Genomic DNA, 140,127 nt, shown 5'->3' with positions numbered 1-140,127 from the left:
TGGTAGTACTGATTTTTTCTTTGTCATTTCTTGCATCATGTATTTATTTTTTGACTAATTCACACTCTTTCTATTCAACTCACTTTCATTGTTTAACATTATTTTGAAACAATAATTAAAAATGTTATTCAAATATTTTTGTTTTTTCCCTCTTGTTTTTTACTGTATTAGACAATGTAGCTTTAGAAATTTCATATGCTAATTTTCTCTTGCTTTCCCTTTTTACTTTCTTCTATATCTAATATATAGAAGAAAGTATTGGATTCGTGCAAATTTTCGAATTTCGAAGGATTCGAACGTTTTGAGGTGTGCTGAGTCCATTTCGACTATTTTTGGAAAATGTCTGTCTGTCTGTGTATGTGTGTGTGTATGTGTGTCACGTCTGTGTGTGACCAGTTTTTTGTGGCCGCTCTACAGCAAAAACTACCGCATGAAATCGAACGAAATTTGGTACACATATGTGCCCCTATGTGAACTTGTGCCCATTGGTTTTTGGCGCGAATTCATTCAAGGGGGGTGGAGCAATGGGACGTTTTTTGAGTTACGCGTGATTGCTATTCCTCAGGAAGTAACTGGCGGAATCAAACAAAATTTGGTCCATATGTTGCCAGTAACAGGAACAGGTGCTGATTCAATTTTGGTGTCAATAACTCAAACGGTGGTTGAGCTATAGAACGTTTTTTGTCGTCAATTGTGACTGCTGTATCTCAAGAAATAATGAACGGAATGAAAGAAAAATTTATCGGCAAGTAGCACTTAGTGGGTATAAAAGCTGATTTTATTTTCGTGTCAACAGCTAAAAAGGGGGTAGCGCAATCGCCCGTTCTTTTTTTCCATTGTGAATGTCCTATCTCAAGAAGTAATGCTACGTTCTGGTTGAAATTTGGAATATATGTGAATCCATATGTAAACAGGCTTTGGTTCAATTTTGGCGCCAATCGCGCCAAGAGGTGCTGGTTTATTTTTATTATCATTATTTTTTTAGCGAATAAAAATAGCTTTATTAATGCAACAATAAGAAAGATAAATCGTAATAGATTGTCGTCTGCGTATTTCTCGTGATTTTAATTGTATGGAAATGATCGGAAATATTATCTCAATGATTTAAAATTTTTAACTGTTGCCATCTTATGTTTGTTAACAAAAAAAATATTTGTAATTAATTCAAGCAAGGCTTTTAAAATAACTTTCAATTTTCGCTCTTTGCTTTGCTTTTGCAATAATTCAGACATTGGGATGGTCGCCAAGTTTTGCATGTGTAATTTTTTTTTTTTGTTGGGAATATTGCTTCCTCGTCAAGCATGGGGAGGGATCAGAAAAAAAAAAGAAAAATATAGAAGAAAGTTTCGTGATGGCCACAACATACTAGTTTCAGTTAATTTTAATATTTCATGCTTTTTTATCAACCTCAAGTTCAACTATTTTTCTTTTTGAAGCCATTTTGAGTAATACTTATATCACAAAGAGCAACAAGCCGGACTCTCTTAGTTTATAAAGGCAGTTGAAAATGAAAATGTTCTATCCCTTGATCCCTTGCACCAGAAATAAGTAACTCTACTCATAGGCACAATTCCAGTATTGCCACAAAATATTGCAACTGGAAGAAAAGACTTAGCACTTTTCTACTTACACCTGTTTTCATTGAACAAAGTATAAAAGGCTGTATCTCAAATAGAACAAAAGAAAAACAGTTTTAAACACTATGTCATGCTTGAAAATGTTCGACCGGGAAATGTGGAGCAAGATAATTTTTTTGCGGAGCTACTGAGTTTAGCTATTTTTGGGGAGCAGTTGGCAACCCTACATCAAAGCATTAAAGTTATTCATAGAAAGCTATAAAAAAATAATAAAATTAAATAATTTGCTTAATTAAGTTTAAAAAATACCAAGTGGTCAACTTACAAAGGGTTTTTCACAATACTCCAAACCAAATTTGGTGTACATTAGTGGTCAAGATAGACAGGTGGTCAAGTTACAGAGGTTTCCTGTCATTGTATAAGATAGGACTAATTCCGTTCCTGACAAAAGCGGTCAACATAGGCAGATGGTCAACTTACAAGGGTGGTCAACTTTACAGGTTTTACTGTATATACATTAGATAGTAAACAAAACATTCCTTGTGCATTGTATAGACATTATGAAAAGGAAATAAAAATAGATTGCTATTTATTTGACAGAATACATTCCAAAAGTTTATTTGATTGAGATAGTGGACATTTAAAAGTGACACACAAGAATTCTAATGCAAAAGTATAAAATCAACAACTTAAAAGGATACACAAAGAACCAAGCCATGAAGAAAAGTCCAATGCCGAGGAGGACTAGTGTAAGATGAGGATACACTGCAGGGTTCACAGGACTCACATATCGGCTCATATGTTCTAACCCCATCTACAGAATATTTCAACTATGTATTAAAATTGAACAATGAAAAGATAAATTAGATACACGAATAAAAATATAAGTAATCAAAATCATTAGAAAAGTAAACTACTATATGGTTATTCTACAGAAATATGCCGAATATACTTTACTTAAACACTGATGCGTCAAAAACGCCAACACAATTTTTTTATTTTATTTTATTTATTTATTTATTTTTTTTTTTTTTTTTGAGAAATGAAGAGCTACAGAGCTTGAAAATATATTATATGATGTTTTGTCAAAATCCTAAACTATATGTGTTGAATCTTTCTCTCTTTTTGGGAGGGGGGGGGGGGATATAACATGAGCTGTAGAGAAAATATGATAAAATAAACGGACCACCTTCTTAAAAATACAAGTGAAATCTCGTTACAATGAATACCAATACAACAAAATACATTTTCAGCCCCAATTATATTATTACAATTTATGTAATTGCTACATTACTTGAACTCCATTACAATGAAATTCAAGTTATAACAAACATAATTTTTGGTCCCTTGAAGTTAGTTGTAACAATATATTTTCACTTTTAACACTTGCAATTTTCTCTAAACAGCCAATAATAGAGCTGATAGCTTATGGTACCTACAACGAAAAAAGAATGGTTGAAGAAAAAAAAATGAATAAATAAATAAAAATAAATAAAAGTCGGGCATTAACTTTAATTGATAAACATTGAGTACATCAAGGGATAATTAAGAAAATATTCAAGGAAACAGCGATTTTGATTTCAGATACTTACCTTTTTATGTATTCTAAACCTCCATCCCTTAAATCATGAAAAATTGGCTTAAATATTTTTTTTTTGAAGCTTTTATTTCTAAAAAATTTCGGAGGATTGTATTTATTAAGCGGCTTTCACAGGGGGGAGGGAGGTTTACAAATAACTGCCCACTCACTTTTCAGCGTTAAAAAAAAATCTATTGAAAATGATTTTTTATAGGATGCAATGTTTTGTTTCAATGTGAAACTGAAAATGCCAATAAATGGATTTTTATAATTTTTTTTTCCCATAAGAATTGGAACTTTCAAATGGAATGGGAAAGTCTACAGTGGCCATTCATTCTGATTTTTGATGCAATATATTACATTTTTAGATTTTAACTCAGTAATATTAAAAACCAGTATTATACAGCCTAATTTTATTTAAAAAAATCAGCTCCAGAGGCCAAGCCCCCTAACCCCGCACTTCTCCCCCCCCCCCCCTCCCCCCTTTTTCTGTGCACCAGCCACCTATGATTATACTCAGGGTTTGAAAATATCATGATATTTTTTCAAAAATATCATGATATTTTATTTTTGTATATATCCAATATTTTCAATTAACACTAACTAAAGACTTCAAAATAGTTATGCATTTTCAAATCACTTTTTTTTTCTTTATATTATAATTACAATATGTAGACTTAAAAATAAGGTTTCTTTAATTATTTATATCGAATATTTCATTTTACATTTCTACCAATTTTAATGAAGTTAACTTAGCATTAACTGTTTTACTCATTTTTCTTCTGTTAGCTACTTTTACTCATGCGATTCATCAGAAATAAATAATATGCATTAGTTCGTGAACAGTCATAAGACATTTACTTTTTTTCTGAGCAACGTTTAGAATTTAATTAGGCAATTTTAATATGATTTCAAATAGCTACATTACTAATAATCATTTGAATCTAAAACACAAGTAAAAAAGGAATATTTTAATACTTTGTTATACTATTGATGTATTAATACATAATAAAAATATCGTACATAACTTTTTAGTTATTTTTAATAATAAATGAACAATATTACTATGATTAATATACTTTTTATATTGAAAATAATTATCAAAATAAATATCGAAAATATCATATTTTCAAAATAAATATCAGATATCATGATATATATCGACTGATATATATCTGCGAACCAATTTTATTTAAAAAAAAATCAACTTTAGGGGCCAAGTCCCCTAACCCCACACTTTTTTTAATCCCCCACTTTTTTGGTGCACCAGCCGCCTATGTTTGTATTATCCATTCCTTACTTTCTCGTCATTAAAGGTTTCCCATAACTGCTTTTTTTTTTTTTTTTTTTTTGAACTTCAATTCTTTCGGGGATTTTCTTTGGCAAAAATTGTAACACTGAAGGGAAGGTCTCACCGACTGCGATGTAATTGTAACCAGATACAGAGCTTTAAGATAATGTTGAGAGAGAGAGAGTGATGTTTGTGGGTGTCAAAACAGGAAGCTATTGGGAATAACAAGTCAATCGAACTAAGCATGTATTAGGGGTTGTGGTGTGAGACGTACGGTCTCATGTTTCGGGGAGATATAGGCCTGAAAAGTTAATTTGAAACTAATTTTGCTGCTACAAAATCATGAAGATTTATGTCATGAACGTGATACAATAGTGTTCAAATTAGTATCGACGGTTTTTAGCTAAAAGGAATATATTTTACTCCCAATGTTATACCATATCCTAAATTAGTTATCTGTCAAAAGTTAAGTGATTTGTTTTCTGACACAAGCTTTTTTATTACAAATCGGCAAACCTAACAAACATGGGAGAAACGAATTTGAGTTTTCGTGAATCATACAAGGCAAAAATAGGATCACAATAATCTAAAAAATTAAATAAAAAATGAATTACATACTGCAAATTCTGCTGCCATGTTTGCAGAATGTTGATGACGATGCTTTCAAATAGCGGCAATGCCACACTTCAATTTTAAAATTATGTGCACGTCAAAAAAAAAAAAATTTCAAAGGAATCTTTATCTTTGAATATTTGATGATATATATTCAGAAAACGCAATTCCGAAAAAAAAATCAGTGGTAAAATAAATATTAGTTAGTGAAAGAAAAGCTTCTTAAATAATTTATTAAAAAATGTTGCTAGTCTGAAACGCAAAGACCAAGTTCACTGTGACCGACTAGTAAGTACCGAACCTTCCGACGCTTGTCCACGTTGTTGCTGGCTCACCGCTGTCCAATTTCTTATTTTTTCTGTATTAAGAAATTGATTAAGTCGGCCAGAAATCAATTCTATTATGGTAATATAAATTCTTTTTGAATTCTGTATTTTTTTTATTATGATTTCGTGAAAAGTTGTGTACTTTTTACCTTGCACGTGTCAACCCTAGTTAATCATCCTAATTATGAGAATCCATAATTTTGGGAATTTATTGATTGTTTTTTCTATAAATTAATGAATCTCCTGATAATTAAGTAGTAGCATGAAGTTTTTTTTTTCTTTCATAAACTGAGAGGGAAGTAAAAGAGTCAAATGGGTGCAGCGGGACGACACAATCGAAATGATGTCTTGACGGTATTTTATTGTGTGGTAAAATTGAAGAGTGAAAATAAATATTTATTCTTAATCGTATGCTTTCTAAGACTTTCTTATCAGGTTTTCCTACCTATAATCTGAATGTTGTGTGTGGAATCTCGGATAAGTATTTGAAAAGTTGTACTAAAACATGTTTCCTCAAAAAATATTAGCTTAGGAGGAAAAAAAAAAAGGTTTCCCCTTGTATAGCGTATTTTATTAGGTGGACGAAAAAATGAGCTCTTAAAATTTCTAAAACTGGAAAGGAAGGACAAGGACACGAACAGACCCTCAAGGCAGGGGCGATTGCCCCTCCCTTGAGTAAATCTGCACCTGCAATGTTTCAGAATTGAAGTGCTAAAGATGCAAGTACATGTCGTCTTTAATAATAGGAACGATTGAGGTTCGAAACTTTTCTAGAAGATCTTTGGTGATATCTTGAGGAAGAGAGGTTTGGTGGCCTTCTCTCAATTGTAGACCATTTTACATAGTGTTAAGAGAAGGGATAAGGTTTAAAAAAAACGCAATTTTAAACTACTTTCATGGAGTTAAGAAAAAGGGTTTTTGAAATATTCTCTTGGAATTATTCCAATATTGATGTTATAAAAACGTCAATTTTAATAGATCTGAGAACCTCTTTATCCCCCCCCCCTTTAGGCGATATATCACAAAAAAGAACAAAATGCCCGACTGCAAATTTTGACGAAAAAAGTTTTCAGTTTTGACGCATTTCTGTCTGGCTACATTTTTTATACAAATGAAGAAAAAGATAGTAGTCATCATAATTCTAACAAAACTTATTGGGAAGCAATTTGAAAGTTGTTAATTAGTGCTTTTCAAAATAGGGCGCAGATTCAGAGGGGGGGGATGTCGTGCCTACCCCATCATTAATTTTATGTAGTCGATACTAGGAGACTCCAAATGATTGAATACAAGACCCTTTAGGGCCGTTTCCATGGACACTTTCGACCCCGGAAAAAACCTGCTTTTCACCACAATCTGGTTATTTGTGGGGTATATGTGGATTTTTTCTCCTCCTGCTTGCTTCTGGAAGTAAAGTGGAATTTTATCCAGAATGCATTACGCGAAAATAGTTCTTCTACTAACCGCTAAGGATGCTGGGTAAAAATTGCTTTCTGTGGTACAATGGGAATCCTCTTTTTACTTGGAAATGGGGGAATTTTTCAATCTGTTTTTTGTGGAGCCAGAGTGGGGGTTTACCGGGTGGAAAAGTGTGTTGTGAACGCGGCTATTGTTACAAAAATTCGTTGCTGTACAGCGATAAAATTGATAATCATAAATGAGAATTTCAAATGACAAATCTCAGAAACAAACATGAAGATCATTCACTTCCCTTGCTCCAGTTGCGGTGTTTTCTCTTGCCAATAATAGATGACGGGACTAGAGTAAGAAGACATGGGATTTTCTCACGAGTAACTTGTAAAGCTGTTAAATATAAATTCATTTTTGGAATCCATTAATATTTTCATCAATGAATCTAAAATCATTGAAATAATTTAAATAGTTTTAGATGCATTGATGAGTTTTTTTTGAAGTATATGGCATTTATATGACGTTTTGTGACAGTAACATCATGCCGTTTCTGAAATATTTACACTAAAGAAAATAAGATAATTTTGAAAAAAGATGGGCTTCAAAACTGCAGCTGTGAATTACTCAAAAAGTAAAAAATCATTTTATAACATTGCTAATCAGGGTTGGTTGGATGGGATCCAATGTTTTTTTTTTTTTGTAAAAACCTATAATGTAGCCCATTTTTCAGGGATGAAAATCTTCCGCGATTTCCCGCTTTTGTATTTTTGTCATTTCCCGGACGCAGAGCATTTCGAGAAACAGCATGTTCCACGACTGATTGAAGTGTTTCTGGGGTCATGTTTAGAATGTGTTACACAATGCATGCCTTAAGCTCAGCGAAGTTTGCAATCGAAGCACTGAACACAACAGCTTACAGATAGCCCCATATCCGGAATCCCCACGGTTAAAAAAATGTGTATTCGTCAATGAGTCGGGCGCATGACAGGTGTTTTGTTTTGCATATTGATTTGCTGACAGTTGCAGCGCCATCTATTGCTAAAAAATCCAACTATTTATTTTTCTTTTGCCATACGTTTTCCCTCTTCTTCGATAATATTCCGTTGAAATTTGAAGTTATTCTGACAAGTGGTTTTATTTTTACAGCGTTTGAAAGTGGAACTTTAATTATAATCACCCTGTATATCAAAGTATTCGGATATATATCCAAGTATCAGATACTTTCGAAAGTATAATGATCTTTTCGAACCCTGATTAGGGGCCTCCACTCCTTCGTTGCCCCGGAGTATCCACACTTCCAAATCCGGCCCTGCTAATCATTGTCCCCATCTTTCTTTTTTGTTTTTCACTTTTCAAAGCAAAATTTAAAGTTTTACCAGTACAAATACAAAGTGAGTGACAAACTAACGCCTCCTATATACTAAATGCCTATCGCGTCTTCTCTTTTAACATAGAGCAATGCTGTCCAACTGCAAAGAGCCCACGGGCAAGAATTCCAGTCACTGATCACCTGGCAGGCCGCAGTTTGAAAAAGTTAAACAATAACCTCTTACCTCTTATACAATAACAATTAATAGTCGAATTATTATATTAGTTATAAAACAATGAAATAGAAGGATTGTAAAGCAATTTGCTTACATTTTAATGGGAAGTTCCGATCCGCCTTCTTACAAGGGCAGGAATGTCAACATCAATGTATGTTAATATCGATGTGGGCCGCACAATATGTGTTGGAGGCCAGTTGGACAGCCCTGACATAGAACAAAATGATCCCAGTAAGCATATTTTCGGTTTTCTATCTACCGCCAACTATTGTAGGTCGAAAGCATTAGAAATTAAAACGGAGAAAACAATTGGTTAACTTCTAAATTTGAATTTTAAAATTAACCAATTAACGATTTGATTTTAATTGTTTGGATCCATCGTCATAGCAACACCATCCATGTATTGCCGTCAGGTAGTAGCATTTGTGTACCGGCGGAGGATCACTTTTAAAGAGAATGTGATCAGGGGGCAATCCAGGATATTTTTCTCGCTACCTATTTTTGTGAAAGTTTTTTTTTTTTTTTTTATCAGCATTGTTTGTGTGAGGTATCCTAATTTTTGTAAAAGAAGCAGAACAAGTGAAAATTTAGTTTGAAAAGTGTAAATGTCATCTAGTATCATTTTTAACAGGTTTCGTTTTTTGGGGAGGTGGGGGGGAGCTAAAAACCTAAGAAGTACCAAAAATACCATCGTAATTTCAGCTTAATGGGCTATGTACTGTGTACGATATTGGAAATTATGAGAAAAACGGTTTCCCCAAAACATGTTAAAAGATTGCGATAATATTGCATAAATACACTTTGGCGAGAAACAGCTAAAAATTAGTTAAAATACCACAAAAAGGTTGCTATTTAAGCGATTGTTCATATAAACCTGCTTAGAATTTTATGTTATAAGTAAATTTTGTTTTAAACAGAGAAACAAATTTTATATTTTAAAATGCGAATTTTTGTGAAATTTTCGATCTTTTTGTGAAGCTACCTGCTTTTATTACTTGATTTTTGTGAAAGTACCTATTTCAAAACAAGATTTTTGTGAAGGTACCGAAAAATGGTAGCAAAATCAGCCTATATTGGGCCCTGGTGATAGGCATTTAGTATTTAGGAGGCTTTGGGTAAACTGATTAAAACTCAAAGCCAAAACTGACTAGTAGCATGATATTATGAAAAATCAAAGATGAAAAGTTTTGCTGGCGCAATCTATGTGACAAAATTAAACTTAATCCCTTTGCTTTACCCCATAAAAAATTAAATTATCCTGCCATCCTATTTAAGTATTAGAATTGTTCATTCTAAATTCTGACATTTTTTTTTTTTTGATAAGATTTCATTACACCTTTAATTAAAGAAATTATAATATATAAATTTTTATATTTTTAATCTTTCATTTTACAGTTTATGTTTAAAAAGAAAATCATCACCTTTTGATACCATCTAAAGATTTTTTGGCAAAATGTGCAATTACTAGGGGATTTACCCTGCCTTCGGATAAATACCCAAAAAAATATTTACCTTCCCACCCGACATCATTAATTGCGTGTATTAAAAGTAGTTCAAATAAATTTCATCATGAAGTACCAGGGAGCAAATGCAAATGAGCAAGGCAACAGAAAACAATATTTTTTTTTGTTAATGTGAAAACTGTTTCTATATTTGCCACTATATCACTTAAACAGCAATAAAATAAATAACATCATAGTCTTAATAACTTCTCAGTAAATTCTTCCAAGCATCCCTCATGCTTCTTTTTTTTATTTTGGATATGACTAACCTAGATTGTGATTTTGAAATCCTGAAGTTAATCATTGAATTGCTTATACTTGTCCCAATTATGACATTGAAAAGAAAGATTCTTTGGTTCACGATATGTTTCTTTCATAATTTCGTCAAGTCTTCCAATAAAAAATATTATAAACTGTAATACATATGTATGTATCAGTTTTACCAATTATTTCATATTTAGATTTAAAAAAAAAAATTCAAACTCACTATTTGCATTTTTTTTATAAAATACCTAGTTTTGGGGTATTTATCTAGGCCTTGGGTAAATACCCAAAAAATATTTACCTACCCACTGGGCATTTACCCGATCCACATCACTAGTCAAATTTAAATAAACCAATGTACTTTCTTAAGTCTTAATTGCATTGAAAAGAACATTTCGAAGATTTTAAATAAATATATTTTGCTTTTCACTTTAACTGATCAAACAGTCTAGCAGAAAACAGAATAGGATGAATAGCGTTTTTATCATCTTTTAAAACGTTTAGGCAACAAAAAATTGAAAAAAAAAAGTTGATTAAGCTAGCGTTTAGTAAAAAGGTTTAGATAATTTGAGGTTCTACTGTAGTTTTGCATAGTAAATTGAAATTTACTATGCAAAAAAGAATAATAGATTTTATCACCTAAGAAGAGACTTGACCTTAACTGTTAAATAATCATAGAAACTATGAAATCAGAAACACCATTCTTGGGTTTCATTGTCGTTTATACTTTTCTTCAGAAAATGTTGAATTTCAACTAGTTTTCCAGCTTTTTCCACCCCAAGACGATTTCTACGCTTAGTCCATATGCTTACACTACCATATGCTACAAATGCCCCACCTTTTCCCTGAAAAAAAAACCCCTTTCATTAAGTTTTAGTTGTTTTATTTAAAAAAAAAAACCTGGGTCCATGGGCTTTAAAAAAAAAAAAAAAAACCTGAGCTTTTGCCAACCCTGTCAGCATTACTTTTAAACTTATGTTTAAAGTTGGCGCAAAAACAATAGATAAAACCATACTTCACCAAAATTTAATTGCAAATGGAGTTGAGTTCTTCAATCAGATTTGCATACATTATCTTGATAACAACCTATCTCTGCATCCGAATGAATGTTTCGTTCTTAATTTTGACTAGTTTTCAGGAAAAATGCAAACGAAAAAACGGTTAAACATTTTTTTCCCTTTCGTTTTTGTGCAAACTTCAAAAATACGAGGGTCAGTCAGAAAGTTAGTTGCAAAAAAAAAAGGATTGAAATTTTACAATAACTTTATTGTTATCCTACAGTTCCATTCAAAATCACTTTTCAATGCAAACTCATTTCAACTCTGCAGATTATTTTCAACTGCCCAAAATAGTGTCGCAGACTGGCTAGAAAGCTTCTGCTACTGGGTCCTTAAGCGTATGCGAGTTTCTTTCATTGAATGCCTTGGTATTTGAAGTTTAAACTAGGGCCTATAAATTTGTCAAAACTTCATTGACACTCCTAAAGCAACAGTAAACTCCTAAGTAAAGCATTTGCCATTTCCTCTAAAAAAACACATATACTAATCACTGGGGGCCTGAGCTCCCCCAATTTTAAGCCAAATGTAGTTGGCGCAAGTGGCGATAACTGTTGAATTCAAAAACCACGAGCATTGAATAACCATGGATAATGTTTTCATTGCTTATTAAGGTGTTTTTTTACAGGCTACCTATAAAGATACAATGAAACCTGGAGTTGAAGAAAGTCAAAATTGGCTGAATCATCGAATTCGCATTACTCTTACAAGCTTAAATGTTAAAAGCTTAGAAAAAGGTGTGTAATGATTGTTTTTTAACATTATTTTTGCATGATTTAACTCTTGTTGACCTGTAATTTAGCATGCCATAAACATATTTTCTCCAATTTTTTTTTTAATAAAGTAGTCAACAGTGGATTGACAAATTCACTATAATTAAGATACAATGAAATATCCTTTTCAGTGGAACAATTTTTTCAGCCCCCTATTGAATTGCAGTTTTATTTCTTCAATACCATTAAAATAACTTTTATTGCAACGGATAAAATGTACAGTCCCTATGAGTTTGTTGTAATAGGGTTTCACTGTATAATTTATGGATGTAAGTTCAAGTGTTGGAAGAGTTAATCCTTCAATTTATTATGTGGTTACTATGGTTTAATCTTCAACTATTTTCTGGCAAAAAGTAAAGGCAGATTTTGACCCATTCCACATAGAATATTCATAGCTACCAACTTGTACGATTTAGCCATACATTGTAAGATTTGCGGAAGTTTTGTATGATTGTACGGTCTTATGGTAGATTTGTGCAATTTTTAGGCTTTTGGTTTTAATTTTACAATAAATTGTGAACAATTGAAGTTTCCTTTTACTTCCAACACTTTTGAGTGCAACCCCTAAAGGCGTGACCCAAACGACATTGAAAAGCGTAAAAATTATTTACTTATTTTTAAATTTATTTATTCATTTTTTTTTTGCATACTAAAGCACAGATCAAGTAAATGTAAGGATTTGAAAGTATTATGATACTTTAAATTTTAATACTTTGCTTTATAATGCTCAAAAAAGTAGAAATATAGCCATCACGTCATTGTAAGATTTTTTAAATTGGCATGTTGCCAGCTATGAATATTTAATTACTTAAAGAATTTTGGAGTATGTGAACAGGTTTTGAATTGTTGCTTTTGAGTGCTGGAAGTTGACAGAGCACATATGCCCTCATGAATTTATCAGGAATGGGATGTTTGATTTTGTATCATAAATAACTGAAAAAATATGTTTCCCATCAGCGGACATTCATATGAATGGTGAAGAAAATCAGAAATAATTTGTATGATTAAAAGAAAGAAGTTGTGCTGGACTTTTGAATTGTGGCTGTGCAAATGTTATGAAAACAATGGGGGAAGTGTATGTCCTTCCACGAGTAATGTCCCCCCCCCTAATACCATAAAGATCTCTCCCCCAAGAAAAGACAAATTGTTCATGAAAACATAAACAACTCCCCCTAAAAATATCTGCCTCAGTCTGCTTCCCTTAGGGTGGTTCCTAATGCAGTTGACGCTGGTTTGACCACCAACCTTAGTGACTGACCAAAAGTTAGCTCAAGTCTAAGGTGCAGGTTAAACAAAGTTTCCTCCGTAAAATTTTTCATGTGTATTTTCCTATCCAAATCAACCTTGCATGATGCAGTATAACCCTGATTTAACGACCATCAAGGAGCAGGGAAAAGTTATCATTAAACTGGGGAGCATAGACATTCAATGCAGTGAAATCCAAACCAGCGAAATGTCATTAAATTGAGGAAATCGTAAGTTCTGCAATAGCAAGTGTGTTATGTAACTTATTTTTTATTTAACAATTTTATTTTTCCTTTATTTCATCCCTAACAGTCTAGCTCTTACTAGTAAGGATCAGTTTCCTAGGACAACTGCTTTTGAAAGGGTCCTAATTCCAGGGGGAGGGGGAGTGAGGCAGTTTTGTGCTGTTTATTATTCTGCAAGATAGTACAAGTTTTTTGAATTAAAACATATTTGCCTCTTGTTTAGGTTTATCATTGAAATTCAAAATTCTTTTCTGTTTACTTCACTTTTAAAGAATCAATTTTACTTGTAGCATGTTATCTATATTTCATTGAATATATGCGGATTTCATACCTTGTTTTATTAAGTACTAGTGGTACCCGCACGGCTTTGCCCGTAACAGAAAAATTAAAAGTTCTTTTGGTTCGCCTGTATATTTACAAATAATGTATGGTGAATTTTCTCGCCAATTGGCTTGTACCCATGTTATTGTTCCACGTTATGATAATTTCATATCTCGCCAATTGGCTCTTGCCTATGTTACGGTTCCACTTCATGATAATTTCGTATTTTACTCGTCCATCTTATGACAGTTTTGTACTTAAAATTGGAATAGAAAAAGAACCACATTGAATTTTCGAAAAATCGCTTTGAGGTGCACACCCCCCCGTGTTACAAACTAACTTTGTGCCTAACAGCGAAAATTTTGAGATGTAAAAGAGTAGGGTACACTATCCTCCAATCAGCGTGATTTTTTTTTTCAATTACATTTTTTTCTATATTAACTGGGGGTACCTCTAATTGGCACCTAACATTTGTCACTTGCCAGTAATATGTAAAAACTGTCATTGAAAGTGCTTTATTTCAGTGACATGTCTCTTTAAAGTGTTTGAACAAAAATTCTTAATTTGACAAGGTGCTCTATTTGTTTTTTTCAAGCAAGTTCTAATAAAATTAAATAATATAAAATTAATGAAAATAAGCAAAATGTGCTGCAAAATGTTTTTTTTTTCTGGTTATTTTAAATAATTTTATTGAGAAATGAAAACAATTATACTATTTAAAATTTCATCTTATCCAGGGTGGCGACAGATCAGGGAGATCAGGGAAAAGTCAGGGAACTTTATGAATCAGGGAAAAGTCAGGGAAATATCAGGGAATTTTGAAAAAATAACAAAAAATCAGGGAAAATTTATTTTATGAAGAAAAAAAAATTTTTTTTTTTGCTTTACAAAATTTTGTTCTCTAATTCCCTATGCATTTTCCGCCAATTATCTGTTCAAACAAAAAGCAAAATTAATGAGGTGCGATTATACACTGCCGCATATTTGTGCATCTTTTTTCCCCCACATCAAAGTACTGAATCTTACTTATTAACCACAGGATGACTTCCTAAGATTGCTTCTGTGTCTGTTAGGTTGTTTATTTTACCTAGCTTGAAATTTCCTTTTACACTTTCAATGCTATGTAAAATAAACAACCATACAGGCAAAGAGGAAACCCTCATTAATACCTTAGCTCCTTTGCCTTTATTCCATTGTCTCGAAGTAATTAGCGTACTGTAATCACAATTTCAAGAAGAAATCTTTAGTTTTTGAATTAATACTATAAAAGCTTAAAAGTTATTACTTCTTCGCGTTTTTAATTTAATTGCTAAAATTGTACTTTCAATTACAAAAAACTTTGCTTTTTGCCGTTATACTATTTGTTGTCGCCGCAAATTATAAAGGTTTTCTTTTCTTCAGACTGAAGTGATTCTTTAATTTTATAACCAAGTTGTATTCTTCTTTTATATATTTTGAAATTAACTAATTGCTTTTTTTTTCTTTTTTTTCTTGCATTTCAAAGTTGTTTGTTACAAAAGCAATCTAAGATTTTTCTTCGTTACGTACTGAAATCATTTGAAATAGAGTTAACTTGTGTACTTAAGTAAATATCTTTATTTTTTTATTGTTAAAATGCTGTATTCATTCATTAAAACCTATGTTCTTGATTAGAGAAAAGCTCCCTATGTATGGATGTCAAATGGTTTCATCTGTTTTGCATAAATATGTCAATTAGTTATATAAGAATACCTACATTACTTCTGTTCTTTCACTATTACTTGTTATTCTTGCAACAATTATTATACTGTTTGAAAACTTAGTTCAAAATAATTTCAATTACTTTTTAGTTCTATCAGAAATACACATATGTTTTTAAGAGTAATTTTAATAGTTTCTTAAAATTCTTATGCTAAGTGGTTTCTGGAAGTAAAGTATTTTTTTTTTATTTTCTATAATCTTTTCATGTAGAAAAATTAATATACTGTTTTGTAGGGGTTTTTTCCCAAAAAAATGGACTTGATATTATTTTTTAACCATTTTATTAAAAAAGTAGCATTTTTTAAAAACATATCTTTAGTTCAACAACTTTACACAACTTAAAACGTTTAAAATACTGCATTTTATACAAACATACAATGGATTTCAAGTAGAGTAAAGAAAGAAAACCATTATCATTGGTAACGTAAATCAGGGAAATTTGGTGAACTAAATCAGGGAAAAGTCTGGGAACTTTTTTTCACAGTTCCTGTCGCCACCCTGTTATCCCTATTGCTTTGGACACGAATGTGCTAAAACTTCTCAATTAAATTGTAGTGTCATGGGGATTTTTTATTTTTAAATTATTTTCATGCAACAAATTCAAAATTTTATATCTGAATTTTTGACGTAGTCGCCATATTTGGTCATTTGCGAGATTTAAGTACACAAGACTCTTAAAGTGACCAAGTTTTCAAAATCGGAATTAGATGTTTATTGCAGTGCAGACTATTGAAAATAATGCAAAATGGGCTTTTTTTTTTTTATTTCGGAAAATTCTTAATTTTTTTTCTTGAAAAAATGCAAAAATTTTTCCTTCAAAATATTATTTTATCCTGATTGGTTTAGATGCTAATGTGCTAAAAACTGTCTATTTCATCTAAATTTTAGTTTTTAAAGGATTATTAATTATTTATATTTTTAATGCAACAAATTCAAAAATCTATCATAAATTTTTCGCGTTGTTGCCGTGTTTGGTCATTTGCAACATGGAAGTAGACAAGACTATTATTAGCCTAAGTTTCCGAAAACAGAATTGGTTGTTTGTCTCAATGTAAACTATTAAAAATAACAAAAGGCACAAAGTTATGTTTTTTTTTTAATTTTTTTTTTTTTTTTTTTTTGACGGGGAAATTTTATCTGTGTTTGATCCTTATTGTATTGGAGGCTTTGTTATAAACTGAAACTATTTCATCTAAAATGAAAGTTCCTGCTGACTTCTCATTTATTTATTTATTTATTTTTAAATAAAGCAGAAACCTGTTTTAATTTGAATTTTCCATGTACAAAAAAAGTATTGAATAACTCTATTTTAGAATGTGCAAAGTCCTATTCATCTAATTTTTTAATGAAAGTTGGAAAAACAGCCCCCCCCCCCAGTTTGTGTTTCAAAACTTGGCGACAGTGGTGGCCACTAAGTTTCTGGAGTCTAGAGGCCACTGGCCACTTAGATTTCCGAGTCTTGACCTTTACTATGAAGTTGCTTTATTTCCAAGTATAAGAAGTAATCATGTTTTTTTTTTTTTAAATCTTCAATATGTTCTTATGCAATGCATTTTCAATACATGTAGGATATGTATGAAAGAATATTTTTAAAAAGGGTTGCAGTTTTATTAAATCAAAAAGTAATCTTGGTTTTTTTTTTTTTACTTTGCAATATGTACCTACGTAATGATGCTTTTTTAATGTAAAATAATTTTATTTTAAACTTGGTTGTAGTTTTGTTGAAAATATAACATGAAAATTTGAAAATTCAGAAACGCATTGTAATGGTGCTTAGAACTTATAGAAGCTTACGGTACAGAAGGAAGTTTTAGCACAGACCACGATTTGGAGCTCCTATTTTAACCCTCATTGCTCCTATTAGTGCTCCTATTTTTTTTATCTTGAGGTTGGCAGCTATGCAGTTGGCTCTTGAAAATGCAGCTGTTATGGCAACCATAAAGCAAGCAGAAGTGCACTTTCTTTTGATTGTGAAACATATTTACTAGTCTGAAAGGAAATAGTTTCCTGTGCAATTTTGTGATACAATTATGAGAGTTAGTTTTTCTGAAAGATATTGGATCGAGGAAAGCAAATTTGTATGTTGCCAACTTCGAGAAAGGTACAGGGGGGCGATTATAAACTGCAACTATGTTATTTTCAATATAAAAATTATATTAATCATAGTTATTGCTCAAATATTAATATTTAAACAAATGTTCTGAACAATATTTTAATGGTGTATTAATACACCATTCACAACAAAGTAATATAATATTCTTTTTTTACTTGTATTTTATATTCATAAGATTATGAGTGTTGTAACAATTTTAATTCACATTAAAAGTGCCTAATTAAATGTTAAACATTGGTCAGAAAAAAAAGAAAATGGCTTATGACTGTGCACTGACTAATGCATATGTTTTATTGCTGAATTTATATAACTGTAAAAGTAGCTTACAGAAGAAAAATGAGTAAACAGGTAAACTAAATTAAGTCGGGCAAAATTTAAATTGATAAAAAGGTAAAATGAAAAATTAGATAGCAATGGCGAAAGAAACCTTAGTTTTAAGTCTATATATTGTAATAATACAAAAAAAGAATGATTCGAGGATGTATTTACTGTTTTGAAGGTTAGTTTGTGCTGGTTGAAAATATCGGATATTTTAGATTTCAAACCCTGGCTGGAGGGGGGGGGGGGCAAATAATTTTCCGTTAAATTTTTGTGGTGCAATTACAGGAGTAAGTTTCTCCGAAAGGTATTGACGCTGGGAAAAGACTTTAGATGTTGCCAACTCCGAAAATGTTGCAGGGAGGGTGGCTATAACTGCTGGGAGGCAAGTGGTTTTCCTTTCAATTTTTGTGATGCAATTAAGGGAGTAAGTTTTTATAAAAAATATTGGCACAAGTAAAACAACTTAGGATGTTGCCAGCCCCAAAAATTTTGAAGGGGGTGGTAAGGGCTGGAGTGGTTGTAACTGCGCTGGAGGGCAATTGGATTTACATTCAATTTTTGTGATACAATTACGGGAGTTTTTCTGAAAGGTATTGGTATGAGGAAAATGAGGTCGGATGTTGCTGACCCCGAAATTGTTGCAAGGGGTGGGGGAGGGGACAAGTGGGTTTTTATTTTTAAGTTTTGTGATACAATTCTGAGCGTTACTTTAAGTATTGACATGAGGAAAACAAATTTGGATGTTGCCAACCCGAAAATAGTGCGGAGGGCAAGCCCCCCTGCCAGTATTTAGGTAATACAGTCAAATCTTGATAACTCGTAGTTTAAAACTCAAATATTCCTTTATCTAGAAGTTTTCATCAGGTCCTAAACTCTTGACACTGTTGTGGAAACTTCCCATCACTCAAACTACCAGTAACTTGAACGTTTTAGCCAGTCCCTTGGGACTTCGAGTTATTGAGAGTTGACTGCTGTATAACATATCTGTATACGCTGCAAATATATAGCTCTATATAACTGCAAATGTAAAACAGCTTGTTAGGCGACATTTGTTAGTTGACAACTAGTTTTCGAAGCTTAAAATGCTTAATTCCATTGATAACAATATCACAACATAAACATACGAATTAAATTGCATTTCGGAGCAGAGCTCCCTTTTCAATGTAAAAGATGTGAACATATGATGAAATAATGAATACCATTGATAAACAGTCCCTTGTACTCAAAACCATCATTTAGGCAATGTGAGGCCATAATGTTAGGCCCTTCCCTCTCCCCGATTTTGGAAAAATAATGCACATGCAGATTTTTTTAATTTTTCCCTTTTTACTTTCTTCTATATCTAATATATAGAAGAAAGTATTGGATTCGTGCAAATTTTCGAATTTCGAATTTTGACGGATTCGAACGTTTTGAGGTGTGCCGAGTTCATTTCGACTATTTTTGGAAAATGTCTGTCTGTCTGTGTGTGTGTGTGTGTGTATGTATGTATGTGTGTGTGTATGTATGTGTGTCACGTCTGTGTGTGACCAGTTTTTTGTGGCCGCTCTACAGCAAAAACTACCGCATGAAATCGAACGAAATTTGGTACACATATGTGCCCGTATGTGAACTTGTGCCCATTGGTTTTTGGCGCGAATTCCTCCAAGGGGGGTGGAGCAATGGGACGTTTTTTGAGTTACGCGTGCTAGCTATTCCTCAGGAAGTAACTGGCGGAATGAAACAAAATTTGGTCCATATGTTGCCATTAACAGGAACAGGTGCTGATTCAATTTTGGTGTCAATAACTCAAACGGGGGTTGAGCTATAGAACGTTTTTTTGTCGTCAATTGTGACTGCTGTATCTCAAGAAATAATGAACGGAATGAAAGAAAAATTTATCGGCAAGTAGCCCTTAGTGGGTATAAGAGCTGATTTTATTTTGGTGTCAACAGCTAAAAAGGGGGGTAGCGCAATCGCCCGTTCTTTTTTTCCATTGTGAGTACCCTATCTCAAGAAGTAATGCTACGTTCTGGTTGAAATTTGGAATATATGTGAATCCATACGTAAACAGGCTTTGGTTCAATTTTGACGCCAATCGCTCCAAGAGGTGTTGATTTTTTTTTTTTTTTTGCGAATAAAAAATAGCTTTATTAATACAACAATAAGAAAGATAAATCGTAATAGATTGTCGTCTGCGTATTTCTCGTGATTTTAATTGTATGGAAATGATCAGAAATATTATCTCAATGATTTAAAATTTTTAACTGTTGCCATCTTATGTTTGTTAACAAATAAAATATTTGTAATTAATTCAAGCAAGGCTTTTAAAATAACTTTCAATTTTCGCTCTTTGCTTTGCTTTTGCAATAATTCAGACATTGGGATAGTCGTCAAGTTTTTGCATGTGTAATTTTGTTTTTGTTGGGAATATTGCTTCCTCGTCAAGCATGGGGAGGGATCAGAAAAGAAAAAAAAGAAAAATATAGAAGAAAGTTTCGTGATGGCCACAACATACTAGTTTTTATATATATCTCTTCTCTCCCCCCCCCCCCCCAATCTATTGAATTTGTACCCTTTCCCCAGGCCCATCATTTAGGGGGTCAGTGGGCATGTACTCCCCTCCCCAACCTTTTGAAAAGTTTCTGCTTTTGCATAAATGTGGGCATGTTTTTTGTTATAAAATTTGCATTGAGAATACACCCTTACTTCCCGCTGAAAAATTCGGAAAGGGCCTGCCTTTACTCCCTGGAAAAAATTTGAAATAACTGGCCTGCTTAAAGTTACCAGTGGTGTAACGAAGGGAAGGAGGAAGCGAGTATCTTGTCTTGGCCACTATCATAGTATTCAGAAATTCTAACACTTTTAATGTAGAGAAGCAAACCTATTATCCTAGATCTCTTTAAAAATTATTTGTCGGTTTTCTGATTTGAAATTACCTATCGTTGCGCCACGGCAAGAAGCAGCGGCATCAACTCATATTTCAGTAGAGCACTTACAAAGCTCACACGAGGTAACTGACACAAAATTAATTTTACATGCTGCTGATGCAACTTTATAAGATGCCTCTTACTATTCATATTCACTGGCCAAATACAGATGTTTTTGTATTGATTCTTTGACGATACCCCTTAATGTGCTGCAGAACACTGTGCATTTGTAGGAAGAGGTAAAAGACAAATTGCTCTCAAACCAATCTGCAGTAGTTTACCTGACTTCCATGCACATACTTTTCGTAAATTGAGGCACCATGTTCCAGGCCACTCACAATTGAAACGTGAACCAAAAGCGACCCGCAAGTTGAGTATCAATGACCTATATAATTAACCGGACATTTGTAATTGCATAAGTTTCCATTAGGCGTGCTTTAAGATACTAAAAATTGTCGTGCATGCATAAATTATGAAGAAATTGCTGGTAAAGAGAAGCAAGTTGTTGTTCGATTGAATCCTGCCAGATTGGACAAGGGGGGGTCAAAAACAATGTGTACTTATAAGTAAAAATATTTGTTTCAATTTCAGAGGGTCCCCACTGACCCCCACAAATGTTGATCCTGGGTAAAGGGTACAAATTAAATTCTAACTCATTTTCCTCATGCCAACACCTTTCAGAAAAGTTGTTTGTTCCCCCTATGCTCTTCTATAACACTTTCTCCTTGTCTTCTAGTTTGCAATGATCTCATCAAGGGTGCTAAGGAAAAGGAATTAAAGGTTAAGGGACCAGTGCGTATGCCAACCAGAGTCTTACGCATCACTACCAGAAAATCACCCTGCGGAGAAGGTTCCAAGACTTGGGATCGATTCCAGATGAGAGTTCACAAGCGTATCATTGATTTACACAGCCCTTCTGAAATTGTCAAGCAAATCACATCCATCAGTATTGAACCTGGTGTGGAAGTTGAAGTCACCATTGCCGATGTCTAAATTTTAATGGACTGAAAAGCAAATAAAGTTCTTTCTTGCATAAAGTCTAATATTTGTTGGATTGTTTTTCAGGAATAATGGATTGCAGCTACCGTATATTACCTGCCTTGCTGCAGGGTTGATTTAAATCAGCTTGATTTGAATTAAGTGAGTTTTAAACACAATCATTAATTTAAATCAGTTGATTTTACTTTTTTTAATTAATTTTGCATTTTTAGAAAGTATTGCTCTAAATATAACTGCACTTCATTATAATATCTTAACTTCAACAGGCTAAACTACATAGATCCCTCTTTCTGTGTGTGTAACAGATTTTCACTCTATATCGCTTTTACTCTAAAATTACAAGTTAAAACAAAATAAAAATTTGGAGTTTTTCTTATACACCATGAATAATATAGTTCAGAAAAGTAATTGTTCAACATATTATTTTTTACTAAAAATGGACATGATAATGCAAACCTTATCTTTAAGCAAAGAATAAAACAAAATCACATCTTATTTAAGCATAATAACCAGGGTTCGAAAATATGGCATATTTTGATATATATCCAATATTTTCAATCAGCAAAAACTCAAGTCTTCAAAATAGCAAATGCATCCTCAAATCACTCTTTATTTACTTATATTATTATTTTTACAATATGTAGACTTAAAATTAACGTTTCTTTCATTATTTATATCTGATATTTCATTTTACATTTTTGTCAATTTTAAGAGTTAATTTAGCATTAGCTGTTTTACTCATATTTTTCTTCTGTTAGCTACTTTTACAGAGTTATATGATTCAGAAATAAAAATATATGCATCTGTCGCTGCACACTCATTAGACATTTACTTTTTTTACTGACCAACATGTAATATTTAATTCGGCACTTTTAATATAAATTAAAATTGCAACATTACTGATAATTGAATGATCATAAAATAAAAAAGAATACTTTGCTGCATTAATGATGTATTAATACTCATAAAAGTGTAGTACATAACTTTTTGTTTATTTTTGATAATAAATGTGCTATTACTATGAATATTAAATTATATTTATTCATAGTAACAGTACTATGAATAATTCATTTTTTATATTGAAGATACCGTGGTTGAAAATATCAAAATATTTTATTTTGATATAAATATCAAAATATATTTTGATAAAATATAAATATCAAAATATATTATATTTTGATATAAAATATCAAAATATTATATATATAAATTGCAACATTACTGATAATTGAATGATCATAAAATAAAAAAGAATACTTTGCTGCATTAATGATGTATTAATACTCATAAAAATGTAGTACATAACTTTTTGTTTATTTTTGATAATAAATGTGCTATTACTATGAATATTAAATTATATTTATTCATAGTAACAGTACTATGAATAATTCATTTTTTATATTGAAGATACCGTGGTTGAAAATATCAAAATATTATATTTTCAAAATAAATATCGGATATATATCGACGAACCCTGATTATAACGTATTTATGATTAAAATATTGTTGAATAGTACGAGATAATTTCAAAAGTAAGTTGAATAGATTCATCTTATTGTATGAAATATATTATGTTTATAAATGTAATGTAATTAATATCTACAAATTTTTGGACAGGTTAAAAAATTTTAAAAAACTCTGATTTAAATTTTAAAAAATCGACTTCTTTGATTTTTTTTTCAAAAAAAAATCACGAACCCTGCCACGCCGGGAATAAGAGAGGTTGACCAGCATGCCGGGACTCATGAAAAGTTGGAAATTTTCCGACATGACAAAATAATTTAGTGGTTCATTTGCTAAAAAAAAAAGTTTAGTTGAAAATTCTAATTTTTAAATGTGTTATTTACGCATGTCATTCCATTCATTTTCCAATAAAATGTTTGACTTGGAAAGCAATTGCAATGTATTTTTAATCCTTACTACTACATGGGTAGAATTTGATCTATATTTTTGCAACTGTATATGCAGTGGAATACGCTTAATTGCACCAGCCGCTCATTCAGACCAAATCTTAAAAGAACCAAGACAAATCTCATTCCTCAAGCCTAATATTATTCGCTTATTGGGTTCAAAAACCGTTTAATCAGACCAAAAAAGTTGAGAAAACAATTGGAAAAAATAAAAATTTCCCATGGGTATTTTATTAATCGGGGACCTTTTTAAATTGACAACATTTCTCTTAAAACGAAATACAAAAAATAAATCGATAGCTAAATAAAAGGAATAGTTAATGTTATTGCTAAAAAAAAATTTTGAAATAAGCTAAATAAACAACAAAATAGTTCAATAATTAGTGCAATACATTACAAGTATGTATGGAAATTATAATAAGTAACCTCAAACTTGGTTATGGGAAATCTTTATTTTGGCACCTTTTTTCAGTTCGTCATTTTTTGAAAAATTTCATAATAGGGGATTGCTTTCTAAAGGTCTTTTGGGAACACTTTTCCGACTCCCTCTTTCTCTTCCGTGTCTACCGTATCTTACATTTAATATTTATCAATTTCTCATCATCTAAAATGTGTATCTTTATTTGTGTTATTTAATTTAATTATCGACTGCACATTTCGTCAAAAGTTAGTGTAAACCCAAACACGCCGCCACAGCGCGTGTTAAACAAAGTTCGTACGCCCATAAAAAACCTTGAAAAGTTCTTGGGGGAAAAAAAGAGGTCATTTTCAAGTGCTTGAAAAAGTAAGAGAAATTTCTTTATTGCTTGAATTCTTTCAAAAATCATTGGATTGTGCTTGTAAGATGTTTTATTAGTGCAATTTTCTGAACATATATGTTAGATATGATTTATCGCGAAAAATTGCTTTCGTGTTTGAGGTTTCAATCCTTTCGCATCTTGTTAATATTTTGATGCTTTTTACAATCCAAAGTGATTTTGACACATGCTTACCTTAGCTTAGCTTATTTTTTATTAAATTTCAATAATTAACGAAGGAATTATTTTGGAAACCATGGCAAAATTGAACTTACTCGGACTTCGCGGAAAAATGCTTCTTGCGTTTGAAAATTTTAATCCTTTTGCATCTTGTAAGTATTTTTATGTTTTCCACTATTGGAAGTATTTTGACATATGCTACCTTAGTTTAGCTTATTTTTCGTTTAATTTCAATAATTAACAGAGGAAATATTTTGGAAACCATAACAACATTGAGCTCATTCGGACTTCGCAGAAAAATGCTTCTCGCGTTTGAAATTTCAATCCTTTTGCATCTTGTAAACATTTTGATGTTTTTGACAATTGGAAATTATATTGACATATGTTACTTTAGATTAACTTATTTTTCATTTAATTTCAATAATTAACGAAGGAATTATTTTGGAAACCATGGTAACATTGAATTTACTCGGACTTCGCGGAAAATTGCTTTTATTGTTTGAAATTTCAATCTTTTTGAATCATGTAAATATTAAAATATTTTGCCCAATCGAATGTTATTTTCCAATACGCCACCTTAGATTAGCAAGTTTTATGTTTAATTTAGTAGAAAATAAATTTATTTTATGGGAAACATGCCAACATTGAACTTGGTTCGTGAAAATTTGCTTCTCTGAGCTTTCAATCGTTTTGCATCTTATAAATATTTTTATATTTATGGCAATTAGAAGTTATTTTGACATGCTACATCAGATTAACTCGATTTAATTTTTATTTAAACAACTAAAAAATTAATAATTTTTGTGTTTAATTCAAGTTTATTTAGTTTTCCAAACTTTAATTCAAGTTTATTTAGTTTTCCAAACTTAATTTTGATTATTATTAGCTTATTTTCGGTTATTACTATTTTTGTGGGGGGGGGGGGATATTAAATTTAAACAATGAGCACACAACATTTTAAAGTAGCGTTTGTATATGAAACAAAGTTCAATTATGTAATTTTATGAAGTTGAATTTGTGTATATCATTTCATTGTCATGATACCTGCTAAAGGGAGGAATTTGTTTTTCCCCCTATAAAAGTTCAAAGCACTCATGGCCCTGCAATCATGGGAGTATTTTGTTTGATGTAAGCTTTATGATTCTTGAAAATATACTTTGAATATGAAAATTGTAAAACTAAGCCTCACGTGATCTGCTTCTCTTTGTGATTGAGCATTTCAGACATTTTTACAGGGATCAAAGTCGTCCTATATTTCCTATAAATCCTATATTTTTCAAAAATGGTCAAAAACCAACCTATATTTCCTATAAATCCTACATTTCCAAAAAAAATCCTATATTTTTGGTACCCCAGAGGAATTCTACACCTTATGCGTAACGAGTTATGTGACTTTTCATTGAAAGTTATGCCCAGCTTCATCAAAAAAGAATCTCTGAAAGGGAAAACTGGTGAAAGTTTACTTTAGTTAGCTCCAATAAAATATTTGAAATTTCATGTTGCCCCGATAGCTCCAAATGTACCACAAAAAAAAGTATCCTGCACTTGGTCTAAAATTTATAACTTTCTTCAAAAAGCTAATATTTTTCTATGTATTTTTAAAAAACGTAAGGTAAATTTTCAGAAATAAAGCTGAAAAATATAAACAATAAAGTAGGTAATTAGTATTATGTAGGAGATTTTGCTCTTATGCAATATTCAAGTCTCCTACATAGTACTCAAAAATATGGGGTTTTTCATGTTAAATTTTTCCTTTTAAATACATTATTTTTTTATTATTCATTTGCAAATATTGATTTAAATATGTGTTGTCTAATAATTTTTGAAAGTGATTTTTAATATAAATTTGTCTTAATTTTAAAAAAATAGAAAAAATCAATTTTTTGAAAAAAGGCCTCCTGTTGTGTACCTTAATATTTTTTAAAATTTTGACAAATATTTTTGTGGTACATATGGGCTACAAGAGCAATGTTTTATCAACATGAAATTTTGTTAAAATTATATGAAAATTTTTACAGCTGTTTTCACATAAAAGGAAAAATATAAGAGGGTATGCAATTTGAAAAAACAATTTTCGTTTTTTTTTTTTTTTTTTTTGGATACACCCTAATGTACATCAATGACGAAAATATTCCTATGTTGTAGATAACCCCGTCAATAAGTATTGGAATTTCATCTTTAACCTGAAGGATGAAAACCTGCACTAGTCTTATTTGACCAAACTTCTTAAGGCTGTTCTGAATTTCTCTCATGGCCAAACTTTCGAGGAAAGAGGTTTAACAAAAGATGTGGCTGGTGACAAACTGAATATGAGTTTAAACACAACTGTTGCTCTCAAAGTGATAAAAGACTCGTAAAACACTGGAAAATGTTCATGTCAATAAAAAAAATTGATCCAGTTGTGCAAAGCAACACACTTGAAATATAAGGAACAGGAAGAAAAAAAATCTGGAATAAATAAGAAGAAAGAAAAATACAAAACCTAAATCAGGAATGATGTAACAAAACATTGTTGAGATAAAGCATTTAAGGAAAGCATTAATTCAGCTCAGGCAATGATAGATAAGGGGAATACGAAATTAAAAATTAGGCCTCAAATTGTAAATGAATACTACATGACTGACATTGAGGCGGGGCAAGCTATAACAGATGCTATAATTGATCGATTTTGACTCATTTCTAATTTATTCAAACTTTTCTTTAAGAAAAAAATTTACTGAAGCTGAATAATATTCGATTTTCCTGGGAAAAATTATTCGATTAAGCGGGGATCTTTAACAATGTCTCTGTGGGCTGTACGGGAATCTTCGGTTCCAGGAGGTTTTATTCGTATAAGCAGAGTATTCGTGTATCTGTTCCACGATTAAGCGGGGCTGACAGTATATATACAGTAGCCCCTCGTTTTACGTGGGTTTATTTAACGCGGTTTAAGATTTGACACCTTTATTTTATTTTACGCGGATGAGTTTCGGTTTGACGCGGATGCGGCATTGCAAACAGAATTTTAAAATTTTCTCTTTCAAAATCCAAACTCCTAAAGATTTTAGATTATGCATAATCAACTGCATTTTGGCGTGCTAATCGAGCTTGGGCCACTGGATACATTTTATGCAATTGGTTCCTTAGCTCTTTCCAGAAGTAAAGTTATTAAACTCACGCAGTTCAGAACTCGTTGGAAAAAGAACTTTCAGGAGTGACAAAGGAGACCAAAACCAACGAGGATACCGACGTCGGTGACGCACAACCAAAAATGTTCACATTGAAAATTTTGAGCCACTCCTAGAAGTGATCTTTCTGATTTGTTAGCGAAGGAAGATTCTGTCATGGAAATGACGCCAGTGATCATGGATGTGTTCATGCTCTGCAAAGAATTAGAAAAAAATTCTTAATGACTGCCAAAAGACTATCATAACCAGCTCCTCTTTATAAACAGGACACGAAATTAATTTATGTTTTCTTTATACATGTTGTGCATAAAAGTCGATATAAGTACACATTAAACTTATTATACAATTAGTCATCACTAGAATGAAGTATTTTTTTATCTACGGAAACAAACTCTTATTTTAACACTAGTATTATGTCTCAATTTATGCGTTTTCGATTACGTGGAACTTAACCCCCGCGTAAAACGAAGGTCTACTGTATGTTTGATTTTTGGGGAAAGGGGGACATTCCCCCCAGTTTCCCTCCGCTTCTGCTGTTGCCTAATTGCTTTTCCTGGTGCCTTAGTTCACATGCTAAAAAACGGAAACATTTTCCTGTACTCTGTTTTCTGATCAGTTTTAGGCGCACTTGTTTTTTTCTTTTTTTGAAACGGGGGGGGGGGACAACATTTCCGCAGTTCCCCTCTTTGGATCCGCTTTTACAATTCTCTTCTCACCTTTTCTGGCGCCTTTCTTCAAGTTTTAAAAAACGAATTTTACTGTGTTCTGTTCTGAAAAATTTTAGGTACACTTTAAAGATTTTTTTTTTTCGGGGGGGGGGGGGGGACATTTCCCCAGGGATCCTCTCAGTAGATCCGCATCTGTATCGTAACCATCTGCTTTGAAACGTAAATCTGCAACATTTACTCATAAACACCCACTGGCCAATGAATTAGAAACCCAAGATCAATATTTTATTGGACCACCGTTTTGCACGGATAACTGCCTGATTCGTTTGGACATCTAATCCACAAGCTCCCTGAGTGCATTTACATCCAGAGAATATCGTGCATTGGCTATGCAGCTTTTTAGATCCTGTAAATGAGATGGAAGAGGAAACTGTTTTGTTGGATGCATCTTTCTACCATGTCCCACACATTTTCTATGGGGTTAAAATCCAGGCAAGGGTTGGAAGTTAGACTGGTACTAAGCGAACCAATTTTCAACACTTCTAGCACGATGTATAGTTGCTTTATCGTCCACGAAGTGTCCCTCCTCATCAGGATAAAAATGCAACATTGCAAGTTGCACTTAATTTGACAGTATATTTAGGTATCGCATTGACCCTTGAGGAACACCAGGGCACCACTTCCATGCCAGCAGAACATGCTCCGTATCGCGATACTCCTTCCAGACATCCTCATAGTTCACGCATTCAAATGCGAATCTCAAATGTTGCTAATTCATTGGCTAGTGAGTGTATAAAAAGCTATTGAGTGCTGAGGTGCAACTTTGTTTTTGTTCTTACAGTCCTTGCTTTTATACTAATTTCATTCTTCTGCATTAGATTTCATAAAAGCTGATATCCTCGGAATGATGGCTTCAACTAATATATTTAATTTTTAAATACTTCTCTTCTTGAGAAGTTTTTTTTTTCTTTTTTAAAGGGGCCGTCATCGGCTCATCACAAACTGACTAAAGCAGCATTCAGACTGCGTCCGTACGGTACGTGAGCTCCGCTTTTTTCTCCCCAAAATCAGTTTTTGATCGGCGTTGCCATGACAGCAAACCGTATTGTACGGGACAGGCCCGTGTCCAGATTTTTATAAAGGGAGGGGTTTTAATCTTGCCTGCGGGAGGGGGAATTGAATCCCCCACAACCTTTAATTTACGACAAATTGCCGATCCCAGTATGGCGTTTATACACCTGGAGGGGCTGCTGACCCCCCCCCCCTTTTTTTTTGAGGGATAGTTTTGGCTGCGCAGGTGACCAAAGTAATTCTTCATTTTACAGGTTCACTTTAATCAAACCTTGTTTGTTTCTTTTTAATTAAATCTGCTTACTACATCTGCGGTACATTGCAATAAATACTAAAATTTATCCACAAATTCTTTTATAATGTAAAATGTATTATGTTCTAAATAATTGAAATAATGCTTAATAAACTAAACAAGAAAGAGGTTATTGCAGATACAAATTACATTACCAAACACCATCACTAATGCGTTTTCATTGCTACAACATATGCTAAATTCATCATAACCTCCTTACAATAAGAAATATTAATGCTTTGCATTGATAGATCATTCAGCAGTTCTTCCACCTTAGTTTTTCCGAAATATTATTTCAGTTGAGAAAGCTTTAACAGTTGTAAATTGCAGAAAAACTTAAAAAAAGAGAGAAAGTTGAAAAAAAAAAAAAAAACGCTGAACACAAACTTCACATTAAGATTAATTTAAGTCAAAAAAAAAAAAAACATTTTCTTCATTTCACTTGTTATTTTTCGCCAATGGGAGGGGTTTAACCCTTAAAACCCTCCCCTTGGACACGGCTCTGGTACGGGACTCGTCGACGGGACGAGAAGTCAGATATCTGACGGCTCTGACTTCCGTAGAATTGAGAGTCCATTTCATTGATCTCCACGAGATGAGCTCCCTCTCTATTGGGTGAGAGTACTGACATGTGCTTTTCTCGCGTTCGTAAAGTATGAATGCTTCTCCCTTCCCGGAAAACGTGTGTCCGCTTTACGTGACGAACGTGATGTACGGACGCTGTCTGAACTGCTCTTAACTCTCAGTTCTCCTCGAAATGTTAAAAAGATTTTTCTACGAGAGGATAAGTTGAGTTTGAAGTAAACAGAAATTTCATGAACACAAAAATGGCTATAAATGCGGTGCTCTGGTTAGGTGCGAGGTATCCCCCCATAGACTAAATACTGTTCAAACCAAATATTTCTGATCAACCTCTTAATTCCGGGTTCTCGTTAAGTCGGGGCTAGATATAAAAAGACTTCGACTGTACATTTTACAGACGTAAACATTGAATTGTGGGAGGGAAATGGTCTAGATTCGATTTATTTGTAGTTATTTTGTACGTAATACTTATAGTATAACCTGGATTTAACGATTGTCAAGGGACCGGAAAAATTTATCGTTAAATCAAGGATATCGTCAAATCGAGGAGCATAGACATTTTTTAATACAGTCAAATCCGGACCAATGAAATGTTTCATTAAATTGAGGAAATCGTTAAATCGAAGAGCATAGACATTTTTTTCATACAGTCAAATCCGGACCAATGAAATGTTTCATTTAATCAAGGGTATCGTTCAATCGAGGACCATAGACATTTTTTAATACAGTCAAATCCGGAACAATGAAATGTATCATTAAATTGAGGAAATCGTTAAATCGATGTTGTACTGATGTGTGTTTTTCTAATTTGATTAACATTTAGTACGCAAAAAAAAAAAAAAAAAAAAAAAAAGAGCTCGCCGAACAAACAACTTGAATATTTTTATTTAAAAATCAGCCAAATATATTAAACAAATGCACAAAAATATATATACCACATTTACTTACACTTTTATACAAACTTAAAATACATATTAAAAGTTCAAAATTTTCAACAAAAATTTTTAACGCATTTTCATAAATTTCAAAAACTTAAAAACGTATAACATATACTTTACTTTTTACCACTCTTCAACGTTTTGCGTATAAAACTTTTCCAAAAAACAGAAGGAATGAATTCTACATTCGTTGAATATGAGATATTAATTACTATTCTATTTCTGCCTAAGGCTTTGCTGCCTAATTTCGTTAATATCTTTGCTGTCCTTCAAAAAAGCTTTAGGTATGTTGAAAAAGCTGCTTGTAAAATGTGCTCTAATTGTGATGGCGTTTGAAACTGTTGCCGATACCACGAAATGCAAATATGAAATCGTCAATTATGATGGTATGTGATGCATGCGGTAATATATTCTAGTGAGTAGGTAATTATTGTTTTTCACTGGACTATTATTTTCATACAGTACGAATCCAAAATGCTTGACAAAGAGTAAAATTCGTATTTCCTCATTGGTTTCGCTTTAGTAGATCATTTTTATGTAAGACGAAGAAAGTCAAACCTCAAACTTTAGAAGCTTATTTCAGCACCCGCATGGAATCATTCCGCTACGGATTGACGTCATAATCCTCCCTCAAACCGTCTTCGCATCGAAACTTTACAAACGCAGATTATTTGAGGGAGGAGTTTACATGAATTTAAAGGGATGCTACCGATTTGTTCTTGAATGAGGCCTATAGAAGCTTATTCCGGCACCCACACGGAATCATTCCGCTTCGGATCGACGTCATAACTCCTCCCACAAACAGTCTCACTTGCGTTAGTTCTGTGCGGAGACGGTTTGAGGGAGGAGTTATGACGTCGATCCGAAGCGAATCTCTACAGATTATTTCTGGAACAGGGCCTTTAGAGTCTTATAATTTGTACTGTCTTCAAACTTCAAGTTTATACCCTCCTATTGAGGATTTTTTAAATGGTTTGTGTATCCCCCCAGACCGTTACAAAAGTTAAGGAAAATCATAACTATGCACTATTTGAAAAATATATGAGGCAGTGAGAAGCAAAGGAATGAAAGTGGCAAAATTAAAAATTTGGAGATAACCAGTACACATGGTAAAGTAACCTTCCCTCTGTCTTGTGGTAAGAAATGGAACTAGTAGCCATGGTAGTTGCTGCTACACAGCATGATTTAGAAAAAAAAAAAAAATCAATGAAATACTACCTAAAATGTTATCTTTGAACGCGTTTTACACAAAATTTGAAAATGTCCACTTACATCCCTTTGCTTCTCACTGCCTCATATAAAACAATAATTAAGAGAGAAACTCGGATAATATAGATTTTCAGTATGGAAGACAATATCTGTTGACTTAAGGTTTTGAAGTTCTTGGAAAACAATTGTGTTATTTGTTTACGAACTTAAAGTGTTGGTAAATGATTTATTCATATGTAATGGAATTGAAAAAATGCTGAAGCTTTATGTAATGTTTCAAACTCACTCACTACAGTTTAGTTTCTATTGATGTGGCGAGTGAAAAATGTCGAGAATTGAAAATGGATAGTGTTCTTTCGTCTCGATGACTGTATGATGAACTTCTAGATCAGCTTGGAACAGTGATATCGGCAACCCGTGCATCTTGGCGGTGATTTTCTTCTGAATGAAAAGCTGATCTAGGTATACAGCTATGGCTAGTTATCGCTAGAGATCCTATATACGGAGAAATGGGACAGCAGCGCGCCGATCTCCGCCATGTTTAGTCCAAGTGTTGTCAGCTCGAAATGCTGTGCTGTGTGAATGTTTAGCTTTTCCCCACGGAATATAGGACATGAAATCTTTAAAGAACAGATTGATTGTTTTTTCTGCTCGTATTTTCATTAAACGGATTGAACGCCAAGTCTGGCAATCCTGTGCCAATCGTTTCGTATCGTCATAGCGTGTACAAAGATTTTTTTCTCTCAAAAATTTGTTCATAAAGATAGAAAGCAAACAGATATTTGTGATCTGCACATTTCATTTCATAATAGCATAACTAGCTTCCAGTTTTTTCTATACACTCTTCAGTGATATTTGGTGCAGATGCATTACGGTCTACGGGAAATGAGCATCTTTGGACATAAGATGGCCGCCGTTCCGAAGTTGTCCAACCTCTCCGTATTTAGGATCTCTAGTTATCGCGTAATATGAAGAAAACGTTGGGACTGGAAAGTCAGGAATTTCACGCTGAAATTGTGACAGCCTCCGTGACGTAGTCGACGTCGACGTATCTCACTTTGTGGACGGATGGTTTTCTGCATCGGACGTGGCCGTTGGCCTCTTCGTTTCGCGTGTGGGTTGACATCTCGACGGGTTGTTGGGATGATTTCTCTTTGGACTGGCGCCTTTTCCGTTGGTAGGATCCCAGGAAGAAGTTTAGGAAGAGTGCGAAGAAGATGACTGCTTGAACGACATTCAGGTAGAGCAAGGGCTTCGAGATTTCGCAGGATGGGAAGAATGTGAGTTGGACCATGAATGTGAACACAATGAAGAACTGCACCTGAAGAAGAGAAATGGGGCATTACAAGATCTGTAAAACTTCGGGAAGGTAGGGTAATGTGCCCAAATATGGTATAGTCTCCTAGTATGGAACTACCTTGTTATGTATGGAACTACTCTTGTTGGAACTTAAATATCTTGTAAAAGAGAAAGCGCAGCCAAGTAAAAAAATCCTCAAACAATAGTTTTCCGAATTTGCTCAACAGTGGGTAGTTGCGCACGCACCCAAAGTTTTGACCTTAGTATTTATTGTCTGCCATTTATGTTTTCATATGTTTTAAGTTTTTGTGGGTACACATTTGTTAGAATTTTTTTCCATAAAGGTAAGTGATTTTGAATTGTTTTAACACATCTGTTGTTTAAGTTTACTTATATTAATATTTGCCAACTATTGGTTTGGCATTTTCTAGGTAGCTACATCAATATGTTTTATGACTGTTGCCTTTTCAGTTATAATTCGTTTTGTAAAAGGGCACTGCGTAAGCGTGTACCGGTCTATCCTGTAGTATATGATGATACCTGAAATGAATTCGAACTCGTAACAATATGTTCCTCAGTTGGGCTAAAATTATTATTTTCTTTTAAAACTTAAGAAATTATTATTTTCTTAAACATTAAGTCTTCGGCCACTGCTTGCTGACTCTCGCCAGCCCCCGAAGCTTGCTTTGCAATCTTATTTGTTTCGCAAAGATTTAAATTGTCTATTAAAAAGAATCAGATTATAAAAAGGGTTATAGTCTAAGATCCCACTGGGCTTGACCTACCCTCATCGAGTTTCTTAAAATTGTTACCATACAGTGGCTCCCGAAAGTGTTCGTACACTTATGATTTTCACTGAAATACGCCCCTATCCATTGGTTAAAATTAATATTTTGGAATAGGTTTTTAATTATAAGATCTATGGTCAATTTTCACAACAAAACGACATGAAATTTTTTAATAACATAATAAAACTTGATTTTTAAGAAATAAATGATCAAAAAGTGCCAGAAATTTTATCTCACAAAAGTCTTCGTACACTTTGGAAAAATATCAAAAAATTAGCAAATAATCGAACTTTTTACTAAGTTATTATTTAGTAAAATATCATGCAGTATCAACAACAGCTTTTCAACGTCTGGGAATAGATTTGTTTTTTTTTTCTTTTTTTTTTTGTGCAATTTTTGAGTAAGTGTTCAACCGCACTTCGAGTCTTACTGTTTCTAGTTCACTTTTCGTTTCAATGCTGTACTTTCGTAATCTAGCCTCCAGATTTCTCAAAGTATCTTTCATTAAGTTTAAATCTGGCGATTGAGAAAATATTTCTAAGCGTAAGGACAATTTTTGAGGAATCAAACGCAAACGTTGAAAACCTTTGCTTCTTATAGTTGTTTACAAAAACCAAATTTTGATCTAATAGTCTAAAATTGTTTTTTTAAATATTAAAACGAACAGCATGATTCATTATTTCATTAAAAAATTCCAAACTACCAAGTCCTGATGCTGATATGCATCCATAGCTAGGTGCTAAGGGGCACCAATTGCAAAACGGCAGTTGTGTACGTTTGAAAAGTCGCTATCAAATTCGTGGTAACTAGTAATATATTTTCCTGTCCAGCTCCGACCTCAAATTGAGTTGAGCCTTAGGATGTTTCGCTAAAATAGAATCCCTTACATCGGTTGTTCTAATTTATTGAGAAAATTGGAACAAACTGTAGAGAAAAAAAAAAAACTATTTCGAATGTTAAAAGGTGTGCGAAAATTTTCATTCCTTTAACAGGCAATTTACGTGAATTTTTAGTTCAAAAAATGTATTACAAAAGAAAAAAAAAAAAAAAACTCATTCGAATTTAAAATAAAGAACTTCCGGGGCTCGAAGCAATTTTTTTTGCCAAATTTCAAAGCTGTAGGTGCTATGGGGTCACCTGGACGTAGACTCACCACAGACATCCGTTCACAATTTCTTTGTTATTACTTTTTTTAATATACAGAGAGAAAAAATATGTATCACGATCATGTAATAATTAGGAGTTGAAAAGAGTTTATAACTGAAACATAAATATGTTTTCAACTCAAATGATATGATGACGCCACGCCAAGGTAGTCTTAAGTCTTATGTGTTAACTAAAAATTATGTAATATGTTTAAGCATACCATTTGCAGTATCGTTAAATATTTCTTCCACCACAAATACTTCTGGAATGCAGGACCCAGGGCGGATAGTCCATAATACAAGTACATCCATATATGCACAAATGAATTCAGAAAAGCGAAAATGGAATTGTAGCCTCCTGCAAAAGAAGATAATGAGTTCAGAAAGGTTTTCAATCTACAATTGTATTTATTTCATGAAATGATGGTTTGAAATTCCAAGCAGGTTGCCGTCCAAAAGCTTTAAATGTCATGTACCTTCCACATTTCAATGAAATGTGAGGAAATTACAGCAAAATTGGTGAAGTTTAGGGCACAAACGGTATTACAGAAAACAAATTTTGCATTTTACTTGATTGTACTATGAACTTCTATTTTTTTGGCATTAGTCGACAAGTAGAGCTACATTTTATACAAACCTACTTTACAGTTAGCTTTTGGGGCAATTTTATTTTCTTCATGCTGACCAGGGTAAAAATAAGAATTTTTGATTTAACAAATAGGAATTGAAAACGCATTTTGAAACGCGTTTTTTGACGCATAAATTATTTACCCTCGTCCTCCCCGTCATCGACATTTTTACAAAAAGTCTTCTAATTTTAGCGAGCAATGGAAGGTTCTGTTAAAAGCGATAAGAATTTTGATAGCTTTGAATGTTGATGAAACTACATCGACTGTTTAAATGTCCATTTCTTGCTTTCATTGGCGAATATTTAAAACAATGTCTCCCAATTTAGGACCTCATGTTTCGTTAACGGGGAGACGAGGACAAATGATTTACGTGTCATAAAACATGTTCCACTATGCTCTTTCGATTACCTGTTATTAACACGCTTTTATTAGCTTCACCTGTATGTATGTATGTATGTATGTATCTTGTAACGGAATCTTGCAACTCAAATTTCGCCCACTTCCTGCGATCGGATTCTTTTGAAATTTGGCACGCGACCTCAGACCCGATGACAATGCAATATTCTATAATCAAATTAATTAATTAACTCTTTTAATTGTTAGTTTCCTCCAATTTTAATCAGTATTTTGGCATAAGTCCAACAATGTGAAAAAGGAAAAATTTAAAAAGATACATTAATAAATGCTCGCAAAAATTATTTAAAAATATCTACAAAAACCTTTAATTTTTCTGCATCAGACAAAATTTGTTCCAATGTTCCAAGGTAATTATAACATGAAATATAATTGTTTTTAACTAATTTCATGCCAAAATTTAGGTGAGCCTTCAATTGGAAATTCCTTGCTGATCAGACCATTGTTGAACAAAACTTTTATTCAAATGCATTTCAAATTTTCAAAGTAATATAAATATGATTTCCGCAAACATACATCGATGACTCACAGTAGCTTCCCATCGGGGTGCCCTTGTCTTAACTTTAAGATATTCCCTCGCACTCGATAAATAATTTCGTCGCCTGATAATTCTCCAACATAAGACTAAAAAACAGAAAAATAAAATAATAGTTTAAAAAACTAAAAAAACACGCTTTCGTATCAAAATGAACTAAAAAATGAAAAATAATGTTTGGATGATAGTAGTTGACCAATCACTTAATTTTTATGTAATACGTAAAAGCGTGGGGGGCTTCTTATCAGTTGTCTTGAATTTCTTCCATTTGTTGTCCAAACAAAAATTTAAATAGATAGCACCCCATGCTTTTTTGTATTACATTAAAATTAAGTGATTGGTCAACTACTATCATCCAAACATTATTTTTCATTTTTTAGTTCATTTTGATACGAAAGCGTGTTTTTTTAGTTTTTTAAACTATTATTTTATTTAGATTGTTTCCGCTATTGAATTATCGTATGGTTTCCTGGTGAGTAGCAAACACTTTCTAAATTTAAAACTAAGAGTGGGTCGCTGCAGTAAATGTGAAAATAATCTCGTAGGAAACATCATAAAATAACAAATCTATATACATAAATGGCTACTTCTGTATGTAAGGATGTCCGGGGTAAACTTCGAAATTACTGGACCGATTTTAACCATTTTTTCACCGCAGATAGCTACATTATCGGAAAGCAACTTAGGCTAATTTATTCCTAAAAAACTTAGGTATAACTTTGATATACCCCCCAAAAATTACGCGCCAAATCTGGCACTCTCTACGAACTTTTTAGGGTTGTTGTTTCTTATTTTTGTATATTTTTGTAATGCCAATTTATGTTTTTTCAGCTTTTAGGATTTTGCTGTTGCCTAATTTTGTAGTTTCTTGTGTTTTGTAACATTTTTAATACAAGTATTTTGCTTGGCGAGAAAAAAAAAGCCGCCAAATTTCCGATTTGGGGAGGTATATCAAAGTAGTTCCAAAACTTAAAGTTTAAAAAAGTTATGATGGAAAACGGTAAATTTCGTATGATTTCCTCATTAAATGATTAAATATAAAACTCATCGTTACGAAAATTCGTTGTCTTACAACAGCAATATTAATAGCAATCATAATGAAAGTTTTGAACTAAGGCTTCTCCAGAGCAAGCATGAATTTTAAGTCATTTAAATATTTGGAAACTCTACTTTTTGCTCACTGAATCATAGTAGAGAGCTTTGTGTGTGTGTGTGTGTGTGTGTGTACTATTTAATTAATTAAATAAAGCGCACATTTTTTTTAGTGATCTTTGTTTTAGTTCGTTCATATTTTGGAAATTCTTCCAAGTGAAAACTGAATACTCTTTAGTTTTTTATACTTATTGCTATTTTACTTTTATGGGTAAGGAAGAAGCTCGATTTTTAATCACGTCAAAGCGGTGTGTTTTGAGTTCTTCCAGTTAAAACAGAAGACGAATGAAAGTAGCGATTGTTTCTCACAACTATTACTGACCCAAGCAACGCTGGGTATTTTTGCAAGTAAATAAATAAATGTTCGAAATGGGAAATTACCTGCTCCATATTTAATTCCGAACCAAAGCGTTATAGGCACGAGGCTGTGATGGAAAACATGTAGACCGGAAATTTGAGAATCCTTTTTCCTTAGAATAAAAAATACCTGAAAAGAAAGAATGTTAGTCTAATTAGTCTAGAACAGAAAAGGACAAGCATTCATGACCATAAACACCGTAGCAACAAGAACTCTAGATATTTCATCATTTATATATCTTTACTAATAATAAAGCTGAAAGTCTCTCTGTCCGGAGGATGTCTGTAGGATGTCAGTGACGCGCATAGCGCCTAGACCGTTCGGCCGATTTTCATGAAATTTTGCACAAAGTTAGTATGTAGCATGAGGGTGTGCACCTCGAATCGATTTTTCGAAAATTCGATGTGGTTCTTTTTCTATTCCAATTTTAAGAAAAAAAAATATCATAAGATGGACGAGTAAATTACGGAATTATCATAACGTGGAACCGTAACATGGGCACAAGCCAATTGGCGAGATAAGAAATTATCATAACGTGGAACCGTAACATGGGTACAAGCCAATTGGTGAGAAAATTCACCACACATTATTTGTAAATGTACAGGCGAACCAAAAGACCTTTCAATTTTTCTATTACGGGCAAAGCCGTGCGGGTACCACTAGTTATACATATTAAACTACTGCTTTGATTCAAAGCGTGGATTCAGGAGGAGAGGAGTCATAGGGGTCAAGATCTCACCTTAACGTGACCAAAGAGAACCTGAAACTGCATTTTAGGTCATTAAATGCTTTCAACTCCCAGGCCCGTCATTTCTAACTTGGGGGGGGGGGGGGGTGCTTCCTTAATGACGAGTTTGGGGTGAGCCGCTGATTCCCCTTTTTATAAAATTTATGATCCCCTTTTCGATCCGTGTGTTCACATTTTCATAACTAGTGGTACCCGCACATCTTTGCCCGTAGTAGAAAATTAAAAGGTCATTTGGTTCGCCTGTATATTGACAAATAATGGATGATGAATTTCTCGCCAATTTGCTATGTTAAATGGCTCGCTCATGTTACGGTTCCACGTTAAGATGATTTCGTAATTTACTATTCTACATTGTGATAATTTGCTCGAGAAAATTTTCTTAAAATTGGAATAGAAAAAGAACAAAGTCGAATTTTCGAAAAATCGCTTCGAGGTGCACACTTTCATGCTACAAACTATGTGCCAAATTTCATGAAAATCGGCTGAACGGTCTAGGCGCTATGCGCGTCACAGACATCCACACAGACTTTCAGCTTTATTATTTGTAAAGAAAACGTTTTGTTTGCTATAGAAGTTAAAAAAGTTATGACATACTCCTTTAGGTAACTTGAGGATTAAACCAACATAACTTAAAACCGCATTTCATTTTGTTTTGAATTTCATATATTTTCAACCAAGGGTAATGTGCTGAATTTATGTATAACCTACTAGTGGGTTATCTATCCTGACAGACAGACAGAGAGAAATTCGGACAGAGAGATATTCAGCTTTATTACTAGTAAATATTACCCCCAAATCCAAAAAATTAACCCACACTCAGAACCAGATACAGTCCGTGATACAGCTCAAAAAATATCCCTAGAAATCAAGTTTTCGACGGTGGAAGAGCAAAACCAGAGCCGTACTATAACGGTTCTATGTTCGCTCATTATTAATTTTCTATACCACGTTACTAATATTTATGTCGAATTGCGAGGTTTATATGGAACTCGTTTATATTTTTGTATTAAAATTACATAACATTTTGAATATAAACCATGAGACTAACAATAAATTAAGCAATATGTTAACAAGCAGAAATAGGATTTCCATGCAAATTTTATGTAAGTACTAACCGTATCAGCAAATTCAATAAACTTCGTGATGTAAAAATACCAGCCAATTTCTGCCATCTGGAAAAACAAACAAACAAAAAAATCGTTTTAATACAATTGAAAAGGATTCTAAATTTATAACTAACTAGAAAACAGTAACATTCATATGAGAGAGGCAAGCTTGCAAAATAATTTCAAACTGAATCGACAGGAATTATTTTATTGCTAAGAAAAATAATAACTTTTTAATTCAGTAAAACTATGTTTGTTTAAAATATTGATATTTTTTTCCTGCTTTTTTTTGCATGGGAGAAAAACATGTACCCTAGCAGCATGAAGTGAACCCATTTATTCCGTAATGGGTCGTCTAATATTTTACTCGAAAATCACATAATAGCACAACATCCATCAATATCGATTAGTTTTATCAGTTGTTCCGTTCCCGGCAAAGACATTAATGTTTCCTTTATTGTTAAACTAATTCGGGATACAAATGAAAAATTCTTTTTGGGTGAATAAAGATACATCTTCACTTCCCATATATATCTTCACAATACTTGTTTTAATCCGGGGCTGTCTACCCGCCCGACTGATTAACAAAACAAGGGTAGGTTTTTTATATTTTTTATAAAAAACTCATGCAAAAACCATCACTTATTCTTTTTTTTTTTTTTTTGAGCAATCACGATTGCTCATTGTTCTTACTTGACTGTTTTGATGTGCTATCATTTTATTTTCCCGCCAGCACCTCTGCAGCATCACCGTCGACCGGCTCCTCACGATGCTGTTCCTATAGCGAAAACCGTCTGCAGGTTGCATCCATATGTTACACACACTCGCGTACATACACAACTACACACACACACACACACGCGAGCACACACAAATACATACACCTACATACACAAACACATACACACACACAAACACATACACTCAAACACATACACACTAAAACACATACATACACACACGCATACATACAGACACCTACACATACACACACACCTGCACACAACTACCCACACACTCATCCCTACACACAACTACCCACACACTCATGCCTGCACATAGACACAAACACATATGCCTACGCACACATACACATTCCCCACCACATACAAACACTCATACACACAACAACCCACACACTCATACCTGCACACAGACACAAACACACATGGCTACACACACATACCCCTACACACAAACACACATACCCCCACACACACGTTAACAGACATGCCTACATACACACACACTCGTGATTGTAAAAAACATAATTTGAATTCAAGAGGTCAAAATTCAAATTATTATTATTATTTTTTTTTTTTTTTGGTTTCTTAAAGAAAGAATGAAATAAACAAATTTGTTTATCAATCCTTTTACTGTTACTACTAATACTAGTTCCATACTCTTTTATATATCTTCCCTTAAAATATTCCACCCTTTTAAGCAAGTAACCTTAAATTAATTTTTAAAAAATCTGATGTGCACATCGCATTAGACTACTTACCTTTAACCTTAATCAAATAATCCATGTTTTTGAAAAAAAGGAAAAAAAAGTTTCGTGCACTCATGTACGCGCGTTAGAAGCGATATAGCCGTAGGAAGATAAAAGGCAGTAGCTGCATTTTTTTTTTTTTTTTTTTTGCATTTTTACCACTTGTTGTCATGAGATTTATTGTACATGCCTGCGTAAGTATACGTTAAGTGTTGGGTATTTTACCGTTATAAGTAAGTTAAGTTACCGTAATTATATCCCGCTCAGAACCCTTGGTTTTAACACTAATGCCAACCATAATACGTTGGTATACATCCATGTTGAGCCTCCATACTGCGCCAGTGAATAACTGTATAAACAATTTCTTAAGAAAAAAGCTAAAAGATCTAAGGTTCTTTTACTTTTCCCCTGAAAATTGTTGTTGGATTTGTTTCCTTGTTAAAAGTGATGATTCAAATTTTTACTCGTATTTCGGGATAAAAAAAAAATAAGACATTTCTTCAAGCAGTCTAACTGCATTGTTCTTCACAAAACCATACTCAGGTGTAGTCTTTAATATTTAACTTAGAAGTGTGACTTGCTTTTAAACGCACAAAGCAAATCTTCATTTTTTTGAGCAATCACGATTGCTTATTGTTCTCACTTGACTGTTTTGATGTCGTTTGATTCTATTTTCCCACCGCCACCCTCTGCAGCATCACCGTCGACCGGGTCCTCACGATGCTGTTCCTATAGCGAAAGCCGTCTCCAGGTTGCATCCGTGTCCTACACACACGCGCATACATACCCAACTACACACACACGCACGCACGCACACATACACACACATACACCTACACACTAATACACAAACACATACACACACACAAATACATACAGACACCTACACATGCACAAACACATACACACACTCATACAAATAACTACTCACACATTCATACCTGCACACAGACACAAACACATATGCCTACACACATACACATACCCCCCCCCCCACCGACATACACACACATTCATACACACAACTACTCACACACTTATGCCTGCACACAGACACAAACACACATGCCTACACACATACACATATCCCTACACACAACACACGTAACCCCCACACACAAACACACACGCCTACATACACACACTGGTGATTGCGAAAAACATAATTTAAATTCAAGATGTCAAAATTCAAATTAATTTTTTTTTTAAATTTCTTTTTTTTTCTGCCAGAAGGTTATTTCAATATTTTCAGACATTATTGGTGACCACTAGGTATAAATTCCCAAATACGTACAAAATCTTAAGTAAAAAAGCAAAAATGGACAAAAATATTTTTCGAAGAATTCAATTTTTGACCCGCGCAGTTGAAAATAAATAACATAAACTTACTTTAATTGCATCGGGGCTGTAGGAATAGTCAATAGGCTGACATCTCCAGCTGTATGTTGTAAACCAGCCCAATGCACCAAACTATTGAAAAGAAATACATGAGTTATGGGCAAAATTAGTTTTATGTACTTTATACAAAACAATGTTCTTTAGCTAATTTCATATTTTATCATGCTTTACGTTAAGAGTACTTTACAGTCAATGCCATTCAATTTACATTTCACTGGAAGAAGCTTGTCATTTTAAACTTAAAGCTGTCTTTTTAAACGAGATTAAATGGTTTAGCCCTCTGTATTAGAATTGAATACCAGTTAACACCTAGACATGACGCAACTGCGTCATGTCTCGGCATGACGGAACTGTAACTGGTTCCCAGTCACCCAGTCACCATTAATGACAACGGTGGATCTTCGACCAGCGAGGATCGAACCTGAGACCCTCCGGTCACAAGTCCGATGCCTTACCGATCAGGTCACCACGGCCCTTACCGAACATGTAACTGGTCATTGAAATTTTAAGGTGGTCTCCAACTCTTTTTTCGTAGGGTTCTCGATCTTACCAGGAAACCAAAAAATAGTGTTATAACGAAAAACATTTAAATAAGTAGCAATCAAATGAGCATAGTCAAAGTCAAACATGTTTCTGGACGCATTTAATTATTTGCCTCGTGCCCCCTTTACCGAAATATGTTGTTGTTGTTGTTACTAATGCCACTCGGGAACTCGAGCCCGAGTAGCAATGCGACTCGATTTAAGGCACAGAGGTACGGCTTCCGTTTTAATCGAGCGCCTATTGCTAGGTGGAAGTCCGATTTTGCTCAGACAACACGATAGATGGCAGCACCATCTACGGACAGATCGATAATTTAGAGCCAGGCCAGAAGCCGATTAATTTTCTGGTCTAGCACCCCCAGAGGTATCGTTTCACTTGGAGGACATTGTGACCACGAGCATATTTATCGTCACCCAGTCACCATTAATGACGACGGTGGATCTTCGACCGGCGAGGATCGATTCCGAAACCCTCCGGTCACAAGTCCGATGCCTTACCGATCAGGCCACCACGACCCTTACCGAAATATGATGCCTTAAAGTCTGGCGAAATTTTAAGAAATGTCGCCAAGTGTAACGTGCTTCAATGAGTAAATTTACACGATTTGCAGATGAATGTCCTGCCACATGCAGACAGTAAAATCTTGTGGTTGCTTCAAGTCTTGAAACTTGACAATTTTCTTAAAATTTCCGCAGACTTTAAGACCGTTTATCGCGATGTCGGAGACACGAAGGCAAGTAGTTTTTATAATTTTTGCGTTTAAAAAATGTTTTAATATGCTCTTTCGATTGCTGCCTATTTCAACTTCTTTTCATTATTAAACTGTGGATCCCTGGTTAGGTGGTGCACCCGCGTTCTTGGGGAATGGGTACTTCGGAAGTAATGGTTGACGCAGACAGTGACGTAGCCAAAGCAGGCGGGGAATAGGGGGTCATACCTCCATGAAGCAATAAAATTATATGTATTAATACATATGCAAGGGATTAAAATTGCGCTTTCCAGCCTTCAATTTCGAAAATTTTCATATAAATCTCCCCCCCATCATGAAAAATTTCTCGCTACGCCACTGGACGCAGACAATGTGCTCTTTAACATCACTAAAGCAGGAGTGCTCACACATATGACTTTTTTTTTTCGCTAAGTATTCCAAGTGATGGGAAGGAATTGATGAACTTACATTAATAAAAAGCCAGGCGCTAATGGCGACGAGAGCAAAGTTGTAGGCAGCCATGACGTATCGCAGATCATATGGTTTCTGATCCCTCATCCAGGCCGGTCCCGCGACCTTCACGAATCCTAAATACATGACGACTAACGTTATTCCTTTCATAGGATTGTCCATCATGGGCCATGACGCCACTCTGGGATCTGGAAAAGATAAAAAAAAATACATAACTAATATGTTCAGAAATGTTTCTGAAAGGGAGTATTCGAGAGAAGAGAATAAATTAAAAAAAAAAAAAAAATTGAATTTTGACATCTTGAATTCAAACAATGTTTTTCGCAATCACGAGTGTGTGTATGTTGGCATGTGTGTTTGTGTGCGGGGGTATGTGTGTAGGGGTATGTGTGTGTGTGTGTGTGTGTAGGCATATGTGTTTGTGTCTGTATGCTGGCATAAGTGTGTGGGTAATTGTGTGTATGAATATGTGTGTGCAGGCATATGTGTTTGTGTCTGTGTGCAGGCATGAATGTGTGGGTAGTTGTGTGTATGTGTGTGTGTATGTTTTTGTGTGTGTGTATGTGTAGGTGTCTGTATGTATGCGTGTGTTTATGTGTTTGTGTGTTTATGTGTTTGTGTGTTTATGTGTTTGTGTGTGTTTGTGTATGTGTGTGTAGGTGTATGTGTGTATATGTGTGTAGGTGTATGTATGTGTGTGTGTTGTGTGTATATGTTTGTGTGTGTGCAGTTGTGTATGTATGTGCTTGTGTGTAGGATATGGACGCAACCTGGAGACGGCTTTCGCTATAGGAGCAGCATCATGAGGAGCCGGTCGACGGTGGCGGTGGAAAAATAAAATGATAGGACGCCAAAAACAGTCAAATGAAAGCAATAAACAATCGTGAGTGCTCAATAAGCTGTAGACTGGCGAAAACGCGCAGTTATTAGTTAACGTAAAGCTAACAAATTACGCCCAGAATTTTATTTTAATGCAAATTATAACGGAGCAAAACTTAATTCACAATGCCATTTAAGCAAGTTCAATCTTCAGCAAAATATAAGATTATATTGATCCTTTGTTTTCACATGATCATTTTTGTCCTTCTCATTGTACACCAGTACTGCCCAACCTTTTTCCGCCCCAGAACCGCACTTTATATTAAAATCATTTCTGCGGGCCAAAACACCAATAAAATTTCAAAACATTTCATTTTTTTCTAAACAACATGGAAAAATGTGAAAAAGGAGAGAAAATTACGAACTTTTGATTGGTTGCTATCATTTCTTGATGCTTATTTTCTTAAATGCATCTGTTTTTAACCCCCGACACACAAAGGAAGGGGGTTATAAGTTTGACGTGTCTGTGTATCTGTGTGTCTGTCTGTGGCACTCTAGCACTTAAACGGATGGACCGATTTTGAAAAACATTTTTTTGTTCAAAAGGAGAGTTGATCGAGAGTGTTCTTAGCTAGGTTGCGTCTTTGGATGACATTAATTAACGAATATATTAATTGAAAACCTCTAAAAGGTTTTTCGTGCTTTTTGAAGCGAAAAGATATTTAAACTATTTAAAATTTAATACTTAAATAAAGAGATTTTTTTTTTTTTTTTTTGCGTCTGATAGATTGTGTTTGGAACTTCCATGTTACATAGAATTCGAATTATAATGTCTTTTTAAAGCAGATTTTAATAACGGCTGAGCCTTTATTCACGCGATTGATCACCGAATTCATTGTTGGCCGACAAAGAAATTAAACGCAATGATTTTCAAATTTTTATCTGTTGCCAGTTTCTATTTGTTCGCAAATAAAGTACTTGAAATTGATTTTTAATAGTATAAGGCTTTTAAAAGGATTTTCAATTTTTCCTCTGGATTCTACAGTTGCGACTCAGTCGGGTTGTTTTTTAATTTTTAGTTTTAGTTCCGAACCCGTATTTTGAATATTTGGCTCCAAATTTGTGACATTTTCACTAATTATGTTTTTCGATTTGTAACATTGAACAAAATAACGGGCCATACGAATCGCCTTGTAGGTTATGTATCACTGATACATACAAACCTTTTTTTTTTAGAGATATATATTTTAATTCGGATACTATTATTAACGAAAAATTAGTGGCTCTGTTTTAAGGGGGCGCAGGACCTGATTACTGAATAGGCCAACTAGGTCGTGGCCTAGGGCTCCCAATGTTTAGAAGCCCCCAAATGACTGAAATTACTTTAGTCCACGGCTAAAATTTTTAAAACCAATGTCTAAAATTATAAAATTTAAGTACAAGGAACTCCAAAAAAGTATTTCTCCCAGAGCCCTTTGATAGCTTAATCAGACCCTGATGGGGGGAGGGGGGACACTTTTCACCATTGTATTACTTTGTTTTATTGTAATAGCATACTAATGTGGGTTGAATCTATTCCATTACTGTTTTTTTCAGCACAATTATGCAACCTATGGTAAATTTTAAGTTTATAACCCCTTAACAACGTTAATAAGGCGTCTTCAAAACGGAGCTAAGTATTTTATATGAATTTTGGCCAGCAAGAATCAGAAACTAGGTCATGACTAATACTTGCAAAAATTAATATAAAACTAGCAGCGTTGCCCGGCTTTGAACGGTACACCTCGAAAATAATAGTTATGTCTAGTGACGGAGAGTAAACATTTTAAAACCTCCGATTGCAGGAAAAGCCTCAAAACAAAAACCAAAAATTTTTTTTGTTTACAATCGAGGGAAAAAAATGGCAAGAAATCTTTCATTTAACGATTTTCTTCACGCTACAACTACAAATTTTAATAAAAACATTTTTACGGAAAGTTGAGATGAAGCACTGAATAATAATTTGAATGGAGGAAAGCCTTCGACAAATAGGGATTTTATTTTGAAATCTAGGAGTCATAATTAATAGTTTTTAATTGATATCTCTGCTAATTATTATCGGAGGATTATGTTAAATAGCCAAACATGAAGACGGGAAGATTACGACTCCACCGATACCTGGTTCGATGGTCAGTTCACTGTCGTTCGGGAGAAGAAGCTTGGACATACATAGATACGCTCAGTTTTTCATTATATAAGAGATTATTATTAATCTTGAAATTGCTGACAGAATACGTTTTAGAATCATTATTTCATTTTATGCTTGTTCTGTAATTGCAACTTTTCTTTAGGATTAAAAGGATTTTTTACTGCTCATTTTTTCATTCTGTTACACGGAGTGGTCAACATATTTTCAAACCCATCATAAATTACTTAGGTACAAGTAATTGATACATTATTATGCGCAAATAAAGGGAAATCAATAAAAAAATATATAGTCATGAAAAATAGTTTTTAATTGATATCTCCGTTTATTATTATCGGAGGATTATGTTAAATAGCCAAACATGAAGACGGGAAGATTACGAATCTATCGATACCAGGTTCGATGGTCAGTTCACTGTCGTTCGGGAGAAGAAGCTTGAACATAAATAGATACATAGATACGCTCAGTTTTTAATTATATAAGAGATACTCAAAGGAAAGGTGTTCTCGGACACATTCAGAAGTGTTACACACAAAGAAAGAAAAGCGTTAGAGAAATCCAGCATTAATAATAACGAGCCTCATTAGCAATTCCATTTCATATAAAATGCTATAAAAACAATGGCCCAGATAACAAAGATTGTAAAAGAAGGTACTGTAAATTCCTCTTGTGGAAAGTTGCCCAGTATTTTCAGCAGCTGCCCTCGCTTGTGTTTTGTATGGTGGCACTAGGGTGGAGTTCGAAGCGCTTGACTTAGTGACATGAATTATTCCATCGAGCCGCGTTTTGGCAAGGGGCACAGCTGATGCATAATTTCGCGCAACGACTCGTCGCTGCATGAGCTTCATTTATCTAGATCTGCACGAGACATTGTAACTTTTGGTGGACCTATTCAGTAAAAAGAGCGTGAGTGGAATTTTATGCGAAAGAAAATGGATGACGTTCGTGCGGATATGTAATATTTAATATTCAGAATTTCATTCATTGTTTTTTTTTAAAATTAATTTTTATTTCTTTGTAAGAAGTACGGGGTGTATTGCAGTCACAGAAATTTTTTTTATTCAAAGTTCGGCACAAACTTCCATTTTATTCATCCCCCAGCCCAGTCAGAGCTTAGTTTTTACCAAAAAAAAGTGCAGGTGGCCTATATTCTACAGAATATAAATCCATACGTAATTGGCAGGAAATTAGTCATAATAATTCTAGCAGTTAAAAAGAAAAATTTTTTTGACTTCTCGCTGCTTCATATGTTTCAAACGTGCTCTTCACGTTTTTTTGAGCAATCACGATTGTTTATTGCTTTCATTTGACTGTTTTGATGCGCTATGATTTTATTTTCCCACCAGCACCCTCTGCAGCATCACCGTCGACCGGCTCCTAACGATGCTGCTCCTATTGCGAAAACCGTCTCCAGGCTGCGTCCATATCCTACACACACACACACGCATACACACATGCGCACACATACACAAACACATATACACACATACACCTACACACATACACAAACACACATACACAAACATATAAACACATACACCTAAACACACATACACAAACACACACACACACACAACTACCCACACATTCATGCCTGCACACAGACACAAACATACATGCCTACACACGCATACACATCCCTACACACAAACACACATACCCCCCCCCATACACACAAACACACATACCCCCCCATACACACAAACACACACGTCTACATACATACACACTCGTGATTGCGAAAACATAATTTGAATTCCAGATGTCAAAATTCAAATTAATTTTTAATTTTTTTTTCTTTTTTTTTGTGGCAAATTATTATAGTAATACCTACATTGGGGAGGTTCAAAAAAAAAAAAAAACGTTTTTTCCGCTAGAGTCCAGGACACCCCCTACTTTTTTTAGACTTACTAATAGCATTATGCTGTAAAAGTTTTAGCTTCACGTATACTCAAGTTTTAAGAGGCTGCTCAATGACCCCTTAATTTAACATTAGCCGTTGCACAGAAAATGTCACAAATTTAGAAACATTTAATTTCCCCAGCTGGTTTTTTTTTTGAGCATTCACGATTGCTTATTGCTTTCATTTGACTGTTTTAATGTCCTATGATTTTATTTTCCCGCCAGCACCATCTGCAGCACCACCGTCGACCGACCGCCTCACAATGCTGCTCCTCTAGCGAAAACCGTCTCCAGGTTGCGTCAATATCCTACACTTACACACAAACATACACGCACCTACACACACACACATCTACACGCACACGCATACATACAGGCACCTGCACATACACACACAAACACCTGCACATACACACACACCTACAGTCCTACACACAACCACCCACACACTCATGCCTGCACACAGACACAAACACACATGCCTACACACACATACACATGCACCCTACACACAAACACACATACCCCCCCTACACACACGTAAACAGACACGCCTACATACACACACATTCGTGATTAAGAAAAACATAATTTGAATTCAAGAGGTCAAAATTCAAACTATTATTATTATTTTTTTTTTTTTTGGAAATTATTATTTTATTGCAATGTAATATGCATATTTACTAGTATAGATTATAATATGTAGCAGTTTTTTCAGTTTAATGTATTTTTCTAATCCACCTCCCATACTAATGAAGTTTAAGTGAGAGGGTTGAGCATCCTCTTTCAGTTGCAATAGGAAGATAAAATTCTTCCAGTATATTGCTATCCACTAGTCTAAAAATATTGAGAGGTGTCCTGTTATCTAGGAGATTTTTTTTGAGCAATCACGATTGCTTATTGTTCTCACTTGACTGTTTTTGGCGTTCCTATGATTTTATTTCCCCACCAGCACCCTCTGCCAGCACCACCGTCGCGTCGACGGGCCTCACGATGCAGCTCCTCTTGCGAAAACCGTCTCCAGGTTGCGTCCATATCCTGCGCACAGACACAAACACACACTCCTACACACATACACATACACACACTCATGCCTGCATACAGACACAAACACATATGCCTACATACACATACACACACTCATGCCTGCACACAGACACAAACACATATGCCTAAATACACATACACACACTCATGCCTGCACACAGACATAAACACATATGCCTACATACACATACACACACTCATGCCTGCACACAGACATAAACACATATGCCTACATACACATACACACATTCATGCCTGCACACAGACACAAACACATATGCCTACATACACACACACACCACCGCCTACACACACACGCGCGTACACACACAGCACTGCATACACAACACGCACACCCACGCACCCACGCATATGCACCTACACAAACACACACACATGCGCCTACACAAACACACACGCGCATTCATACACACACACGCTCGTGATTGCGAAAAACATGATTTGAATTCAAGATGCCAAAAATTCAAATTAATTATTTTTTTACATGTATTTTTGAACCACCCTAATCTACATTTATATCGGTGAAATTAAGTTTTTCTGCGCACACGTAGCTAGTATCCTAGTAACTAAATGTGCGAAATAAATTAACTGCGTACAGTAAAAGTTGTCTACGACGATATTGTTGGGACCTAAAAAAACATTGTTGTAGACAGGTTATCGTCATAGACAGTTTGATTATTCATGCGGACATTTAGCTGGGACCAAGGGAAATATCGCTATAGACAGGTTTATTGTTATAGACAGTGTCGTTACACACAGGTTTCACTGTATTAAGAAAACCAAGTTTAGACATCGCAGTGTTGTTCGATCGCAGTGTAGTTTAATCTATTATTTTATTAAATGCCACCCACCCGGTATTTATTATTATTTTCGGTATTAACTGTCGATAACTTGATCCTGCTGAGCCTTTCACAGCTAACTTTATTCTTTCTTGTATCCACCGTAACACGTTACACACACACAGGTTTATTCTACCCAAACCCGGAATATGTATCTCATAATATGTAGCAAACTCCTGACAAAAACGAGCTGATGTGTGCATCACATGACTTCCTTTTACTCCAATTTAATGTCATTTCCCCATTACTGGCAATTTTAATGTGATTCAATAGTTTACTCTCTAAATATCACCAACAGTGGTCAAATTAAAACCAGATTAAAATAAAAAAAAATCGCCAAATTTGTCGCCAAGTTAGCGACAAAACTTGGCGACCAAAAGACTATCGATATATCGCCAAGTGTCCGCCAAATTAAAACACCACTTGAGTTTACATCGAAATTAACAATGATTTTCCCCCCAAAAAAGGGGCAAAAGACCCCTTTAGAAATAACCAAATGCAACCAAAAGGAAAGGTGGACAACTAGACCCCACTAGGAGTCTACGTACTAAATTTCAAATTTCTAAGACTTACCGTTCTCGAGTTATGTGACATACATCCGCACATACATATATACTCGTACATACACACGTCACGAGAAAATTCGTTGTAATTAAGTCGGGAGTCGTCATTATGCATATTTCGCGTGTCTATACTTTCTTAGGCACTTATCCACGTGTGATCGATTCAAAAACAAAACTCAATATTTATTCGGGGGTGAGTAAAATTGATTTTTGAGTGAAATTTTTTTCGCGAATACAATACTTCCTTTTTCGTAAAAGAAAGTAAGAAAGAAGGACCCATCTGGTCAAAACGTGTTTTAATCCAACTTTACTTTTCAAGAATGATATTTACAACAGCAGATGGAATTTTATTTACAAAACATTCAAAATGGAAAGGAATAAATTGAAAACATCCGAGCCCCATATTTCATTTATCTGCTCACCCAGATTCGTGTTTGGTACGTCAGAAATGTTCTTCGAACTTAGATAGGAAAAGTTCGAACTGTGTACGCGACCGATAGTAGAGCCTAGGTAAGAAATGTGGGGCTACTTCAAATACATGGTCATTTTCCTTTCCGAAAGACTTTGATGGCCTTGTAGAAAAGAAGATTGATTGATGGTTCTCTTGAGCATGTATCCGCGGATTGCTGCACGCTAGCATTAAAGTATCTTAAGGTGATGAAGAATAATAACTAATTTTATTTTCAAGATATTGAACATCATTACTTTAAACATAGTTTTTTCTTTTTCTTTATTTATTATTTTTTTTTGAGAAATATTTTGACGTTAATCGCTATAAGTTGTGAATGGAGTATTTTGTGATGACAGTTTTTCATCCAGAAGTGCAAAAAAGCTATTTTTTTCATTATGAGTGTGTACGTGTGTTCCGTGCATTTTCTCATGTTATTGAAAGCCGATTATGCGAAGCTCTATTCGCCGATTGAAAATATTCCTCCTGTCAGTGTACGTTGGGAGCAGTAACAGCAAAACGTGAGCGTGGAATGAAATTAATGGATCAAAAAGACCATTAGAAAGTTGAAAGATTTTTCAAACATTATAATATCTGCTCCTCCAATCTTAGCGAGGATAAGAAGTGAAGCATAATTGTACACAAGCAATACTTTTGAAATCTTCCTATCAGCTATGAAATCTGATAAAAACATATTTGATATGTTTAAGAAGCCGTTATGCATAAAGGAATATATTTCAACAATTTTAGTGTGTTCAGGAACATCCTTTAAGTTGCCAGTCTTTTGATGTAAAATAGTGGCATATCCAAGGTGATACACCCTCCTGAATGTATCACCTTGGATACGCCATTTGGTGATATATCCCCTTCCCTAACTCAGAAAACTTCCTTTTTTGACCGCAAATAAGGACTAGAACTGACCATATGCAAGCTTTTGGTTATCCGAATGTAGCCGGTCCCGACGGATTTGAAAAATCGACTTTTGAAAAATACTACAAATAGTAAAATGTAGTGAAGTTTTTTTATTATTATTATTGTTATTTTATTTATTTATTTTTTTTTACAAGGGTTGCGCTGTCAGAGCCGGAGTCGGTCATTTTTCTTGACTCCGCTGCCTTGATTTTGACTCTTTGAGGCACGGTTATTTCGTATGAGGCACCAATTTTTTTTTTTTTTTTTTTTTTTTTTTTTGTAAATTGTTAAAGCCAATGTGTCAGTGTCCTGCATAGAAATAAAAGATTTTAAAAAATGATAACCTCAAACGAAGTAACTTTTTGTAACACACTTACCCATCGTGTCTTATAGGGTTAAGTTATGTGTATTGAAAATTAATTTTTGAGCATTTATTTTGCTCATTAACTTCCTCATGGTGACTTCTACTATTATTTCCGATGCGCTACTGAAACAACTGATCTGAAAATCCACGAACAGCAACAATTAGAAAATAGCACTAGAGTTAGTATGTTATTAATTGTACTTAAGCGCAAACTTAAATTGGTTTCTTGTTTCAAGCACTCTATAAATAATGGAAGAGCACAGTCATAAAAATAATGAAAAATAGCTCACCACCACTGTCCAAGAAGTCTTGATACTTTTGTGTAAAATTGATCATTTTTGGAATTCCGGATTTGTGCGCATAGACTATCTGTTGGGAGGGAAAAAAACATTAATAGTGCATTTACATGATAAAACAGAGAAGGAAATTTGATTCAGTAAATATTTTCATAGATTTTTGCCACTTTGAAAAATAATCATGCACAAAAAGATAAACATGCATTCATGCATTTAATATAACTGCACTATCAGAACCATCGTATCACATAAGAAATGCTTCTTACTTTGAACGGGTCGTTATTGAAAGACTAACAAATCGCCAGTCAAGGTATGACTGGTGAAAATTGCTTCCACACTAGAACGAAGCAGTTTGATGATATTTTGATAGTTGAAATTTTAACTCTAACACCAGTGAATTAACCCTGAACTCCTGTAGATAGCGTTCATTATTGGCCACTTTTTGGTTTCTTCATTCCCCTGAAATGACACAGTCTTACCAGTAAGACAGTTAAGTTACCGGATCCAGTTCAGTCCTGTCTCACAATGAAGCATTTCCCTGCAAGTCAAACATTACCAAAAAAATATTATCAAGTGATCATGCCGTGGCGCGAGTTTCATTGTTGATGTCGTCATCGTTACTCGATCATTCGCTAATATATATATATGAGGATGACACGCAGACGGGAAGGGGGTGGAGGTGGGGGTCATAAGCATAATATTTAGGCCCAAAAAGGCGATCTGGGACTCTCTCCTAATAATATCCTGAAACTAAACTCTATAAAATAGTGTACAAGTTATCCTTGGTTGTGTTAAGGGGGTATGTTGTTATGACAAGTATGACACACTCCGAGGATCTGTGATTGCTCACTGGGGTGATCAGAAGATTCCATGTAGCCATTATGTCCAACTTACCAGGGTCTCGTGCTCTAGATTTTTATGCTATTTTTTTAAAACTGTTTAAAGCAGATATGTTTTATTTTCTCTTCCCAGGAAGGTTCCTTAATTTCACTAAAAACTGGCATGGTTAGTTTAAAGTCACGTTCTTTCGTATTTCTGTTACCCAACTTAGTTTTCTATGACGTCACTTCCGTTTCTTTTAATGATACACGGATGTAACGGGGCGGGTTGATCGGTAATGATCGACAACTACTTTAAATTAGCTCTCCGCAATAACTTGCTCAACTTTTCAACTTTAGAGCATTCCAAGCTGCCAAATGAATCGATAACAGCCCATTTTTCTAACTTAAGTATCCCAATAACGACTTTCTCAGTCATTTTCACTTCTGTTTATTTGCATGTTTTATGCAATAAATCTCTTTGGAGCCGATGCAATATCAGGAAAATCCATTGTGGTCGTTTTTCGCTATCCACTTAGCATTGCAAACAGGGTCCGACTTCTTTTTTTTGAAGACACTGGGCACAAACCTTTGTTTTGTGCACCCCCCTCTACTTCCCTCAAAATTTTAAGGTGCCTATTTTCCTACCATTAATATTCACACCTTGTTATAGTGTAACATGAAATTACTTTAATTTTTTAACTTAAGCTACAGATTTGATGCCCAGGAGCGACCCGAAGGGAGGTCAATGGGATCTGTTTAGCTAATTTTAACATTCATATCTTATTCGGTTAACTTTTAACTGATAATGCGTAAAATTTGCAGAAGGTATTGCAATATTACAATCATTTTTTATCTAGAATTTTACTGATGCCTATTGTCTCTTCTCATGAGATGTGGGGTTATATGCACGCATATTTTTCCCCTCATCATTGGGAAAATTCGGAGTTTCATTCGGTAAATTGAGAATTTACCTTCTCCCAAGAATTTAGGTTAGGGGGTTCCTTGTTGGTGTGCCTTAAACTTTGCTTCCCAGGGCCTTTGCCCCATGTACCCATGCCTTAAACTGGTCCTGTTTGCAAGTCTTGTAGTTGTATTTTCAAATGATTTACGATTGAAAGTGGCAAGCGAAACAGCTTCTGATTAACCTAATATATCATTTAGATTCTCAAGCATTTCGAATATCTTAGTGGGTGCAGCTATTGCTCACTGCAGGGCCGTATACAATTGCGGGGTTAGTGTCTTTGATTTCAACCCCCTCCTTCAAAGTTCGGTTTGACATTTACATGTTCGTTTATATTTAAAAATTTCCAAAAAATATTGTTCAAAGCTCAAATGTCTTTCATATGTATATTTATAGCATAAAACGCTTTCCTAATAGATAACCCGACGACTTGAACATTAGGACAAATAGCGCGAAGCTCTGCATGAAAGCTTTTAAAACCTCCCCGAAATTATTTTCTGGTTACGGCCCTGGCTCACTGAGTGGTGGTATCGATAGTGAGTTACAGAAAAGCAGTTACAATTTTTTTAAGTTTCAAAAAAAAAAAAAAAAGAATTGAAATAGAGTTTATTTTTCACAATTGACATTTTTTGAAAGAACTTCAATACTGGTGAAAGAAAGCTGTTGATACTTTTACATTTTTTGCTTTTAATCTCACTTTCATATTAATGATTCTTCCTAACTGAATTTTCAACGTAGGATATCCTTTAATGTCATTCGAAATAGCTTTTCTTTTTAAAAACATGCACTTTTAAGTGAAAAATCATCCCCATACAGCTTTTAACATAAATACGACTTGTAATATTTGTATTTGTCTGAGATAAAAACAAGCTTCATTAAGAATTGATTGAAGTTCTCTCATATTTTCTCGAGAATATTCCATTTAAACTGTGCAATCCAAATGCCACGCAAATTTTGAAGTAGACGTGTAATGTTGTTAATTGGTATTTTGCACGGAAATCAATAAAAATACTCATTGCTCTAGCTTCGTACTAAAACTAAGAAAAAAAAAATTATTCGCATTCCTATTTATTTTTGTGTGTTATGGCATCATTAATTCTTATGACAAATAACTAAGTCCACATAGCTAATTTCTTAAACGTTTTATTGATTATTCGTAAACACTCAATGTTCTTCGTTTTTCTCCACAGTTGGGCATTTGATGTTTGAATAGCAATTTGACAAGAAGTTCTGCCTTTTGCTTTTTTTTACTTGCATTTTACTTCAGTGTTTAAGTATAACTTTTCCATTTGCTTGCTTCTTCCCTACATTGAGCGAACAAAACCTTAGTCAACAGCTGGTATAAAGGGCGCCCATATGCAAATTTTTAAGAGGGGGGTGGGGGGATCAAAAAATTTCCCCATGGTTTAGAAGAATATTTTCCCTGTGGAAACCGATTTCAGGACAGATTAGACATATTGAAATTTTATATTTTTAATACCTTATTCATTAATGGCTGAAAAAGAAATTTTAAAACATTTTTGCAAAGAAAAAAGCATTAAATGCAAGGAGGTTCTCATTTTTAAGGGGAGGGGGGATCTTGAGCCCCCATTTGCCCCCCTATGCCCTTGGCTGGTGCATCATTGATCCTGAATGAGTAGATATCAAGGTTATTTTCTTCGAGTCTCCACCTTATAGTTATGGAGTAATTGTTACATAATTGGACTTTTATTTCCAGTCAAAAACTTTTTACAAGATTTTTATTAGTCTAGGTTGTTTAGATTTTGGATTTAAAGCGTTGTTCCAACAATGAAAAAAAATCCAACTAAAGAAATCAATAAAAAGAGACTTTTTCTTGCAAAATTATGAATGAAATTAAGTCTACCAACGAAGAAAAAGTGTGTTTTTTTTTTCGAAAACACATTTTATTGGAGTATGTGTATTTAATGCAGTGATCGACTTTCATGCACTTTTTTGGGAGACTCTTGGAGATAACAGAATTACGTAAAATATTTTTCATGTGCCTCATTGTAATTCCTTCGAGACTCCTATGTCGTAGAGGTTCCTAGCAGTTTCAACATGATAAATCCGTTACTAATTTAATGAACAATGCTGGATGGCAAAACTTTTGGCCAATTTGGCATGTTTCAAGTTAGGATAATTGACCCTTTTCCGTTGTAAGTACTACCATTGTAGGAATGGGGTCGTTTCCCAAACCATTTTTTAAATAATTTGTTTAAGTTCAATATTTAAAAAAAAATACTTTTATCGGTGCGTTTTCATTGTTTACGCTTCTACCGATGACATCACAAATGATGAAATGCCATTCAGTGTTGCCATTCACAGAGCAAAATATTTAATTCGTATAGTTACCCACGTGTATTGGCAACAACGATATTGTTGATAGCAAGCGTAGAGCACAATATTTAATTCGCTTCTTGAATTATCATAACGTGAAATCGCGGCAGACAGATGCGCAAAAAGTACATCATTTGTGACGTCATAAAGACCACGCCTTGTTTGAAAAATAGGACATTTAAAAAATTAATTAAAAAATAACTGTTGGGATAATAAAAGTATTTTCTGGGTCCATGTTTTTTTTTTTTTTTTTTTTTTTTTTGCTTATTTTATCAATTTCAGTGATAAAAATAGTACTTCTGACTGAAGGAAACAACCCCATTGATTAGAGGAGGGGGCGCCTCTCGAAATATTTGGGCTTTACTTTAAAAATATGCAAGTGCAATGCAAATTGGTTTCCAAGCACTTTTTCTTTTGTTGAGTCCCCCCAAACGACTGGGTGAGTTCCCTCAAAAATTTTTTTTTTCTAACTACAGCACTGAGTATTACAACAATCCTCTTCATGCTCTGGGCGACTTATTTAGTTTCTACTTCGGCGAAAACAGAGAAATATCGTTTACATCGCCATCGTGTTTGCTCCTTATGGGTTAATTATGCATTTTATTCCTTTTTAATGACTTGGTATTGGCGGATTATTTAACGACACGTTAAAAATGATTTTTTTTTTGTTAATCATCTCCAAAGTTATCACCAAAACCTAGGAGGGGGAATGCCCAATTGAGACGAAATAATTTCCCAGCGCTGACTCTCATAATATTTAATGAATTGCTTTTGATTACGTGGCGGATTATTTTATATTGTAATGGTTTAATGTAACTATTTGGCGGAATCGTTATCATTTTTTATGTCTTTTCATTAGAATGAAAGCAACGTAAATAAATCGAAAAGTCAGGAAAACATTTTTTGACCATTTGTGCTTTAAGTGCGTTGCTCTTTCACTTTAATATTTTTTTAGCACTGATTATTTCTTGCTCAATTTTCATTTAACATTTGGTCTTGTTTACCAATTTGTTTAGTTTAGAAACTGAACACTCAATCTTAAATTTTATCAATATTGGTTTTCCCAGCGTTTGATAAACAGATAAGAGCTTTTTTTTTTTTTAATAGTTTGGTGTTTCAGTTATTAGTTTGGCAAAAACGTTTGAAAGCGCCCAAATTCTTCCACGTTATAATAACTCTCTCACCTTGCGCCTAGCGCTACTTTTTTCCAGTACTTTCCCACTAAAGGTTCGTCAATTGGTTTGGCGACTTATTTAGTCTTTAACTTGGCGACAATAGAGATATTTCTTGAAGCGATTATCTACAAAATATGTATCGCAACATTAGAGTTTAGAAGTTCAAGTTGTTGAATGTCGTTAACTACGAAAGTTTTGTTGTTACCTATCCCCCTGGTGTAGGAAAGTCTAGGGGATATTTCGATAATTGGGAATCTGGCGCGGTCGTTTCATTTTTGGCATAAATAATTTTATTTTGGTAACCCTGCTGATTTAGAGTAACCCTATGTGCATAGATGTTTCCGATCTCTTTGTTTTGATATGCTAAGAAAGATACCTCTCGCGCAGGCGCTGGAGCCAAAAATTGACGCCAATGAAGAAAGATCGCCAGATTCCCAATTATCGAAATATCCCCAAAGTCGACACCAGGTTCAAAAGGTCCCGACGCGCTAGATCCTCTTAAATAAGATCCTGCTCATCGCACAGCTGCCTCCGTGAGGTGCGAAAACAAGCAAGAAGATGAGCAAGACTTGTAGAAAGGGAACAGGAACAAGAAGAGAAAATCTTCTCCCCGTTTAAAAACCTTAAACACGAAAGTTTTAATTGGGGTACGGGGGAGGGGGGGGGGTACCAAGGAACGTACCTAAACACAAAAGTACATTTGAGGCAGTGAGAAGCAAAAGGATGTAAGTGGACATTTTCAAGTTTTGAGTAAAACAAGTTTAAGATAACTTCCTATAGGTAGACTTTCATTTTTTTCCCTTAAATCATGCTGTACAGCAGCACCTATCAGGGCTACTAGTACTATCTCTTGCACCAAAACAGAGAAGGGGTTCACTTAACATTTGTGCTGGTTATCTAAAATTTTTTAATTTTTCCATTTATATCCCTTTGCGGTATAACTTTGATATACACCCCCAAAAATTACGCGCCAAATCTGGTATTTCCTACGGACTTTTTAGGGTTGCTGTTTCTTATTTTGGTGTTGCCAATTTAGGATTTTTCAGCTTTTAGGTTTTTGCTGTTGCCAAATTAAGTATTTTCTTGTATTTTGTACCATTTTTTGAGTTTTTTTAAAAGTTTTGTGGCAACAATTTTTGTGGCAACAAAGTTTTGTGTCAACAAAAACAAAAAAAGTCGCCAAATTTCCGATTTGGGGGGTATATCAAAGTAGTTCCCCCTTTGCTTCTCATTGCCCCATTTGTTCTTGCTTTAATTTTAAGAATAGGAAAGTAAATACTAAAAATCCAGAAAACGACATGGCCAAACTAACCCAAGTATTGACATTTGAGGTAGTGAGAAGCAAAGGGATGCAAGTGGCAAAATTAAAAATTTGGAGATAATCAGTACAAATGGTAGGGGAACCTCTCCTCTGCCTTGGGGCAAGCGACGGTACTAGTAGCCCTGGTAAGTACTGCTGTACAGCATGGTTTCGAAAAAAAAAAATTCAATGAAAGCCTACCTAGGATTTGATCTTTAAACGCGCTTTACTCGAAACTTAAAATAGTCCACTTGCATCTCTTTGCTTCTCACTGCCTCATATGAGGTAGTGAGAAGCAAAGGGATGCAAGTGGCAAAATTAAAAATTTGGAGATAACCAGTACAAATGGTAGGGGAACCTCTCCTCTGTCTTGGGGCAAGCGATGGTACTAGTAGCCCTGGTAGGTGCTGCTGTACAGCATGATTTATAAAAAAACTTCAACGAAAGTCTACATAGGATCTGATCTTTAAACGCGCTTTACTCGAAACTTAAAATAGTCCACTTGCATCCCTTTGCTTCTCACTTCCTCATTTGGCCAAACTTACCGAATTCTCAATTAAAGAAATATCCCCAAAGGCTTAATTTTAATTATAAATTTAAAATGGTTGAAATACGCTAAAAATATATTACCTCATGGTCGCTTATTTGGAGATTTATCACGATTGGGGATTACTTGAAATAGTAAAATGTTTTGAAACATATAGTTTTCACGTTGCTATCTTCCAGTTTTCGTAATCATTTAGCTTTTTGAAATTCAAGTTTGTTAGGAAACAAATCTTTGCTTTTCAACACGTGAGAAATTGCACATTGTATCAAATGATCTCGCAGTTGATATTATGACCATAAATAGCATTTTAAGGGGGAATGGGGTCGTTTCCAAAATTTTAAAAGTCTTTTTTCTGAAAGAGCATGCTTAAAAACGTAGGATCTGATCGTTTTTTAAATAATTTGACTAAGTTTAATATTTTTAAAAACTTATTTTAATCCGTGCGCTTTCATTGTTTACGCTAAGGCCCCTATATATACGAGCCGGCGCATCAGCTTGAGATCAGCCATTTTGGATCGGAGCGCGCGTGAGTGGTTGTCTTTTCTGGCGAGTAATCGCGTTTGGTGATTGTTCACTGCGAGCGATTATTAGTTGCACACACGTGAATTGTTTATTAAATAAAATATTATTTACAGCAAATTTGGCGATACACGAAACTTTGCTATGGTAACCCTATCTCCGCAACAATGAAAAATCCGATCCAAAATGGCTAAACTTAAGCTGATTTAAATAGCGGCTCTATTTCTTAGCACTCAAACGAGAAGTGACAACCATAGACTAATAATAAGAATAGACTGAACTATGGCAACCCTTTTGCTGCTCATAAACCAAACCATGTGACTGGTGGATATCCTAGCAACAGCGGGCGTTGATCGTAGCAGACGATCAACGCCCGCTATGATCGTCTGCTACGATCAACGCCCGCGAGAAATAAAATAGATAGAATTGATGGAACATGGAAGAATGATCTTTTATGGAGTCCGATTTGTAAATTTGTTCTTCTAAGTTGTAAATATTTTGTTAATATAGTGAGTTTTTCGTTCAGAGAGTATTGTGCATTTTCTTTAGTCAATTTCAATAACTCTCTAAGCAATTAAAGATGCAGGTGCCCAAAAAGAATCGGCAAACGGTAAGTTTTTTTTACCTACAATTTCAATTTAAGATACCGATTAGTACATTTTGGCGTTAACGCAAAACGTTTACGCCATTACGTTCACGCTAACGCTGACGTAGCAGTTCCAAATGAAATAAAAGTTACTGAAAACTGTGATCAAAAACTAATTACTAATGTAAAAATAATGCATAACTAAAAGTAAAACAGTTTAATCTCTGCACCTGGAAAAAAAATATAATGAAAACACATTACGTCTTAAAATACATGTCGAGTGCCAAACTATAGATAATGTTGCCATCTAGCAACCATGCTGTCAAAGTTTTCGCCAAGCTTCCCACCAGTCACATGGTTTATCCATGAACCAATTTTTTCATCAGCAAGTCTAGGAAAGCTCGGTCTACTCTTATTGTTAGTCTATGGTGACAACACATAATATAATTCAGCAACTAATTCACTCTACCTCGCGCAAAAAATGGATTAAAAATCAATTTTCACTTACATAAAATTTCTTTTAGCCGTTTTTCTGGTCAATCCATGCAATTCACGATTCCGAACGAAAATGGAGTAAATGTCTTAGAGGGTATTTTTTACGGACTTTCCAACCACACCTAGCTCGAAACACTGTAATGAATTTTTTGTGCTGATAAAGCGATTTATGAATTCAAGAGAAAATCAATTAAAACTGAATGTTTGACCCTACGAATAGCTCTCGTTAAAGTTATATGCTTAGCAAAAAAAAGGTGAAAAATGCGAATTTTATCTAGCAGCAAAAAATCCGTATGATGGAATGTTATAATTTAATGATTCTAAGCAATTATAACGGAAACGAACGACTGGTTAATTTTGTCTGATTTTTGTCAGTCAGTTGTTTAAGTTGATTCATAGTTTCGTAAAATGTTTTGAAATTAATTTTGCACAACGTGCCTGCCCATAAAGGACAAGTGGTTTTGTTTATTTCTAATAAGTTAACTTTTTGATAGTTCTTCAGGTCTTTTTTCCCGCCTTTTGGGCTGGTAACAATAAATTTGTATCATGTTCCTAAATGAATTTAAATAAAAACCTTACTCTTAAGCAGGGTTTTTCAACCGTTTTAAGTCAAGGGTCACAGAACAGACTTTTGGAGATGAGATGGGCCAAAATCAAACAATCCTTCAGTTCAGATGGTTAAGTTAGTGCCCCCCCCCTAATCCAATGACTTTTATTTTAACCACCCATACCGTTGGTGACACTTATACGTAACACTCCAGTATTTTTGGTTTGTAAAATTGCAACGGCGTGGAATTAAAAATCTTGTTCTGCCGTCTACTTGGGAGCTTCATTAATAGCTCATTGTGCCACATCTCTTTGCTTCGTTCGACAACAGCAAAAGTTGAATTTAGTGCTAAGATGGACAAAAATAAAAAAAAATGCTTACTTTTTTGCTTCTACACATCAAATTAATAATTGTATAAACATGTATTTGTAATTAATATTCAGAGCTAAATTGACTGCACTCAGCTGGAGCAAACACTCATAAACTAGTGTATGGTTGCCGAAAATAAGAAAAACTAATGGGGTCGTTCCCAATATTTTAAAAGTATTTTTTCTGAAAGAACATGCTTAAAAAGATAGGATCTAACCATTTTTTTTAAGTTTAATATTTAAAAAAAAAAAATACTTAAATCGGTGATCTTTCATTGTTTACATTTCTTGCCGATGACATCACAAATGATGAAATGCCATTCTGTGTTGCCATTCACCGAGTAAAATATTTAATTCGCATCTTAACTCACGTGTACTGGCAACGATATCGTTGATTGCAAGCGTAGAGCGAAATAATTAATTCGCTTCTTGATTATCATAACGTGGAATCGCGGTACAAAGATGCGCCAAAAAGCATCATTTTTGACGTTATCTAAACCACGCCTTGTTTGAAACATCAGACATTAAAAGAAAATTAATTACAAAAAATAACTTTTGGGAAAATGAAAGAATTTTTTGGGTCCATGTTTTTTACTTTCTTCTATATCTAATATATAGAAGAAAGTATTGGATTCGTGCAAATTTTCGAATTTCGAATTTTGACGGATTCGAACGTTTTGAGGTGTGCTGAGTCCATTTCGACCATTTTTGGAAAATGTCTGTCTGTCTGTGTGTGTGTGTGTATGTATGTATGTGTGTATGTATGTGTGTCACGTCTGTGTGTGACCAGTTTTTTGTGGCCGCTCTACAACAAAAACTACCGCATGAAATCGAACGAAATTTAGTACACATATGTGCCCCTATGTGAACTTGTGCCCATTAGTTTTTGGCATGAATTCCTCCAAGGGGGGTGGAGCAATGGGACGTTTTTCGAGTTACGCGTGCTTGCTATTCCTCAGGAAGTAACTGGCGGAATCAAACAAAATTTGGTCCATATGTTGGTATTAACAGGAACAGGTGCTGATTCAATTTTGGTGTCAATAACTCAAACGGGGGGTTGAGCTATAGAACGTTTTTTGTCGTCAATTGTGACTGCTGTATCTCAAGAAATAATGAACGGAATGCAAGAAAAATTTATCGGCAAGTAACCCTTAGTGGGAATAAGAACTGATTTTATTTTTGTGTCAACAGCTAAAAAGGGGGTAGCGCAATCACCCGTTCTTTTTTTCCATTTTGAGTACCCTATCTCAAGAAGTAATGCTACGTTCTGGTTGAAATTTGGAATATATGTGAATCCATATGTAAACAGGCTTTGGTTCGATTTTGACGCCGATCGCTCCAAGAGGTGTTGATTTTTTTTTTTTTTTTTGCGAATAAAAATATTTTTATTAATGCAACAATAAGAAAGATAAATCGTAATAGATTGTCGTCTGCGTATTTCTCGTGATTTTAATTGTATGGAAATGATAGGAAATATTATCTCAATGATTTAAAATTTTTAACAGTTGCCATCTTATGTTTGTTAATAAATAAAATATTTGTAATTAATTCAAGTTAAGCTTTTAAAGTAACTTTCAATTTTCGCTCTTTGTTTTGTTTTTACAATAATTCAGACATTGGGATGGTCGTCAAGTTTTTGTTATATATATAGATAAAGATTGAAAATACTTTGTTGTTGAGAATAATTTATATTTAGTACAGTGACATTTTATATATATTTACTATTTACATTTAGTAAAACCCGTGTAAGTTAACCTTTAGTGTCAACTTATGGACTGCCTGTTTTCAAAAATTTACAGCAGGAAAACGGTTAATGGTAAACAAAAAATAATTCCTGCCGAAAAATGCCCCCCCCCCCCCCCCCCGAAGTTGCAAATTTTAGTTCAAAAATTTTCCAGTGGGTGGCGCTGCAAATAGGGAGCACGTACATCATCGAAAAATAGAAAATTACATCATAATTTTTTGAAAAATGTTTTTTATGAACAAAATTGCACAACAATATTTTCAAAATTTCTACCGTCGGGTGCAATCATATGTCGCAAGCGGAGGAAAAAAATCGGTGAATTTTAATTCTTCATTCTTCATTTTTGACTTACAGGCTTTACTATCTGCAGTGCCATCTATTGAAAAAAAAATTAACTAAAATTTAGATCTCATAGAGAGAAAAATTATGGCACATCACATGATTTTTCTGCAAGAATTTAATTTTTATCATTGACCGTTTTCCTGCTAAGCAAATTTGAAAACAGTCAGTGTATCTCAGGACACCCTGTAAATTATCCAGGACAAATTCTGTACTTGACAATAGCGGTCAACTTGTAAGGATGGTCAACGTTGCAGGTTATATAGTCTGTAAAGTTGACTGCATTACAAAAAGCAGCTGTGAGAAAAATACGAGATTTTTTTATTCCTTTTTTCTTTCTTTCTTTTTTTTTTTTTAGCGAGAACAGAACTGTAAGTATGCCAAATAGTCGCTTTTTGTTTTGATTACATGTACAACGCTTAGTCGTTAATGTACAAATGCATAGCTCGTGCAAAAAGTTAAACCAAAATTATGTTTGTTACATTCTAACATATATCACAGTGTGTACTTCAGAAGCATCAGTCCAACATCACTGTAACTGAACTATTAATAATGAAGTTTCTACGCGAAACAGTTCTATGTAGTTTGTTACAACACATTGTTACTTTCTTCTATATCTAATATATAGAAGAAAGTATTGGATTCGTGCAAATTTTCGAATTTCGAATTTTGACGGATTCGTACGTTTTGAGGTGCGCTGAGTCCATTTCGACCATTTTTGGAAAATGTCTGTCTGTCTGTGTGTGTGTGTGTATGTATGTGTGTCACGTCTGTGTGTGACCAGTTTTTTGTGGACGCTCTACAACAAAAACTACCGCATGAAATCGAACGAAATTTTGTACACATATGTGCCCCTATGTGAACTTGTGCCCATTAGTTTTTGGCGCGAATTCCTCCAAGGGGGGTGGAGCAATGGGACGTTTTTCGAGTTACGCGTGCTTGCTATTCCTCAGGAAGTAACTGGCGGAATCAAACAAAATTTGGTCCATATGTTGGTATTAACAGGAACAGGTGCTGATTCAATTTTGGTGTCAATAACTCAAACGGGGGTTCAGCTATAGAACGTTTTTTGTCGTCAATTGTGACTGCTGTATCTCAAGAAATAATGAACGGAATGAAAGAAAAATTTATCGGCAAGTAGCCCTTAGTGGGTATAAGAACTGATTTTATTTTTGTGTCAACAGCTAAAAAGGGGGTAGCGCAATCACCCGTTCTTTTTTTCCATTTTGAGTGCCCTATCTCAAGAAATAATGCTACGTTCTGGTTGAAATTTGGAATATATGTGAATCCATATGTAAACAGGCTCTGTTTTAATTTTGACGCAGATTGCTCCAAGAGGTGTTGATTTTTTTTTTTTTTTTGCGAATAAAAATATTATTATAAATGCAACAATATGAAAGATAAATCGTAATAGATTGTCGTCTGCGTATTTCTCGTGATTTTAATTGTATGGAAATGATAGGAAATATTATCTCAATGATTTAAAATTTTAAACTGTTGCCATCTCATGTTTGTTAACAAATAAAATATTTGTAATTAATTCAAGCAAGGCTTTTAAAATAACTTTCAATTTTCGCTCTTTGCTTTGCTTTTGCAATAATTCAGACGTTGGGATGGTCGTCAAGTTTTTGCATGTGTAATTTTGTTTTTGTTAGGAATATTGCTTTTTCGTCAAGCATGGGGAGGGATCAGAAAAAGGAAAAATATAGAAGAAAGTTTCGTGATAGCCACAACATACTAGTTTTTTTTTGCTTATTCTGTCCATTTCAGTGACTAGAAGTACTACTTTTGACTGAAGGAAACAACCCCATTATTGAATCCATTTAAAAATGATTATTAGCCTGGTTCAAAATTGTCCAGTCATTTAGGGTCTCTTTGAGCCACGTCAGAAATGGCATGTAAAATAAACTGTTCAAACAAAAGTGGTGCCCCTTTAAACCAGAAGAATAAAATGTCTACATATTCAGTAAATTACCGCCCATTAGCCAGGGCTAAAGCAGAAATACATGAAATACACCGCCAGATCAGTCATTTCCAGCCGAGGACTGCAGTTTCGTGCTTTTTAGCACTCATCAGCCCGGCATAGGAAAATGACTGAGCTGGAAATGGAAAACCTCTTAAGGAAGCCAAGAGTGCCAAACAAACTGGTAGCTAATATAGAATTAGCACTGACCAGACCAGTGACCGAAGCAATGGTTCGGTTCAACTCGAAGATTGAAGTCAAGGCATGGTTATATACCATGAATTTCATTAAAATTTCTTTTTAAAATGCATTTTTTTTAATGCTCTACTGTATAGTTAGAAATTATTTGCTTAGAAAGTTGTGTCTTGATTAGAGATGTAAAATTTCCGAATTTGAAGTGGTGGAAAAAAACCGGTTTTTTACCGGTTTCTTTCGGGAAAAAATGGAAAATTTGATATTTTTATGAATAAAATTTGGGTTTCTTAATAGCTCTGTGTTTCTTGTAACATATAAAGTGTTAAGCATTAAAAAATATATGCTATCCACACATCTTCTTTTTCTGCTTGACAGAAATACACAAAGGTAAGATTAATTGGAAGAAAAAACCTTTTTGTTTTAGAACTGTGTAGAGGGACCATGACTTTCATGGTCAAACCCAGAAATAAGTCAAGTCGTCACTCAACCAATAATATTGGGTAATGTGCATCTAATCATAACAATTACATTTTCTATTTTAGATTGTCCTTGAAACTTCTGAAATTTTCGACTTTCAAACATGATTGATACATATATTTTTGGAAGAAAAATAATATAATGTTACTGTCTGAAAATGAAAGCTATTGAGTTTTGATTTTTTCCAATTCAGTCTAAGTCCAAATCAAAACTAAATTGGTTTTTCTTAAGCTGAACCAAAATTGAAGTGGAGTTTAAGTTTATTCATATGGCCGTGCTAAGCACAGTAGTAAAAGTAGTCTTACCAGCCCCTTTGAACAAATTTGAGTTATTATAACCGATTTGTTCTCTGTTTCGTATTTTACTTAATAAATAAAATGTTTTAGGGTCATTTGATCAAGAGCGATTATTTTGAAAAATTCTTTTAAACAAAAAAAAGACATCTGAATCAAATATATGGAAGAGCCACAGTTTGAAATACAATATCTCAGCTTGAGCCCAACTGCCAAGTCCCCTTTTTTGCTTAGCACGGCAGTATACAGGGTGCGGTAAAAAAAAAATATCCTACAAAAATTGTAACATCGAATGGAAGAAAGATAAATTCATTTTAATGAGTACCTAATTTATTTTTGCTTCTCACTTTATTAGGAAATAATTTACAATATATTACCTAGTTTATGTATTGTTTTTTGGTTTTCTTATGATTTTAATCGAAATACCTGCTATTTTAAATTGTTTAACCAAGTAGAACGACAGTTCGTTTGCTTGTTGTGCCTCGATTAACAGTATTTGAAACGGCATACCGTTTCAAGTGACTTGGAAATGATAGTCGATGTCCGGAAAGTGTACAAGAACGAACAGTGAACATTTCAGCTAATCGTCAGGTCATCCAAAAGTGAGTTCAATGAAATCCTCGGGTTTCTACGAGAGCAGTCGTTTGTGGGAATTTGTGACCGATAAGTGCGACTAAGGGAAAAAAATAGCTCAAACAGAAGTTTTGCAAATTCCAAAAATTCAGGCCTTCGTATGGCTCTAAAGCTGCCAGAAACGTTTGAAACGGGTCGCAAGTCCACGCTGGAAGATATACCTTTCACTGATTTACCGTTCAACCGATTCATATCCCTCAGTATCATAGGATTTGGTCTGTAGACACCATAGGCTCCCATAGAGGGGGGAAAGTGGGGGCTCAGCCCCCCTTTTGGAAATGAGAGCTTCCTCTTCCTTTTAATACTTTTTTCTCTGTAAAAATGTAAAAACTTTTTTCTCCAGTCATTAATGAATTAGTTATCAAAAATGCTAAATTTTATTAGCTCTTATCTGTACTAAAGTCGGTTTCCATGGGGAAAATATCCTGCTAAACCATGAGGAAAGTATCAGAGCGCCCCCCCCTTAAAATTTTGCATATGGGCGCCCTTAGTAGACACTCCAAGCACCTTAGAAAACGTTAGATATCGCCAAAATCCGAAGTCAGGCTTGGTCTGAGATGGAATCAGGACAAGCGATAAAAAATCCTAGTTTTTCGTGGATGAGGGCCGTAAAATGAATCAAAAAGTGAACCACAGGACATTTTAGAAGTTATTGTACTTCTGTGGGTCTAAGAGCATTGTAGAAACTGAACAATTTCCTTTAACTCCACACCGATTCATATGGCCAAAAAGACAAGAGTGGTGCAAAGCGCATTGTTTTTGACAATATATCATCTTTTGAGTGGACGATCTACTCGCTTGACCTCAATCCCATCATAAAATTGAATTCTCTTAACCAATTGCTTTATAGGGAATAAGATAGATATAAAGGACTTGCCGCCCTTGAATGAAAATTTCAATAAGCAGTTGCATCTCAGTATTACTGAAAAAGGCTGCTAGTTTGAAACCAATTAAATTTAATGATTGATAAAGGTCTTCTCATATTATTATTTTTTGTGTTTTGTTAGTTTATTTATTTTTAATAAAGTTTCTTGGAAAATTACTTGCCCGGGTTTTTTTTTTTTTTTTTTGCTGCACTCTGTACATTTGGTTCACAGTCAGCAGAAGCATAGTTTTGTGATTAAAGTTATGGTTGTTTGATTTATGAAGAAGGAAAATCAATTCTTCACTAAGGTTATTGGTTTAAGCTTTTTTGTGAAAAGTTTTAAGCATTTTTTGATCTATATGCAAATTACATTGTCATACAACAATTTGCATTAACGTTAGACAGTATTTTAACATAAAACGGGACGGGGGAGGAAATTGCATCAGAATTCAAGCGTGAGAAATTTCTAATCACTTTTTGCTGAAAATTTCAACTAAAACCCTGAAAAGTTGAAAAAAATTCTTTTTTTTTTCAATTTTTCCGAAGTGGAAATTTATTGCTTCGGAAAAAAAACGTTTTTTTTCCGTTTTTTTCGGAAATTTTCCGGTTTTTTTCCGACTGTTTTCATCTCTACCTGTGACAGTTCTGACTGTTTGCCACCAGACGGATACATCATTGTACATGCTTCTTCAAAGCAAGTATTTCCTTAGTGAGTACTTTTTTTAGCTGATATGATGTTTTGTTTCCTTATCAGTAGTTGCTTACTGGTGAGGGGAAATGTAACGTAATCACTAACATTTAAAGTTAAATTGCGATAGTTGAACTGATTAGACAATAATGTTGCTCAAGTGTTTCTCTACATGTATGAATTTTTTTTATCGTTTTCTTTTCTTTCTTTTCTTTTCTTTTCTTTATTTTTTTTTTTTTTTTTTTTGAGATTCTGTTACAAAAGTAGATTAAAAAAATTAAGATCAAGTTGAAAAGAAAGAAAGAGAGAATAATGAAATGTTTTTTTGCACAGTAATTAGTAACATTCGTATGAATTTCATTAAAATTTCTTTAAAAAAATATATTTTTTTAATGCTCTGCTTTATAAATAGAAATTATTTGCTTATAAAGTTGTCTCTTGGTGCGAAATGTGGCTGCTATGACACTATGTGAAGCCACCTGATGGCATAGGCATTTTTAAAATTTATTTCACATTTACTTTAAACTCATCCTTTTATTAGTTAAATGAAGTTTTTGTAACCAAATCGTTTAAATTTCTATTCCAAAAAAATAAAAATAAGGTGTAAACCTTATTAGTATTTTTGGAAGTAATTTATGTTTGATGTTTGGCTGAAGTTTTTATTTAATTTGATTTCGCTTCATGAATTTGTTAAATATGCTCAAAATTAAATTCTTAGAAATTTTATTCTTTTTACTTGTTTTTAAACTTTTATTGAACAATTATTCTCTAAATTCTAATCTTAATTAAGGACAGTAGTTTTAAACGTGTTGCTTCAATTGATAGAAGTAAGGCCCCTATATAGAAAGCGGCTCTAAATAGGAGATTACCAATCAAAGAATGAAGAAACAATGGTGAAAAACCATTTTTTTTTTTTTTTTTTTTGTCTTTCAAGTTTTTTGAATGCAAGCAAATGATTGAGATTTAAAACACAAAGAAAACGTCAAAAGAAACGGATGTTTGTTTTAAAGATCATTGTGCAACTCAACTTCACTCCTGTTCAAATATAAAAACCGCGGTACATCCCATGAGCTTATTGCGCTAAACAGATTGACAATGGCACTAACCAGAGGACTTTAGTGAATATTAAAAAGCAAATACGGAAGATGTTTTACACTTCAAACAAAGTATTTCAAGGATAACAGCGGGTATGTTTTCTTAACACAAAGGCTTTTGAACGTCAACTTCAGTATTTTTCAAGGTAGAATTTCGTTATTTACGTTTCGCCTTTGAGGTTTTTACCACTTTAAACTTGAGTATCTCTAAAGGCATTCAACATCTTTTGGGTTTCTCCAATGAATAAAGTTTTAAAAAGTTTAATGCTTTGAATAAGTTTTGGTTGGAAATCCGTGAACAATCTAAAGAAGTATTTCTTGATGTAATACAAAAATCTAATGATGCAGCAGCATATGAAGTCTTTGAAATGTGATGTAGAAAAATTGTGCCGAATTTCGCAATCATCGTTTGGCATCAGCAATTCATTTGAGAGGGATTAAGTATCATGAGGGTCAATCTCCACCCTGGTTTTGAGAACCATAATGTACCCTTTGCCCGCCCTGATCCCCCGGAAAAATTTGAAATGAGTTGTTTGTAATACAGTAGCCGGCCGCCACTTACATGAATCACGTTTCTTCTAAACACTTTAGATTACACTAGTGGTACCCGCACAGCTTTGCCCGTAATAGAAAAATTAAAAGGTCTTTTGGTTCGCCTGTATATTTACAAATATTGTGCGCTGAATTTTCTCGCCAATTGGCTTGTACCCATGTTACGGTTCCACGTTATGATAATTTCGTATCTCGCCAATTGGCTTGTGCCCATGTTACGGTTCCACGTTATGATAATTTCGTAATTTATTCGTCCATCTTATGATAATTTTGTTCTTAAAATTGGAATGGAAAAAGAACCGCATCGAATTTTTGAAAAATCGCTTCGATGTGCACACCCCCTCACATGCTACAAACTAACTTTGTGCCAAATTTCATGAAAGTCGGCTGAACGGTCTAGGTGCTATGCGCGTCACAGAGATTCTGACAGAGATCCGGATAGTACGACTTTCAGTTTTATTATTAGTAAAGATAAAGCGGCTGATTCAATAAAGCGGCTACTTCAATAAAGCTGGATTTTGCTGTTTTTTGACAATTGGATTCATTTAAGTGGTTGATTCACTTTACCGGCGTCAACTGTATTTAATTCACTCTCTTAGCACACCGCCTTGTTGTAAATGTTTTATTATAAGAGGGTATTTGGAAATTGATTGTATTACACTGTTCGGATTCCTTTACTGCCTTTAAATGAAACTCACATTATAATTGATTGTTTTATAGATTTAAACTTATTTGGCTGACACTTTTTTAAGATATCCAAACTCAAACACTGGTTTGTTGATCGCTATGATTATTATTAGCATTAGCGATTACGAGATAAAAATAAAAATATATTGTCCTCAATATATAATATGAGAACTTTATGAAAATTGAGCCATACTCAACATCTTACTTTTTTTTAGTTATAATTTCTATTTCTTATTTAATAATTTATTCTATTATATATTTGAGTTAAATATTCTGTAATATTTGTCAGCTTTAGTTTTTTGACTTCTTAATTTATATAAATTATTCTTATTGTTGTATTTTACTTACTTACTTATTTATTATGCCTTTTTTTACACATTCTAGAACTGTACTAAAAATTTTCTCTCAACCCTGCCATCAAGTATCGCAAAAAATCTCTCTTTCAGATCAACGCCTACAAAACAGATGTGAAACTTGTGCAAACAAACAAACTATATCCAGTCAAGCCATATGTTTAAAAGAAGAAGAAAATAAGAAAAAATGCTGTAAAGTGTAAAATCCTGAAATACCAAAATTGAAATTTGGATGACAGCTTTTGAAATTATAACAATTGAGTCAGTTTAGTAATAAAATAAACAAATATCTTAAGATATTTCAGCAGTTTTTTGAATTGCAATATCAAGATTTTCGCTAGGGGATGAGGGCCCAAAGCGGGTAGATTTTCGAACAACGCTCGAAAATTGCAGTTTTTGGATTTTTATTGCAACAATTTCGGTTTTATTTCCTAGCAAGGCTCTTGAACTTCAAAATAAAAAGTGTGATTTTTGTATTATTTTAAAACCAATATTTATTTATTATCAAACTTAAAAAATATGTGAAAAACCCGCTTTGCCCTAACAAGGAGTGCAAAGCGGGTAAGCTTAACTAATTGTGATTTGGTACATTTGCCAATCAAATATGAAGTTATAAATGATTAAAATAGTTAACTAGTTACCTGCCATTATAAAAAAAATTTATAAAAAAGTTGTACTTATCCAATTTAAAGTCAGCACATTTATTTGTAAAACATAAATAAATAAATGATTAAATTAATAGACAAATTAACTGGCATCCTAAAAAATAACTTTTTAAAATTATACTTATCCTATTGAAATAGAAAATCTAAGTCAGCACACGAGTCAAGAAATTATAAATAAATATATGATTAAATCCTATATCCGCTTTGCCTGACCCGCTTTGCCCACAGGCACGTTTTTCATTTCAATAACTATAAATGACTATCGTAGTTTGTAGGTAGATGGTGTCAGAATAACGTAATATTGTTGACAATTATAAAAAAAAAATGGTCTTCGACTAATCACAAGTTATAAAACTTCTTTTTTTTTACAAGAAATATATCTTTTTTTTTTTAAATTTTAAGCATGTTTGCGCCATGCCGCTTCACTGCTGCTTCGTGAAAGAAGGCCTACCCGGTTTAGGCGACCTACCCTCTTTGGGCCACCCTCCCCTATCTCATCCTTCATATTACAGAATTTCTAAAGTACTAAAACTATGCTTTACCTGTGAGAGAAATCCAACTTTGACTTTTCTTCCAGATAGGGGAAGTGTTTTGGTTACTATAGGTTACAAGACGCAGGTATTCATAACATATCACTTTATATATTTTTTTTCTGAAAGAAAAAAGAAAAAAAAATTACAGTGCTATTATTATTATGTTCAAAGCTTTTGTGTCGTAATTTTCATGTCTGACATAGTAAAAATAAAAATGATTTTCCTCATGCAAGACTTCTCTGTTACTTTGAACTATTTTATGTGTTGAAAAATAAATACATATTTCTCAGTAATAGCCACAAAGATGAAAGACTTTGTGCAATTGTATTATTTTTACATTAAGGAAATTATCTATTGACAAGGATTGTTATGCGTGCTAGTTGGAAAGAAAAAGAGTATCAAGAAAAGAAAACTAAACATTGTAATTTTTTTTTTTTTTTTGACATAAACTATTTACTGTAAAAGCATTTATTTTCACCAAAAAAAGGAGGTACCGGTCATTTCGCGAGCAGAGTGAACCTCGTATGATAAGAATCAGAAGTTCATGAAAAATATGAAGTTGAAATATTTCGAGAGACTTAAATTTTCGCGATTTCGACGGACACGCGAAAATCGCGAAAAGTAAAGCCTCACGAAAATAAGGGCTTTTACAGTGTTTATATTTTTATGTAAGAGAAATACTTTAATTCAGTGGACACTCAACCCTTTTTTACCTTAGGGCTGCGCCCATGTTAAGAAAAATCACGTGGTCCAGAACTCAGAACACATAAGTTTAAATTTATTTATTTATTTATTTTTTTTAGTCACAACATGGAAAAAGCGGAAAAAAATTAAAAATACAAACAATGAATTGTTGTTACCGAAGCTCCAAGCTTATTTTTTAATATGAAGTTTCCATATGTTTTTAGAAAACCAATTTCAAGCCGGAACATGAAAAAGGAAAGAAAATTGCAAACATGAATTATTGTTACCTATACTAGAAGCTTATTTTTTTAATAAGAAGTTTCCGTTTGTTTTTAGAAACCAATTTCTAACTGGAAGATGGAAAAAGTGAGAAAGGAAAGAAAATTACAACTATGAATTGTTCTTTCCTATAACACAAGCTAATTTTTTTTTATATGATGTTTCCATCTGTTTTTAGAAAGCAATTTCAGACTGGAACATGGTAAAAATGAAAAAGGAAGAAAAATTATAAACAATCAATTGTTGTTACCTATACTACAAGCTATTCTTTTTAATATGAAGTTTTCATCTGTTTTTAGAAACCGATTTCAGGCTATGGAACATGGAAAAAGTGAAAAAGGAAAGAAAACTACAAACAATGAATGGTTGTTACCTGCACTACAAGGTAAGGTTTTTTTTTTTTTTTTTTTGATATAAAGTTTCTATCTGTTTTAGAAACCAATTTCAAACTGAAACATGGAAAAAGTAGAAAAGGAATGAAAATTATTTAACGATGAATTATTGTTACCTATACTACATGCTTATTTTATTACATTAATATGAAGTTTCCATTTGTTTTTACTAACCAATTTTTGACTATTTGGCTCCAAATTTGCAGGAATTATTCTTAATGCCGAACGAAGATAATCAATTGTTTTAGAAGGTTCCAGGATGATTCTTCGGTCACATATGGGACAATTTGGACGAAATTTGAGTTATAAGTTCACATATACCGTATTACCCCGCATTATCCGGCATGCCGCAAACTTTGGGGGTCACCAGATTTTCAATAGCACTTGCCTGGTCCTTTCCGGCATGCCGGAAAAATCGAGGTTAGGAAAAATAAACGAATAAAATATATGTGCTTAGCTTAAGAAATAATATAAGTTCTGTACATATGTTATTAGTATTAATAAACAGTTTAATTTTGGGAAAATATGAACTAACAATGTCATTTATTTGTTATTTTAGCAAGAAAAATATTCAATAACGAATAATTTTATAAAAATTAAAATAAAAGTAAGTAAGCAAATATTTAAGCAGTAAGTTACCATACCTAAGCCAGTGCTAAAGAATTTACCATAGCTATTCAATAAATACAAATTAAACTTACCTCACTAAAAGGAGCCAAAAATAATTTGTTTGAAAAAATTATGAACGAATCATGCAGTAACAATGGTTTGCTCTCTGATTGGAACTGAATGTTGAAATTTACTTTTGTTTTGTTGCAAAATAAGCCTCGAATTATCCGGCATGCCGGATAATTCGAATTTTTCGGCATGCTGGTCAACCTCGCTTTTTTGCGTCATGCCGGATATTGCGGAGTAATACGGTATACACATTAACAAGGGCTGATAGTTAAAAATTTGTTGACGTAGGAAAAGCACTTGACTCGATTTGTTCAGCAATTTTTTTTTCTCATTTCTCTTTCAATTGCTATTTTTTAAAAAAGATGTTTACCTGTCTTGTGTGGAATACACTTTTGGACATCAGTTTTAGTTCATAATTCTGGCAATATGTCTTCAGAATCTGTTTTGCAAATTTATGTAATACATATACTCAAGCATGATTTTTGCTGTCGCGGGCCCCAAATTGGCCTGCGAGACAAAGTAGGTTGAATTTTCTTGTATAAGTAAGCATAACATGACTTCATTCGCTAACAAACAGCCATAGTCAAATACAGCAAAACCTGTGAAGTTGACCACCTGTCTAAGTTGACCACTTTTATTAGACACGGATTTAGCCATTACTATATAAATCAACCTCTGTAAGTTGACCACCTGTTTAAGTTGACAACTAAAGTAGTTCACCGCAAAAGGTCAACTTATACAGGTTTCACTGTATTTAATTTCCAATTACTCTCAGAAAGTGGTATTACTGTCCAACCACGGATTGTATGGAATTTTCAGACATTCAGATGAGACGAATCCATCTGAATGAGGGGGAAAAGTAAAAATTTGTTGTGCGTATTCCGCTCATTTGAATGAGACTCTGCTTCTGCAAAAGCTGACATCGCTAAAAATAATAGATTTGTCCATTTCCGGCTGTAAAACGGATGTTTGTCTTTCCATACAATCCGTGGTCAGACAGTAGGTACATGAAAAAAAATGCCTCATTTCAGCTAAAAGAAAGAAAATGATCTAAAATTGAAACATTGAAATTCTGCTTCCCCTTTACCCCAAACTAGCCTTGTCTATATACCAGAGAAGTCTGACTGCGTTAGGGAGGTTCCGGGTTCGGGCATGGATGTATAGTATTTTTTTAGTACTATTTCTCTCCTGTGCTTGTCCTTTCTTTGTGTGAATGTGTTGTTATGCTGTGAATCGTTGCCTTACCCTGTAAACGGGCCCTTATGGCGTGTGTGTACTGTAGTAGTCGGACTTCCGAACTTCACAAAATTACGGTACAATTGGAAGTGAAGCAGCGCTACTTCAAATTGCCAGCCTAGCTATCAATAGATAGCAACAACAGCAACGTAATACAAAAACTAGTTCAAGGTCTTTGAAGGTCATTGCCCACTAAAAACCAATAAAATCTGCCTTAAACCTTCTGCAAACGCTCGTAAACACAGAAGAATTACATGCAAAATGAAAAAAAGAAAAGAAAACACACTCCCCTGCTTTTCTTTAAATGATCGGTGGTGTCAGTTCGCTACAAGATTTCATGGCAACTTTTGCCCCCACCCAGCCTACTTAACAATTCATTTGGCTAAGTACCTAATCCATTTCCCTCAAGTGCCTCAAACATTACTTTTCCGCCAACAGACTTTTCCTCTCTCTCTCTTTTTTCTGGTACTCGCTTGCTTTTCCAATTATGTCAGCACATTTGTACAGCAGATAAGTCAAGACTTAACTTTTACGAAGCCTATAAGTCACTAACCTCATTCCCCCAACCTTCTCATTTCGGACCTTTAGAAATAATCAATATGCCGCAGTTCCTGACATCCGAATGATGGAAAACGAGCCAGTGAGGCGTCTGGTGAATTTATTCGCCCGAAGAAGAATGACATTAAAAAAATAAAAATAAAAAAAAGAGTGGCAAAAAACGTCAAAAGTACGTCAACCGTTTCCGCCGTCTGAGGCAGGTGTAGCAAGCATGTGAGGGAAAAAACACGTGCGTTTGCTTGATATTGATTTTTCAGTTGTCAAGCCGTATCAGAAGCACTTCTCTGGAACTGTGTTCTATCGATTTTGTAGCGGTGGAGGTCTTCACTGGGTTGTTACGCATAGAAATTCCATGTGTGACATCAATTTAGAGGCATTACCTACATTTTGCCGCCTCGATTTACATTATAAATCTGTGTTTAAAAAGGTCTGACTGAAGTTTCATTTGTATCCGATATCTTTGGTGCGATTCAATTCGAGCCCTTGTATCTTTAAAAAAATAATAATAATAATAATAATAATAAATAAAAAAATTAATTTGAAATTTGACATCTCGAATTCAAATTACGTTTTTCGCAATCACGAGTGTGTAGGCGTGTGTGTTTGTGTGTGTGGGGTGGGGGGTATGTGTGTGTAGGCATGTGTGCTTGTGTCTGTGTGCAGGCATAAGTGTGTGTGTAGTTGTGTGTGTGAATGTGTGTGTATGTATGTGGGGGGGGGGGGGTATGTGTATGTGTGTGTAGGCATATGTTTTCGTGTCTGTGTGCAGGCATGAATGTGTGGGTAGTTGTTTGTATGTGTGTGTGTATGTGTTTGTGTGCATGTGTAGGTGTCTGTATGTATTTGTGTGTGTGTGTGTTTGTGTATGTGTGTGTAGGTGTATGTGCGTGTATGTATTTGTGTGTATATGTGTGTGTGTAGTTGCGTATGTATGCGCGTGTGTGTAGGACATGGGTGCAACCTGGAGACGGCTTTCGCTATAGGAGCAGCATCGTGAGGAGCCTGGCGACGGTGATGGTGCGAATAAAATGATAGGACGCCAAAAACAGTCAAATGAAAGCAATAAGCAATCCTGATTGCTCAAAAAAACACCTGGTATCTTTCCTTCCATCACTTACATGACAACGACGAATGCTTTTTTACTTACTTGAAATGAAATTCCAATACTTCATTTTTGTTAAATGAAGTTCAATATTTTGAGCTTTTTAACCTCAAAATACGAAACTAGATCACAGAAACAGTTTAAACATCTCCGACACTTTTGAATTTTTTTCATCAATTTTAAAAATTTCCACCTACTGATCATGTATATATATTTTTTATTGATTCCCCTTTATTTGTGCATAATAATGTATCAATTACTTGTACCTAAGTAATTTATGATGGGTTTGAAAATATGTTGACCACTCTGTGTAACAGAATGAAAAAAATGAGCAGTAAAAAATCCTTTAATCCTAAAGAAAAGTTGCAATTACAAAACAAGCATAAAATGAAATAATGATTCTAAAACGTATTCTGTCAGCAATTTCAAGATTTAAAAAAAAAAAAAAATAATAATAATCATTGATACAATTGAAACAATTGATACAATTGAGTGAGAATTCAACAGTTCAAATTCTGTCAGGAAAAAAAAAAGAATTAAATTCACCTTGTTTGTCAACTGTAGGGTTCGAAGTGACGAGATCTAAGCACCGAACTTATGCTATTCAGACATTTTTTAAAAAATATTACCAGATTCAATGAGAAGTTGTTTATTTTATTTTTGAAATGGAAGTAACAGCGTGATATAGAAACATAGAATTAGTCGGGACATTGATAACAATTAAAAAATAAAAAAAAAATAAAGACGAAATTTTTAATTCTTACTCAAGTTGTGTTGTAACCATATGGGAGGCTACGGGAGATCACAGTTTTGGGTCACAGTGACCCAAAACTTCCGTATATGGCAAATTTTGTTTGATGATTCGGCAAAATTATTATGATTTGGAAAAATCTGGAGTAATGTTTGACTAAATTTTCATAATTCGGCGAAATTTGAAGTTCCATTTGGCAAAATTATCATCATTCTGCGAAAATTGGAGTTCTCTTCGGTAAATTGAGAAATTTCGCCCTCCCAAAAATTAAAGTTCGGGGAACCTCTTGCTGTAACTTTATGTAAAATGAATAAAAACTGATAATTTTTATCGTTATTGCATTTTAGTAGTCATGAATCATATTGTAAAAATATATATAACTACTAAATGGTACTAAATTGTATGAAAAATGGAGAATAATATCGAATACAATAAAGACGTACCAAAAGGCATTATTATCTCCTGGTTTATTATTCATTTAAAGACACCATATGTTAAAATACTGACTGAGCTCAGAAAAATTAATGACTATACATGACATTGCACATTATCTTTTATCAAATTGACACATCGCTGAGAAAATTATAAACATCCTTGGAAAATCGAAATATAAATGGACTTATGGATCATAAATTTTGATCCAGTGAATGCGAATTGATTTTCTCTGGTGGAAACACTATGATGGTCCCTTTAAAAAAAAAAAAAAAAACGTATTAGGCGGATCAAGCAATCAGACAAAGTTCACTTTCCGTGATCGTTGTTTTGTTGACATTACAGCCCTCGTTCGAGGGAATTCCAAAAGATTGAGCACTGTTTTCAACGATGGAACACTATTCAATACATTTGCACAAATCTGGAAATCATTTCATTTTTTGAAGCAGATAGGTGCCAGGCATTCACCACTTTTCCTCTCGAAAGCATCGGGCAATCCGCCGGTGCCAATAATTCAATTTCCTCTCATCACCACCACCACCTTTTGGACATCATGCAAACCAGGGTTGGCCGAATTGGACCCAATTGGGTTGGACCCAATGGGTTTTTTTGAAAAAAAAACATTTAAAAAAAACCCATTATTTAGCCCACTTTTGGGTTTTTTAAAATTTTCTGAGAAGTTTTTAAAAAAAATTAATTTAAATACTTTCATAATTTAAATTTCCTTTTTATTTGTTCTTCATCACAGACAATGAACACAAAAAATGAATTTTGAACTTTAATAGTACTTCTTAACACTTAACAGCATTAAAAAAATACTTCAAAGATTTTAAATAAATATATTTAACTTTTTTCTTTAACTGGTCAATAAATAACTCAAATTATCTTGACTGAGTCCTGTCTCGTCTGATTTTCTCAATATTTATAGATTGTACAGAGGAAACTACTCTAGTTAAAAGGCTTTCAGGTAAATTATTTTCTGCAAACCAACACGTCACAAATCTCGAATAAACACAAGGTATATTTTTAGAAATTAACATATTTTTCAAACGGTCAACAGAAAACAGAACAGGATGTACAGTATTTTCATTATCTTCGAAAAAGTTTAATATTTCTTACTCTGTACACAGAAGTAGAAAAACAGGCAACATTCAATTCAAAGAAATGTCTTGATTAAGCTGGAATTCAGTAAAAACTGATTTAAACTACTAGAGGTTCTACAGTAGTTTTGCATAACAAAATGATATACAATAAAGTAAAATTCAAAAAAAAAAAAAAAAAAAAAAAATGTAGTAATTAAAAACGAACAATATATTTTATCACTCTGAAGTAACTTTGCCTTAACTGTTGGTAATAATGAAAACTAAAAAAAATCTGAAACTTCACCATTCTTGGGTTTTGTAGTCTTTTATACTTTTCTTCTGAATATGCTGAATTTTAACTAGTTTTCCAGCTTTTTTTACCCGAAGACAATTTTTGCACTTTGTCTATACACTTACGCTACAATATGCTACAACACCCACATAATACCCACATTTTCCCTAAAAAAAGACAAAAAACCCACATTTCTTTTAAAAACCCAACTTTAGTTGGTTTTTTTGGGTTTTATTTGAAAAAACACAAAAAACCCTGGGTCCATGGGCTTTTTTAAAAAAACCCGGGTTTTTGCCAACCCTGAGCAAACACACACAGCAGACCAAAACACAGGAGACCACTTTTGGACAGATGAATTTTTTCAGATCACGCACGTAGCATTTTTTTAGGGGTCAGTATTTATGCCAAAAAAATTTTGAATTAAATGCCCCCATGCCGTTTTCGGTAGGGGTGCCGAGGGACGAATAAAAAAAAAAAAGTTCCCTCAGCGACGGTTATCCATGGAAGAGAGATATTCGTTAGTTCAAACTTTTGTGCAATTTATGGCGAAACAGGCGACCTTGACAGATATTTACCGAAGACATTTGCATCAAGAATGAATGAACGTTAAATAATAACTCTCAGAAAAATCCCAGTAAATCTCCCAAAGAATCCTACTCGCCTGTTACAAAGAAACGGTTAATCAATAAGTTATTAGCATTGCGTTGAAAAAATATAGCAAATAAATATATTAGAAAACCACAAAGAAAGAATAATGTGACGGATCTTTTCGTTGCACATACATTACCTCCCAATGATTTGAAAGTGGGATACTCAATATTCTCCTACTTGTTCTGAAGCAAAATGCTGTTAAACTCTTTATAAATTACTTATGTACAAACAATTCGTACTTGATTACACAATAGATATTAAATAGAGAATCAATTAAAAAATATATAATTAATTATTAGAAATTTTTAAAATTCATTTTAAAAAAATCCAAAATCTCGGATATGATTTGCATCATTTTCCCGAGAATGATTCACTTCTACTTATCTCGACATAATTCTTTTTCATTGGTAATTGTTTTTATAAGGATCTTCAATGTCTCGAACGTCTTCAAGTGAAAAATCTTTCGAAAAGAGTTGATATTTTGAATCTGCTGTCATTCTGTTCGTCAAACGACTGCAATAGGAGTTATTATGAGCCACCATTATTAAGTATGGATGTTAATTTATAAAAAAAAAAACCTAGTGACACCCGCACGGCTTTGCCCGTAGTAGAAAATTAAAAGGTCTTTTGGTTCGCCTTTTATTTACAAATAATGTATGAAGAATTTCTTGCCAATTGGCTTTTCCATGTTACGGTTTCACGTTATGATAACTTGGTAATTTACTCGTCATCTTGTCATCTTATGATAATTTTGCTGGGGAAAATGTTTTTAAAATTGGAATAGAAAAAGAACAAAATCGAATTTTCGAAAAATCGCTTCGAGGTGCACACCCCCATGTTACAAACTAATTTTGTGCCAAATTTCATGAAAATCACGGTCTAGGCGCTATGCGCGTCACACAGATCCAGACATCCTGACAGAGAGAGATCCAGACAGACTTTCAGTTTTATTATTAGTAAAGACTACACAATCGAACCACACGACGAAATTATAAAATATCGCTTCAAACATGTTGAAAATGTTACAGAAATCGCAATGTATCTTTAGAGGAAGTATTCTAGTAGAGAGTAATCTTCTATAACCACGAGTAAAGTTCTACGAAGACCTGTCCCTTTCTTCATTGTCACAAGATAGGTCACGTTTGCCACCACTGGTCACTAAATATCACTGACAACTTGAACAGTATTAAACTTTAATGCTCATTCGATCTTTGTTTAATGGTTTCATTTGCATAAGCACGACGCATTTTACAATGCTCCTCAGCATTTTTGGTGGTCAGCAAGGGCAATATATGCAAAATTTTAAGGGGGGGGGGGCTCAGATATATTTCCATGGTTTAGCGGAATGTTTTCCCCATAGAAACCGATTTCGTACAGATTAGAGTTATTAAAATTTGTCGTTTTTAATAACTTATTCATTAATTGTTGGAGAAAGAAATGTTTTTACATTTTTGCAAAGAAAAAAGTACTAAAAGCAAGGAAGTTTTAATTTCAAAGGGGGGGGGGCTTGAGCCCCCACTTGCCCCCCCCCCATATGGGCGCCCTTGGTGGTCAGCGATAGAGTCAAATTAGCAGAAAATAGAGAGGGAAGTAAACGCGATAGGTCAGCAAATCAAGACTTCCACAATAGAGCCGTTTCCATGGACACTTTCGACCCCGGTAAAAAACTTGCTTTTCACCACATTCCGGTTATTTGCAGGGTACATGTGGATTTTTCTCCTCCTGCATCCTTCTGTAGTCAAAGCGGAGTTTTTACCCAGAATGCATCACGCGAAACAAATTCGTCTTTTTTCTGGGTGTAGCCGCCAAGGATGCTGGGGAAAAAAAAACTGATTTCTCTGGCTAATGAGCTCCTTATCGGAGAGAGCTTGGACCTAGTCTTCCATTGACATTTATTTCTTTTTGACAACAACCAACGGCGCTTCACGAAAAAAGGTTGTTTCATCAGCGTATGATAGTAGCAACCTTCACTTCTTTTGTGCTTTCGACCGATTTCGAAGTGGACTCGCCCAAGGACAGACGCCAACAATTCGGAGGCGAACCAGATTCGTTATATTCGAAATATATAAAACACTGACGATTGTTTTAAGGAATATCTAACCCTTCTATCTGTCTCTTTTTGCTTCAAAGCGCAAAAGCTCGTGTTCATAGCCAAAGACTTTTTTTTTCATCTCGAAATTCTTTACTTTATGCACATGAAGTTGAAGATTAGCATGTAATAATCAAAATAAAGGAGTTTTTTTTTTTTTTTTTCATCACAGTCAAACCATATTATCATGAAAACCACTTTACGTTTTCCTTCCCGTTTTATGCTTTAATTCACAGCAATATTCCATACACGACTCCAAAATGCAGTAGAACGTGTTTATGGCTAGCTCCATCCATCCTAATGGCTGGTCAGTTTATGAGATGATCGTAAAATACTTTGATTAGACAGTAAAGCCAATTTCGTTCGTGTTGGTTAAACAAAACCCAGGAAATGCAAGAAAACTTTCACTCGATCAGTGCTGACAGTTAAAGTTCTGAATACCAATATCATACGAGGCCGTTTTCTCAGATATCAGAACACCCCCCCCCCCCCCCGCCAAAGGTGAAATTAACGACGAGTAGTTATAAAATCTCTTGTTTATACTGCGAAAAAATAAAACTTATTGAAATTAGCAGAATAGTAATTTTTATTTTCAACCTCAGCGAAGTAAAACGGGGGAGTTATAAGGTAACGTGTGCATATATATATATATATATATATATATATATATATATATATATATATATATATATATATATATATATATATATATATATATATATATATATATATATATATATCTTCGTGTCTGTTTATGGCATTGTAGCTTCGAATGAACTTGAATGAACCGATTTCTTTTTTTACTTTTTTTTATTTGCTTGAAAGTTGATTTGATTGAGGGAATTCTTAGCCAGTTGCCACCTGTATGCTCAATAAGGTCCACATGACATATGGTGCCCACAAATCCCATTAATGTGGCTCGTTATTATTGTTTATAAAGTGACTTGAAACGAGAGTGATTTTCTTTTAGCTGTGATTAACTTCAGTAGAGGTTTAATAAAATTTTTAAAATAATATGAAATTAGTTCCTGTCTTTACTAATAATGAAGCTGAAAGTCTCTCTGGATGTCTGGATCTCTGTGACGCGCATAGCATCTAGACCGTTCTGCCGATTTTCATGAAATTTGGCACAAAGTTAGTTTGTAGCATGAGGGTGTGCACCTCGAAGCGATTTTTTGAAAATTCGATTTTGTTTTTTTTGCTATTCCAATTTTAAGAACATTTTCCCGAGCAAAATTATCATAAGATGGACGAGTAAATTACCAAGTTATCATAACGTGGAACCGTAACATGGGCAAGCCAATTGGCGAGAAATTCACCTTACATTTTTTGTAAATATAAAGGCGAACCAAAAGACCTTTTAATTTTTCTACTACGGGCAAAGCCGTGCGGGTACCGCTAGTAAATAATAAAAACAGAGGATGAGTGACAAACTACACTGAAGTATATTCAGTAAGTTACCGCCCTATAGCCAGGGCTAAGGCAGAAATACATGAAATACACCGCCAGCTCAGTCAATTCCAGCCGAGGTCAGTGCTAATTCTATATTAGCTACCAGTTTGTTTGGCACTCTTGGCTTCCTTAAGAGGTTTTCCCCCTCCAGCTTAGTTAGTCCTATGCCGGGCTGATGAGTGCTAATAAGCACGAAACTGCAGTCCTCGGCTGGAATTGACTGAGCTGGCGGTGTATTTCATGTACACTGAAGTAGTTTAAAACTTTTGTTGCTTTTCGTGCGAGAGCCGGATTTTCCTTTTAGGGTGCCTGAGATTCCTCTCAGAAATCTTTCTCCGGAAAAATTACCATTCCCCGATTTTGATGCATTTTGGACTTCTAACAATTTTCCTTTTAATATTCTTTTTATACGAAACAAAAAATTCAATTCAAAATGGTTATGGATAAGGTGAGCGTACGTTCCGTTTTGAACGAGACTGTCCCGTTTTCAGGTATTGCGTCCCGCATAACGAAATGACTGTCCCGTTTTCTGAAGTGAAGGAACAGAACATTGGAAGCTTCAACCATGAGTCACTAAGAAGAGCTGCTTAAGCATTTTCATACAAATAATTTAAATCTCTACATAGTATAAAATGAAGTCCCCAAAAAGCGTCTGTGTGTTTGAACTCGTAAAACTCGAGAACTAAGCGGCCGATTGCGCTGAAATTTTCACAGTTTGTTCCTTTAAGTCCTGAAAAGGTTTGCAGACCAGTTCGAATAAAATTCAATGAATAGTTCTTTTTTTATTCCAATTTACGTCCAATTTTCACATAAATTCTCAAATATGGGAGGGAAAAATTACTTGCACATATTAATATTACATATGGTTAGAAAGGGTTGAATTTTCCGCGTTCTACGCAATTTGTTTCAACGCTCTACTTTATTACGGCGGGAGTTGAGTTTTTAGTTCGAATTTTTTTAGGCTTATCTGAAATTTAGGCACTACTTTCTTCATTAAATAAATCAATAAAAAGTGAAGGAATTGTCTCACAGTTTTTCTTTTGACGCTATTGGAAAAAGCGACTTTTTTTACTCCAGATCTAACTCGACCTATGGTCGAAAAAATAAACTTTTATCTCGAAAGGAAAAAAATTGCAAGCTTTTTAAATCAAGTTTAAGAAATCTCGATTCCATTCAAATTGTGAACCATTTTCTTTCTCATTTTCAATTCTTAAACTTATTTTATTTTGTGTTTCCATGGTTACGCATTTTAAATCCATCTTTGTGGATTTAATTTCTTAAAAGTATTTTAATATCTGTCGTCATTGTTTGGAAGGGAAATCATGATGTTTTTTTAAATATATTTTTTACGCCTGATTGTTGAATATACATCACTTGACACAATTTTTATTTTCAAGGTGGACCGGGCAAAGCCGGGCAACGCAGCTAGTTATGTATATTTGCTTTACATTTTATGTTTGTCCGGCATTAACACACTCGTAGAAATGATATTTTTGCTTTGACTAATTTGTGGGCTTGAGAAAAAGCAGCAGCATCAGTTGCAAATCGTATGGTTCTTGGAAAAATGTTTGTTACAGAGCAAATTGTTTGAAATTCTCTTTTAAAAACTTCATTCATGTTTAAAATCAGCCCCAAATGTTCTCAAATTTGAACGTTACAAATTTTTATCAATTTTCTTCTTTTGAGTAAGAGTATCCCAAACTGTTCGAAATCGTCGCATCCTTTGAAGAACTAGAAATTTCTCACGCACCATAGTAGTCTAGTTCTAGTATATCCATGTTATTGTTATTGTCTTCGCGGCACCCTCATCCCTTCCTGCAGCACCCCAGTGTCACGCGGTACCCAGCTTAAAAATCCCTGTTTTAAGTGTTCAGTTATGATTTTTACTTCCTTTTACAAAAAAGGAAGTATTGTATTCGCGAAAAAATTTTCACTCAAAAATCGGCCTTAATTTCCATTTTGCTCACCCCCGAATGAATGTTGAGTTTCTTTTTCGACCCGACCACATGTGGATATATGCCTAGGAACGTACAGACACCAGAAATATCCATTTTGACGACCCCCGAGTTAATTACAACGAATTTTCTCGTGACGTCCGTATGTACGTATGTGTGTATGTGTGTATGTATCTCGCACAACTCGAAAAGGGGAGAAAGTTGAAATTTGGTACGTGTACTCCTAGTGGGGTCTAGTTGTGCACCTTCAATTTTGGTTACATTCGGATGTTCCTAAGGGGATCTTTTGCCACTTTTTGGGGGGAAATCATTGTTCATATCGATGTAAACTCAAGTTGTGTTATAATTTGTTGGACACTTAGCGATATATCACCAGTCTTTTGGTCGCCAAGTTTTGTCGCCAAGTTGGCGACAAATTTGGACATTTTTTTTATCTATTTTTATTTTTTTAAATTTGGTTTCAGTTTGGTCACTGTTGGTGATATTTAGGGAGTTAACTATTGAATCACATTGAAATTGCCAATAATGGGGAAATGACATTAAATTGGAGTAAAAGGAAGTCATGTGATGCACACATCAGCTCGTTTTTTCTGCGGCAAAAACTTAAAAAAGTGTAATAATAAACCCATTTTTTTTTTCAAAAACATATACGTGCAAATGCCTAAAATTAGTAAATGTCTCGTTTTGAGGAAAGAAATAAATGGTTACCTTTGTTATGGAAGGCGTGTACTCTTTCGAAACATCAATGTTTTCACGACATGCAAAGACATATGACTGGCCCTGAATGTAGCAAGAGTAAAAGCTTACTCATTTGTCCGGAATCAAACATTATGCGTTCGGCAGCAATTTTTCTACCTTGAATTCACGGTGTGTTTAAATTCCGCTTGCATTCGCAATATTGGCACGTAATGGGAAACTTATGAATTGTTCAGTAACGAGGGGGGGGGGGGGGAGGTGAAAGTAAAATTAACGACAACTACAGAAGCAACAACTGATTGTGTCGAAAATAAAAACTGTCCATTTTCTTTTGATTAAAGCTTCTGAAAATTTATGAAAAAGGAATCGGAACCTTAAATATAAAAATCATTACTAGGTTTCAAAACTGGGGGGGGGGGGGAGGGGGGAGAGAGAGATCAAATTTCTTTATCATATCAAAGACAAGAACTGTTTTCGAAACGTCAGTAATTTATGAGTACGTTTTTTGGCTTTCACTATAGATAGATATATGGTAAGATTTTTTCCAAATGTTATTAAATAGTCTTTGATATTTTTTTTATAGAATTGAAACTCCTTTTTAGCCTACTTTCCCAGTAAAAGTCAGAAAAAGAAGAAAAAAGCATGAAAGAAGGCTTAATGCATCTTAAAAATTTCGTGAAAAACAAAAAAAAGTCAAAAATAAATAAAATAATTAAATAAATATTGAAAAATTAAAAATTGGAAAGTAGGGTATTGAGATGGGGAAAAATGTCTGTCGGTCTGTCTGTCTGTCTGTCGGTCTGTCTGTCTGTCTGTCGGTCTGTCTGTCTGTCCCCCCCTAATAACTTTTGAATGAATAGTCCGATTCGAACAAACTTTTTTTTGTTCGAAAGATCTCGGCGAGGACAACTCATTCCCATATTTCACTTTTTGACTTGAACTATTTTTTGTTCAATTTTGAACAGTTCAAAAAAACTTAACATTAGCGCCTACGGGGAAATTCAAAGCAATTCCGAACTGTGAGGCGAATTTGCTTCAAACAAACTTTGTAGGAAAAAGCTTTTGATAAAAAACTTGTATATAAGATATCTTTTTGATTTGAACAATTTTCCGTTCAACACTTCAAATCCCTTAACATTAGCGCCTACGGGGAAACTGAAAGTCAATGTAGATTCCGTACTTGAAGGCGGATTTACTTCAAACAAACTTTGTTGGAAATAGCTCTTGACGACCTACTCCCGACTCCGACTCCGAGAATTTATTGGGACCTGACATCGACTCTGACTCCTGTTCCCGACAATTAATCGGACTCCGACTCCCCGACTTCGACTCTGACTTCGTAGCTTTGGCAAACATTTATACACGGAGGACAAATGACTGACTCCGATTCTTGGATATTCGACTCCGACTCTTTTATCCCAAAATGAGATTGACTCCGACTCCGCTGCTGTGGTTTTAACTGTGAAATAATTATTGTTGATATGATTTGTTTTTATTTTCACGCTAAAGTTTTAATTTAGGTATTTAGTTTTCGGTGAATAAACTCGAAAAATATGCGCAGACGATTTTTTTTTTGACAATGAAAATTATTTCTTTAAGTTGACATTTTATTGTTTTTTTTTTTATTTTGGTAAGTGCATTAATTCGCTTAAAAAATTATTTTCGGCAATAGGGGAAAAAGAAACGATTTTTTTTTATATGATGTATTTATTTTAATGAACTTATTATTATTATTTTTTCGTTTTGAAAGCTGTTAAAAAAATTTTTTAATGGAAAGAAGTGTATTAGCTGCTTTGTTTAAAAGGTGCTGCTATTTTATTTGTTCGTTTTTTTTGAAGAAAAGTAAGGAATATTTTATTCCTAGAAATCAGCTTAAAATATTAAAAAATATATGTTTGAAAAAATTTGCGATTTTAGCTATTTTTGAGAATATTGATCAGGTACTAGAAAGTAGTATGGGTATACGGGAAAGTAGGCTCGTCTAGTTCTAGACGGAACTTCTTGTTAAGGAATGAAGTATACGAAATAGTGAAGATCATAATAGTGATCTATTCAAAAACAAAAACTTTCTACAGTTAAATGGAAGATGTTGTGTAAAGAAATGATGCTTACTATTTTATTTTTCAATGTTTTAAAGTTTAGACAGCTTGACATTTTGTCTTCCACTTAAAAAGTAATAAAGCATTTAAAGGTAAAATTTTATTTTCTCCCTCCATTTTCTACAATGCAAAATTTTTATTCAAAATAAAAAGCGTGAAGATATGTATCTTTAAAGATTTGAGACGTATTTCGGATTTTCAAAGCGTGAAATACACCTGTAGAAGCGTTGAATTATTGTTGGTTATGAACAACAAAAGTGCCGGCTTTTATCCTGATATTTTTTCATCCACTAGCTCACTTTTGTATTGAAAAATGCTGTCATTGTAACGCCAAAACACGTGTATATACTGATTGGCGCTTTTGTGCAATATAACGTTGTTATATTTTATTTCACTTTTAAGCACAAAGGTATTTATTCAATACTGATGGGCAATATATTATTCACCTTCAACAAACAAAATGTATGAAAATATAGCACTTTCTAATACGGGAAAGCTTTTCCAAATTTTATAAGCGTAAAACTTATAGCAAACATAAGAAATTAATGAAGATGTTACCGTTAAAAGTGTGAAATCCGTTATTTTATAGAATACCTAGTTATTTCATGGAATAACTGATCGTTTCCGTTAAAGTGTAACACTCTTTTGTATTTCATGGTTTAACTAGTTCTTTCATAGTATAACGATCTGCAGCACGTTAAAGTGTGAAATAATCTATATCATATATCTTGCACGTCAAATACATTTACCTTCCACCCCTACTGCATTTATCAGCTATTTCAGGCCATAGGGAGAGAACTTGTTTAGCGTGTGAAAATGTTTTTGTTTTAAAAATAATGTTCTTTGTAATTCCAAGTGTATTTTTAGTAATCCTTGTTGTAACAAATGATTTTATGGTACGTTTCCATAAATACCATTAATACGCTGCCTAAATTAGATAAATTGCTTCTTTTTAATTTTAAATGTCTACCATTAGTTTATTTATAGAGTACTTAATTATTTCATTTTAGATAAATTGTTTATTTTACACTTTAACTCTCTATCATTAGTTAATTTATGGAATAGCTAGTTATTTCATAGAATAACTAGTTAAAGTGTCAAAGTAATAGCATATTACACACTTTAACAGACACGATCAGTTATTTCATGGAATAACTAGGTATTTTATGAAATAACTGCATCATATACTTTAACGGTAACACAGACATGAATTATAAATGCTATTTTAAACCGATTTCGACATCTTTTGCCGATTTTCGACATTCTCTTGCTATTCTTGCACCCTCCGTCCTACACACCACACACAATTTATAAATTTCACAGACACAAATACGCCACAGAAAACTCAAGATTCAGTTCCCCCATGAACCATCCCAACAGATAATCTTTACCGGGAAGCATCTGCAGAGAGTCATATTACTGTCTGCGAGGAAGATATATTTAGATAAATCGCCTTCATTTGTTGCTCTAATCCCCTCGATTCCGGAAGGAGGTATAATCAAATCAGGAGGGAACTACCGGCGAAAATGGATCATGAGCAGAAAGAAGATCGCCCAAGGAATCGGTAGATAACTGCATTATGTTTTGGCGCAAGGGAAAGATAATAAAATTTATTTAGAATGCAAGTGAGACAAGGGAAAAAAATCATGGTTTTTCTGTTTTTCTACATGACCTTGTCTGCTTGATGAAAAATACTTCTTAGAATTTTTAAAATGTCAGTAATCGTCAATCAACACTACTACTACTTCTACTTTTACTAACATTCATTGGGTACTTTAAAAGTTTTTGTTTAACGTTTTAATATACAGAATTAAAAAGGTTAGTCTTCCAAGTTCCAATTTGAAAAAAAAAAAAAAAAAAAAAAAACTCCTCAAACACACATACACACACACAAAATAAATAAATAAATAAATAAATAAAATTAAAAAATAAAAATTAAAAATTAAAAATAAATAAATAAATAAAAAAAATTAAAAAATAAATAAATGAATAAAATTTAAAAATATATATATATAAAAATAATATATAAATGAATAAAAACAATCTGTGTAGAAAAAAAAATTCTCTATACTGTGTTGTGTTGATACTAATTTTCAAATTAGTAATTATATTAACAACATTTTTAAATGGTATATTATGTTACTTTTGAGCAAAAATTTTACTAGATTTTTTTCCTTTTTTTGCTAGAATCTCTCTCTTCTTATTTCAAGATTACTTTGCCTTAAAATAACAGTATATAGAAAAGCAGAAAAAATCACGAAACTTTCTCAAAATTAATGGACTTTTTTTCCCATACATCAACGTTGTTTTTACGAGACCTGTCGTTACTCTATCATTACATACACTGCCTTCATATGTTGATATAATTATTTCAGAAATAGAAACGTTTTTATAAAATCAATTACTCTAAAACCATATTTGAATCCTATAACGGAACATGAATGTGACACCACATTCCATCGCCAATTTTTGGTGTATATCATTCAAATGGCGGTGAACATGATAGTAAGGTCATGCATGTCGTGTACATGTACACATGTACAAATGCAGTTTGTTTCGAAAAGCCGGGGAGTTTTCTATTTCCGCGTCTTTTGCACCGTACACACACACACACACACACACACACAAAAACTAGTATGTTGTGGCCATCACGAAACTTTCTTCTATATTTTTCCTTTTTCTGATCCCTCCCCATGCTTGACAAGGAAGCAATATTCCTAACAAAAACAAAATTACACATGCAGAAACTTGACGACCATCCCAATGTCTGAATTATTGCAAAAGCAAAGCAAAGAGCGAAAATTGAAAGTTATTTTAAAAGCCTTGCTTGAATGAATTACAAATATTTTATTTGTTAACAAACATAAGATGGCAACAGTTAAAAATTTTAAATCATTGAGATAATATTTCCGATCATTTCCATACAATTAAAATCACGAGAAATACGCAGACGACAATCTATTACGATTTATCTTCCTTATTGTTGCATTAATAAAGCTATTTTTATTCGCTAAAAAAATAATGATAATAAAAATAAATCAGCACCTCTTGGCGCGATTGGCGCAAAAATTGAACCAAAGCCTGTTTACATATGGATTCACATATATTCCAAATTTCAACCAGAACGTAGTATTACTTCTTGAGATAGGGCACTCACAATGGAAAAAAAGAACGGGCGATTGCGCTACCCTCTTTTTAGCTGTTGACACCAAAATAAAATCAGCTTTTATACCCACTAAGGGCTACTTGCCGATAAATTTTTCTTTCATTCCGTTCATTATTTCTTGAGATACAGCAGTCACAATTGACGACAAAAAACGTTCTATAGCTCAACCCCCGTTTGAGTTATTGACACCAAAATTGAATCAGCACCTATTCCTGTTACTGGCAACGTATGGACCAAATTTTGTTTGATTCCGCCAGTTACTTCCTGAGGAATAGCAATCACGCGTAACTCAAAAAACGTCCCATTGCTTCACCCCCCTTGGATGAATTCGTGCCAAAAACCAATGGGCACAAGTTCACATAGGGGCACATATGTGTACCAAATTTTGTTCGATTTCATGCGGTAGTTTTTGCTGTAGAGCGGCCACAAAAAACTGGTCACACACAGACGTGACACACATACACACATACACACACATACACACACACATACACACAGACAGACAGACATTTTCCAAAAATAGTCGAAATGGACTCAGCACACCTCAATACGTTCGAATCCGTCAAAATTCGAAATTTGAAAATTTGCACGAATCCAATACTTTCTTCTATATATTAAATATAGAAGAAAATAAAAACGCAGTGGTTTTTAATAGGTAATATTGTAACGTTGCTTGCAAAGAAGCTGTATCGGTGACAAGTAAATATCATGGAATCCCAACCGCCTAAAGATTTTCTAGCAGTACTGTTTTTTTTTTAACTCTGTGATCCCCTAAATGTTGAATTTAAAAGCATATATTATTATTATTATTATTGCTATTATTATTTTAAATTTTAATTTTACGTTGAATTACGGTTACCCATAAACTTTATTGACCACATTTTGCGACAGAATTGAAAGTCATAAAATTGTGAAAACATGGTTAAATAAGTCTATTTTCTTCGTAAAATCATAAAAAGGAGTAGAAGGACCATTCCACGGAAAACGGTCATTTTGTCCCGCACGTGACGGCTCATGTATTTCATAATCTTTACTAATAACTAGAAGAACCGATAGACGCTGTTCTGTTCAAACTTTGTAAATTGAAAAGTTAAAAAATTTCAATAAACTATCAAATGTTTGAATCGTTTTGTTGAAAAAAATGAGTAAAAAAAAAGTTTTAAGCTGCTATGCTGTCAGAATACGTATATTTATTACAACCTGATTTATCTAATGCCCACTGAGCTGTTGTTTTATTAAATATTTTTTCTCCCGTACATGATGGTTTGTTCCTTCAGCCATTACTCAAAGGATAAAAATCGTCCTCAGATATTTAGTGTGAAAACCCATCTAGAACAAACGGGAAATCCCGCTGCAACATCCCCCATATGAAAAACAATAAATCAATCGAAAGAATATCATTTAGAAAAATGATAAAGGTAAAAACAGTTCTCTGAATAAGCAAAAATCACTCATCCTCCCCCCCCCTCCTGATGTAAAATAAACACATTCTTCAACTAAAATGACTAAAAACTCTTTAAAACGAAAAAACAATTCTTTGCAGTTTGAAATATTCCGCCAAATAAACAAAAAATACAATGAATTACATCAACAGTAGCTTTAAAATGTAAACAAATGATCACGCAACTCTATTGTTTATAGCCAAAGTCGCCAAGTCACCACGTTACTGTAATCCAGCCGATCAGTGAGCGAAGCCAACTCCGACCGATTAGCGGTCCGATTTTTTGAACGAATTTTTTTTTTAACTTCATATATTGCCTAATTTGTTCTTTCCACCAAAGATAAAGATCTTCCACTTCACTGATCTTTTGTGTACAGAACTACCCTGTTGTAATTTATCTGGAAGAAAATAAAATTGGTTTCGTCTTTAAATTCCATCATCTTTTCCTTTAATAATGTACTGATTAGGTAGATAATCCTTAAAGTATTCTTGACATCGTTGCCAAAATTCAGATGGATTTGAGTCGAGAAACAAATGTTGCTAGGTACGGTACTTTCTGATCAGTTGGTTAGGATAACCTAAAGCACCGATCCGGTCACATGGTTCAACTACAATGACAGAACACACGTTTTGCTTGAACCTTCCAGTACTTTACTTTAAAATATATCACGGGACCTAAAATCGTTGCATTCGAGAGAGAAATGAAGATTTCTCTCTCCCTCTCTCTCTACGTTTTATCTATTCTCAATTGACATATCACAGTAGGAAATTTCATTACAAAAAAAGCAGAGCTGGCTTTCGTATTGTCCTTTGGCAACGGGTTAAATATTTATTTCAGTTCTCGCTTAACAATAGGTTAAAATAAATATTAATCATTTGGGAGATATAACCATCCAATGTTTAAATTAATTAATTAACAAAAACGTTTCTGATTCGATTCATCGCGCTTCGAAACCATGCTTGCCACAACTTAACTACACACAAAAAAGTTGATCAAAAGCGATCCAGCCGTTTAAATGCCTTATGGTGACAAACGTCCGCACAGAAGGTTTTTATATATTAAGATGAAGCTGAAACTCTGTGTCTCTGGATCTCTGTATGTCTGTTACGCGCATAGCGCCTAGACCGTTCTTGCCGATTTTCATGAAATTTGGAACAGAATTAGTTCGTAGCATAGGGTTGAGCACCTTGAAGCGATTTTTCGAAAACTCGATTTTGTCCTTTTTCTATTGCAATTTTAAGAACATTTTCCCTAGCAAAACTATCATAAGATGGACGAGTAAATTACCAAGTTATCATAACGTGGAACCGTAACATATGGGAGCAAATGAACATAGCAAATCGGCGAGAAATTCATCATCCATTATTTGTAAATATACACGTGAACCAAATGACCTTTTAATTTTTTACTACAGGCAAAGCCGTGCGGCTACCACTAGTAAATAATAGTTTGAAATGGTAATGAACAAAATCTTGTTGCTTAAGAAATCAATTTGTTCAATTCCTTCTAAAATTATTACTTTTGTTGTTGTTGTTGTGTTGTCACAACAACAACAACACAAAATTATTACTTTCTGATAAAATATATGAGGTATCACGTGCGGAACAAAATGGCGGCTTTCTCGTGGAATGGCGCAGAAGAACATGAAAATCGCTATGACGACAAAATGATGATGACTTTTATAAATAGAAGGATTCGAATCCTTCCGTAAGAAAAAAGAAAAGATATTTGACCCCGATGAGAACTGCATTTCTGCAAAACGGAATGACATTTCGAACTACGACCTCGACAAGAATAAAAACTGCTCATAAACACAAGAATTCAAGCGATGATGCTGTGCATACAATGCAGAGACTTGGATTCCTCTCAAAATCGAATGAGCGTAAGTAAAAAAAAAAAGAAACAAACATGAAGTCATAGATTGTGTTGTGAATGACGAAATTCGACGTAAGCGGAATTCAAAAAGAAATCTTTATCTTTATACTAATAATAAAGCTGAAAGTCTCTCTGTCCGGAGGATGTCTGGATCTCTGTGACGCGCATAGCACCTAGATCGTTCGGCCGATTTTCATGAAATGTGACACAAAGTTAGTTTGTAGCATGGGGTGTGCACCTCGAAGCGATTTTTCGAAAATTCAATGTGGTTCTTTTTCTATTTCAATTTTAAGAACAAAAATATCATAAGATGGACGAGTAAATTACGAAATTATCATAACATGGAACCGTAACGAGGGCACAAGCCAATTGGCAAGACACGAAATTATCATAACGTGGAACCGTAACATGGGTACAAGTCAATTGGCGAGAAAATTCACCATACATTATTTGTAAATATACTGGCGAACAAAAAGACCTTTTAATTTTTCTATTACGGGCAAAGCCGTGCGAATACCACTAGTATTTAAATAAATCGGTTAGAAGGAAAATGAGAGAGGATTGAAATTGAAACAATGACTGTAAATTTCAAGTACAAACTACAAACAAAATAAAATAAAAGATATAGAAATACGTTAGATGATTTACTTTGTGTTGATAAAGCATATTTTCTGAAAACTGAAGGGTTGTTTTGTGTTTAGAATAAGTAGTATATTATATAGTAGAATATTTAGCAATATTTCTTGCTTAAATAATAATTAATTTGCTTCAGCGGAAAGAAATATTTTCACTTGAGTAATATTCTACATTCTCTAGTACAACTAAACCTTTCCTAGCACTATCAATCATAGTTCACGTGTGTACTAGAGTAATAGATCTTAAAATTTATTTCGAAAATGAGCAGATGTTGCAGTTGGAACACCCCTCCCCCTAACAGATTGGCGTGAGTCCAACACGTAACAGGTGTTTTGATAGCAATTCTATTGTGTGGGGGGGGGGGATATCTTTTGCATTTTGACCTATGGTTTATTTTGGAAAAATACGGATCTCAGAAAATAATTTTTCTTCCTTCCTTATTTCATTGTTTTGATGCATCACAATTCTAAGCAAATATAAATAAATAAGTATTCAAACTTGACCACGTTTTAAGACTTCATTTCAAGACTTCTATATATAATATCAAGACTTTGGGTTTAATTAAAATGTAGTTGAGGTAGCTAAAGATATTTTAAAAAGGTAGAATTCACCTTTTTAATTCGGTATGTAGTTGAATGTTGTATGTAGTCGAACAATATCGCCCGAATGCGTCCCATGAATTTGGATATTTTGACACATTTTTTATTGAGCAATCACGATTGCTTATTGTTCTCATTTGACTGTTTCGATGTCTTTTGATTTTATTTTCCCACCGCCACCCTCTGCAGTATCACCGTCAACCGGTCGCCTCACGATGCTGCTGCTCTTGCGAAAACAGTGTCCAGGTTGCGTTCATATCCTACACACACACACACACGCGTACATACACACACCTACACACGCACACACACACTCCTACATATACACACACTCATGCCTGCACACAGATACAAACACACATGCCTACATACACACACACATGAACGCCTACATGCACACGCGTGTACACAACACTCACTCACACACATGCATACATGCACTCACACACACACGCTCCCACACACATGCGCCTACACAAACACACACACACATACACACGCTCGTGATTGTGAAAAACACAATTTGAATTCAAGATGGCAAAAATTCAAATTAATATACTAGTAATTTTTTTTTATTTTATTTTTATTTACTTGTTTGTTTACTTTATTTTTTCCATTTTAAAGTCATATTAGAATGCTGAGGAAATATTTGGGAGCTATGAGAGAAGGTTTAAAACGAATAACAATAACGATAAAGCAATTTTTACACTAGAAAACAAATAACCAACTTTGGGAAGAAAATAGAATTTTGAAAAAAAAAAAAGCGTCTCAAAGTGCGCCCTAAATAAATAAATAACTCATTGAATGGAATATTTATTTCAATCATTTCAAAAAGTCACAATATCAACATTTTATGCGCCACAAATTCTTTTAACGTTTAAATTTCTTAGTGAGCCAAATATAGAAACTCCCTGAAGCATTTTTGTGATTTGAAAAAATTCTGGGGCATTAAATTGATTTTCTTTGAAAATAACAGGAAGCTATCAAATCTATCTTTGTGTGTGTGTCTTTATCCCAAAGTTGAAAAATATACATAATTTGAGTAAAAAATAGCTGAAAATTTAAGTGACAGAAAATAATAACTCTTCCCAGAAGTACTAGTTCTATTATAAGAAAATCCAATAGATTCGCTAATGCTGGGACAAATTTCCCTTTTAATGATTCATTGATTTTTTTATGCAGTTAATGACCCTAATGCATGCTCCTGAGAATAACAAAACCCCAAGACGGCGAGCAAAATATTTCGATTATTTAAGGCACGTAGGAATGTTTTAATCGATCATGTAAATTGATTCAAACCCTCAGGTACGACAAGTCGAATTTTTTGATGATCTGTTAACAAATATGACGATGATAAATGTCATTTTAGAAGCAAAATAAACTTGGTTAATCAAAAATAAAACAAAAGTTTCTGACGAATTAAAGTTTTTCCGATCGCAGATTGCAGCCAAGTTTTCAAGCAACAAAGGGAAAAATTTGGGAAAATCTTCAGTCACCAATGGCAGGTAGTAACAATTGCATTAGTAATCCTTGCATTAAAAATAGTGCTCTTTTGAAATAGTCGCCAAATTTTTTACTCAAATTGCTTAACGATACATATTTTTTAGTTCATTGAAGTTAATAACCCTAAACACTTTAATAAATCTGAGTAATATTCCGTAGTAATTAAGTTCATAATTGTTTAATCTTGGTTTAAGTGGAAAAAATTATGGCAATTACTTAATGCATTTTGTCCACTTCAAAATCATTACTTTATTTTTGAGTGACGGTTGAAAGATGATTTTTAATCGCCATTTTTTTTCATTTAGTCACACTGTAGCCGGTGGCGAGACAGTTGTTTTTGCCATTTTATCAAAAAATGCTTTTTAAAAAATTTTGAGGCGTTTTTTTTTTTTTTTCGAATTTCTAAACTCTACAGTTAACTAGACTTCTTGTTTTTAAAAGCGATAATTTTTAAGCTGTTTTTTCCAATTAACTAAATAAGAAAAAGCAACACTAATGAATCCAAATAAGAGTTATAAGCTTCTGAAGCTTTTAGAGTCAACTTTCTCTTTTTTTTCGGTGATTCTAGCATGCGGTCGAAGAGTCCCCTCTGCTGAATAACTCATTCATTGCTATTCCGTGTAGGAGCGGTCCATATAAAAGACGTCAAACTTTTTTTCAACATTTTTGGAAAGCCTTTGTCGCAAAATGTCATACTTCACCTTACCCACAGTTGTTACATGTATGCTATTTTTCATAAACATTCTTATGAAAAATACGGAATGTTACACTTCTTAACAACTTTTCCGTTGCTGCAAACTGTCACAGTTTGTGACAGTTTGCAGCAAGGGGGACCGGAGAGGGGACTGAAGAGTCCCCTCTGCTGAATAACTCATTCATTGCTATTCCGTGTAGGAGCTGTCCATAAAAGATGTCAAACCTTTTTTCAACATTTTTTGGGAAGTCTTTATCACAAAGTGTCACACTTCACCTTACCCCGCGTTGTCACATGTATGCTATTTTTCATATTCTTATGAAAAATACGGGATGTTACACTTCTTGACACCCCTTCCCTTGCTGCAAACTGTCACAATTTCACGAACAAACTTTCGTTCGTGAAAACTTTTTCCCCGTAAAGTGTGACATCATTTGAGGTAGTGAGAAGCCAAGAGGTATTAAGTGCACATTTCTAAACTTTAAGTAAAAAGCGTTAGAAGTTCAGATCCTAGGTAGACTTTCACTAATTTTTTTTCTAAATCCTGCTGTATAGTATAGCCAGGCCGACGAGAGGCCATGTCAGCCTAGTTGGAAACTAGGGGTCCGGGTCTTGGGAGGACGCGGCGACACTGACGTAAAAGAGAGAGAGAGAGAGAAAGAAAACAAAGAAAGAAGAAAGGAAAGAAAAGAAAAAAGAAAAAAGTTAGGAAGAAACAAAAATGGGGAAAAAAAACTACAAATAAGAGAAAACGAAAAGATTAAGTAAAATTTACTCTTCTGGTATTTGCTCTTGTGGCACTAAAAAAAGAGGAATTGTTTTATAGTAAGCAATTTTAGTTCCCCCCTTTTTTTTCTTCTTTTTTCTCTTTTCATTTCTTTTCCCTCTTTTTTCTTCTCTCCCCCCCCTTTTATTTTCCTTTTCTTCTCTTTTTTTCCTGTTTTTTTTTTGGGGGGGGGGGGACATAATTGACAAGGATCCCGCCTTGACTTTCTGCGGCCCTGTGTACAGCAGCACCTACCAGGGCTACCAGTACAATCTCTTGCCCCAAGACAGAGGAGAGGTTCACCTACCATGTATACTGGTTATCTCCAGGGCCGTCCCAAGAGAGGACGGCACCCGGGCCGAATATTTTCTGGCGCTCCCTTTCCATACCCCGAATGGTGGGGGATTTTTCGAAAAGTAACCAAAATTTTATTTCAATTATTACATGATTAAATATGTAATCTGAAATCTAATGTGTAAGATTTGAAAAACTATTTTTTAAAAAAGAATAGCACTAAAAAGTATTTTAAATGTTGTAAAAGCTTAGTTCACGGTCCCCTTCATATCTTAGCGCCCGGGGCGATTGCTCCGCTCGCCTCCCTCTTCGGACGGCCCTGGTTATCTCCAAATTTTTAATTTTGCCACTTGCATCCCTTTGCATCCCCACTTTCATCCCCATTTGTGGACGACCCCATACCGAAAAGCATATTCATTTTGTTTTAAGAAGAGAAGAATTCACATTCAGAGTAACAAAAAAAAAGTTCCTGTTTCTTCCTGACAAATTTCGCGTTCGCATAGTACTTTGTCGAGCAGCAGAAATGCATAAACTGCTTTACAGCCGAAGTACAACTGTGAAATATATCTCCCTCGTTTCCACCTTCTTTATTGCTAAGAAAACAATGACTCGGCTAATGCAATCCGCAGATAATAAGGCGCTTAAAAAAATCCGTTTGTAAACAATGGGCTTGCATGGAAACCGACGAAACTCGTTGATGGAAAATATCCGATATTTCCTTTCTTTTTTTTCCCCTCTTAATAGTAGCCACATTTTCTTTTTCTTGGCTTATTTTCTTTCTGAAAATTTTGACCAAATCAGTAGCTTTATTTTGACTCTTTATTAATACTGCTAAACAATAATTGGCTTTTTTTTTCTTTGAATGTAAAGCTAATATTTTGGTTAGATACACACATGGCCACATACAAATGATGGTCAAAATGCTGTCTTGGTTTTTTTTCTTCCGAATGTTGAACATGTGTTTGTGATTTTTTACAATTTCAGTAACGATAAAATTATTAATTTAACACGAATAAAAGTAGTGTTAAATTAATTTAGTAGTTCAGTGTATAGTGTGTTTACACACTAAAATTATTAATTTACCTGCGGTGTGTCGGTATGCATTTTACACAGCTGAACACATTTTAAAAGTATTCAATCATTTATTGTACATTGGTAACTGTTTTTGTTTATATTTTCGTAAAGGAAGTTCCCTCTTGATGAATTAATGGTAGTCGTCTGTTATTACCTCCCAGAAGAATAGAACTTACTTTTCATTTCCGTCAACACACAGTTTCCCATTTTGGAATCAACATCTTTACTAATAATAAAGCTCAAAGTCTCTCTGTCAGGATATCTGGATCTCTGTGACGCGCATAGCGCTTAGACCGTTGGGCCGATTTTCATGAAATTTAGCACAAAATTAGTTTGTAGCATAGGGGTGTGCACCTTGAAGCAATTTTTTAAAAATTCGGTTTTGTTCTTTTTCTATACCAATTTAAAGAAAATTTTTCCGAGCAAATTATCACAGCGTGGAATAGTAAATTACGAAATCATCATGACGAAGAATGTGAAAGCGAATGAACATAGCCAATTGGCGAGAAATTCATCATCCATTATTTGTAAATATACAGGTGAACCAAATGACCTTTTAATTTTCTGCTACGAACAAAGCCGTGCGGGTACCACTAGTACTTCAATATAAGTTTAATAGTTATTTTAAGGTATCCTACATTTATTTTCATCAAGCGCAGGTCCAGAAAGGGGCCATAGAGTCATGATCCCCCTCCCATTAACCAAATATAGTCAACCAAATATAGCCTAAAACTGAATTTTGGGGACTTTTGTTCATTGATTTGATATCTAAAACGATGTTTATAAACAATTTTAGTTAACGACCTTATATGAGGCATTGAGAAGCAAAGGGATGTTGTTGTTGTTGTTGTGTGCCAGTTAGTCTGGCAATTTGTGGTGCGCTGCTTCACTTTTCCAACTGTACTGTAGTTTGGTGTGAAGTCCAGCTTTACAGTACACACATTCCATAAGGACAGGTTTGTAGGGTAGGCAACCACTCACATCATAACAACCCATTCACACAAAGAAAGGAATAGGACAGGAGACCAGACAGTGTTGCATATTTTATGCAACTGCCCAAATTTTAATCAAATGCGTTTTAAATATTTTAATGATTTTAATCCATCTTTGAAAGACTTGCTAGGGGACCCACCCCATCGTAACTTGTACTTCTTCCTCCAGGAGATTGGATTCTCCTTTTTAATTTAGTGTTCGTTTCACCATTATGTGATACCGTCCTTTCCTTATTTTTCAAGATATTGTTTCATCCATTTTTTTCTTACATGTTTTTAACGTTTATATGTTTTTAAGGCTGTCCTTTTTTAATACTAGTACTTGAAGGTTCATGCTTTTTACTACAAAATATACTTACTTTTACTTTTTTGATTTATTCTTAAATGAAAAATAAATAATGTATAACAAAAAATCGTTTGGCGCAGTATAGCCCTCAAGGGCTCTTGAGCCATAAAAATCAAACCAACCAACCAGGACAGGAGAGAGAAAGTACGTCCACGCCCGATTTCGAACCCGGACCTTCCTGTCGCAGTCAAGGCAAGTGCTGACCACTAGACAAGGCAAGCGGCAGCAAAGGGATGTAAGTGCCAAAATTAAAAATTTGGAGATAACCAGTACAAATGGCAGGTGAACCTCTTCTTTGTCTTGGGGCAAAGGATAGTACTAGTAGACCTGGTTGGTTCTGTTATACACCAGGATTTAGAAAAACTTTCAATGAAACCCTACATAGGACCGCAGCTTTAAACGCATTTTTCTCACCAAACTTGAAAATGTCCGCTTACATCCCTTTGCTTCTCACTGCTTCATATTCTTCTCAAATTCGACTCAAATATGGGTCATTCCATGTTGAATCATCCAGGATGTTTTGAAAACGCCACCCATCATCTCCGATTTCATTCAAATTTGATGCATTTGTAGACTTTTTGTACTGATTATGAAAATATCAATTATATTGAGATTTAGGAAGGGGTTGAAAAGTTATCGGCCTTTAAACATATGCCAAGATGATTTTTCTGCCGCCATTTTGATTGCCACAAAGACGAGTATAAATGGCTGTAACTAACTCATTAACAAATTATCACAGAGCGTTAATTTGTTTTTGTATTTTGTTCAGCACGATGTAAACTTGAATGTAAATCCTGATTTAGCTCGTAGATTTAATGAAGAAAGTAGTGCCTAAATTTCAGCTAAGCCTAAAACAAATTTGGTATAAAAACGCAAATAACTCCCGCCGTAAATAAGTTAGAGCATTGAAACAAATTGCGTAGAACGCGGAGAATTCTACCCTTTCCAACGATGTGTCTACTTGAACATGTTAATATTATAATATTAACATGTTCAAGTAGTTTTTCCCCCCATATTTGAGAATTTATGTGAAATTTGGGCCTAAATTGGAATAAAAAAAGAACTACTCATCGATTTTTTTTCAAATCGGTCTGCAAACCTTTCCGAAGCTAAAAGAAAGATACTGTGAAAATTACGCGAAATCGGCCGGGTAGTTCTCGAGTTTTGCGTGTTCACACAAACAGACGCTTCTTGGAAACTTCATTTTATACTATGTAGAGATTAAATATACGGAAAGCGTAAAAGCCAGAATAAAGTTATGATCTATATATAAAAAAATAAAAATTTAAAAAAATTAATTTGAATTTTGATCTTTTGAATTCAAATTATGTTTTTCGCAATAACGTGTGTGTGTGTATGTAGGCATGTGTGTTTGTGTGTGGGGGGCATGTGTGTTTGTGTGTAGGGGGTCATGTGTATGTGCGTGTAGGCATATGTGATTGTGTCTGTGTGCAGGCATGAGTGTGATGAGTGTGTGGGTAGTTGTGTGTAAGTGTGTGTGTACGTGTAGATGTCTTTATGTATGCGTGTGTATGTGTTTGAGTGTGTGTATGTGTTTGTGTGTGTTAATGTGTTTGTGTATGTGTGTGTAGGTGTATGTATTTGTGTGTGCGTGTGTGTGTGTGTAGTTGTGTATGTATGCGTGTGTGTAGCATATGGATGCAACCTGGAGACGGCTTTCGCTATAGGAGCAGCATCGTGAGGAGCCGGTCGACGGTGGTGCTGCAGAGGGTGCTGGTGGGAAAATAAAATGAAAGCACGCCAAAACAGTCACGTGAGAAAAATAAGCAATCGTGATTGCTCAAAAAAACCTAAGTGAAATTGAGGATGGTGCAGAAAATAGAGATGTGTACTATATTTTGTTTTTGACATTTAGGGTGTTGAATATTTTTAATTTTTAAAAAAAAAGAAAGGAAAAACCTTTAAATGTACTGTTTAAAAAATTCCAATTACTCCCCACCCAATTTTCCCCATTGCTTGATCTTTATTTCAAACACAAAACGTGAAAATAAACTTTCGATTTTCAGTACGCAAAATACTCATGTAGAACAATTTATATTTATCAAAATCATCTCGAAATAGAACTAAATTCTTTTCTACAGATATCGTGATAAGAGAACGTTATGTCGTGAGCAGTAAATTCCATTAAGAAGTTTTTACATGGATTCATCAAAGGAAATTCGCCTGGAACTGTTCGATGCACGCCATTTTTTATCTTTAGCCGTGAGTTTTATATCGGGATGGAATTATTTCAGATATATATATATATATATATATATATATATATATATATATATATATATATATATATATATATATATATATATATATATATATATATATATATATATATATATATATATATATATATGATCTTTATTTCAAATGAGTATCTATATATATATATATATATAGATACTCATTTTTTTTTTCACTCAAAATATCTACTTTTAAATGGAGTCCGATTATGAAATATTGCTACTATCATATTAAAGTTTGTTAAACGAATAAAATAGTAATTACTTTCCTTTATATACACACCGCACTGCGTCTGAGTTTTGAGAAATGCTGACAAAAGTTAAATTTTTTGTGTTTCGTTTACAATTTTTCATTACGAAAAATTTAGTTTCGTATTTTTTCCCTTTCTTCAACATAGTAAGAATACAAATCATTTTCTTTTTTTTTATTTCCAATGACAGATTGTGAACAGTTACAACACATGAAACAAAAAAGAAAAGAGGAACAGAGAACAAAAAAATGCTGCAACAAAGTTCATAAATCCAAAAAAAAAAAAAATTCATTTTCTTTGATGTATCAATTTTGTAGAATAAAGTAATACAGTTCACAGCTATTGATGGAAACTTTGAACCGTGCGGGAATATTACACCACTTCATATTTTTTAGTACATTTGACTTCAAAAGTAATTGTAAAAGGCCCAATGTCACACTCTGATGGCAAGGTCGTAATATCAGTTTTCTACTCTTTTTATTTTACACTAGTGGTACCCGGCTTTGCCCGTAATAGAAAATTAAAAGGTCTTTTGGTTCGCCTGTATATTTACAAATAATGTATGGTGAACTTTCTCGCCAATTGGCTTATGTTACGACTCCACGTTATGATAATTTCGTAATTTACTCGTCCATCTTGTGATAATTTTGATCTTAAAATTGAAATAGAAAAGGAACCACATCGAATTTTCGAAAAATCGCTTCGAGGTGCCCACCCCCATGCTACGAACTAACTTTGTGCCGAAGTTCATGAAAATCGGCCTAACGGTCTAGGCGCTATGCGCGTCACAGAGATCCTGACAGACAGAGATCCGGACAGAGAGACTTTCAGTTTTATTATTAGTAAAGACTAGCTGCACCCAAACGGCTTCGCCTGTGCATGGCCAATCGCAGATAGCCATGACCTGTGGTAGAAAATTAAAAGGTTATTTGCTTTGCCTGTATATTTACAGTCAACTTCTATTATGCGTGTAGTAATTTCTTTTCCCAAGCTCTCTGCATATTTTTGGCAGATTTAAAAACTACAATATGACTACCAGCTGATAAAGACTCTTTAGAATGCTATTATGCTTATTTAATCGCAAGCTATATCGTCGCCTCAGAGCAACAGTAAGATACATGAAAATCACCGCCAGCTCAGTCAATTTCAGCCGAGGACTGCAGTTTCGTGCTCATTAGCACTCATCAGCCCGGCATAGGAGTAACTGAGCTGGAGGTGGAAAACCTCTAAAGGAAGCCTAGAGTGCAAAACAAATTGGTAGCTAATACAGAATTAGCATTGACCAGACGAGTGACTGAAACAATGGTTCGGTTCAACTCGAATATTGAAGGTAAGGCAGGTATATTCAGTAAGTTACCGCCCTAAAGCCAGGGCTAAGGCAGAAATGCCCCTGGCTTTATTGCGGTAACTTACTGAACAGTAAGATATCTAATCACAGAAATAACACTAAGATATCTGACTGTTGCTCTGAAGCGACGATATGCAATGCAATACTCAGAACCATAGACTAATAATAAGAGTAGACCGAGCTATGGCAACCCTTTTGCTGCTCATAAACCAAACCATGTGACTGGTGGATATCCTAGCAACAGCGGGCGTTCGTCGTAGCAGACGATCAACGCCAGCGCGAAATAAAATAAATAGAATTGATGGAACACGGAAGAATGATCTTTTATGGAGTCCGATTTGTAAATTTGTTATTCTAAGTTGTAAATATTTTGTTAATATAGTGAGTTTTTCGTTTAGATAGTATTGTGCATTTTCTTTAGTCAATTTCAATAACTCTCTAAGCAATAAAAGATGCAAGCGACCAAGAAGAATCAGCAAACGGTAAGATTTTTACCTACAGTTTCAATTTAAGATACCGATTAGTACATTTTTGCGTTAACGCAAAACGTTTACGCCATTTCGTTCACGCCAACGCTGACAGCTCCAAATGAAATAAAAGTTACCGAAAACTGATCAAAAACTATTACTAATGTCAAAATAATGCATAACTAAAAGAAAAACAGTTCAATCTCTGCACCTGGAAGTTTTTTTTTAATGAAAACACATTGTCTTAAAATACATGTCGAGTGCCAAACTATAGATATTGCTGCCATCTAGCAACCATGCTGCCAAAGTCTTCGCCAAGCCCTTCCACTAGTCACATGATACATCTATGAACCAATTTTCTTTATCAGCAAGAATGAGAAAGCTCGGTCTACTCTTATTATTAGTCTATGCTCAGAACAGTTGATCGATTCAAAGCAATGAAAAAAGCAAAAAAATACACGCAATCGCTCATATTCTGGACCTCAAAACCATTTCTCGTCTGAATGTTAAGATAGTACCGGGTAGTGAGGTTTAGAGGTCATTTTCTGGCCGGCAGGTATGATATTGAGGGTAAGTTTAGGGGGAGAGGGCAAACTAAACGTTCCAGGGACCAATCAGGGGTCGATGTCTTCATCAGTCACGCAGTTACTGCAAATTTCAACGTTCATTTCCTACCACCATTTTCTTTTTTTTTTTACCCGTCCCCTGTTTCTAAGGTCACATACCATCCCACAGATTTCGATGTCAAACAACTAATCGATAAAGCAGGGTGCAGCCCCCTCTGGCTGCACTCGTGTTTGAAATGATCTCCACTAACTTAAATAATATTCATTCGTACAAAAAGCTAGCATTTCGTTCCTTTTTTTTTCTTTAAAAATAAATATTTTTTAAGTTTGAAAACGCATTGAAGTCTAAATGCTCATTGTTTTTGTCTATAAAAAAATAAGTAACTATTGCAGTTTGAATCTGATATGTAAGGACCTTCAAGTTTTTAAAATGTTCTTAAAAAACTTGAAACTGTAACATTTTTTTTTATGTTAAGGAAAAAACAAGTGCATGGTGGAAAAAAAATTGATGACTTGAATAAAGGAAAGCCACCAAAACCTGTATTATTTGAAAAGTTTCAAAAACCCAGAATCCACAAATTTATATTTGCTAAAGTTCAGACTCGAAATTAATTTCTAAACTTTAGTAACAAAATTAACTTTATAATTTCTATTATTCCCTTTTGTTTTGGCAGCGAATAAAAACTTGTGCCATCCACCAACGACTGTGCAATTATAAGAAAAACTGATAAAAGTGCAGTCTAATTGAAGGGACTAAAAGCTTTTGGTGAATCAATAATTTACTTATTTATAAAATGTGTGTGTGTGCTCGCGCGCGCACACACACACACTACTGTAATATACAGGCAAAGCAAATAGCCTTTTTAATTTCCAACCACAGGTCAGGCTTATAGATAAGAATGTTTGAACAATTTGTACCATTAATTTATGTCTCTTACGTTTAATATACACATTCATAATCTTTACTAATAATAAAGCTGAAAGTCTCTTTGTCTGGATCTCTGTGACGTGCATAGCGCCTACACCGTTCGGTCGATTTGCATGAAATTTGCCACAAAGTTATTTCGTAGCATGGGGGTGTGCACTTTAAAGCGATTTTTTGAAAATTCGATTTTGTTCTTTTACTATTCCAATTTTAAGAAAATTTTTCGGAGCAAAATTATCATAAGATGGACGAGTAAATTACGAAATTATCATGACGTGGAATGGGAGAGCGAATGAATATAGCCAATTGGCGAGAAATTCATCATCCATTATTTGTAAATATACAGGCGAACCAACTGACATTTTAATTTTATACTACGGGCAAAGCCGGGCGGGTACCACCAGTTAAGTAAATAAAACTCAAATATTTATTTTTTACCTCAATTGTGAAATGTAATTTCTACATTTTTTTTGCTTAGCGTTAACAAAAATTTAACGAGAGTCGTAGGTTAAAAAAATTATCCAACGCATGCTATGAAGACTTAATTGCCCGTCTGCTTAGGATAAAAACTGAATTTTAATTTATTCTGTTAATAATTGGTTAAACTGATTAGATAATTTTCTACTCTACGCTGAACTTTACTAAAAATTGCGGAAAATAGCTATTCTTCCATTTAGAATGTTTTCCTGATTTAAAGTAAACCATAAGTGCGAATGTAATTTTCAGTTACTTTCCTTAAAATAACTTATTGCCATTTTTCAATGTTTTCACTTTAATTTGTTAACAACTAATTTATCTTTAATATTTTTAAATAAACATCAGTATTAAATAAACGTGATCAAAAAACATAAAAGAAAACAATTAAATTTATTTAAAATAAGATAAAGAAAGGAAGAAAAAGGAGAACAGAAAAAGAAAAAAAAAGAGTTTTTGCGTAAGCACTAGCAATTGAAACAATAAGCTGAAAACCAGTTCGATTTTCACTTTCAACGACAGAGTTTTCATCAACCTTTTGTTTTAAATTAGGTATAATATTAATCGTAACATTTTTTAATTTATTTTTTACTTTGATGATTTCTTTGACTCTGTATCGATGTACTTACATTTTGATCTGGTAATTAACTATCTTTCTCTTTTGCTTTTTCTCTTATCATTATACTTTGATTTTACGTAAAATGTTTAAATTTATGCTTTCAGTGTGCACTTAACTTTTTGTGTAAAATTTTTACGTGTGGAAAACTTTACGTTTGGGAGTTGTGTAAAAACTGCATTGAAAAAAAAATAATAATAATGTACGTTTATTTGTTAAAAAGAAAAAAAAAGTGTGGTCGTATCTACAATATTCTATTTTAAAAGTAAATATAATTGATCATAAGTTTTAGCATTAAATAGTAAGCTTTCATATATTTTTCTCCGTCAAACTAGAAGAGGTGTAATTTTGTTCAATACTTTTTATACAGTATTTACATGTCTTTACAGTTGACATAACTTTTGAGCGTTGTAAAACTCTTTAATTGATTCCATAAATATCATATATTCATTTAGTTATAGAGTTACTATATTATTATTATTATTATTATTCAATAATTAAGTTTTTCATTTTTCCGTTATTTATTTATGTGTTTTATTAATTAATTAATTAACCTATTATCATTAATATTACTATTATTATTTTGCTCCCTTTTTACAATTAACAATTTTAACTTCCGAAAACTTCTCCACACACTTTCTTACCGCTCTTTTATTTATTTGTTTTAAAAATTATAGCAAAAAGCAATAATTAAAAAGGAACTGATGTATAATGTTTCAAAAGAAAATTTTTATTTTGGATATCGTAAAGGTGCATTTTGAATTCTAATGCATTATACATATGTACTTCTTTATTTTTTTTTTAGCAGTTTATTTTGAGAATTGAATCAAAATCTACAGTGTTATTTTATCACTCTGAGAGTACTTACTTAACACCTTACACATTTCTAGGTTTAGTTTTTCATGGAAAAACGTACACAAATCTTAATTTATGCAATATTTGATTTTTGCAATTTTTATATTAAAGAGTATGTTTTAAAATTTTCTAAAAGTGAATTCGAAAAAAAAGCAAACAGAATCTGGAAAATGGGGCCGATTTAGCTTTGGATATATTCCGAACTTTTATTGAAGAGTTTAGACGCTGTTCTACCAACGACACAGCTATAATTTTTTCCTTATTACAGTAAACACTATTTAAAGCGAATTGGATTGCGACCAAAATTTCTCTCTTAAGTGCTCTACCGGGTTGCGTAGAATTTCAAGAAGCTTTTAAAATCCGTTGGTATTTCTAGAATGTTCGTAGTTCTTTATACAACTTAAAACAAGCAGGTCTGAGAACTAGCTATTTTGTTAGAACAGAAAAATGTTTTTTCGATGCCGACATTTTGTGCAGAGGACTCTACACGAGTAGCAAGTTGTCTTTCAGTAGTGCCAAATATAATTCAAACATCGTGTATTTATAAAGATAAGCACTGATCTAGAGTGGGGGCCACGGAGGTCATCAAAAAGCATAAAAGAAAATAATTGAATTTATTTAAAAAGAAGATAAAGATAGAAAGAAAAAGGAGAACAGCAAAAAGAAAAAAAAGAAAAGATTTCTTGCGTAAACCACCAGCAATTAAAACAGTAAGCTGAAAACCAGTTAGATTTTCACTTTCAACGAGAGAGTTTTTCATCAACCTTTTGTTTTAAATTAGGTTTAGTATTAATCTGAAAATTTTTTGATTTATTTTTTAACTTGATGGTTTCTTTAACTCTGTATCGATGTAATTACATTTTGATCTGATAATTATGTATTTTTCTCTTTAGCTTTTTCTCTTATCATTATATTTTGATTTTATGTAAAATGTTTAAATTTATGTTTTTAATGTGCTTTATGTAACTTTATGTGTAAAATTTTTACCTGTGGAAAACTTTACGTTTGGGAGTTGTGTAAAGACTGCATTGAAAAAAAAAAACATAATAGTGTACGTTTATATGTTGAAAAAAAAAAGCGAGACCGTATCTACAATATTCAATTTTAAAGATAATTATATTCAATCTTAAGTTTTAGTATTAAATAGTAAGCTTACATATATTTTTCTCGACAAACTGGAAGAGATGCAATTTTGTTCAATATGCTTTTATACAGTATTAACATGTCTTTACAGTTGACATAATATTTGAGCATTGTAAAATTCTTTGATTGATAACATAAATATTATATATTCATTTATTATAGAGTTACTATTATATTATTATTATCATTCAATGGGGAAGTTTTGCATTATTCGTATTTATTTATGTGCTTTAATTAATTACTTAATTAATCTATTATCATTACTATTACTACCCCCTTGGTTCCGCTATCAAGATAGCCAAAACTGGTTTTGGGAACTTATAATGTGAAAAAAATCGCTCAGACCCACTACGTGCCAAACTTATGACACTACCAACTTATGACACTATCAAAACTTACGACACTCTTTTCAATAACGAGCCTCCTTCAATATCAGAAGCTGTATTCAACCCTTGATTAGGAGGACGGAACGCCCACCCCCCTAATCAAGGTGGCTATATTTTTACAACTCTAAAACATTTCTCTTTCCACACAAATAATTGTTTAAAAAATTACTATTCTTAATCAATGAAATAATTACCCATCGTTATCAGCAACCGTTGCCAACAAGTTTGCAATAGCCAATAAATATGGGATAGCTCGTGACTATCTTTCTCATATACAAGGGATGGGATCATCTATATGGGAATTGGTATGCAGAATAAATAGACGATCTCTATTTTAGAGTCAAACAATACTTGGTTACTTGTTAGATGACATTTATAAATCTGTTTTCTGCAAAAACAATCTTTCTTCATGCATTTTAGAAAAGTTCGTGAAATCTTGGTTTGTCATTAAAAAAAATATATAAAAAATAATAATAATAATAAATAAAAAGTGAAAAAGAGAAAAAAAATGTTACGTTAAAAAGTGTTGTAGAATGAAGCAGACCAATTTGGATGAGATTTTTGATACATAAGAACTGTAAATGTTTCAATATGTCACTGTTCTGTGTACTATAGTAAATTATCAAATGGTTACAGTACGATTGAAGCGAGGTCTCAAAAAGTCCTCCAGGGGGGAAGCTAATGTTTCATGCGAAAAATCAAAGTTCAACCAATGATGTAAAAAAGGAAGGCAAAAAAGTTTTTACTTCATGTGTATTTTAGAACATGAAAGTTTTTTTTTTTTTTTTTTTTTTGTTTAGAGATTTCAAATTAATTTAAATTTGTTGTTGATTGAACTCGATTCTTGTGCATTTTTTTTTCGAATTTTCCAGAAAAATATTTACTCCCTCCCCGCTTCAGAAATTAGATAAAGGGAAAGTTTAAATCTATGATGACATAAAGTCGCGTCATATACATTTTATAACAGAATATAAAATGTATATTACATTCTCGCCTAGACTTTATGATTATTAAAAGCTTTATAGAAATTATAATGGTGGTGCAACGTTTTGTGAACATGTTCATTCTATATAGTAGTAAAATGTCTCTCACACAGCATGAATTTATATGAAAATGAATGACAAAATTGAATAAGAACATGCAGCATAATCAAGTTAAACAGCAGTTTGAACATAAATGAATCAGCAAGAAAACGCCGAGTATCAACTAAAAACGGATTGCTTTGTCATTACGGGCAGAAAAGAAGAAATTCACTTTTGCTATTCTTAAAAGCCTTTACCTTTTTTCTCGTACATGTGATTTCATGTTACAGGATGACGAACTGAGTTTTCATCTAGATACTAGAGCAGCAAAATTTTTCTCCCGGAGAAGTGTGTTTGGTGAGAACAAGCCAGAATTTTCTTCTCGGCGGGGGGGGGGGGGGGAGGAGTTCTAAAAGCTATCCTTACTTGCATATATGTTATCATATGGGGATTGGTAATATGATTTGATACCAAAAGTGCCTTAAGAGTATAAGGTAGTATAATCTTTACTAATAATAAAGCTGAAAGTCTCTCTGTCTGGATATCTCTCTGTCCGGATCTCTCTCTATCTGTCAGGATCTCTGTGACGCGCATAGCGCCTAGACCGTTCGGCCGATTTTCATGAAATTTGGCACAGAATTAGTTTGTAGCATAGAATGTGCACCTCGAAGCAATTTTTCGAAAATTCGATTTTGTTCCTTTTCTATTCCAATTTTAAAAACATTTTCCCGAGCATAATTATCATAAGATGGATGAGTAAATTACGGAATTATCATAACGTGGAACCGTAACTTGGGCACAAGCCAATTGGCGAGAAATTCATCATACATTATTTGTAAATATACAGGCGAACAGAAAGACCTTTTAATTTTCTACTACGGGCAAAGCCGTGCGAGTGCCACTAGTAAGAAATAACAGCGTCAAAAAGCACAAATTGCAGATTACTGCAGACACGTGTTTCGGCGTTACAAGGAACGTTTTTTTCAATGCAAAAGAAACGAGCTTATGGATGAAAAGACATCCGACATAAGCCTTCTTTTGTCGCCGCCGAAACACGTGTCTGTAGTAATCTACAGTATGCTTTTTCACGGTGTTATTTCTTATTTCACTTTTTCTCACAGAGGTATTTGATTAACTTATGATGTAGTACATCCCCCTTTTTTTTGCCTCTGCATCCAGATAATCAAAAGAAACAATCTTACATCCAAATTCTTATAAAGCAGTGATGCCCAACCTTTTTACTCGAGGGCCGCACCTGATACACTGTAAAAAAAATCTGTAAAATTTACGGAAAAAACTGTCAGCCAGGACGCCAGTTTTCTTCCGTTTATTTTACAGAAATCTTCCGTATTTTTATTATTTATTCAAGCTGATTTATTATTTTATGAAGATTAAAAAATGAAACTATACTTTCATAAATACATTTCAATATTTACTATACTACTACGAAATGCATGTATACAAAGGTAAATTTCCGAATATGCCTCTGTAACAGATGACAAAAAAACATAATAATAAAATATTGATTAGGATGCAATGAAATGGAAGTTGCAAACGATTTAAGACTTACTCGCTTTAAATAAATATAAGATCAAAAAACTCGAGCACGAGAACCAAAATCCAATCAGGCGGGCGAAATTTCGAAGAAAAACAAAGTACGCGGTGAGGCGATGGTAACAGTTAACGCTTATAACCGGTTACAGATTCAAAAAAACAGAGAAATCCTGTATTTTATTACGAACAGTTTTTTTTCTGTAAAAAATACGGATTTCTTCAAAATTTACAGTTTTTTTTACAGTGTACTAAGATAAATCTCGTGGGCCTGAACACATAACATTAAAATAATCTTGTTCATAGAAAACATAGGAAAACGCGGAAAAGGAAAAAAAAAAAGAAAACTTTTTATAATTACTAGATGCTCATTTTATTGATACATAGTTTCCCACTGAGTTTTGCAAACCATTTTCTAACTATTTGAAGTCAAATTTGCAACAATCATTGTTAAAATCGAATGAAAACCATCTGTTATTTTAAAAGGTTCAAAAATATATTTTTTAATTCGTAACAGTGGACGTAACAACGGGCCAGTCTTCCCTACGGGAAAAATAATATGTAATCACACATTTCATCTATTCTTGCAATTTCACAGCATGAAGTTTGACAATCTGAACGCTTTTTATTTCGAGCTCTACCTCTCCCCTTTTCCAGAATGGAGAAAGAGTAAACGGAAGTTAATATGAACATTTCAATTAAAAAAAAAATAATAAAAAGCACGGAAAAAGAAAGAAACAGAGGGAGAAGAGCGCTCATTCATCGCAATGAATAATTACGATGTCTGTAGGTGATTGCAAATCATCTGTAAAACACGATGACACGTCTCTAAACTGATAAACCGAAACTATGACGTAAAGCACAGAGTGTCCAGACACGTCTCTACGCAATAACTTGACTAGGGTAATATGGTTTTAAATTTATATTTTTTGTTCCTTTTCCTCAGGAGAATATTTCCAAAACTGTTCAATTATCAGTTTTACGGAAGGGTACAAATTACTGCAAAACCACTCATTTTCGCAAGCCCTTCCTAACCGTGAAAATGTAAATCTAGCGATATATATATATATATATATATATATAATATATATATATATATATATATATATATATATATATATATATATATATATACTGTTAAAAAAAATGTATTCAAAGATGAAACTCTGAATGTATTCATTTTTTTTTTGAATACAATTGATTCAAAAATGAGTAAATGTGGCATCAAATACAAACATACGAGAAATACGAGTCATGAAATGAGTACATGTGTTTCTCAAAATTGAACCTTATTGATTCGGAGCTATATTGAGTAATGAAAGTATTCAAAAATGAGTAAATTTTCATTATTTTTGAATACCCATTTTAATTTTATATGAACAGAACTGAAAATTAAAGCAAATATATATATATATATATATATATATATATATATATATATATATATATATATATATATATATATATATATATATATATATAAATATATATATATATATATATGTGTATATGTATATATATATATATATATATATATATATATATATATATATATATATATATATTATATATATATATATATATATATATATATATATATATATATATATATATATATATATATGTATATATATATATATATATATATATATATATATATACATATACACATATATATATATATATATATTTATATATATATATATATAATATATATATATTATATATATATATATATATATATATATATATATATATAATATATATATATATATATATATATATATATTATATATATATATTTGCTTTAATTTTCAGTTCTGTTCATATAAAATTCGCGAAATCACCGATGTCTTCCTTTTCACGAAAGTTACAGCTCACGAAAATAAGTGCTTTTACAGTATTGTCTGATTTTTGATACTCTTTCTTTTGGCTATTTTTAGTGAAAACTGGCTTCGATCTTCCAAACAAGACAAAAATGAAATATTAGCACTATCCTTTGGCAGCATTTTAATTGCAGACGAGTTTTCTCAAATGGATTTTTTTTTCGTTTAGAAATAATTTCAAAATACAACTTTTACGATCGAAAAGATAATTTCATCAATTTTCGAAATAATGTGATTTATCAATTATTCAGCATTTTTTTTTTTCCGTTTCAAATTTTATAAATTTTAGTTCGGTTGCTTGGTTGGCAATGATTCAGATTTGACTGAATTGTTCGCACTAACTTGTAAAGACATTCCATGAGTTAAAAAGTACTGCGCTTGCAGACGAAAATCAAATACTTTAAGTGACGATGAAAAGGTTAAAGCTTAGTTAAAGAAGCTTTACTGCAATGCATGTATGCAATAAGGAATCGATCATCATTTGAAACTAGAAAATCGCCCGTCAAGGCATGACAGGTGAAAATTGCTTCTACATTTGAACGAAGCCATTGCCTGTTTGGTGATATTTTGATAGTTGAAATTTCAACCCTCACTCCAATGGATTAACCCTAAACTCCAGTAGATAGGCTTCATTGTTGACGACTTTTTTCGTTTCTTAATTCCCCTGAAATGAGTCTTACCGTAAAACAGTTAAGTTACCGGATCGAGTTCAGCCTTGTAACGATAAAGCCTTTCCCTGCATGTTAAACATTACCGAAGCATATTATCAAATTATCATGTCGTGGTGCGAGTTTCATTGTTGAAACTCGCGGGTTACTTGATCACTAGCTATTATTTAAATGAGGATGTAATCGCATATTAGACCTAGAAGAAACGCAATTCTGTGTAATAAAATATCTCTGTAGCGTTTCAGCTTGCTTATCATGAACGAAAATATTCCTCAAAGTTGCACCGGGGGTCTCCAAATATTGTGTGGGGGGGGGTCATAGCGCAGAGTGTGCCATTGACATTTTCAGCGTTGTTGTTTAGGGGTATTTCTCTCTCTTTTGGGGGTGGTGGGTAGAGCAGGGTCTTCGTGGCATTTGGGGGGGGAGGGGGTGAACTGGGATGTGTGCCTCTGGTGAAACTGTGTGAAACTGCAGTCGAAATATTTTTTTTTTTTTATATGTACAGTAGAACCTCTCAATAAGGGACACTTAGGGGACCGGACAACTTGTTCGGAGGTAGATGAATTTATGCATACTGTGTAAACTCGGTTTGGTTTAATAACAGTAAACTAATAACAATTAAGATTAATTATTGAAAATGTTTCATATAATATGCATTTAATAAAATTCAGAATCATTCAAACTGGAAAAAAAAATATTGAAATTTTGTCATAAACATTAAGTTTTGTAACTGATTTTCATTAATTACAATATTGAATTAATGTGTTACATTGATTTGTTTAATGTCATGTAATATACGATGCAAAAAACAGTAATCATATTTCAAGTTTTCTATACAAAGTTTGTCATGAGTAGCACTCTCTGTTGGGGCTTAAGCCATTTGAAAAAACTGGTAAGAAGATGGAAAAGCATGAATGTAGGCCTCAGCAAGAATTCAAGATTACTTATTTTTTTTTTTTTTTTTGCCTGTAAATGTAAAGACAAACTTTTACCTGTCAATTTTTGGAGAAAAAAAAACAAACCTTGATTTCCTATAACTCGACGTTTGCAATGCATTTGTACATATTTTTTAATAATTTTTCTATGTGACTGTCCCTTAAATAGTGTGTCCCTTAATGAGAGGCAAATGCATGGATGTCCCTATTCAAAGGGACTGGGACCAGAAAAAGTGTCCCTTAAATAGAGGTGTCCCTTATTCAGAGGTGTCCCTTAAAGGAGGTATTACTGTATATATTTTTAAAGTCCCTTTTACTTCCCTTTTTTTTCTTTTCTCCAGTTTTATTTTTAACTTCTATTTTACTGCTGGATGCATGTTTCTTTCTGTGAAATTGAAAAATCTGATAATAGTTACGAAATGTTTATATTTAGTAATGTATGATTTGATTTTCCCTAATTTTTTGAATTTATACTTAAAATAAACTATTGTTTAACAAAATAATAAACTTGAAAATCTGGATCCGAGTTTAAAATTTTAAGCCCATAAAAATATGACAGTTTAATGCTACGAATGAAGAGCATAAAAAAAAAAAAAAAAAAAAAAAAAAAAAATCCACAGACGGTCAAAAATTGTAAAAACTTAGGAGCTAGGAAAAACGTTACTGCACTAGGCAAATTACTTATTGGGTTTAAAAGAAAATTCAGGGTAACACGGATTCTGATAGATTCTTATTCTAAATTTAGTCGCTAAAGCATTTTTCTTAGTCGCCAAGGATTTGTTGTTCACTAATCTGATAATGTATATTTGGTAACTCCGCTGTTTCGCTAACACGAAATTTCCTTCCCCCGCCTGTTTTTCTCTTTCAACCATCTTACCTTTTGAGTTTTTGTCATTGTTTTTTCAATGAGAGGGGGAAGGAAATTTTAATACGGCGAAACGGGGAGTAAACAATATATTTGTCATTTTCTTTCATCTCCGTTCAGTAATAACAGTCAAATAATCTAATTAGAAAAAGAAAATACATAAAATACAGTGGTGGTAGAAAAATTGCATCACCTGCGCCGCAAAAGAGAGGAATATCATCCCGACTGCATTCAACACACAGTCAAGCATCCCGTATCCCAGATGAGTTGGGAATGTATTTCTGATCAAGGAGTTGGTGGGCTTCACTTTGTGCAAGGAACGGTAAACGCTCAGGTGTATATTGGCACTTTGGAGGAGAAATTTCTTCCTATACTATCCGGGATCACTTTACTTCAGTTCCAAACGCCATTTTCCAGGATGATTCTGCTGCGTACCATAAGGGAAAAACGATAAGTAACAACTCAAAAACCTTTATCCTGCCATTCGACTTAAATTGACATGAGATTAAGTAATTTTTTTCTCTAAACTCACACGCAGGTTCAGAAATGGAAAAATGAGTATGGGGTCAGCAGTTTCCCTTGGCCCGGAAACAGCCCCGATCTACGCAAACAATGATCGGATTCCTGCTGTTAAATGTTTATTTCATAAGTTTTGCAGAATTTCACATACATTCATCGTTAATCGGTCGACCAAAACTTCTCACATAATCCCATTGTTGTGAAAATGCATTTTTCAACACATAAGGGTGATGCATTATTATTTTTTTTTTACCAGCACTATAAGGTAAGACACACTAATGTCTAAGCTGCGATAGAACTATCGCAGTACTACCATAAATCTATGTCTGAGCTAGATTATTACAAAGCCCTTTAATGATTGTAAATATTTAAATACAATTTTAAAATACACAATTTGTAAATTGCTAAGAATTTTTAAATTAAGATGTAAATAAATATCTAAATAAATTTCACATACATTCATCGTTCATCGGTCGACCAAAACTTCTCACATAATAACATTGGTGTGAAAATGCGAGGGTGATGCAATTTTTTTATCAGCACTGTAAAATAAAAATAATTTTTTTTTTTAAATTAAATGTTTTTTTTTTATTTAGGGGGAGAGTTTTTGCATCATAAACCATTCACATTACACATTTATAGCTAAGTAACTGGTGGAATTTTCTGTTTGTAAACATTCCCTCCTTACCTTATGAAAGCAGCAACAATTTTTTTATCAGCACTGTAAAATAAAAATGAATAAAAAATTTATTTATTTTTTAAAAATTATTATTATTATTTTTTTTTTTAATTCGGGGGGAGAGTTTTTGCATCATAAACCATTCACATTACACATTTATAGCTAAGTAACTGGTGGAATTTTCTGTTTGTAAACATTCCCTCCTTACCTTATGAAAGCAGCAACAATTTTTTTATCAGCACTGTAAAATAAAAATGAATAAAAAATTTATTTATTTTTTAAAAATTATTATTATTATTATTTTTTTTTAATTCGGGGGGAGAGTTTTTGCATCATAAACCATTCACATTACACATTTATAGCTAAGTAACTGGTGGAATTTTCTGTTTGTAAACATTCCCTCCTTACCTTATGAAAGCAGCAACAATTTTTTAATCAGCACTAAAATAAAAATGAATAAAAAATTTATTTATTTTTTTTAAATTAAATGATGTTTTTTTTTTTTAATTCGGGGGGAGAGTTTTTGCATCAGAAACCATTCACATTACACATTTATAGCTAAGTAACTGGTGGAATTTTCTGTTTGTAAACATCCCTCCTTACCTTATAAAAGCAGCAACAATTTTTTTATCAGCACTGTAAAATAAAAATGAATAATTTTTTTTTTTAATTAAATGATGTTTTTTTTTTTTTTTAATTCAAGGGGAGAGTTTTTGCATCAGAAACCATTCACATTACACATTTATAGCTAAGTAACTGGTGGAATTTTCTGTTTGTAAACATTCCCTCCTTACCTTATGAAAGCAGCAACAATCGTTTCTCGTATATCACAGTCCTTGAGGCTCTTTCAGCAAGGGCGTCTGCTGGTTGGAAGAGGAAGGAGTATGTCAGATGCGATAGCACACCACACACACTTTGGAATAATTGGAATTTCGTTCTGTCAGTGCTCGCACCGTCCCTTCCTTTCTCTGCACGAGCCCCTTTTGCAGCAGACGATCTTCTGTGTCTGCACCGGTTCCCATGAAAGTGAGATCAGCAGGATCGGGGGAGGATTTTCTGACCTGATTCTCCTTTTGCTGCAGAGAGCTGAATAATTGAGGAGAGGCCGCTCTCCTTCCCGGCGTGCACCTCTCGCCGGCGGAGGAGCCAATGGGGAGAAAGCAGCTTTCGAGGGGGAGACGAGGCTCATTCACAAGCATCGCTGGAAGTTGTTTTTTCCTGGAGGTGCTCATATTTGTTGCATGTTGGTTTGTGAATTAATGATGAGGGCTTGAAATGGTTATTAACGAAGGAAGATTTATTTCTACGACCGATTCTGGTAAATCAACACTTTGCAGGATGGAGAACATATTTATCGAGGAATTCTTTTGAGGAAGATCTTTGGGCGATTTCTTGACAAGAAATGTTTCATATGGCAAGTTGGAACGAAATTCATATAAATCAGGCTATTCATAAAGCAAGGTTGTTTTACAATCTCAAAGATAAATATGATAAAAATGACCCTGATAAAAATGTTACTCATAAAAACACTTTTATAAGCAAAATATTAAATTTCAAGAGTAAAAAAAAAGAAAATATTAATTTGAATTTTCGGCATCTTGAATTCAAATATTGTTTTTCGCAATCACGAGCGTGTGTGTATGTATGCGCGTGTGTGTTTGTGTATGCACATGTGTGTGAATGCGTGTGTGTGTGAGTGTATGTATGCATGTGTGTGAGTGTTGTGTATGCAGTGTCGTGCGTGTACGCGTTCGTGTGTGTGTGTATGTAGGCATGTGTGTTTGTGTCTGTATGCAGGCATGAGTGTGTGTAGGTGTGTGTGTGTGTGTAGGTGTGTGTATGTATGCGTGTGTGTGTAGGATATGGACGCAACCTGGACATGGTTTTCGAAAGAGGAGCAGCATCGTAAGGAGGCCGGTCGACGGTGATGCTGCAGAGGGTGCTGGCGGGAAAAAAAAATCAGCGTAACGCCAAAAACAGTCAAATGAGAACAATAAGCAATCGTGATTGCTCAAAAATTCTTTTTAAAAAAATTAAACTTCTCAGAAACTTCAAAAATTTAAATGTTCAGAAAATTCAAAAAATCTAAAAGCTTAGAAGCAGATTACAAGAAGACCATGATTAGAAGCTATCTGGCTCTTCAGTATAAATTACAAACGTCACTCCTTTGTTGTAATTTTTAGTTTAGTCCGTGACGTTATAATTAAGTGGGATCGATTTATTTTGACACGTACAGCTTTGAAGAAGAAATGTACAACTTTGTTGCTTCCAATAAATAATGTGTAAAAGAATCCGACTAATTGTGGTCACCAGGTTGCCTGGTCGGCTTTCTTTTGTCTATTAAATTCCAAGTAAAATGATACTTTACATGGAAAATAATAAACATACCCGCAAAAGTTTTGCATTTTAATACTCAACATTTTCTAAATTCCCTGTGAACAACAACATATTATTAAGGTCCGCCTGAGTCAAACATATGAGTGAACTAATGTAGAGAAAGTTCAACACATTAGTATTTTATATTTAGTTTAGAATTGAAGAACTTAGCCATTTAGTCACCAATTAATTCCTAAGTTGTCGATTTACAAGAACACATAATGGTGCCTATCTGTATATACAGGGTGTTCCATTTTAACCACACTGTTAAAAATTCAGGAAGATTTTCTGGTAATTGTTACTGTAAAATGGCGGACTCAACGCATCGCTGATTTCTACGGTAATTTATACCGGAGAAATAAGCGATCCCAGCGCCAATTGGTTGCTGTGGCCTACCAAGGAAACCGTAAAATTTTACAGTAACATTAGATTTTTACGGTAATAGTTACTGGCAACATGGATGCCAGTAACAATTACCGTAAATTTTCCGGAAAATTTTTAACATTGCAGCAAGACCTTTATTTTCGCAACCGTTAGTCCTAGATGTATACCTCCAATTGCAAAAATGTTCAAAATCAGATGCAGAGTTAAGACATTAAAAGTTTGGAGCAAAAATTAAAAAAAAGTCAAAATTGAGATTATAGTTATTATTAATCTTATCGTTTTTATTATTTTAATTATTATCATTTTGTGTGTCCTTGAATCAGAACTAAGCTCAATATGGCTTAGCTCCTTTGCCATACACCTTTTGCCCTCCGAGAAATTTCTTGACTTCTTGACTTGGTGTATCATTTTTTGCAACATTTCTATACTTCTCTGCCTTTTGCTCCGATTACGTTCGAAGCATTCTAAATCATGCAACTCAGTGTTTTTCTTGTTTTTGCTGCCGATCAGCCAAGTTTCTTATCGTTCTTGATGTAACATGTGACTCAGGACAGGACTGAATAAAGTTTAAGCATTGAATGTCCATTCAATAAATAACTAACTTCTGTACAATTCAAGCAATAAAAAAAAAAAAAAACAATTAAAGGAAATGAATCGGTTATTTGGCATTGTTATCATGCGCAGTGAAGTCTCATTACAACGAATACCAATACTACGAACTATCCATTTGAACGAACTAAACTTTCAGTCCCAATTTAATTTCCATTACATTGCTTGAACTCCATTAGAACGAAACTCCCGTTATAACAAATAAACTTACTGTTGCTTGAAGTTCGTTGTAACGAGATTTCACTGTATTTAGTTACGTTTTGTTGGTTACCTTAGAGCTATGCCATTACAACTTTGGTTGGGTTTGGCCTGGTTGGTCATGACACAGACTGCGACGAAAGAATTTTATAGGGCGGTGTAATTTTAGTCGGTTTTATCTCATTTTGACAGGTCTCGTTCTTAGGTAGAAGTTCGCTGCAGCATTTGAGGGGTATCATTGCTCATGCCGGGGGGGGGGGGTATCCCTGGTTTAGCCTTAATCAAATGGTTCAGATAGTCCTAAAACGAATATTATATAACCTCGTCCATGGACACCTGACCACATCTGAATCGATTATTTCAGAAAAGGCCAGCTAATGCAACTTTTCAGGAATGAATTAAAATAGATTATTTCATTCAGAAATGAACTAAATTCTAGGAAAATTTTTATGACTAATCTAGTCACAAGTATAATTATTACCTCACCTTGAATTACGTTTCATTTCGTCACTGAAATTAATTAAAAACTTTATTTTAAATTGGACTAATGCTTTTTCTGCAATAAATATCCTGAAAGATTAGTTCAGAGTGATGAAAATATAAATCAAATGAAACAGATTTGTTTCAAACTGATTTATGATAATAAAAATTCATATAACAAGGTGACAAAAATAATTAGTGAAGTCCGTATTTATAAATTCATTATCTAAAGAAAATACACCGTGTATTTCCCTCTTTCTCTCGTCTTGTTTTAGTGAAATAATAGTCTCTTGTAGGAAAAAAATACAAAAACTAACAAACTAAGAAAAAAAGCAAAAGTTTTTCATGTGTATCAAACTATGTTCATATTCATCAAACACATCCTCTATAGTAATATTTTTTTCTATCCTTTTCTTGTCTAGTTTTGTGTACCAAGTTCGATATACATACATATTAGTATGACTATGTTCAAAATTGCACTGAATAATCATCTTGATATTTGTTATTTCTTCCAACAATATGAAAATTTTTTCCTTAAAACTCATTATTGGCAAAGGTAGTTCAGCCGACAAGCGCTATTTTGAAATATTCTCTTGAAAACCGTCTATAAAATAGGTAGCCTGAAACCGTTTCCTTGATATTCTATCGAATATTTAAACATCATGAATGTTGATAATAGAAAACATTTGTCTCCCAATATAATGTTTTTCCATAATCTCAATTTGGGAGATAAGCCCTCTTAAAAAATGAAGGGCACCTGTTTTAGCTGTTTCAGATTTCATTGTTTTCAACAGATTTGTCGGCGAATTCTTGATGTAATTTTAGAATTTCACTTTAAGAGATTTTATTTCACATGGTAATAATCTGTCATATTTGTTTAACATTCGCATATTTCACTGAAAGCATACAGTTTTCTCGCAGTTCCTATAGAGTGATGTTAATAAAACCCCTGAGAAATTAGCGAGTTTCATTCCGATTCCATGATTTCGAAACTCCCCCCCCCCCAACACCCAGAACTGACGAACCTACCATTCCTGAAATTATGCTAGATCGAAGGAGTTATTTGTTTTTACTTCATTATGCCAAAAACTCTAGTTCTTCTATGATCTTGCCACTGCGTCTTACTATTTTTTCCTTCGCGTTTAGTGCAGAAAGGGCATAAGTCCGGGACTTATGTCTTTTCTGCACTAAGCGAAAAAAATGACTCCTAAATAAAGTGCTTTGTTATACAAGGATTGGTTTCCCTGCTACACTAGTCGATGTCTCTACATACAAATACGGGGAAACCACAGCTAACTCAATTTTGGAAAAAAAATGTGACTTATGCCCTTTCTGCAGTAATCGATTCATCTGTAGTCCCACTTTGCACAGATGCAAAGAAGAATGTTTTCATTACTTGTAAAACATAGTAAATTAGAAACATGAAGTTAAGGTATTAAGTTCTTTATACACATAACCATATCCATAGCTAAAAAAAAATTAGTTTTTTAATTACTTACTTTGCCTAAGGTCTACCTTTGCATATGACATTTTTTGTGCTCATTTTTAGAAAATACTAAATTTGATGTTTCGTGAAGAGCAGGATGTTTTAAAAACTAAAACCAAGCAGTTAATTCGATTCAGCTATAGAATATGGCTATAGAGTCAGTGAAACCAAACAAAGATATTGCACATTGCTGTTGCTACATGAGTTAAGCACCAGTTTATACTTTTGATCATCACTGATGAGACTTCATAGTCTGTTACACTTATTCTATATGTAGCATAATCAGTACAATTTTCTTTTCTAAAAAAATATATGTAGTACAGTAGACCCTAGTTTTACGCGGGTTTATTTTACGCGGTTTCGATTATCCAAACTCCTAAAGATTGCAAATTACACGTAATTATTTGCTTTTTGGAGTGTTAATAATCGAACTTAGGCCACCGGACACATTTTATGCGATTGGTTCCAGAGCTCTTTCCAGAAGTAAAGTTATTAAGCTCACACAGTTCAGAACTCACTGGAAGACGAGTTTTTAGGAGTGACAAAGGAGGCCAAACCAACGAGGATACCGACGTCGGTGACGAAAAACCAAAATCGTTCACATAAGTTTTGAGCAATTCTGAGACAATAGAAATGACCTCTCTGATTTGTTAGTGAAGGAAGATTCTAGCATGGAAATGACACAAGTGATCATGGATGCGTTAATGCTCTGCAAAGAATTACAGAGAAAAATACTTAATGACTGCCAAAAGACTATCACAGCCAGCTCCTCTTTATAAACAGGACACGAAATTAATTTATGTTTTCTTTATGCATGTTGTGCATAAAAGTCGATATAACTACACATTAAACTTATTATACAATTAGTCATCACTAGAACCAAGGGCGCCCATATAGGGGGAGAAGAGGGGGCTCAAGCCTCCCCCCTTAGAAATTGGAACGTCCTTGCTTTTAGTACTTTTTTCTTTCAAAAAATGTAAAAACATTTCTTCTTCAGCCATTAATGAATAATAAATTAAAAATGTCAAACTTTAATAACTCTAATCTGCAGTGAAATCAGTTTCCATGGGAAAATATCCTGCTAAACCATGGGGGAAATATCTGAGCCCCCCTTAAAATTTTGCATATGGGCGCCCTTGACTAGAACGAAGTATTTTGTTATCTACGGAACCAAACCCCTATTTTAACACTATTATTAGGTCTCAATTTACGAGGTTTTGATTTATGCGGCATTTCCGTGGAACGTACCCGCGTAAAACGAGGGTCTACTATATTACAGATTATAAGTTGATGATATTATCAACTGAAGACTTACATATTTTTTATTGGTAAATACTAAAAAATAGTTAATTGCTCCAAAAACAGAATGAACAGCAGATACTTAAATTTTAATTGGGCAGTTCAATGCTTATCAAGTTGAAAAAAGTTTTTAAAAAGAACTGTAACGAGTTTTGCGATCTGGCAAGATCACAACGGTTTCTATGGAAAATTTAATTACAAAGAAATGGCAGCAGTCACGTCACATGGACACGCCATTCTAATCGAAAGATAAGGACTCGCTTGGTTGTGTTTTGTGTAATAGTGTTATGTTTTTCCATGTTTTATAAATTGATGTGCGTGTTTTAGTTATTATCGTGTGATCAGTTCGTACTGTTTTATTATTTTTTTAAGTCTCACTGCTAACTTAAAGCATCACAAATTTAAATACTAAATATATTTCCCTCGTGTTGGTTTAACACTATTTTTGAATAAGAAAAAGAAAACAACCTTGAGTAATTATCCGTTTTGAACGAAGTAAACACTTTTTTTACTTTTCCCATGTTGTTATTATTATTTTCATTTTCAATGCTACCTTAATCCCAAAAATTAGCGTGGTCAAAAATGGCGTATTATTTCACTGTTGACCCAATAAAATTAGACTATTTTATGCAAAAGGAAAAGGCTTAAAATTACGACTTATTAAGCAAAATAAATAATCAACAAGAATGTTTTCCAATGATTAAGAATCGTCTGCTAGGAAGTACTACTTCCAACTCAACTCCAAAAATTATAGATATTGTATTACTTTAACTCAATATCAAGATTTTTTACCAGATGGAATGTCTATTTTCAGCACAGTTGTTCACATAAGCGGGAAAGTTTTCAGCATCAGGGCCATTCCACGGAAAACGGTAATTTTATCCCGCACGTGACGCTTCATATATTGCATAAAAAATAATAATTTAAAAGGGTGATGAACAAAATTTTGTTTGCTTAAGAAATCACAAATGCATGCGTGACTTCTTAAGCAAAAACGTTCTTCAAAAATTATTTCTTTTTTATGAAACGTAGGAACCGTCACGTGCGGGACAAAATGACCATTTTCAATGGAATGGGCGTATATTTTTTTTTCAATGGTTTAAATAGTTATATCTAAACTAATGAGATATGTTTCCTTTGCGTTGGAGCCATAGCTTTCAAAATCTAGAATTTGTTTCATCATTACTGTATTAATACAGCAGAAATATTAGCTTATACATAAGCAAGTTACCAGAGGTTGACTTTGGATGTCCCGCACGTAACGCATGTAAATAAACTTTATTTTCAATAGCAAAATGGTTTAATAAAAATATAATTGTGTCAGGAGTATCTTAGTATCAAATGTAAAGATTAAAATAATTGCTTACCCCTGTTTCATTAAAATATGAAGAGATACGACGAAATGTTAATGAAATTTAAGCGTAATTTTGTCCCGCACGTGACGGTGAAATGGCCCATTAATAAGGATTTTGGTTTCTGTTTTAGTACTTCGGCTACATTGGTCAGTTTATAATGATTATGAAATCATTTTATGTGTGACATCTGCAAATATTGTATTAAACATCAAAGTTTTATACGCAAATTAAAGACTCGTCAGCTTTTCTACTTTTGAATAACACAGTCCACTATTTGTTACCTCAGCAACAATAACTGCATGTATTTAAGGGGGTCCGGGAGACAAGAATCGTCAAATTTTGCAATTTTTTTTAATCATGTGAAAAATTACTCCGTTTTTAGCCTACTTTCCCCAGTAAAAGTCAGGAAAAGAAGAAAAAAGCATTAAAGAAGGCTTAATGCATCTGAAAAATATCGCAAAAAACAAAAAAAAGTCAAAAATAAATAAAATAATTGAATAAATATCGAAAAATTAAAAATTGGAAAGTAGGGTATTGAGATGGGGAAAAATGTCTGTCGGTCTGTCTGTCGGTCTGTCCGTCGATCTGTCTGTCTGTCGGTCTGTCTGTCTGTTCCCCCCCTAATAACTTTTGAATGAATAGTCCGATGCGAACAAACTTTTTTTTGTTCGAAAGATCTCGGCGAGGACATCTCATTCCCATATTTCACTTTTTGATTTGAACTATTTTTTGTTCAATTTTGAGCAGTTCAAAAAAACTTAACATTAGCGCCTACGGGGAAATTCAAGGCAATTCCAAATTGTGAGGCGAATTTGCTTCAAACAAACTTTGTAGGAAAAAGCGTTTGATGAAAAACTTGTATATAAAATATCTTTTTGATTTGAACAATTTTCCGTTCAATTTTGAACAGTTCAAATCCCTTAACATTAGCGCCTATGGGGAAACTGAAAGTCAATGTAGATTCCGTACTTGAAGGCGGATTTACTTCAAACAAATTTTGTTGGAAATAGCTCTTGACGCCAAACTTCAGACTTCGACTCCGAGAATTTAGGGGCACTTGACCCCGACTCCGACTCCTGTGCTCGACAATTAATCGAACTCCGACTCCCCGACTTCGACTCTGACTTCGTAGCTTTGGCAAAAATTTATACACGGAGCACAAATGACAGATTCCGATTCTTAGATATTCGATTCCGACTCCTTTACCCCAAAATGAGATTGACTCCGACTCCGCAGCTATGGTTTTGACTGTGAAATAATTATTGTTGATCTGACTTGTTTTTATTTTTACGCTAAAGTTTTAATTTAGGTATTCAGTTTTCGGCGAATAAACTCGAAGTCATTTATGCTTCTACATAAAGATATGCGCAGACGATTTTTTTTTTTTTTGACAATGAAAATTATTTCTTTAAGTTGACATTTTATTGTTTTAATTTATTTTGGTAAGTACATTAATTCATTTAAAAATTGTTTTTGGCAACAGGGAAAAAAAACGATTTTTTTTTTTTTTTTTGATATGATGAATTTATTTTAATGAGCTTATTAATTTTAATTATTGTTTTTTCGTTTTGAAAGCTGTTAAAGATTTTTTTAATGGCAAAAAGTGTATTAGCTGCTTTTTTTTTACGCATCTAATTTTTTTAGATGAGTGAGGAATATTTTATTCCTAGAAATCAGCCTAAAGTATTTTAAAAATATGTTTGAAAAAATTTGCGATTTTAGCTATTTTTGAGAATATTGATCAGGTACTAGAAAGTAGTATGTTTATACGGGAAAGTAGGCTCGTCTAGTTCTAGACAGAACTTCTTGTTTTCTGCTTAAAAAGACGTTTGAATCTTGCTTCTATCTTAAAAAGAACGAAAGATATAATTATTTTTGTTGCATGCACCTAACTAATGTGTACTTAACTTTAAAACTTTAAACGCGTTTTTCTCCATGATGCAATTTTTCCCGATTTCTTGCATTCAAACTCTTATAAGTGGGGAACCGATAAAGATAAAGTAATGAAACTTGGTGCATATCTTTTTCAAACAGTTTACTTTAAATTTTATTCGGCAAATTTGAAAAAAAAAAAAAAAACGTATACTGCAAAAATTATGATTTTTTTAAAAAAAAAGTACCTTCGAATTTTTCGAAATTTTTCTTCAAATATTTTTTATCTTTTATTGAATCAATATTTTTAAAATCGCCGAATAAAAATTAAAGCTTAGATATTTGTGCGTAATTTATTAAAAAAAACTGAAAATTGATCTAGAATATTTTGAGTCATAGCAATTTAAAGCAACTCCATTAAAAAACAAACTAATTAAATTTAAACAAAAAATTTTTTTTAAATATTTATGTTATGATTTTGCTTATTAAATAAATCGTGAATCAGTGCAAAAAAATTCAAAACTCTAAAGTATATAATAAAAAAATTTTCAAAATGTGTCCCGGACCACCTTAAATAAAAATTTATTGACTACAGCTCATTCTTCCCGGCATAAGATCTAACGGTGCAGCATTAAACAGACTTCGGTCAAACGGCATTTCAAATTAAAAAAAAAAAATTAACATTACCAACAAGACCATTAATGACATAATATTGCATAACCGATCCTTCACTTTCTAGGCAAAAGAACGCGAACTTTCCCTCTGGTCTCTCTTTTGACCTCTTTCTTCACAAATTTACTTTCACCTGACCCAAACCTAGTTTGCGGAAGAAGTTCAGTTCACTATGGAAGAAGAAGAAGAAGAAAAAAGTTGATCACGTGCCGAAATAGGTTAAACAATGGATGTAAACACTTTGCCATATTTAATCTTCTCTGAAATGACTCGTGTTGCAAAATCACGTGGGGACATCAACCTCTGGTCGGAGTGGATTGATTTCAATTCCATGAATTTCAATGCTTCCGGTCAACCTGTGAAAAATCATTATTTGGTCTTCGACCTATGTCATAATTAATCTAGAACAATAAACTGAGTATTACTGCATTAAAGTTTTGTTAAAATTTGAGATGTGGAATGAAATTGCAATATTTTGAACAAAGCTAATTGTAAAATTTCGATCAAATTCGAAAGATGAAAGGGGGCTAGAGGCAATACGAGGGATATTACTGCAGTAAAGTTGAGCTCAAACTTGAGATATGAAATAGAAATGCAATATTTGGAACAAAACTAATCGTAAAATTTCGCTCAAATTCCAAATATGAAAGGAAGCGAACAATATGAGGAATATTATTAAAGTAAAGTGTTGCTCAAATATGAGATATGGAAGAAAAATGCTATATTTGGAGAAAAAAAATTAATAGTATTTTTTTTTATTCGGAAATTTTTTATTTACCGTTTTCTTTCTTTACGAATGATTACTATAACGGGAAATTTTACAGTATTTTTTATTGTTGAACATGCGTCACTTGACACAACTTTATTTCTCTATGTAGACGTGCAAAGCCGGACAATGCTGCTAGTAATAATAATAAAAGAGAGAGAGAGAAGAAAACTAATTCATCATTTCATATTCGATATCGTGTAACCAGCACCTAAAAGGCAAAGGATCAGTCAGTTAAGTAAGACAAATTATCAAAAGCAAAATAAATTTTTAAAGAATGAGAAATGGGTAATCTTGCTAGCTTGATATTAAAGATTACATAGTCATGAAAGATATCTATATTATGTATAACTCTAGATGAAATAGGCGAAATTTTGAAATTTCATGAACTTCAGTCAGTGCAAGTCTTTAACTGAAAGCTGTTTCATACATAAATGAAAATTTCTTTTACCACTCAATAATGTTTCCGATTAAATATTGAGGGATAAAATCCCACTCTGAAGACTGCAATCTACTCACCTTAATATCTTTATTGCTTATAACCTAGGTATTTCTTTCTCCGGGGGAGAATTTGGGCAACAATCCAACGAAGAAATAGCATTGCCATAACGATCGTCAGGCACGCCTTCCATTCGAAAATTCCAAATGTAGATTAAACTTGGCAAGCTGGTTGCTATTCTTTTGCTTTCTCGAGAAGCATTCCACAGAAACCCAGTTTTCGCTGGGCTTTGGGCAAAACGAAATCGAAATCTACATTAAGTACTTTCTTTTTTTACAAAATCCCTGATCAATGCCATTTATATGTCAAGAATTTACAAATGGAAGTCCCTTTTTTTCTAGTTTCCTCTTTAATAAGTAAATCTAACAAAGATTCGTTTCGTTGCTTAAATTTTGCATTTTAACTGTTATAAATAGGAAAAAATTATAAGCTCTTGCTACCAACATTTTGTTGTACGTACTTTGACAGTTCCATTTTAACAGGAATAACAATTGCTGCCGTCTGGACAGAAGTTGCTGAAATAGTTAAGACCGTTGCCAAGAAAAGTGATTCTTATTTCCTACACAAAAATTTTGTCTCAACTTAGGTAATATGTATACAAAGTAGAATATGTAAACATTACGTTTCGTCGTATAGTATAGTTGATGCATAAACCAAGTTTTTGAATAAACTATGGGAAAGGACATGTTTTGATGCACTTTTTGTTGTTCACATAACATTTTACAACCACGGAAAACTGGTTTTACGCTAAAAATCTTTCGATCATGAAAAAAAGATTCCCAAATATTTTAGTGTGGTTCACTTTATGATTAGCAATCAGATGTTCTTTTCCTTTCATTTTTTTCTTCTTTCTTTCGTTCTTTTTTTCTTTTTTGTAAATGCAAAACACAACAGGCAAGTTGAACAAACTTTGCGAAACATATTCTAACTTTGATACTCGGCAACTTTGATGACGCACATGTTGTGTTATATAAGTATATATGAAAGATATATGAAAGCTAAAGAAAGGTATATGAAAGTTTTATAAGGAAGGTTTTTTTTTTTTTTTTTTTGACTGCAAAAATTGCTCAGTTGTTCAAACGTAGCAGATTCACAAACTTGAAAAAACATTTCTTATAATTCTTAAACCTTAGCAGTACGTTTATCTATCTGAACATGAAGGGGAAAACATTCTTAAAGCGTTTTTAAATGAGTTTCTTACGCAAGAAAATTTACATTTTAATATTTCCGTACCAAAAAACAATAAAAAATATTTTGTGCTAAAACATGAATAAAGTGAGGAAAAAAACATTTCCTGATCATTCTAACAGATGAAAGATTAAAACAAAGACTTCAAGCCCAACAATGCCGAAGCTGAGCAATCGAAGAGAGCGTAAGTTCTTTATTTACGTTTAATGAAATGTTCATGCTTTTCTAAACGGTGCTTGTAAACAAAACACATTTAGTCTGACCAGTGTAAGAAAGACACATTTGCAAGAAACACTAAAAATGCCTTAGTTGCTGTGGAAATCAAGAACTTGGGGAAAAAAATCAACGGACTTTTCTAAGATGAGATTGATATTCTAATTTTTGCTACTGGAAAACCGTTTAAAACATTTTATTTCAAAAAGTTAAATAACGTAAAAACTTTGAAACCTAATATAAAATATCCTTTCTGCGACAAAACACCAAAGTTTGGCTTTGGTTCAATAGCAAGAGATAAAGCCAACAAGGATATTCTTTAAAAAGTTATTTTTGAAAAATTCTTACAGTAGCTGCTAGCAGAGTGAAAAGGGACAACGGAATCCTTGCCTGGAATAATATTTCCAAGTATCAACAAAGCCCTTTACTGCTCAAAAGCTCATCTTTAAGTTAGTTTATTTTTGTATGGAACTCTGCAGAAATAATTCTAAGACAGCTTCAGGGGATTATGTGCTGTGCGAAACTTTTCGCGAAAACTCTTCTGTCGTCAAAAGTCTTACGGTTGAACTGAATGAAAGCAGCGCCTCCTTAACCATTGATTTTTGCTTCTCTGAATAGACGGAAAGAAACAATGCAAAGATTTAACAATATATCTTTTATTGGATCTTATATTGAATTTAAAAATTCTACCGGAAAATGTTCAATTAAAGCAAGTAGTGAGCAGAAGCAAGTTTTGAATTTACGTTTCGTTCTTCGTTAAGCTACTTGTTCGTTTTCTGAGATTATCGTAGTATTTTAAATAATGTATTACAAAAGTAATAACAGTTCGGATCTTTCTGTAATCCTCTCATGCTCTGACGTCACCAAATCTGTTAATAAAAGATATTTCCACTTAGTCAAATGATCTTACAAATGGGACATCAGTTCTGTTCTGAATTCATTAGATAAATAACGAGTTCCAAATGATAGAGATCATCATTAGGCACTCACCAGATGGCGACTAAATAAAAAAGTGGCGACTAAAAGTATTCCCCACCAGGTCGCTACATTCCCTACCGTCACTGTGTTATCTGATATCAGTTAATAATGCCATTAATTATGTTACCCTTTATTTTAACTGATAATTTTTGTGATTTAGTAGCAATTTATAAGCTAATTTGTTGTTTAGTTACTTCTTTGATTTAAAAAAAGTGGCTACTAGAAAAAAGGGACTTGCGACGAATAAATTTGCTTTTATTCGGCACTGGCGGTTAGATATTTTCTTCATTCTTGATCTTGACAAAATGATGTCCTTTTTGCGATAACACTGTACTGAAATTTGCCTTACTGAAATTTCATTGACAAAAAAATTGTATATTTCAGAACGAATTCTTACAGAATAATTACTTCCTCTATTCCCCCTCCCTTTTTCAATTCAGTATTCCTCAAATAAATATTAATCAACTAGTGGTAACCGCACGGCTTTGCCTGTAGTAGAAAATTAAAAGGTCATTTGGTTCGCCTGTATATTTACAAATAATGGATGATGAATTTCTCGCCAATTGGCTAAGTCCATTCGCTCTCCCATTCTACGTCATGATAATTTCGTAATTTACTCGTCCATCTTATGATAATTTTGCTCAGGAAAATGTTCTTAAAATTGAAATAGAAAAAGAACAAAATCGAATTTTTGAAAAATCCCTTCGAGGTGCACACCCCCATGCTACAAACTAACTTTGTGCCAAATTTCATGAAAATCGGCAGAACGGTCTAGGCGCTATGCGCGTCACAGAGATCCAGACATCCAGACAGAGAGACTTTCAGCTTTATTATTAGTAAAGATTACTAATCCTCTGGCGATTGAAAATATTAGCATCATTCGTCACCCGGTAGCCACTTTCAATACGCTCACTGTGTTATCTGTTATCAATTAATAATTCCATTATTTATTTTACTCTTTATTTCAATGTTTTAGTAGCAATTTATGAAATAATTTGCTGTTTAGTTACTTCTTTGATGTACAAAAAGTGGTTACTGGATTTAAAAAAAAAGGTTGGCGACGAATAAATTAGCTTTTACTCGTTACTGGCGACTAGAATTTTTTTTTCAATTTTGATCTTTACGAAATGATGTCATTTTTGCGATAATAAATGTACTGAAATTTGCCTTGCTGAAATTTCATCGACAAAAAATATTGTAAATTCCAAAACGAAATTTACAGAATAATTACTTCCCCTATCCTCCCTATTTTCATTGACAAAAAATATTGTAAATTCCAAAACGAGTTCTTACAGAATAATTACTTCCTCCCCCCCTTTTCAATTCAATATTCCGCAAATAAATATTAATCATTAACTAATCCTCTGACGATTAAAAAAAAATTAGCATCATTTGTCACCCGGTCGCCATTTTCACTACGCTCACTGTGTTATTTGTTATCAATTAATAATTCAATTAATTATTTTACCCTTCATTTCGATGTTTTAGTAGTAATTCATGAAATAATTTGCTGTTTAGTTTCTTCTTTGATTCACAAAAAGTGATTACTGGAAAAAAAAAAAAAAGATTGGTGACGAATAAATTAGCTTTTACTCGCTACTGGCGATTATAATTTTTTTTTCAATTTGATCTTTACGAAATGATGTCATTTTTGCGATAATAAATGTACTGAAATTTGCCTTGTTGAAATTTCATTGTCAAAAAATAATGTAAATTCCAAAACGAATTTTTACACACACACACACAGTCATAATTTATTCTTCCCTCCCCCATTTTTCAAATCAGCATTCCTAAAAGCTGCTACTCTGAGGATCGGTTATATTTAACGGCTAGTAGCGGAAAACTTTGAAAATTTGCCAAATGCCAAGTTTATATTTTGTTTTGAATGCGTTTGCTCCGAAACGTGTATTATCAATACATAAATAAATAAATAAATAAATAAATAAATAAATAAAAATAAAGAAATAAAAATGTCGGCAAAAGTAAAACTATCTTTTCACCGTAATTAAGGAAGCTACTCCAAATTATCATTCATATAATTGTAAATTTGCTTGAAAAGTAAATTCATTCTCTATACTGCATTACAACTACTTTTATACGCAACTTTCGAAATTGTATACAAAAATGGAGCATAAAACGTGTAAACGTTAATCAGTGACAAAAATTACTTTAAAAAAGAAATCGCTTAATGAGAAATAATAATCCCGTCTTACATCGTATTAATTACACCCAGAAGCTTTCTTTTGTGAGGTCTGGAGGGGAAATTGACCCCTTTGGCTTTGAGAAATCATTCAGTATTTTGATACATGTGTGTACGTTTTTCGAAATAATATGCCTTGAGTATGTACTCTTTGAAGAAAATGTGTCTTTTAGCAAAATGTGAAATGACTGGCCTGATTTCATAAAATTCTTTCTTCGTTCATGCTTTTACCTTGTCTTCAAAAATTGTATTTGAATTTATTATTAACTAGTGGTACCCGCACGGCTTTGCCCGTAATAGAAAAATTAAAAGGTCTTTTGGTTCGCCTGTATATTTACAAATAATGTGTGGTGAATTTTCTCGCCAATTGGCTTGTACCCATGTTACGGTTCCACGTTATGATAATTTCGCAATTTACTCGTCCATCTTATGATATTTTTGTTCTTAAAACTGGAATAGAAAAAGAACCACATCGAATTTTCGAAAAATCACTGCGAGGTGCACATCTTCATGCTACAAACTAACTTTGTGCCAAACTTCATGAACATCGGCCGAACGGTCTAGGTGCTATGCGTGTCACAGAGATCCAGACATCCTACAGACATCCTCCGGACAGAGACTTTCAGCTTTATTATTAGAAAAGATAAAGATGTTTAGGAAACGAATCTACTTTTTACGTTTCACCGTAATTTCTAAATATATGTGTGGTATTTAATTTCCCCCCTCAATTTTGTTTTGAAATTACTTTTGTTTTTACCTTCCAAAG

The 140,127-nt window shown here is 33.6% G+C and overlaps 2 protein-coding genes across 3 annotated transcripts; one reads left to right on the top strand and one right to left on the bottom strand.

The window, feature by feature from the left end:
* The first annotated feature begins 5,336 nt into the window (after positions 1-5,336).
* On the top strand, positions 5,337-21,861 carry LOC129226846 (40S ribosomal protein S20-like). Its single transcript, XM_054861479.1, has 3 exons — positions 5,337-5,464; positions 11,786-11,894; positions 21,561-21,861. The coding sequence occupies exons 1-3, from the start codon at positions 5,462-5,464 to the stop codon at positions 21,815-21,817; spliced, it is 369 nt and encodes a 122-aa protein (XP_054717454.1). The 5' UTR covers positions 5,337-5,461; the 3' UTR covers positions 21,818-21,861.
* Positions 21,862-31,309: 9,448 nt separating this feature from the next.
* Positions 31,310-123,635, bottom strand: LOC129234236 (elongation of very long chain fatty acids protein 1-like). 2 transcript variants are annotated; one of them, XM_054868176.1, is made up of 8 exons: positions 123,581-123,635; positions 54,815-54,893; positions 45,422-45,612; positions 43,693-43,773; positions 40,821-40,877; positions 38,981-39,086; positions 36,091-36,227; positions 31,310-33,958 (listed from the first exon to the last, which is right to left on the bottom strand). In XM_054868176.1, exons 2-8 carry the CDS (start codon positions 54,858-54,860, stop codon positions 33,641-33,643), a joined length of 936 nt encoding a protein of 311 aa, XP_054724151.1. In that variant the 5' UTR covers positions 54,861-54,893; positions 123,581-123,635; the 3' UTR covers positions 31,310-33,640. The 2 variants fall into 2 exon arrangements, with proteins under 2 accessions (XP_054724151.1, XP_054724150.1); XM_054868175.1 differs by lacking the exon at positions 123,581-123,635 and adding an exon at positions 75,567-75,669.
* Positions 123,636-140,127: the final 16,492 nt, after the last annotated feature.

Source organism: Uloborus diversus, chromosome 1 (assembly GCF_026930045.1).
Source record: "Uloborus diversus isolate 005 chromosome 1, Udiv.v.3.1, whole genome shotgun sequence".
NCBI classification, from domain to species: Eukaryota; Metazoa; Arthropoda; class Arachnida; order Araneae; family Uloboridae; genus Uloborus; species Uloborus diversus.
This window is presented reverse-complemented; position numbering and strand designations above follow the sequence as displayed.

Bases quoted from the DNA above. Each gene is read 5' to 3' on its own strand.
- LOC129226846 (XM_054861479.1), top strand. The intron at 11,895-21,560 runs GTGTGTAATGAT...CTTGTCTTCTAG, and splicing joins TGTTAAAAGCTTAGAAAAAG to TTTGCAATGATCTCATCAAG.
- LOC129234236 (XM_054868176.1), bottom strand. From the start codon at position 54,860: ATGATCAATTTTACACAAAAGTATCAAGACTTCTTGGACAGTGGTG. The intron at 45,613-54,814 runs GTGAGCTATTTT...TATCTTTTCCAG, and splicing joins AGACTTCTTGGACAGTGGTG to ATCCCAGAGTGGCGTCATGG. The intron at 39,087-40,820 runs GTTAGTACTTAC...CTTTCTTTTCAG, and splicing joins TTATTGAATTTGCTGATACG to GTATTTTTTATTCTAAGGAA.